We start from the raw sequence: 133,960 nt of genomic DNA on the forward strand, positions 1-133,960 counted from the left end.
AAAGATGGTCATGAATACTCCCATACACAGACAGGCAAGGGTCCTCAAAGTTGTGCTGTTTTTTACCTAGTCAGGTATAATCTTTTATGTAACTTGGAAATATCTACTCATACCTTACTTGGATTATCTCAGGATGCTGGGAAAACAATATAACTGATAGAATAGGTACCAATCCAGACATGACATTTGTGTAGATTTGCGATCTGCGGCATTCAACACTATTTTTGTCTTCTACTTTCACTATCTTTTATTTTAGAGCTAAGTTCCTCAATTAAGGTGAAAGCTCCATTATTTTGTAAGGCAATGGTCTATTAGTTGGGCAGACAATAAATTTAAATAAAATAAAAATTAGTATGAATATGAATAATTCCTAGAGATATTGATCATAATATTTAATGGTAGAGTAATTGGGGCAGCCGCACTGTTACATCCTCTGTAACCTTCTATCTTCCTAAATATACAAAGCGTATTTGGAAATCATTTTTTTGGATAAATAATCCCAACACAGATTGACATTTGATAAGGTATCATCCAATACCTCAAAGGCATGTAAATTCACATGTATTTTGTTTCTCAAATCAACAATGCATCCTATGCACCTATTAATTATTGATTTAATATTATCACTAATCTTAATTTAGAGATAGCTCTGCTTGTGCTATGATTTCATAACAAACAGAAATCTCATCGTAACAAAATAGATGTAACTTTTTGTATAGCTCTTAGCTGGGAAATATACAAATTACTTTACAATGATATCCTAAACATTTTTGAAGGAGATGTAAACATTTTTATAAAAAGTATACATCTATGTTGCTTCTACAAGACAAAATAATTCAACCTAAAAATGGCTGAGATTAAGAAATCTCTGAGTTTAGATGTTACTATGAAAGAGAATGGGGCCTTCAGACAGGAATATTTCCATCTTTCTACACTAGCCAAAAACATAATTAAAATTTAGCCCAGTTGAACTAAGAAGTGCCAAATATTTAATTCTTCTAGAGGAACATTTCTCATTGCTAATTGTAATTAAGCCCTAAAAAATAGAATATAAAACTTACATCCGTTGACAGAACAGATTAAGATTACTATAAACCCCTTTTAAAAATATGAACCAGCAAGGTCAGTTTACGTAGCTACTAGATTATGTTTCCAAATAAAACATGCAGAAGGAATTTATATACATAAAAATGAATCAATAATTTATAGATAGTCCCGAATTATGACTGTTAACCGAGTCTGGCATTTCTGTTGTATATCATGGCAGTTGTTAAATTCTGGCACCCGTATTATCAACCTGATTTTACATTTTTTCAGCAGTTGTTAAGAGAATCTATTTTCCACAATGGACTTTTTCCCCAGAAACTGGCAAAAATGTAGAAAATCAGTCACATGACTGTAGGATGCTGCAAACAGCTGTTAACGTGGGCTGGCTCCAGTGTACCAAAAATGTGATCATCACCTGATTTCAAGGAGACAGGGACTGACCATCAGAACTTCAAATTCAGGTCATGAGTACCTTGGGAGAGGAGTGGTTCATTGTAACTTTGAACTGGTCAAGAAATGCTTAATGAATACAATATACTCTAACAAATACAAAAGATAAATTTGACAAAATAGTTATGCATCCAAGTTATACTGACCACCTTTTCAACTTAAAATTGAATTTTGATACTACAGACCATTGCATGTGTACAATTTAACATACTCTGTGTGAATTATATTTGTACTAGGAACTGTATATTCCTGTTTTTCTCTTTTCTGCTACTATTCCCATGTTAAACTTATCTGTATCCTTTTATCTTTACTTAATATTCAATCACTAATGTTCTAATTTGCTAATCTAAGACGACACTGGTCATTTCTAGGGGATACCCAAAATAAGAGCATGACTATAGTTTTGAGCCAATCCAGAAATGGATACAAGATGCCATATATAATTTAGAAAACCTTATCTTTACCAGCATATGTAGACATCAAGATGACAGAATTTCCATATGTTTACATGACAATGTAAAAACTTAAACTTCCTCATATTCTCAGGTCCACCCACATCAGAAGAAATCAAAATGTATCTTTAGATTCCTTGTACACCGATGTGTAGCTAAGAATTATTTATTCCATTTAAGTGAGTGGGCATGAAAAGCTTCAAACAAAAAAACTACTGTTTTTGATGAAGGATGTATCAAATCATTTTTATAATTAAAATCTGTAACTGCTGGAGTGGTCAAAATGTGCCTGAAATTTTTATTACTTTCAAAACTCTTGAATCAGAATGCAAAGCAACTTCCTAAATCACAGAAGAATAAGCCTGCACAGCTCAAAAATGTGCACACTGAACATGTTTGCTTGAGACTGAAGTGCAACCAAGTCAAATATGCAATTAGCATCCCACCTGGATATTAAAAATGTCTTGTACTTTTCAAAATACAAATAAAAGGACATACAAAGGCACACCAAAATGGACATTCATCAGCTTCATTAGAGTCTAAAATACCCACCTTTAAAAAAGACCAAACACTAGTATATATACATGGATTGGATTTCCATAGGTTGTCTGTAAAAGCATACCATCTTCTTTCCCCATTGTAAAATAAGCACCAACCGTAGGGAAAAGAAGAAGGGAAGCATAAAAAAACCAGTCTGTCTCACACAGTTTATTTAACAATAGGTAATAAGAAATCAATTAACAGTCTATACAGTGATCGAAAGTTCATATTTATAAGTAATCAACTTTAATTGCATGATTTACAACATTTGAGGGTTTTTTGCTTTCTATTTTCAAGTTTTACAGAAAATGGAAGAGGAGAAAAAGGGAAGGAAGGGAAAGAGAAAGCAAGCATAAAGAAGAAACCCCAGGGATTTTCACTCAGGTTAAAATTTTACCCTTGGAATAGTTTCTTACCCTCTTTAGTTTTTTCCTTTGTTAGATGTAAAAATAACAAAAAATCTTTCAGGAAAACAAACCACAATATATATACTACATCCATTTGGCAGCTGCCCCCATATATTTGCAAAAAAGTTTTCTTTTCTACATGTACAAATTTTAATACTTGAAGTTTAAGCTCAGACTCTGGTATAGAAAATTCTTGGAGGACAAAAGTAGACTTCGGAGGGGAGACTGGATTTCTTAATATTTTTTTTACAGTTTTTAAAAGAATTGACATCTTTCCAACCAAGGAAGAAAATTGGTATTTATCTTTAATATATATTTATATATATATTTATATATATATATATATATGCACTGTAATTTTAAAGCAACATTCACCTTTTTGTCCTCCAGTTTAGGTAATGTTCTTTTTGTTTTGTTTTGTTTTGTTGTTGTTTTTGCAATAGACAAGAGGAAAACCAGAATAGGGGAAAGTTAACCATTTGCCTCAGTAAATTATAACTATCAATATTACATATTTTCATTAATTTAAAAAAAATAAAACCTATTGGAGGCTAGTGAAGGAAGTCATTTGGTCAGCAGCCAAACAACTATCCACTCCCAAGCACCTCCCCAACGCACGCGAAGGGAAAACAAAAACAAAAAAAAGGACTGGTTACAGTCCCAGCCATAACAAAAATATATTTTCTTTGTATTCCATTGTCCCCCATTTCAGTTGGGGTTTCTTTTTGTTTGTTTTTAAAACCACAAACTACTGTTGCAGATTTCAGGTGTATTCCAGGGAAAATGTTCTGCTAAGAAAGATTCAAAAAATTGTCTTCAGTACAAAACGTCTTGCGAAAATAAGTTTTTTTTTTTGCTCCCAAAATGCTACAAGGTATCTTAGCGTATGTCTAGTGTACTCTGTGAAAGATTTGAATTTAAGTCTGAATTATCTGAGCTGAGTCCCAGTTCTGTGGCACCTGCACCATGGAGCCCTGCCATGCCTGGATTACTAGCAAGCTGAGAAAGCATTGCACTCTGGTCCGAGCTAGCAAAGTGCCCTTGATCCATGGGGTTAGCTTGGGCAGCTACCAATCCTGGATGTGGGGAGCTGGTCTGTGGGGAGACGTGATGTGGAGAAGGTTGAGGCTGCATCCTAGGGGAAGGGCTGGAATGGGGTGGCTGGGATTGGGGGCGTGGTGAGGGAACAGGCTGCGGAGAACGAACTTGATTGGTAAGTGATGATGGAATCTGTTGACCTTGTAAGTGTGGGGACTGGGCCTGATTAGGAAGCATGTGTTGCTGAGGACTCATAGGATTCGGCTGCGCTGGGGATCCAATTTGCTGTTGGAGTAATCGCTGTTGGTAAGCCTGCTGCAAATTTGATCCTGTGTCTGCGCTCATGGCCTGAGGAAGCTGGCTCATCTGTCCCATATTTCCTTGCTGCAACTGCTGCATATGATGCTGCATTCGCTGCTGTTGCTGCTGTTGCTGCTGATACCCAACTCCTTGAGGCTGTTGGAACTGGTTATGATTGGCTATGCCAGGACCTAAATTGGGTCCTGTTCCTTGTTGCTGCTGCTGCTGCTGACGCTGTTGTTCAATCATCTGTCGTCTTAGCAGGAGATCCCGGAACTGGGGAGATATCCCCGAATGATTCATGTTCATCGGCTGTGCCTGAGGATTCATCCCGCCCATGGCTTGTTGGGGTGGAGGCTGCTGAGGCGGTGACTGCTGAGGCATGCTAGGCCTCTGGACACCTGCTTGCATTGGATTCATGTTCTGCATGGCTGGATTTGAGTGAACACCTTGTTGTCCTGGCATGACCTGCTGCTGCTGCTGCTGCTGCTGCAGACCTGGCTGGCCCTGAGGCATTCCAGGCTGTCCCGGCATGCCTTGTGGATTTGGGTTACCCGCATACTTGGCAGCTCGCTGCTTAATGAAAGCAGCTAGCAACTGAGGGTTTGAATGCAAGATGTTAAGCACCTGCTGCTGCTGCATGGGAGAGCTGGGAGACCTGAGAGTCCGCAGCAGGTTTTGTAAGGCTGCCTGAGGCAGAGAGCCTGGTTTTGATGAAGCTGCACCAGGTACCTGACCCATTCCTGGTTGCGGTGACATATTCATTGGCTGTCCAGATTGGGCCATTGACATCATGGTTGGTCTTTGCATTCCTGGCTGCAGTTGCTGTGGTTGTGGCAACCCACCTTGGGCCCATGCTGGCTGCTGCTGTATTCCTGTTGATCCCATCCCTTGGTCTATGTGCCCACCGGGACCCCTGGCCATCTGAGGTGGCGTTACACTCATAGGCTGTATTGGATTCATTTGAGGCATCTGGTGTTGAATAGGCCTCTGGAAGATTGGAACATGAGCCATCTGCCGCTGGTGATCTGCTACTCGTTGTATCTGCATGGCTATTTCCACAGCAGCTGCAGGAGGACCCTGGATAGGTGGCTGAACAGTCTGAGGAGTTGTTGGAGGAGTTACCTGGCCACCCGCCTTGCCTTGAGACACAGCACCAGGAGGTTGAGTTCTTGCAATGCTATATGGAGGCATGTTATTAGGAGGTGCAGGCTGTGGTTGTGAAGCAGGCTGTGGTGGAGGCTGAGGCTGTGGTGTTTGAGGAGTTGGTGGCTGCTGGCCTGTTGGAGTAGTTGGTGTGGCTGGTGTAGGTGAAGGCAACCCTTGCTGTTGTCCTACTATGCCTGTCCTCTGCATGCTTGCCATCCTCCTCCGAAGCATCTGGGCCTGTTGTAGGCGATGCTGAAGCTGTTGCTGACGAAGTTTATGTTTGATATTTAGACAAAATGGCACTGGGCACTTGTTCTCCTGGCAGTGCTTAGCATGGTAGCAGCAAAGAGCGATGAGTTGTTTGCAAATTGGACACCCTCCATTGGTTTTGCGTTTGCAGCCTTTGGTGTGCTGGACAACTCTCTTCATCTTTTGACAAGATGGCAGTGAACAGTTGGCATTGCGACACTGGCAGGCATGAACTAAAGACTGGATGCAGCGCTGGATACTCAGGCGACGTGAATCACCAGGACTCTGAGTGGTGGCTGTCTGTTGGTTGTTGCTTTCATCATCAATACCAAGGCCCAGTTTTTCCATCTTGTGCTCATGGTTTTTAGTGTTATAGCAGGTAATGCACAAGTCATAATCCTAAACACAGAAATTAATACAGTCAGTTACTTGGAACTTTAGACCAACAGATGTTAACTAGCTTATCAACTCTAAATAAATAATGTAGTAATGTACATTATTTATGTTCCACCAATTTCAATATGGTAATAGTAAAGTTATCTCAGAAAAAAATTCTTATATTTTATGCACATAAGCATCTTTGCATTCTAAGCCTAACAGAAAAACTTATTAAAATAGGCAAACATAAAAAGCCGGGCAAGTTAACCAAATGCTTATTAGACTTAATAGTGTATCAAAACTATACAGTGAAGATCACAGAAAGTAATAATGCATTGGTACTAATAGCAATAGCAATAGCAAAAGCACTTATATACCGCTTTACAGCCCTCTCTAAGCAGTTTATTGACCCCAACAATTTGGCTCCCCATTTTACCCACCTCGGAAGGATGGAAGGCTAAGTCAACCTTGAGCCTGGTGAGATTTGGACTGCCAAACTGCAATCAGCCAGCTGAAGTAGTCTGCAGTACTGCACTCTAACCACTGTGCCACCACGGCTCAATATACAAAGAATCACAAATCAAGGGGGCTTCCTCCTATTTCATATTGATGTATATGCATAACCCACGGAATTCTCAGGTAAATAAAATAGGTAATGTACTCTCTTTAGAAGGGATTCCTATCATTTCCTATTACAAAGTTAGTAAGTAGAAAGGAGCTATATTGAGATGACAGAGGTACCTATATATTTATTATCCAATGATTAAGCACGTACTAGCAGGCAAAAGAAATTCCTGAAATGCAAGTTTAACCAGCTGCTTCACTATAGGTTAGGCATACCTCACAAACAGTGCAGTGCCATCTTGTCTCCACATGGTGCTTGCATTCGTTGCAGGTGTACACAAAACGGTCCTGGCTCTGTGTATGCAGCTCTACTAGCATACACATAGTTGACCACATTGCTCTTCGTAGTGAAGAAAACTCAAGATGTTTGTCTCTAGCAAGGGTAAGGAAGGCATCACGTCCATCCATTAAGTCACAGGGAACAAGTGGGTCAGGTTCAATGATGGGAGGCAGAGAGTTGGCTTGAGGACCAGCAATGAGACGGATCACAAAGAATACCTGTAAAAGAGACAGGCCTATTTTAGGTTCTCTTCTAAGCCACATTCTTTGAATATAGAATGTTTGATAGTTTATGCTTTTAATGTCAGTGTTAAATGTTTGTATAGATTACAGGAATCACAGGCTTTAATTTTTTTCAATTTCATCAAATGCTTTTTATAGTAGTAAGTATAATTTGTAGCAATGTACTAACTAAACACTGAAATGCAGTCATTTGGTTTTCTTTAGTGATCCAGTTATAATCAATGGAAAGTAGGTGGTAGTACAAGTGAATAAGGGCTTAGCTAAAACATGATTTTATTTAATCTTATCTGGAAATGATAAATTATTAGTTGAATTTGTATAGAATAAGTCAGAGCCAAAAAAAAAGTCATTCTACAACTTTACACTGTTGTGAATGCAGGCATCTCTCTCTCTCTCCTTCCCTCCCTCTCCCTCTCTGTCTCTGTCTTTCATACACCCCTCCACCCCCACCCCCACCAAGGCAGCCACATTCCTAGCCTGCCTTTGAGCTCCATTCTCAGAGGGAGGTGGGGGGGGAAGAGAGATCAGATTTAACTTCGAAGGCTGGTGGTTTTCTTTCTTTTTCTCTCTCTCCCTTACACGCCCCCCACCCCCTCCAAGGCAGCCACACTCCTAGCCTGCTTTTGAGCTCTGTTCTCAGAGGGAGGGAGAGGGAAAGAGAGGTCCGATCTAACCTTGAAAGCTGGTGATTTTCTTTCTCTCTCTCTCTCTCTCTCTCTTACACAACCCCTCCCCCTCCAAGGCAGCCACACTCCTAGCCTGCTTCTGAGCTCCATTCTCAGGCTTCATGCAAGGGAAGCTGCAGAAGTCTTTCTTTCTCTCCCCCCAAACTCCACCAGAAATGAGTCTTCGCCAGTGCAGCCTCTTGGAGCAGGATGCCTTGCAGGGTCACAAAGACTCATTTCTTGCGGAGTTTGGGGGAGAGAAGACTTTTGCTGCTTTCCTTGCGTGCAGCCAAAAGCAGAAGAAAGAAGAGGAAGAAGCAACCTGGTGGCCAGGCAAGTTCCCCCCGCCCTTTCTCCCCTCCCCTCACTTCCTAATGCAAGAGACGCAAGCCTTGTGTTCCCGCAGGCCATGTGTTCCCCCAGAGCCTGGATTAATTGCTTTGGTGGGGTGTTCTGGGGGTGACATTTCTCTGTGGCCCACCAACGTTTTCTTGTGGCCCACCGGTTGGCGACCATTGCTTCAGACTATAAATCCATGAATATATTTTATACTGCACTCCCATCCTACAGTTTGGCAAAAATGGTCAATATTGTAGATACACATAATAGTAGTGCTTTAAAAAGCCACACAAAGTTATTAGTTTCTAAAAAACCAATGGTACTCTTGTAGCTTTGTCATTCGCAAGTCCAAGAGCATGTTTTATGGTCTTTTTAGTCTCACTTGCCAACTTTGTCTTACATTTCCTTCACCAACCCCTCCCTTCCAAACTCATTTTTTGTGGGGTGGAAGTGTTTTGTTCACTCTTACCTCTTTGTGCTTTTCCATAGTGGCATAGAGTTTCTGGGAAAGATCATTAGAGACATTGGGCATGCCTGGCTTCTTTTTGTTACCACGACTTAAACTGCTCTTATTTTTACTGGTCTTCTTGTTGTTTTTCTTTTTGGCATTTTTACTATCTCCTTTGCTAACCTGAAAATGAACATAGTGAAGTTTGAGAGTGGCAAACTAAATTTTAAGGTCTTAACTCTTCCTAGAAGAACCAGTTCAAGAAAACCTTCATTAATTCAGCACAGACCTTCTGAAAGAGCCAAACAAGACTTATAGTCATGGCTTAATCCCACTACAGGATTGGGAACAGTGGCACATGGAACATCCTTCTAGTCATTTTAATGTTATTCCTGAATTAAAATAAAGTGCCTCTGGTTGGATCTGAGTCACTTGCTCCCCTGCATCCATTAATTTATCAACATTTCTGGAGCAAAATATATCATTTATTTTCTCTACTTCTATATTTTAAAATGTTACAGATGAATTTTTGATAAAAGCTATTTTCTTACATCAGTGCTCTCATTGCTAGTGTTCTCTTCCCTTTTCCTCTCTTCCTCCTCTTGCTCTAATTCCTTTATGCTCTCTTCTAGAACATTTGGCCAGAAATCTCCTTCAAAGTAGGGCAGCTCTTTTGCACTTGTTAGACGGTCTTCTGTTGCTTGTTTGAAAATGTCCTGCAACACAAAATATTTTTCAGCACACATTTAACAATCTGAAAACAGTAAAATAGTTGTCAATTTTTAATTTTTTAAATGTTTTGTTACTTTTAAAGTAACAGAAAAAGCAAAAACAAATAAAAAAACACAACAGAAAAAAAATGAAAAAAAAATCTCTCTCTTACATACACATACACACAAACTGTTTGGACCTGAAGCATTTTCCGCTTCTGAAATACTAAAACCTGAGATACCAGAACAACTTGTTAAATCCTTTAAAATTAAAAAAAAAAATCATATCATTGATTTTTTAAATAATTGTCATCAGTAAGTTAATTTGATATGCAGACATTAAGAGATGAGTTGAATATAGATCCCTATATTGCTTCACCTAGTGGCCCTAATGTTTTGGCTGTCAGTCACCAGTTCTTGGTGGGTGGGGTGGGGTGGGGTGGGGGGGGGAGATTTCCGCAGAGTGAGAAGGTTGTTGTTTCACGTGTAACCTAGATCCCACACAGTCACATATAAAGCTTTGCTTGCTGGTGTGGATTGGTTCCTAGTGGGCCGTGGACTGGTATCAATCTGCAACCCTGGGGTTGGGGAACCCTGGCCTAGACAATGGAAGAGTGTCTTTATTTCTATATTAAGAGTGTTGATGTACCTTGAACTATGACTTATAATTCTAAATAATATTTAGAATTTATTAGACTCCATGACAATCGTATAGATGGGGACTATCTAAGAGAGCATTTGTTGGAGATGTAATAAGGACAATAATTCTTTAAAACTTATGTTTTTATAATGTTCTATAATTACTAAAATTGGGGGTGAAAATAGATCATATAGGTGTGGGTTAGATGATGGGAATAAGGGTAATCATGCCAAGAGGATTGTGCGGCAAAAGCTAAAATTTTCAAAGGATAATATTCTTTTAAACTACATATCTATTACATGGAATTTGACAACTGGACAATGTACAAGGATTCTCTCTCCCTTATTATGGCTAAAAAAACTAACACTACAGCATTAGAAAGATGCTTGTATGTTCCCATTCTCTCAATGGATTGAAGCAGGGGTCCATAACCCCCAGGCCACGACCCACTACCGTGGTCCGTTTGGAACTGGGCTATGGAAGTGGTGGGTGAGTGGATGTGCAGTTTCACTCCTATGAGCAGCAGCCATGCATGCAGCTCCAAACTGAGCGAGCGGCAGGTGTGCATGCCTGCTACTTACACAAATGGAGTTGCACACACATGTGCACTTGCCCATTACTCATGCAGAACCATCTCCCATTCCCCCTTTCCACTGGCCTGCAAAGCCGGAAAGGTTGGGGATCACTGGATTAAAGACCTGATTACACTTGCCACTTATGGAAGATTATAGATGTAGACTTTATATGGACAAATATAATTAAATATGGGCTTCATTTATAAAGAACACAGTAGGTGAAAACAACACAACAGTTATAGTAGTTATAGAAATATATATGCTTACATATTTGCATTAGATAAATACATAAAACTGTAATGATATATTACACTTTATAAGGTCCAGTTTCTTAAGCCTTCTCAATCTATATTACGTATCTTTTAGATTTTTTTTTCTTATTTAATACACACTTGGAGATGTAGAAAGATGAAATGTTATTTCTACTACCCCTATTTGACAATCTCAAATAGGTTTCATAAACATCAAAACTAGATATGCTATATTGCTTTCCAAATAATTTTTTATATTTTTCTGAAGTACTATGACTTAGGAATAAACAGATAAACAAATGTGATATTTCAACTAATGCACAACCAACCTTATAATCATGGACAATGCGCTCTGACACGGATTTATCCAACATTTTTTTATACCACTCTTGCAGTCGTTTTGGTTTGGGAATTTTTTGATCAGGAGGATGGCAGTGGAAAATATAATCATCTCCTTCACTAGGTGGACAAGCCCAGATATGTCCAGTTGTATAGCTAATAAGGAAGAAATAAGTTATTAGTTCTATTATACATTATTTAAAATATACTTACTTTATTATCATTTGTTACCTTTTCAAACCAAGAATGTACTCCACAAGATAGCTGACTCTGAAATAACTATATTATAACTATGTCATATTTGAAAAGCTCAGAAGTTATAAATAAAAAGGGGTTCAGAAGCTTTATAGACGCTTGTTTTCTCTCTGTCATTCCCTCTCATGTTATTGCATTTTGGGCACTCGGCAACAGAGTTCCATGTATGCCCATTTGCAATATCTTGTAACTGCGATTTTCATGCTTTTTTTTCGCCAACTTTCGGGGTTTACTTCCGGTTTCCAGGAAAAAATGTCTAATGGTAAAAATGAGTTTATTTAATGATTGCTGCAAAAAAAGTTATAAAGTTGAGCATGCTCACGTACAGATTTGCTTAATGACTTATGATTGTCATTTTGGACTCAATTATTATTGTATTTGAGGGCTATCTTTAATCGTATAGGATTTTATAGCTTGATTAGCAGATTGAATTGGCAATAAGACAAATATATTCCCTTCCCTTGGAAATTATTCACATATTTTCTGTATGTTGCCAAATAATTTCTGCTTTAAATTATATTAATGATTATGAACATTTGGAGCACACTTCTTCTATATATTCTATTTTTGGAACCATATAAAAACCTTGTTCATAAATACACAGACACACTCAACACAAGACATACTTAACTTGCCATTGAAAAGTTATTTTTCCAAAATCAAAATTAGTTATGATTGAGATAAACAAAAAAACAAAGCAATGAATACGATTAACTGCAGGTCTCTCTGCTCACAGATGCACAGAAAAACACCATAATGATGTAAGCATAATCAGATTTCCTTTTATAAGAGTAACACTTTTTATATCTGTCTTTAACTTAAACTATTTTCCTTTCCAAATTTTACATTTAAGATTAAAACTAGCCTAACACTTAAATTAGCCTTAAATTTCTCTTCCAAAACAATTAAAGCATTAATGAAGCCTTTAATAAAATGCTACCAGTATTCTAATATAAATATTAAGATCCACACACTAGTCTCAAGTGATCCATCTAAGTTACTGTTGATCTTTATAATAATGACATAAATTAACTGCCTTAATGACAGTATTTCAGGAATTCTTTCATTTTATTCTAACAACAATCCTCACTTGGGAATTTCATATATGCAATTCTTCAGTAAAGAAACAAAAAATACATTCTTGTTTGCTACTAGTAGTGTACTAATCAAAGCACATCTACACCCAAGATTTTAATATACATGCTGAAAATATATTTATCTTCTGGCTGCTACAGAGAAGGGATTGGCAACATGGTCTAGAAACATTTTATTTGGTGTTCAACAAACTTTCTGTCCACTTGACTTAAATACAATTGACTTTACAATTATAAATCTGTTCACTAACCCAAATACCCCATGTTTTTTGTATGTTGAAATACACAATAGCATACCACTATAATAAAATAGAAAACTTACCCCAACTTCTTAACATACTCTAGGTAACCTATCAGAATTTCATGATAGACAGCAGTCCTCAGGCATTTAGGGCGGAAGAAATGAACACTATCAAGGTAAGATATGTATACTCGCCTAAAGAAGAGAAAAAGTTCATAAGCTATAATCAGAAGCATCTTGCAGTATTCAATTATTCCCTTTTTCTTCCATTAAGAAATTTGTCTTAACTTCATCTTTCATAGTCTCCTTTTAAAACCAGTACCTTAATCTAACTATGTTTACTTAGTTCTCATGTAAGATTTTTAAGCTATTAACATAGTTCTGGAATAATGTAATTCTCTTGGCATTCTCTGTCATACAAACTGCAATAGCTGCCAGTTTGCTTCTGGAGTAATTCAAGTTGCTGGTCGCAACTTATAAAGCTTGGGATTGGCACTGGGTCAGGTTACTTGAGGGACCACCTATCTCCTAGAGTACCTGCCCAGTAGATTTAAGCTAGCAGGGTTGGCACACTCCAAGTTCCATTGTTTAAACAATGCCACATATCGGAACCTTGGAAGTATACCTGATCTCTGGAATGAAATTCCCCAACGCCACCCCCAAGATTCTAACAGCCATCACTCTACCCATGATTTAGCTCTTTGCCTAGTGCTTTGGTAAAGATGACTGACATCTCTTTTTTCCTTTTCCTTGTTTCCCTCCAGATTTATTTTCCTTCACCATATTTGTTTTTTGGTCTTTGTCTTTATAATGTTTTTTATTTTTAAATGCTTTTTACAACTGTAAAGTGCCCAGAGCAACTGGATGACCAATCAATCAATCAATCAAATACAGGAGTAATTCCAAAGAGTTCAAATCATTTTTGGCCCTAAAAGAATGAACTTTCAAGCAATTAAAAACTGCATATTGTGATATATTTTGTACCTGAACTAAGCCAGTTTATCATTTTGGTTGAATTAGAAGATTGTGGTTTCTACTTGGTTTACAAATTAGTTACCAATCTTAGTTTTCAACCTCAATCAAACCAGTTTCCCATAGGCCAAAATAGCACATGACAGCTTGACTTGAACCCGGAAAGAACCAGTATGGGTAACGGGAGTAAAAGTTTTGAACTCCAGTTTATTCAAAATGTGCTGTTCTAGCAGAAAACTGTAATAGGTGGTTTGGGTTTACACAACTCCAAAAATTGCTAATATACAAATCTCTTTAATAACCAAGCAGCCAACCATAGCTGTTGATATGCTTAATAAGATGCAGTCACTATTACAGTAGCAATACATAACACATTTTGTTAATACTCCAGTGCTTAACTTTATTGTAACTTACATTATCAAGTAGACTTTGGGAACACAAGATATAAAAAATGGGCATATCTTGAAAATTTGGGTCACCTGACCAATAAAATATCACCAATATACATTTTCCCATTAAAATATATCATCATACTTGATATTGCTTGGTTAAGTTTCCAAAAACTATTTCCATACAGATGGAAAACTAGCATAAATATTTTGGTATAAAATATACTTTCTCCTAGCATTTTCCCATATTTAAAGACTCTTTAATAATTTTTCCTTGTTTTGATTATTTTACATAGTTGCTAAGCAGCAGTAATGTGCAGGTCACAGCTCAATATCAGCATTCTTCCATCTTTATCTTTATCTTCTGCAAAAAGAAATAGAAACCAAGGAAAGAAATTCTTCAATTTCTTTCTGAGCTTCTTTATCAAACATTAACTCAAATTAGAAATCACCTTTCTTTTATTTCAAAAAGGTAGATTTTCTCTGGTTAGCAAAAACATTCATCTCCATCAACTTTTTGAAGGAGAGAAGTAGCTTATTAAAAATTGTGAGTCAAGCTGTCTTTAAAAATGCAAATGCTCCTAAATAATTCCATAAAGTAAATAGTGTAATTTAATAAAATCTTCCTGTTAAACATGTGGGAATGATTCAAACTTGGAGAAAGACAAGTGATTTAGGCAAGACAGGAAGGGGGAAGATGTATTAAAGGGTATATACCTGATACAGTTACAAAAAGATCCATTTCTCAGGCATTTATGTAGCAATAATCTAATTTTAAGAATCATCATCATCATAAAAAAAAGAAGTTTTTAAAATACCTCTGGTTGGGTTGAGGGCAATCGGACCCATACTCCTGAACATGCATGCCAAAAAAGCATAAATCTACACCATCAATCTCCTCAAAAGCAAAAAGTGCTTTTGTTCGGTAAGGGAATTGTTCTGCCATCTCTCCACTATCTACAAATCTGCAAAATTAAAAGGCATAATATAAAGCAATGCTAGAAAATTTAATACTATCATGTGTTATAGAATGCTGTAATATGGAAGCTGCCCAACGTATTCTTTTACCATTTTATTTTAACAATTTATTCACTTTTAACTATTTTGTTCTGCTATATTTTAACTTTCTCTATGGGAATCATTTGTAGTAAAACAACATATAAATAAACCTAACCTAACTAAAGTCATTCAAAAGTACAGAGCATTGTAGAAATCTGACATGATATAAATCAATCACACAAACAAACAAACAAGTAAAGGTAATGTTCATTGGTCCAACTTTTTAATAAACTTGTTATTTGATCATCTAAAGCCTAGTTTTCACCATCTCTTTCCAAATCTCTTCTTTTAAATCAATAATATTCTATCTGAAAACAGCTCAAAATACTCAATAAATTGTAGATGTGTTGAATTGTTGCAAAAGTAGCACTGATCACTCAAAATGTTTAAAAATGAAACTATCAAATGTTCTTTTGACTAACAAAATAACGTTTTATTGTTTAGACAAATGTACCAATAACACAATTTAATATTCAAACAGAAAAAAACATGCCATTCAAAAGTTTAAGGAAAATTACCTTGCTTTCATTCCAGGTTTCACTTCTACAGTTTTCTCTGAGGTATGAACCACCCTAACAATGACTTCGCCTGACTCAGGATGATTCTGTCGTCTCAGAAACTCATTCACTCTGTTTTCCAAGAAGGTACCAAGTCTAGTGGTTGGTAATCCTACAAAAATGAAGATTGCTTAATTGTGTATAATTACTCTAGTAACAAAATAACCTATAAAACGATATGCTGAACTTGTGGCTTCTAGATTAGAAAGTTACAAGTATTTACCTTGTTGAGCAAGTAAAATTTACATTTTGTATTAATTTACAACTTTAAACGTGCACACTGAAATTACACCAATAATAGGTTTCAATTAGGGTAATACAGACTCAGCTTAAAAAAGCTAAACTGGGTCATTCTTTACTTAGCTAGGAAAATGCTGCACCAGAAAACCCTAGGGATAAAGTCTAGGTAATTTAAAAAATGACATCACCAAAAACCAAAGATAAGACATGTCCAAGCTGGACTTCCGGCTGACATTGCAACGAGACCAGAAGCAGCGAACGGAGGTCTCTATTCCTGCGCTGGCTTCTTGCTGTTTGTGGGCTCCATACGGAGCCAAAAGCTGCCTTGGAGGGGTGGCAAAGCTAAGGAGAGATGCGCGGTGAGGTTCTCGGGGAGAACACAACTCCCCTGTAGAAACCCCGAGCTTGATCTCTACGCTACAATGGAGAGAAGAGCATGTCAAGATGGACACTACAAAGTTGGGACAGCCGAGGAACATCTAAGTGCAGCGCTAGAGTGGAGATTGGGAATGGTGTTTGGAGAAGGGTGAGAAGAATCTACTTTATTTGTACTACCCCAAACAACTATAACAGAAGAATAAAGAATTGCGTTAGCGGCGTATGGAAGATAGAAGAAATTGGGAAATACAAAGAGTTCTTTTAAAAAAACTTTAAATTTGAAAAGGAATTAATTTGGAAGAATATTAATTTGGAATTGGCGATCGGACAGGATTTGGCAATGGAAGGCATTAATTTGAATGCTGGAAACAATTGTTTTAAAGAGAAATAATATTTTTAAAACTGGTGAAGCTAAATAAAGAAACGGAAAAGGAGTGGCTGTGAAACTGGATTAAAAGTGCCACTTGCTGATGAGTCATATATACAAAGAAATAAAGATGCACATTTGAGCCATGAATGAGATGTAGGATAGAATGTTGGATATATGCTCTAAAATAGTGGTTGCCAACCAGTGGGCCGGGGACCACTGGTGGTCTGTGAGAAAATTTTGGTGGTCCACAGAGAAATATCACCCCCAAAGCAATTAATCCAGGCTGCGCGGGAACACAAGGCTTGCGTCGCTTGCACTGCGAACAAAACAAGGTAGTGAAGGCAGGGGGGGTAAGGGCGGGGGGGGGAACTTGCCCCACTCGCCTGGCCTGGCCACCGGTCTGCTTCTTTCTACTTCTTTCTTCTTCTGCTTTTGGCTGCACACAAGGAAAACAGCAAAAGTCTTTCTTTCTCTCCCCCAAACTCTGCTACAAATGAGTCTTTGGGACCCTGTAAGACATCCTGATCCAAGAGGCTGCGCTGGCAGAGAATCACTTCTGGTGGAATTTGGGAGAGAGAAAGAAAGGCTGCTTTCCTTGCATGAAGCCAAAAGTCTCTCTCTCCCCCCCTGAGAATGGAGCAATCCCAAATATAGAATGATCAATCGGTAGGACAAGATGGGGAATTTTCCTGCAGACTTTTTGGGGGGATTTTCCCAGGGTCTCTGGTTCGCGGGATTTAAAATTATGAGTTTGGTGGTCCCTGAGTGTGATGACCCAGGGCGTGGCACAAAGGCAACAAGTCAAATAACCAAGAAGTGTCCCCTTAATACCTCCCAACTTTGTCCCCAATGTCCAGGTTACCTTCGGCTGGAGAAAAAAAACTTTCCCAAGAACAGTCTTTAAGTGGAAGAAATTCAGTCCAAAAACAAAGTACATACAAACTGTAAATAAAAATCCACACAAACCATGCTGCAGTAATTAACTTGACAGTGTAGGAGAAGGAATTGCAGACTTGAAAGCCCAGCAAACCACATACAGTTGGGAAGACCCCAGGAACCCAGATAAACCTCGACGATGCCAGATAATTCACGATTTGCTCCCAACAACTTTGCTATGTGCAGCCTCCCTTTTAAAACACTGTGTTCCCAACTGCAGCTAATGAAGGGAATCAGGGCTCTTTCCTCCCCCATAAGCCACACAACTCACATTGCTCTCTTCTTCATTCTTCCCTGTGTGCCCTAGGATGAAGAGGGGGTGGGCCTGGGTCTTCCTCCAAATTCCCTCTCCCTTGCTCTATCTCTCCCCTGCTCGGCCCAGCCGGCCTTTGCCCTTCCCCAGTTTTTTCCACAGCCAACGGAGCCACACTCTCACTTCCTGTCAGCTGCTCGGCCTCCCCCTCCAAATCAGATTCCGACAGGGGCATGACACTGAGGTCCAAAAGGTTGGCAACCCCTGCACTAAAATAGAATATAGAAGAAAATTTAGAAATGACGACGGTAGCAGGAGAAGGAGAAAGAACAAAGGAGCAGGAGGAACTAGAAGAAAGAGGAAACAGTGAAACGGAACAAAAGGAACAACAAATAATACAGAAGAAGAAAAAAGAAGTTGAACATGAGATATTAATGATATTGGGGGTATTGAGATTGGAATGCTGATAAATGGTTAGGGAAATATAGAGAAGAGATCAAAAAAGGGTGGGGGTAAATTTGTGAAATGGGAGAGAAAATATAAGAAAATGATGATAAATATAGGAAGGATTAAGGGAAAAAGCCAAAAGATGATAATAAATGGTAAGCAAGCAAAGAAACGGCGAATTCACATAAAAGAAAGACTTAGAGATAATGGTTAGAAATGGAAAGGAGGGAGACTCCACATGAAGAGGTATATTGGTAGTAAAAATATATATTATAGACTTTGAGGAATTGGGATTAAGAATAAGAACAAGAAGGAATAATGTTAATGTAATAGTGATGAAAATAAGAATTTATAATGGATTAATTAAGTAAGATAGAAATGTTTATATAAGATATAAATGATTAATCGTTAAGATATGAAAAGAAATGTTATGTGGAGTCTGAAAGAGAATAGATATAACTTTGAGGTAGGATAATATTTTTAATGAATTATATATTTTGTTATTTATATATATATATATAAGATAATGAGGTAATTATATAAGCTTGAATTTATTGGGTAAGAGAAAATGATATTTGTGTAAAAATGAGATGTTAGAGGGAAGGAAACATATAGAAAATAAAATATAAACAACTGTGGTAAAAGTCATATTGGGGGAACATAATAGGGTATGATATAAATTAAGATGGAATTTTTAAATGCTTAAAGAATGGTATGAAATCATAAACATGATGAGCATAAGAATACATGATTAAGGAAATTAGTATTTGATTAATATATTTTTAATGAATTAATATTTTGTTATCCATTTGTATAAAGTAATGAGGATATATTGTTACAGATTTGATAATATAAACATGGCGATTACAAGAATATATGATTAAGGAAATTAGAGAAGGGATAACCATAAATTAAGATGATAAATTGAATGTTGAATGTTTAATGATATGAATAGATTAAATTGTAAACATGTAGAATATATGATTAAGGAAGATAGAGAATGAGTAAAAAATAAAGAGGCTGATACAAAGTAATTTATGAGAATATAAAGATAAAAAATGATAATAGATAATGAAGTGATGTTGGAAAGTTGTATTTGTGATTATGGATATGATTGATTTAAAATGTAAAACACCTGAAACCACACTATTCTCGCAAAGATGTATTTAAATAATTAAAAAATAAAAAAAAACTTTTTGACAAAAAAGGACATGTCCAAGCTGTTGCCAAAGGACATTTGATATACTTTACTTCCTCAGCAAAAAAAGGAAACTCATCTAGAATATATAAGCAATCCAATGAGTTTGTTCTAGCCTAAATTGAGGAAGATGTTCAAACCAGAACAATCAGATTGGGGTCAGTGACTGGGGTCATCTGAATGCAGGAGTTGAAAAATAAACTTCCCTGGATTGTTATCTTGAAGTTAATATTTTCCATTTTTCAAGAACTAAGTTTCCAAATATATCTTGTCGTGGCAGGTTATCAATAGTTGAAAGATTTTTATGTTTATCAGGTTTTTAAATTATAAAATAATCAATAATAAACCTCTAATTTATTAGACATATGTTTCTCAAAGAGCAATACTATTGAAATTCAGTATTGGAATTGTTGATCAGATGAACATACTGCAATTCTTTTTCTCCAGTGCATGTTATAAAAAAGGATGGATAATGTTTATGCCATACAATGTTAGTAAGGATGAAAGCCCTAAAACATAATTTGTTAATAGAATTCATTGAAAACAATGGGACTAATTCCCCAAACAATACAAGTTATCCTTACTTAGTGACTGTTCATTTTATGATTATTTGAAGTTACTAGGACCACAGAATGGTGCTTTATGTTGGTAAAGCACCGCTGGCTGTTATAAATTGGTTACGCTGTCCTTCCCCCACAGTCATAAGACCGTATGTTAGGTGGGGTCAGCTTTATGACCATTCATGGCATTCCAAAATCACATGACCCACATTTATGATAGTTTTTGCCTGACAAAAACTGCCCTATTGAAATGAATGAGTTCACGTAACAACCCTCACAGAAAAAGGATAGAAAATTACTGCTGGTCATGTGGGTACCTTGATTTATGACCACAATGACATGACCATAATTCCAAGATCAATTATGGTTGTACATTAAGGACTACTTGCAACTTCTTCAAATCTAGCTATCTGTTTAGAATAGTGGATATCCTTCTGTATGTCAAATATCTGAAGTCTCTGTCAGATCACAGAACTCTCTCCTGAGTGAAACTCTTCTTACAAAAGGCTTTGGGAAATACTACGTCAGGCTTGCTAGAATAGTTTTATTTGGCTGCTCCAGAATGTTGTTTTTATTCTACTTTCCTATATTTCTATACTTTTCTATTCTACATTTTTATATCGATTTCATTATCATTTTTTATCTTTAAACTGCTTTGGCATTAATAGAAGGAATAAAACATTTTAAAATCTATTTAAAAAAGCAAATAGAAATAAATATGAGAAATGCACCAATCTACTTACTTCTGGCAGAAAATTTGTTCTCTCTTCGAGTTCGTCCTGATTTTTTTAGGCAGCCATCACAGACAAAGCTACAACAGAAGAAAATAATTTAAATTCCTAACGTAATTATTAAAATATTTCTATAAAAATATCTCTTCTGCATTTTCTAGTATATACTAATTATTAAACATGGATTGCAAACTGTTACTGAACAGCCTAAATTAGACTTGCTGTATATCACAATCTGAGCAGAACATCAGATTTCACTTGGTATAGTAATATCATCATTACAGGTTGTCATTGGCATAACGACTATTCGTTCAACAACTGTTTGAAGTTACAGTGAGGCTGAACAAAGAGACTTACAACTAGTCCCTGAAGTTATAACCACTGCAGTGCCCCCGTAGTCACTTGATCAACAATTGTTGCAGCCCACCTACACTTACCACCACAGGGGCACTTCAACGCTCCCCCACATCACCCTCTCATCTATGTTGTTTTGGCCCGCTGCACACCAAGGGCCTTGCTGCTTTAGCTGATCTTTGCCAACTTCTTGACTCTGCTATTGATCAAGCTTGTCTGGCCAGGCCCTTTGCAAAGCAGCTGCTGGCACTATAGGGCTTTCTTCCCCAGACTGTGCATGGGAATTTCCTTGCAATACCTAGTGTAGATACAGCAACTGCCTCATGAAATGCCAGGTTGGACACACCTTGTCCTCACTGGAATTTTAAAGAAATTGTGCATGGAAACTAAAACTAAATTAAATATCCATACTAATATCTTGCTCATGGTCGCTCACTCATGCCTTGGTCAGTTTCTGTTTGGATTATTGCAATGTACTCTACTTAGGGTTGCAGTTTGAAGATCAGTTGAAAGTTACAACTGGTCCAGAATGTTGTTACACACACAATAATAGGTGCTTCTTTGCTGTGCAAGCTGCACTGGTTCCTGGTTTCCTTCTGAATACAATTCAAGGTGTTGGTTACCTTTAAAGCCCCATATGGCATAGACCAGGTTATCAGTGTGACTGTCTCTCCCTAAGGACATCTACCCATTCTAACAGATCAAATAGTGTGAGCACACTTCTAGCCCCTAGCCCCTTCCCTTAAACAATAGCATTTTATGGGGTCTAGGAAGTGTGTCTTTTCCATGGCAGCCCCTGCCCTATGAAAAACCTTTCCCCTTGAAGTTTGGCAGGGACTTCCCTCCTTTCCAAAAAGCATTAAACACCTGACTATTCACTCAGATTTTGGGACAGGGTGAAGTAGATAAGAGCAGGAGTCGCCAACCTTTTGGACCTCAGGGACCATCAAGCTCATAATTGAAATTTCAGGGACCACTAACTGGTTCTGTGGGCATGGCCTGATTTGTGGGTGTGGTTTGGTGGTCATGTGACTGGCTGGGCAAGGCTTGTATATACATATTATATTTATATAAACATTGAATTTTTTTATTTAAAAAGAACAATTTTTACCCAAAATCAGGCAAAGCAGGCAGGCAGATTGAGTTGCTCACAGAATCATTCAGTGATCTATCTATCTGCCATCGGCTAGCTCAGTCTCTCAAATTTGCTTGCTGTGAGTCTGCACTGAACAATATAACCTTCAGTCCTAAGGGAGGTTTGGCTGTACTTAAAAGCAGAGCCGAAGATCTAAAGATTAGCTAGAAAGCAAGAAATCCAACCATTTCCTGCTTCCTAGCTAATCTAAATCTCCCGGCACAGCAGAACACCTGATGGTTGGAAAAAGGAAAAATAGCAATTTAGCAGGCAAGTTTGTCGGGTAAGGAGTGAGTGGGCGGGGAGGGTTCCCACGGGCCATGTGGGCGGCGCAGCCTTATGTTTCTGCGCAGCCTGGATTAATTGCTTTGGGGGGGTGCTTTGGGGGTGAGATTTCTCTGCGGCCCACCAAAATTTTCTCACAGCCCACCAGTGGGCCACAGCCCACCGGTTGGTGATCGCTGGATAAGAGGATTTATCAAAGGACCCAATGGTGAAACTTAATTTTGGAACCAGATTTTTTGTTTATGGCTTTAATAGATACATACATTATGTGGTTTTATTATTGATGTTGTTTTAATTTTTGGTTGGGTACTGCCCAGAGTTTGCTGTAAGAAGGCAGCTATATTAAAGTTTTAAATAAATAAAATCACATCAAAACTTTGTTAATCTATTTAGAGAGTTATCAAAGAAACATGGAACTACAATAAACTTTACCATTAGCATCTTTTTCAAATATCATTTGTAATTTTTTACAATTGTAAATAAACACAAAAGGAAAAGCAGCATACCCAGATGGCCAGATTATTTCATTGTGAAGTACACAAATCTGATGCATCTTTCTTCCACATTCAATGCATTCAACAAATCTAGAACAGAAAAGAGTCATAAGCACTAAAAAAACAGCTGAAAGTTATTTTAAAATGTTTCAGGAATAATGCAATGTGACAAAATCTATTTGTTCTTTAAACCTATAGAGTTCTGTATATGTAACTTTAATCAAAAACATATAAAAAGTATCTTGAAGTACAAAATATCATTTAAAACTGAAATGTTTTCTCACACATACTAAGAGATTTGAGAAATGAATTCTACACTGTGCCATTAAAAAAAAAGTACCTCAGCAAGCTAAAAAATGAGTAAGAATTGTATTAAAATGGACAAGAGATGAAGGATAGAAAGGAATTTTTTTTTCTAATGATAGCCTGTTTAAAAACTAGAATAGAGGTAGAAATAAGAATATACACTTTTATATAAAGCAATAGCTAGATGGAAAGATTAGAAGTTGAAAGATGGTATTATTATGTATGCTTAAACAATATGGTGATTGGCACTAGAATGGCATATTGAAACATTGAATAACTAAATAATATGGACTATATCTTAATATAAACAGATGTATTAACATTAGGATTAATTATGGTGGCCTGACTAGAAGCTAGAATAGATGTAGAAATAGGAAACAGGGAATATTAGCATACATATTTTTAATATAATAAAAGCAATAACTAGATGGAAAGATTAGAGGTTGAGCATTAACTATGCTCAAATAATATTGTGATTGGCATTAAAATGGAACATTGAAATATTGAATAACTACTTTAAAACAAACATGCATATTAATACTAGGATTACATACATTTGACTAATGTAACAAATATTAATATTGCTACTTGTATCAAAATGAATGATACCCAGATGCCACACTGTTCATGTATTGATGTTGATGTAGATTTAAAAATAAAAATCCAAAAAAAAGGGGGGGGGGGAAAAGTACCTCAGGCTCCAACATAGCTTTATATAGTATGTTTTCTACCTATTTACATATATTTATATTTACATATATTTACATATATAAGAGGAGAGGGAAAGATGAATGAGTATTTTTAGAAAAACTAGTTAAATGTTTATGATGAAAGGAAAGTTTCAAAAATGGATCCTCACTTAATAAGTATTGGGACTGGAAACGCCATTGCTAAAAGATGTTAATAGTTAAGAAAATATTACCATGCCAGATTTATGTCAGTTACTTTGTAATTAAACAAATAACCCATGGTTGGTGACACATGACCACAACTTGGGATTTTAATGCTGATTTCTCTATTAATTGCTTGTCACAAGCCAGCTATGAAGTTCATATAGGATGGTGAAATGGGTTATAAATTTGTACAGACTACAAAGTGTCCAAATGGCGATCATATAAGTGCAGGACATTGCAATGGCTTTAAGTTTGAAGACCAAGTGTTCAAACTGCTGTAACTTTGATCAGTCACTAAATAGGTCAGTCATTAACCGAGGACTACCTGTATTATCAAATAAAGCAATCAATATTTTTCAGTCCCAAAGCAAAAATAAACAATAACAAATTGGTAACAAATTTGTTTGTTCTCAAGATACAAATTTAGCTGCTCCAGTATCACTTACTGTTCTGGATCCAGTGTATCATTTTTTCTTTTTGAAAACTGATCTTTATTTATTGTGCTGAGGAGAGAAATGGACAATTTTAGTTGTATGAAGATGGACATTAACATAATAAAACAGTTTTAGATCTGCAGCAGACACATTGACATTTAAGTATGTAGGATCTTCAAACATACCACTTTTTAAGAATGTTTTGGGAATAAAGGAAAGGCGTGAATTGAACAAGATGATAATAGTATCCCAAGCTAATACTTTCAAAGAAACAACTGGTGGATTTAGACACTGGTTCCGACCTGAGAAGGTACTCACATCATTTAACAATCTGACAAGAAACTCCAGAATTTTTCTTCCTAATAAGGCATAAAAACCACCTATATTTGTAAACTACCTATCTCATGGCTGGCAGAGGGTCATACAGGAGATATAGAATACACTCATTTTCAAACATGTTCAGTTGCTTAACACAACCTACTGGTTACATCAATCAGGCTTCTTTATCACATCTCATTTCTTGATAGAGAAGTCAGGACACAGTTACCCATACACAACTCAAGATAATTTCTTATATAAAAAAAAGCCAAGAATGCCATAATTTATACTTTTTAAAAAAATTTACACATTAGTACAAGGTAATTGTGTGAGGTTCAGAAATTCCAGCTGATCCAGAATTTCTCATGATTAAGGTCACATATAAATCATTATAAACTGTAAGACTAGAAAGCTAACTAATAACAAGCACAATTTGAACCAGTGGCTTAACTTCTATGGCCTAAAATAAAAGCTACATGAAAAAATGTTGCAAATCCTTTCTAACAGATAAGTTCCTCCAAAATCAGGAATTTTAGAAGGCAGTAAACTCAGATTACATAATTGTTGCCTCAGCATGATTGTCTGGTTAGTTTCCTATCACCTTTTGACATTGGTAAACTCTTTCTGGAAAATATTTACCATTTCAGAATACAACCTAGTTTACAATTATGTCTGCTAAATTTGGTATAGTTACAAAAGTGTAATAAAATAGCTTTTAGGAACACAGTGATAAGAGTTTTAGCACTTTCTATGAACTAAAAAATTATATAAAGAAATAATTCATTTGTTGGAAGAGAAATATACACCTTGATAAATATTTATTTCAGCTGTTTTCATTTTCCCCAGTAAAATAAAAAAAGGATTAAAGAATTTACAATCCCATCATTTCTTAACATTTAGAGTTTATTGTAGCATTATATTTTTATTTTGATTGTTTTATAAATGTAATATTGCCAAAATATAGTTATTTCAAGACACCACCTATGGAAAATTCATAGTACACTAGAAATATTGATACTACTGCTTCGCTAAACATTGCTCAGTAACGGAGGAATTTATTAGGACAAAACGAGTAGAAATATAGCACTTGAAACTATAAGAACTTGTAGATCAGTATTTAAAAATGAGATAATTTAAACAAAATATAATTATATAATTATTCCATATCTAAGCTTTTTTTTTTTTAACTTTGTGGCTTTATTATGAACCATTTTGTACAGCAAAATCATTTTACAGTTATAGAATTAAAAGCTTTAGTATTAGAAGTATTTCTGCACTTTCCATATATATTTAATAAAACATTGTTAATTATTCCACCTTGATCTGAAGTAAGAATTTGTTCTCAAATCTCTCACTTTGAGGTTTATCTTTTCAAGTAAAACTTTTTACTGAAACATGGCTTTTTCAAAAAGATATAGGAAGTACATCCTGATAGGTTTGCTAATAACATAATTGTAACTTCTGAGAGTTAAATATTATTAAAAGAGGACACAATTACTCACGTTTGTGGTTGTGATGGATCATCCCCCAAAGAAACGCTTTCCCCTTGGATTTCGTTGAAGCACTTCTCACAGAAATGATACCTGTCGGCAAGAAGGCCATATTTGGGTGAACTGTTCCGTCCACACAACACAGCCCAAGCCAAGCAACGAAGTCACCAATCACAGCAGGCCAAGGAGGGGGACGGGAGCAGAGAGCAGGTCATCAACGACGACAGGGACATTCAATGATGAAGATTTATGGGACCCAGAGTTTGATATTGGTTGTTTTGTTTTTTTTGTTTTTGTTTTTGTTTTGGGTTGTTTTTTTGCAATCAAAGCCAAGTGCAGACAACGACAAGCATGAAGGAGAAATAAAAATATACATACAAACAAAGAAATGGGATTTTCAGGACAAAAAACAAAAACACAGAAGCAAGACAGGACAACACAAAGCAGAAAGCCAAGGCAAAGCACAGATTAGCATTAAATCTCTCAAATGGGATTACAAGCAGCAAATTATAGCAAACAAAATGTATTTGGTTAAGTATACCCATGCTCAATTACCAATCAAAATGAAGAAAAAAGAAGTGCAACTGCTGCTTCGCAGCTGCATCAAGTTAGCAACTTTCTTCACATCTAATATGAAAGAGCAGGATAGGCATGAAAATAAACTATCCTGAAAATGCTTAAATGTTTATGGAGCATATACTTAAATATTTGTTTGCAATAACTCTTTATAGGAGTTATTTGAATAATTTTTATCCAATTATTCATGATTTGTTGAAATGTTAGATGCAATAGCAAGCAGCTGCATATTGTACATTCTTAACAGGTGAAGTCCATAAATTTGGGTGTCTGGAATAGCTGTTGTATTAAGAGGATTCCATCTTCATTTGATTTGGGTTTGAACTACGCTCAAGAGCGTATAGAAACTGCTGTCTCTCTATTGCTTCAGGAAGGGCGCACAAACACAAAAGAAAACCAAAACCAAAACAACTACACAAACCCTCCAAAATTGTGACAATATTTTAAAGCAAAATAAAAACAACACTATCACATCTGTAATTGCTAAGGAATGAATCATACAAGTCACTTTCCCACTGCTTTTCTTCTAGTGTGTAATAAAAGGAAATCATATACATTGGTAATGCTATATTATCAGCTTGGGCATTCAGAAAATCAAGACATGGTGCCATTTACTAAAAAGATTTTGGCTTTGAACAGCAACTCTTTATTACAAGTAACAATCTGAATATGGCATGCAGATTAAAAGTTAAAAAATAACTTTTCCTTGAAGTAAAAAAACTGACATATTAACTGAAAGTATATAGCTGCAAAAATACATTAAATATTTTTTGTGTTTGAAACAAAATTCATCACTTCTCGAAGAAACCCAAAACAGATGACAATCCTTTGGTTTAACGGAAGAGAAAATCTTTATCTCTTGCATATCCAAAAAGATTAAATCATCGCAATAGACATATACACATACACACTCATTCATACACACATATTACTGAAGGCGCATCAGTAGAGTATACAACATCTTGTGTTTGCTGGAACTCCAAACCAGGTGGACCTTGAACTAATCCAGTTGTTAAGCAACAGTATTTGACATACATTAGTTATGTCTTAGTTATGAAAACTGAACTGTGACATAATAAGCATCTACTTTCAATTTATTTTTTAAACCACACAGATTCATTTTGCTGCTGTTAATGTGACAATGATTTAAACAGAAAAGTTTAAGCAAAAAACAGTGAGTAGGTACATTATTATTTTCTTACCTGTTTTGATAACTGTAATATGTAGCATCTCGTGGAATTGTGCATAATTGCTTGCCATAACAACATAAAGTTTGTGGTGAAAATTCCAACTGCAACGAGAGGGACAGGTTGCTTACTAACATATGAAATTTATAAGAATATCAAGTAGTATTGCAGACTGAAATTAAGTGGGAAGACACAGACCACACCCAGTAGGACAAATACAAAGGGGAGCATTGTTTTGCATCAAACTGCTTCAACCAAATTGCTTTGGAAGATTTTGAGTGATGCTCTGCGTAGGCTCATAAATCTTCGACGGCTGTGTGGTTAACAAATGACGAAAACCAGTTTTATATTTTTAAGCATTTGTGCAGATACAACTGGGTGTTGATGCAGTGAAAATTTACTGCCTAAGAAATTCTTTTGGTGGATTAAAACCAACACTGTCTACATTTACAAATGATTTCTGCCATCAATACAAACCTGATGAGGATTCACAACATAGTCCTTGACTTAAATAATTTGTTTAATGACTGTTCAAAGTTACAATGGAACTGAAAAATGTGATTTATGACTAGTTTCTACAGTTACAACCGTTGCATTTTCATGGTCATGTGATCCAAATTTGGGTGCCTGTTATGTACTTATGACCATTGCGCCATCCCAGGGTAATATAATCACCATTTATAACCTTCCCAGCTGGCTTCTGACAAGCAAAGTCAATGGGAGAAGCCAGATTCACTTAATGATTCACACAATTCACTTTACAACTACAGTGATTCATTTAACAACTGTGGCAAAAAAAGCTCATAAAATGAGACAAAACTCACTTAACAATTGCTTTGGCTAGCAACAACAAATTGGGCTCACTTGTGCTTATAAATTGAGGGTTACTTAAGTACTTAATTCCCAGGATTACATTTTATTGAATAGAAATCCGTTATTTTTTCACCTAGAAATCTTGTCCCATTACAAGATTTCCAAGAACACGTGGGATATTCATTTCCAGGGAAATCAATTCTCTGGTACAGAATACAATTTAAATTTCCTTTAAAATATTCTTTTGTTTACTTATTAAGTGTTGTTACCCAATTTTACTTAAATATTGTATTGTGTACTGAGTATATGGACTTGAGTACTGTCCATAACCATATTTAATTACTACTTTACAATAATTTAATCTTATGGTTACTGAACAATATTCAAGTTATAATTGTTATAAGTTGTAAGATAAACTTTTTAAAATTCACTTTTCAACATTGTAAAAAGCTGAAGATAAAAACAGTTATAGGAAAGAGACATTTGCAGAATGCTACTTCACATCTGGATATTTATATTTACAATCAATATAAGCACAATTCTTAGAACTAGGTATTCAGTTATCTTAATAATTTTCTCACCTATTACCATAGTTCCTTCCTTACCTTTCTTCCACAGCAGTAGCCGAGGCTCTGCATAACTGGATCAATTTCTTGCTCAAAAACCTCTGCCAACTTGGAGCAGTACTTGTACACTCTAGATGTTTTACGATTGTAAAGCCAGGCATTATTGAACATAAGCCAAATATCATCCACATATTGCCAAGGTTCCTGGTACTGTCCTGTATCAAGCTTTCTCTTGATAGTAGAAAGATCCATGGGGTTCCTTACTATATCAAAGTAATCCTGCCAAGACATCAATAAATTATGCTTTTGAATCTTCAATCCAAATATTGGACATTCCCCCCCTTTAACTTGTCATTGGACAATTCAAAGCACTGTACACTGGGTTGTCCTTGAGGTCCACTAAGAAGCTACAGCTAATCCAGATCAAGCAGCATAAATAATTACCATAAAACTCTACATGGCACAAGGCCTGAATATTTGTGGGACTGTCTCTCTCCAATTATGGGTAGTTCTAAACTTACAACAATTCATTTAGTGACTGTTCAAAGTTACAAGGGCACTGAAAAATGTGATTCACCTAACAACCAGGTTACTAAGTTACCAACTGCAGTGATTCACTTAACAGTGGCAAGAAAGGTTGTAAAATGGGGCAAAACTCACTTAACAAATGTCTCAACAACAGACATTTGGGGCTCAATTGTGATCAAAAGTTGAGGATTACCTGTATCTCTGCTATTTCAACAAGATCAGATAAGGTTGGCATGAAGCAGGTTCCACCTACTCTACAGTGTCACTTTATGGGATCCAGGAGGTATGTCTTATCTTGGAGCAGCAGCTGCACCTACTTCTAAAATCTGGATGCTCTTGACCGTATTAATTTTGAAGGCTTTGAAGACTTGGTTCTTCTCGCTGGCACTGGGCCAGGGTGCAATATGAACTTGCTTTCATGTGAAGTATGTGAGTTACTGTCTCTGGTGCCATGCCTGGGCTTTTAACATGTATTTTGATCTTTTAAATCCTTTATTACCTGCCCAATTACTTATCAAGCAGGTGACAATATAAATTGAATAAAATAAATATCAATACCTCATTCCTCAGCCAAACAAGCCCATCCCAAAACCTCAAGGAAGTGCCAGCATTGCATATTCTTTTTGGGCTTGCAACTCTATTAACGATGTTGGCAATCAGTTATCAAAGTTACAGCTGGTATCCTCACAGTCATGTGTTCAAAATTTGGGCACTTGACAGCCCACCTACCTTTACTACCACAGGATGATCTTATGACCATAGGCTGTGCTTCAAATTCCTCCACCCACCTATCTCAGCCTACATATCTGTGCCCTTTTGGCCACTTGCCCTCCACTGTCCCTGCCGTCCTGCATCTCATTACCCCAGCTGAGCTTCACTGTCTTCTTCCTCTTACTGTTGATGAAGAACCCCCAGCCAGGTGCTTTGCAAGACAGCTGCTGGCCACATGAGTCTGCAGGAAGGCTGAATATGACCACCAGCTGCCTCATGAAGGCAGTGGGCAGTGGTGGAATGCAGGTGATCAAAAGGACACAGATCAGAAGTAATAGGCATGTGGAGGAATTTGAAGTGGAGGTCAGAGTGGCAGGGCAGGAGAAGCACGGCAACTGCGACTACCAAAATTGCCACTGCTAAGCAATGTTTTGCCTAATGAATGCATTGATTAATGATGGAAATTCCAATCCCATTTAGAATTAAGCAAGGCAATATAAAGACATGTTAAGACAAGAAGAATTTTTTAAAAATGCACTTACAGGAATTCCTAATAGTTGAGGATCCACAGGCTGCCGGAAAGGAAGGGATTCTGGGTCCTGGCGATACAGTGCCTCCAAAGTTGGCATAAGTGCCTGTCTCAACTCTTCTGGCTTGAAAACTTTGAAAAAAGTTATGGAAGATTGAAGGCAACATACCAACCAGATTAGTTACCTATTTTAAGATCCAAACAATCCTTTAAGTGCAGTGTCAGTATTCAGTTTCCAATGTTGGACAGAATTTATCAATCTAGACTTCGATATTAGGACTAGGATTATTGTAAGGTTAATTTCTACAATGTATTCTGTTTTTCTAATATTAAACAGCTGTATTTCATAGATATTTCTTCTAACCGATAAGACATTTCTGAAAAAGCATTTCTGATACCAAAATGTTAAACATAAATTCAAATCTCAGTTTAAGAAAATGACTTTGCCTCCATATGATGATGGCCAAAAAACCCCCAAATTGACTTACTTTTTCTCTTTGACTGTCCAGAAGCTGGTGAAGACTGGGTACCTGGAGTACTAGGCCTTTCCTCTTCTTCCTTTACTTCTTGCTTCATTTCTGGTTTCTTTTCCTCCTGTTGCATTGGTTCAGATTTACATTCATCTGCTAAGGGTTCTACTTTAATCTGAAAAACAGTAGGTAAATTTAACATTACATGTATATTGTATCAGTTTAAGATATTCTCTTCTGTATCGATATTTTTGTATTGTCAATATTGATAGAAATATATTCCCTCTGAATCTATAGGAAAGGGCATATAAAACACATAAATTACATGTATGGCCATGATACATGCACAGATCTGGCCACAATCAAATGCAGCCTTATAGTGCATGTAGGCTAAGAGATGTGCAGAATTGTATCTCCGATATATTCTGGATTACAATAATTGCCGTTGGCTATAGTCACTATGGCTGATGAAACATGAAATCCAAAGTATCAAGATATAACCTTTTGATCTACCCAATATTGTAGATAATCTAAATTTAGTTAGATCACCATTATCTCTTCATTATTTTTCATTTGTTCTCCTTGACTAAAGTACTTTTTCAAGACTTTCATATTCTGAATACAGAATCAGGTTATATTAAAAGGAGAAACTCACTTTCCTGTATGATGGCATGTTTTTATTTCAATGTATCTATATAAGTATTCATGATCCTGTTGCTGGTATTGGACCTAACGTCAGCAAGAGACACAAAGAAAACCTGCCCATTGAGTTTTTCAGTTTATAAAGCATTTTAGTTCTATTTCTTAGCCAACTAGTCAGAACGGTGGAATTAGTAAAGCATCCTCTTCCAAACTACTGATTTCCAGATATGCCTAACTTTATCATCCTTTAGTCACCTCTGGTTTCTCATCTATTTGATGATCTGTGTGTTCAGAGTCCTCCTCTTCCATTTTAACCTCCTTTTTACTTTCAGGTAAAGTTTGCTGCTGTTGCTGCTGCTCAGGGGCAGCTTGCTGAATGTTTACATCTGCACTGCTGGTGGATGGTGGATTTGATACCTGCCCATCAATATTTGCACCAGGCTGTGAAAGCTAGAAAAGAAAAAAACCCCAATAAAACCAGATTATAAAGAGTGAAGCCACATGACTTTACTAAATTTATTTTTTGCTTTCTTTTGTGTTTTTAAATTATGTTAGCTCTTGCATCGCTTTCTACCTGAACAAAAGAGATGCTGTACAATAAATTTAACATTAGCTTATACTTGTCTATCATGGAAGCATCCCATTATTTTACAGCTGTTTATTTCTTCAAACATGGGTCATTAGAATTAAGCTGATGAAATTGTGTTTCATATTATTAAATTCCACTAAAACACCATTGACGAGAAAAAAGGGCAAGTTTCAACATTTACTACAGTTCAAGTATTATTCCCTCATGACATGTACACTCCAAAGGTTTTTTGTTTGGATTTGCAGTTTTGAAAAATAATAGCATTAGAAGAGTAAAAGTTTTCTTACAGGTGTTGTAGGGTGTTGAGTTTGCAGTGTCGCTGTTGGGGTGGGTACAGATGCAGTTGTGCTCTGTTGTGAAAGAGGTTGCTGTGGCAACTGCTGCTCTGCAGAAGAGGTAACAGAAACTGGAGGTTGCAGCTGAGGAGTCAACTGAGCCTGTGGGGGTGTTGGAGTCTGCCTCTGAGAGGGGTGCATAGTTTGTGACTGGGGCCCAGAAGGTGGTATTTGAGAAACAGCAGCAGGGGCAGAGGCAATAGTTGCCTGTTGTGGTGCAGGTGGCTGTTGCTGTTGCTGTTGTTGCTGCTGCTGCTGCTGTTGGGAAACCAATCCTGGGGGTGTATGATGAGGTGTAGGAGTACGACTTGGTACTGGAGAAGGGGAGTTACGATGCAATGCAGACTGTGGAATGGGGGGACAATGAATATGACCCCCCTGAGAGCCAGGAGCCACTGCTGGAGATGTTACAGGACAGGAAGAATTGGTCATTTGTGCCTGCAAATTTAAAAAAAAAGGTTCTGAATATACTGTATTTGGAGGTTTGGAGTCCAAATTCACTCATAAGGACTAAAAGCTTGTCATCCCTCCTTCAGCTATTATCACAAAAACCAGACTTTGAGAAAGCAACAGCAATTGGACTTTCAGGTAATCCCTTCTGGGAAATGAGCATAACCCTGGCCTATTGCTCCCCACACTCATAGAAAAACAAGCTATAGTCAATTAATTAAGATGAAAAGGGGGGGAAAAGATAGAAAGAATTCAGCAAAGACAAATAAAAAAAATTACAAATAAAAAGAAAACTGACAATGCCACTGCCAAGCTTATCTGAAGAATCTTGTTTCCATTTTGTACATTTCATTTATCTACATTAGCTATCAATATGTCTGTAATCAAAGAGGTTATTAAAATATCTTCTCAATACATACTTGAGAAACTGGAGTCTGATTGGCAGGTTGAGTCATAGGTGTGCTAGCCGGATTCATTCCAGGGGACAATGCAGGAAATTGATTCTGTGGTACAAATTGACTTTGACCAGAAGACTGACCAACCCCTTGCGGTTGCATACGTGGGGAAAATCCAATCTATAAGAAAACATCAATTAATAGAAATACTATATAATGCCATTAATTTTCATATTACCTAACATTCTAATAAAACTGATGTTTTAAAATATCCCCTTCTAGATTGTAATAAATATTTATGTGACTATCTATAGATTTTCCACCACTCAATAAATCAATTCTCCAAAGAATGCATGTATGACTTAAACAAATTCAAAACAGAACTAATTAAAATATGGACAAAACACCACATTTAGACAGAAGACTTAACTTTACCAGCTAATTCATCCGAAAACATAGAAATCAAAACTAGTAACAGATAGAAGAATCAACCAACCTGATTTATATTCCCAGGCTGGTTTAGCTGTCCAGGGTGTGGAAGGGGAGGGGTTTGTCGGGGTCCAACTGATGGCATTGACATGGTTATTGGGCCAAACTGATTCATTCCTGTTTATGTTTAAATAAAAATTTACAGTGTTCATTAGTACATTGATGTGCTATACATTTTTTTAAAAAGGTATAAAAAAGAAAGAGCTGTTGGAACAACTCAATACTAGTGAGAAAATAAGGAGAAAACAATGGATGGATGAATAAAATAAATAATTAAATATCAGCAATCAATAAATAATCATTTAGAAAAGGCTTTGACTTGATAAATTTGAAGAAAACAATGGAAAGGAATGATTTTTAAAAAGCTGCATGTATGAAGCTTTAACCTAAACTGAAGCAAAGGCTTTATTGTGCTATTTGAGTGAGAAGCCCTTTAGTATAGGTATTTTGTAATACAGCTAGAGGCTAATATAAAAATACAAAGATAAAAAGAACAAAGCAAGAGCCTATGTGTAATTACTAATGGTGGCTTAAATAAAGCCATATATTGTTTCCATTAGGAAGACCTCAAAATCCCCCCAAAACAGAAAAAGATGGGTTAAAAATTAAAATTTGCAAAAATGTTGACAATTGCTTGATAAAAAGGACAAAGATGTATGGTATATGCCCCTTTGGGATAAAGGAAACTACTTTGCCTAGAACATTCATCGAAGGACAAGGAAAACTTGCTCTACTTGGTTATACTGAAAGTGTAATGCCAGTGGATTGTGTCACTAAGGAAAAGCAATAATAGGACAGAGATACATGATCTATTTATTGAGAAAAAGTATAAAGTGATAAAACAAGAGTAAATATATTCCAGAACTAAAATACTGAATGTGGAAATCCAATCAGGGTAATAAGAAATTATTAGAACAGAACAACTACACAACCTAAATACAAAATTTCCTGAATCTAATGATAAATGTCCCTAAAGTCTCACCTGGTGGTGTTTGCATGCGATTTACCATTTGATTTGGCACATTGGAACGAATCATGTTTGGGTCAGGAAGAGGACCATCTGTAATGCAGATAAAATCCCAAAAATTATATTAATATTTTTTCACAAATCCTAGGTACTTTATAAGGGCTCATTCACATGTCCCTCCAATTAGGGATACTTGGTAAATGATTCTTTATATACATGATCTCATGTTTGGGGTCCTACTGGGGAGAACATCACTGGAGGTAGCTATTGGATTAATTAGCTGACACCGCCGCCCCCCTCCACTTCATGGTCCCCCTCAGCCCATTTTTAAAAATACCATATTATTGTACATTATTGTTTTATTCCTTTGCTATTGTTATGTTTACTTTTTTATTTTTCATTTTATTGTTTTAAGCCACCTCCCTTCTGATACTGGTGATTTTTCTGTATGGCCATCTTGGCTTAGAAAGGAGAAACCAGGTACCAGTGTGTAATTTTTGCTCAGTGTTTACCAGATGAGAAAAACAAGCAAGCCTTGTAAGTAAGAAAGTGCTGGTGTGAGCAATAGAAAGGAAACAATAGGAATGTAAAGCAGGAAAGATAGAAAATCCCCATCTGTCCTACAGATCAAATTCTGATAGCTTACTAAACCTAAACATCTTCAAAATCTGACTCTTTCCCCTCAGTGCCAGCCCATGTTATAGAGAGCAATTAGTGAATTTTTTCCTACTGTAGGAAATCCACCAATCATTTTTGTTAACTTGTTCCACATGGAAATTGTCAAGAGAGCATTACTTTCTAGCCTTGGTAACAAAGCAAATGAAATTGGCTGATGGGGAAAAATTAATTATGTCAGCATATTTAGTGAATTTTGCAGATTGGAAAAATTTATATTAAACTATCTGTATGTGCTCTGTTTTAAGTGGGGCCTTATCTACTGTCAGTTTCCTCCTAATAATATACATGATGGCATGCTATAAATTAAAACTACCAGCCTCAAGCTTTATTTTCATTTACAAAAATGCTTTTGGATACTGCAGCATGATACTCAAGCAGAAAGTATGCCCATCTCCTAAAAAAAAAAAAAATCTACGCTTAAGAAGGAATTTCTTCAGACATTTACCATTAAGATATTTTTCTTATTTGCCTCTCCTATCATGGCACCACTGTATCCATTTTTATTAGAATAACTACCGGTATGACATTTATAAATTCTAAATAAGCTGATGAGCCCACTTCTAAGATATCATTTGCTGGCTAAGTATCAGATTTCCCAAATATTAATTACACAGGTTAATGTAAATACTTACTTGCTGTCATTCCAGGCTGTGGCTGCCCCATGGGCCCTTGACTCATAGGAGCTGGTGGCATGACTGGGGCATTTGGTATCATATTTTGCCTCTGCAATCTGGTCCTTCTCTTTTCCTCCAATTCCTTCTGGATTTTATAAATTTTCTCAGCTAATAAGTGATAGTACTCTGCCTGTAATGGGAAAGATATGTATATTAAATAAAGATTAATGATACATGACGCATATTTGCTAATTTTAAATTTCCAGTTATGCAATATGGATTTTACTCTTTTAGAATTTGATGTTTATTCAACTCTAGTAAAAGAGCTATCACTGTAATTCATGTTCTGCATATAGAAAGCTAAACAATGTAGTGATGTGGATTGTTTGGGTAGGTAGGTGGAGCTAAGAATACCAAGTTAGACTATAGTAAGTGCCAAGGCTCCAAGATAATCAGGTTTCCCTCTATTGCCATCAGAAGTCTGCATTACAAACCGAGACATTAGACTGTAGTCCTGTCAGGAGTGTAATATGAGGTTTGATATTATATGTATCCTCAAGGCCATATAAAACATCATACACAAAATTCATTTGATTTTAATCTTCATTTGAAGGCAAATCTGCAACACTGTGTCTAATGCAATATCATACAACAGGAATGAGTAGCAGTTTGATCCTCACTGTTAGGATCTATCCAATTATGTTAAAGAACCATGAAAATTACATTCACCTATACTAGTTTGGTCTCAAATTTAGTTTCTTGAACACACAAAAAAATGAGTTTAAATGACTGTAATTGACTTTGCAATCCAACTATATACACATAATGATTCACTGGTATCACTGAAGTAGTCTATATTCTTTGTTCTATACACATCTCACAAAATTAGCAGTATATACATAGAAAAATATAAGGATGAGCTGTTTAGAAATGTGACAGAAATAGGACTCCAGAAAATAACATACCCTGCTATTTGCAGATTCATACATGTCCCCTTCAACTTTCCGAGCATAGGAGACAAGATTTGCCATACGCCTATCTTTCAGTGCTGCAGGGTCAGGAGTTGGAAATATGGCTTGTACTCTAGAGGAATATAAGGGGGAAAAATAAACCTGGATCCTCAAATCAAATAACTACCTACTGTTTCATAAGCAAGTAAACCAAAATTTTTGAAACTTTGTATTACATAATACCATCATGTTCCACTTCAAAATGGCAGTCATATTTCCTTTAGGAATAAAAAGTAGTTGGCTGGCTGATAAATCAAAACAATCCTTAACACTTCCCAGTATGAAGACAAATATAAGTGTCCCAGGATAATGATGCGAGATAGAATTTGCGGTCACCAGAACCAGAGATTTACTTTTCCAAGTTTTTTGACTCATGCTGGAGCCATCTTCAGGGAGCTTCTCTCTATTGGCTTAAGAGCTGAGGGCTTGGAAGCACAAGAAAACAACAGCCACCAATAGGAAGGCACCACATAAACACAGAACAGCCCAAAGCACGTATTCCAGTAGAGAGGAGTTCCCTGAAGATGGGTTCCAGCATGAGTCCAAAAATTCGGAAGACAAATTACTTGGTCCAGGTGACTGACCCAAATTCAATCTCGCGTTTCCCAGTATATTTAGAAATCCAGAAAATGATACCATTATGAACTAAAATATCAGCGCCAAGAAGGGAGAGAAGCAATTCAAGTAATTTTAATTTAGCCATATTAAAATAGGAGCGAGCACAGTGGTGGGATTCACATTTTTTACTACCAGTTCTGTGGGCGTGGCTTGGTGAGTGGGCAGGGGAAGAATATTGTAAAATCTCCAGTCAGGCATGGTATTTGCCGGTTCTCCAAACTCCTCAAAATTTCCGTTACCGGTTCTCCAGAAATGGTCAGAATCTGCTGAATACCACCTCTGAGCGAGCAGGGATTTATTTAGCCAACAAGTATTTTATCGTTCTTATTATATTCTTATCAATGCTGCAATAAGGAGAAGCATATAGGAACTCTGCAGCTATGTTGGCCTCCAAACAACAAAAAACTTACTGAAAGATTGTACACCCAGCCTTATTTAAGTTTAATACAAAATAGTCTTGCCAAATTACAGCAGCACAACTTCTTGTAATATGGAAATAAAGGATATCTAACAGAACAGCCTTCCTTGACTCAGGACCCCTCCAAAATGTGCCTGATCAAAGCTTTCATTGCCCATGCTACCTGGAAGTAACAGGAACTATAATTCAATATAACACAGAATACAGCCAGGCACAAAAGATCGTGTTGACTGCTGCACAGTCAATGCAACCTTTTTCAGCCCTACCAGATCAACAGCACTGGATGACTTGGTTTTCTGGAATTACTTTGTCGCTTTCATGCTGTAGCTATATAGAAAATTATAGCTGACTCTTTCAGCGGTTTACCACAAGAGCCAGTAGATCATAGCGGCTGAAGTCTAGGCCCAAAAGATTTTTAGCAATTAGAGCTATGGAAACTTGTTTGAAAAAGATGACTGACAATGAAGTATGGACAAAGTACCTTTCTTTTAATCATTACAGCAACCATGTCTTTAACCAGCTTTCTTTGTTACTTTGTAAGCTGTTCCTAGCTATCTCTGTGTATGCTTTTTTTGCTTGTTGGTTTTCCACCATCAAGTCTATTATCTGTGGTTAATGTAGGGATCCAAATTAAAGCACTATCAACAAAGGGCTTTCCAGCCTCTCCTCACAAACATATAGTGAAAGTAAACTCTCTACTTCACTTAACTGTTTTAAATATCCTATTTATGAAATGTGAAATGAAATTATGAAATGTGTATTCCTGTAACTTAAGATCATTATTTGATTTTCAAACTTAGACATGCAACTAGTAACTTTATTTCCCAACTAATATAGGAAGGAAGAATTAACTCCAATCCAATGGAACTATACTAAACTTTTCTTTCTTGCCATTTTCTCTAGTGATGAGGCACTTTTTTCTTGCCACTGATATACTCATGCCTTGCAAGTAGCTGCTATTTTACACACATCCATGTAGATCAAATAGGCCCTACAGAATCCTAAATCCTGGGGACCAATGGGTGTCCCATTAAAAAAAATCTACTTGGTTTATTTTTAGCTTCCTTATAAAAAGGAGATGCTATATTTTTCAGCAAAGGAAAATTAAGATAACTTTCTACAGACAGAATAAACATTTGCAAATATTGCAATATATTTTATTTGTAGACATTCTGAATAATAAATAAAATAACAAAACATTTCTAATTATTACTGAAGTTATAATAGCTTTTTATCAATGTATTTTATTTTAGTCAACAGACACTTAAAACACAATTGGAGTATCTGGGGCCATGTATCCATGACCCCAAAAGTTGACAACCATGGTGTATGATAATCTAGGAGAAAAGAAAAGGATATACTATATTGAAATTAAAATTGTCGGCTTATACAGAATAGAGGGAATTTTATAATTATATTTATAAGGCCATTCAATTCTACTGCCACTATGGGCTACATATAATATTAAAATAATTCAGAAAATACAAACTAAAGATCAGACATCCATAAAACAAATCCCCGCCCCAAGCTTTAAAAAAGAACCATATAACACAACAATACTGCACCCGCAATAGCCAAAAGGCTGGAGGGGAGCGTCAGGTTTTAAGAGTGCCTCTGAATCATCAGTATGGGGCTGTTCCAATGGCAGGTATAGGTTATAGAAAGGCATGCTTCCTAGGTCCCATCAGGTAACACTGTACAATAGACGGCACTTGAAGCATGCTGACTCTGCCTGATCATACAGGATAGCAGAAATTGAGATAACCAGGACCTATACCATAAATGGCTTTAAAGGTAATAACAGATGTTTTGAATTGCATCCGGACTCCTGCTGTTAACCAACGCAGCTCATAAAACAGGATTGGGGGATACCATGGAGCCTGGACAAAAATCGTGTAGAACCACTGACTCCAGTAATGTCCAAAATTACCTATTCCTTCAACAAAATAAATACTACTGCATGGGTGCAATTTTAAATCCCCTCCAAACAGTCTTTATGAGCCACAAGGAGTAAGGATCTAATAGACAGGTAGCTAAGTTAACAGATCTGAGGATCCTGTCCACTTTTTCCAGAGTTACAACTCCAAACTTGGTATGTTAATTATCTAAGACCTTGAAGAATAATGGTTTAAATTATGAATGGAAAAGTTAAAATATGACATAAAGAGGGTAGAAATTGGTTTAATTTAGATTGATTGATCAGGTGCCATGTAGTTCATGTCAGCTCTTAACAACCAGATACTGTATATTTTCTTTATGATGATCTGCTTCTATTATTGGTATATATGAAAGTAGGAGTTTATAGGGTTGTGATAGGTTGGCTATGTAACCTGTTTAGTATGTATGCAAGGACTATATATATGGCAATTGGAATAACGGTATTATATTTCCTTTATACAAAGGGAAGATACAACAATGAATGCAAAATCCACAGTGAGATTTATTATAAAGTGTGGGATTGTGTTGGGTAAAATTATGATTTGGAGGGAAGTGAAAATGAGCAAAATTTGGGAAGTGTGACCGGGTTTAATGCCAAGTAAGACTGTATACAGTCCAAATGTACTGAGAGAAAAAAACACTATACATTTGAAAATAAAATGGACTGAATACAAAAGGAAGTTATAAAAAAACAATATACTGAAATGAATTGGTCATAAAGGAAGACAAAATCAAGAAAATTGTAGTTAGTTGAAGCTGATAAGGTCTCAAAAAGAGTCAGGTAAAACTTTCAAGAACAAAAGGCAATGTATGGTGTATTGCTATGGTGGAAACAAGGCTGGCATGAAAGAAAAGAAAGGAGGTATAAAGAATTTTAAAAATTGTTTTGAAGTTCCTCCTGTAAGTTCTGCAATTTATTTATTTTATTTTATTTGCTTTGCACAATACTGCTTATATTGAAAGAAAACAGCATGAAGGGTGTGCATGCATATAAAATGATACAAATTTTCAACTATACAATGTTTCTGTGCACCAATGTTTTAGCCCTGGAAATAATAAATATCTTACTGAATATTTACATATTTATGTGTGGCAATTCAATGAAATGAAATTCAATTTTTAATGCTCACAACATAAAATTAGTTTAAGGCAATGTAAAAGAAATGGATTTCCAGATATGAGTCACATTTTCTGACACTGACTGCCTCCTTATCAAAGAACTTATTACCCCATGATAGGATCCACTTAACAAAGCAGCAAATTATGAGTAATTTTTACACTATTTATCAATTTCTCTTTTCATTAGAAATGTATGGCCTTAACTTTAGATTCTTGCCCTATATCTAGTTCCACAGGCTATAAAGACAGTTTCAAGAGTTACATAAGTAAAAAAGAAATCAATAACTACCATCACTGTAAGAAAGCATTACAAATTTATACTTTGTTATACTATGTTTACCACTCTCATTATATCAATTGTCTTATTTGTAAGATTTGTTTATGTCTTAACATTTTATCAGTACATACAGTTTATGAACAAGGTGGTTTCTGAGATCCTGAGTAATATCTTCATGCCATGGTTTTCGAATTCCAATACCAGAAGGATGTGTTGCGGTTGGCATGGTCCCCAGACCAGCAACATTTGCATTTTCATTCAACATAGGACTGAAAACGAAGTGGAAACTTATGAGGCACCAAAAAACAACGTTTAGTCTATACAGAGACAAGATAGTTTATTCTATTGAAGTAGCCCTCTTATATTTATAAGAAGTTTCCTGCTCTGGCATGATCAGATGTGTTATATGTTATCTTAGGGAGATAAGTATTTCTTCCAAAATGATTTTTATTTCCTAAATGTGAGCTTCAATATCTTGTCAAAATTTTCAAGATTAAAATCAAAACAAAAATTAGAAAAAGAACTCATAATACTCTTATATACCTCTGAAAGTTTTATTTGGTGAAATAAGGGAGCATTTAAGAATTATATTATGGATTTGATATTGGGAATAAAAATCCAGCAGGTCATCAGTCACTAAGTCTTCGGTTTTCAAAACTGTACTTCAGAATATATATACTTCAGAAAACATGTATTTCCAAATAGAACACTTGATGAGTTGTTTTTTAAATGGTCTTTTTATTAGTAATTTATATTCTCTTAATTTAACCAATTATAAAGAAATATAAATTCATTTATAAACTCATTCAGTTATCTCAATATACAGGCAGTGCTCGACTTATAACCTTTAGTAATTGTTTGAAGTTACGACGATACTGAAAAAAATGACATGATCATTTCTCACACTGATGACTGTTATAGCATCCCATGGTCACGTGAACAAAATTTGGCCTCTGGGCAACTGACTCATATTAATGATGACTGCAGTATCCTGGGATCACATGATCATCTTTTGTGACCTTCTGACAGTAAAATCAATGAGAAAGCCAGATTCACTTTACAATTGCGTCACCGACTTAACTGCAGTATTCACTTAACAACTGTGGCAAGAAAGGTCATAAAGTGGGGAAAACTCACTTAACAACTGAGTTGCTTAGCAATGGAAATTTTGAGCTCAACTGTTGTTGTATATTGAGGACTACCCAATAAAGAGTAAAATGAAATACATTTAATTTTCACCTGTCCTAAAGTTACTAAGTATATTTGGGAAAAATAAGCATTTATTCATATTTTATATTAACTTCTAGTCGATATATCTACTTCATTCAGTTCAATCATATCTACTTTTACATCCAATATTCTGACCTTTCTAGTGAAATTTTTTTCAATACCCAATTCAATTATTGTTTTTTATTGAGAAAGGAAAGGTAGAATCCTGTTCTTTTTAAAAAGAAAATTTTCTAGAATTTCTACATTATGAGAAAATTCTACCTTTATACGAGAAAATTCAAAACCAAGTAAATTTCAATATTTGTGTGATTTTAAGATTTTACTCATGTCCCCTTTCCTTGAGGATAGCATGCAGATCTAACCTGACAAGATGGAGCTATTGTCGAACAGTAAGGAACTGCCTTGAAAGAGGACTATAATTGGGCTTATATTGGACTGCATTTCAAATGCACTAGTTCAGGGGTGTCAAACTCAAGGCCCAGGAGCCAAATCCAGCCCATGGGGTGCTTAGATCTGGTCCACCGGGCTGCCCTAAAAATAGCGAAGGACTGGTCAATGGTGCCTTTGCCAGAAAAAATGGAGCTCCGGAGGGCCATGTGTGGCCCTCCCGAGCTCTGTTTTCACTGGCAGAGGGTTGAAGGAGGATGGCCCAACCCAAAACAGAGCTCGGGAGGGCAACGCATGCCTCTCCAAGCTCCATGTTCACCTCCAGAGGGTTGCAGGAAGCCAGCCCAGCCGGGGAGCTCAGGAGCCCATTTTCGCTGGCAGAGCTCTCAGGCCTCCACAGGCAACCGCCCCGACATGAATGACCATGCCCACTCTGGCCACACCATGCCCCGGCCCACCCAAGGTCAAACTCAACCCTGATGCTGCCCTCAATAAAATTGAATTTGATACCCCTGCACTATTTGGATGTTTTCCTTTGCTTGGCATCATCCAAGACAGATCATGCTATATTTAGGAGAATTTTTAACCAATTTAGAAGGTATACCAGCTGTAGCTGTACCGGGGGAAAAAGAGCCTCCAATCTCAGTAATAGTAATATTCAGTCTGAATTACTAACTCATAATGTATTGTAGTAATGGAAAATTCAGCTGGTACAAAATGCAGTTTCCAGTCTTAGTGATTTTTAAATGGTATGGGGAGGGGTGTCAAAGTCGCAGCCCACAGCCAGATGCGTCATGTGCTAGTCACGGCCACCCCTGGTTTAGTGAAGGGGGAAAAGTTGTATACATCATGTGACAATGTGTCATCGCGAGCTTGACATTCCTGGGTTAGGGTAATTTAATAAGTAGTGGATGAGCAGCACTAATCAATGTATTTCCAGGCCCAGGTTAGGATGCTAGAATATATCTGTAAAGTTTCTTATTGGTGCTAAGTTACCAGAAAACCTTCTTTCAAGTACAGCAACTGCCCATCTATGCTAATTTTACAGGTTATAAGTTAAATGAAAGTAATCTTACTTTTGAGAATTTACAGCTGAATGCAACATTGCATCTGGTAGCAGATTCTGGGCTTGAACTCCAACTCCTCCATTCACTCCCATAGGATTAGCACCTATATAGGAAAAACAAAACAAAACCCAAACCTCCTCATTAAATCTTAGATTCTATGTTGTTTTACAAAAAGCAAGTCCTTACTGTTTACAGCTTGTATTATACCTATACCATGTAAGAATCCACTCCATTCCTGATTTTTATAGCTTAAACATATAAACATATACAAAGTTTGTAACTTTTGCATCAAATAATTATCATTATTAGAGAAATCTCCTTCAAGAGAAAATACAGTAGGATTCTTAAGGGAGATCTAGTAAATTGCTGAGACCTCAGGACATTAAAAAAAAATCATGGCCACACTTCCAAGATGTTCCCCCCTCCCTCCCGTAGGAATATGTACCAATAATTAAGTTAAAAAGAAAAGGTATCAAATTTTAAGATTTTTTTTCAATTTTTGTAATAATTTTCTAATAATTTAAATTTCTTTTGGCACTTCAGAGAGAAATGCTCATCAATAAGATAAAGATAGTGCTAAGTTATATACAAATGTAAAATTATTTATTGGTTATGAGACATATTTTGTCTTCTATGAACTCACTTGTGGGATTCATGGGGCGAAGCCCCTGTGGTGACTGTCCTTGCTGCTGACTTTTCACTTGAGCTTGTGTCTGCGTTGGCATCTGATTCCCTTGATATGTCAGCCCCAGAGCTGCATAAGCCCTCTCAATAGAGCTGGGGTCAATCTGGTTAGTAGCATTTATGTTGGGTGTTGTCTGCTGCCCAACTCCCACAGAACCAGAATTTCCAATTCCTACTGCAGCACCACCTAATAATGCTAGAAGCAATAAAAACACAAAGATAGAGAGATGATTACAAAAAAAACCTAGCTGGATTGAGATTAATCCAGATTTTTAAATAAACATCAAAAACGTGGAACCATATAGCATACTATATCAAAATCAAATAAGCCACATTATACAGGTAGTCAACTCACGACCACAATTCAGCCCAAAATTTATGTTGTGAGAAAATTGTTTAAGTGCGTTTGGTCCATTTTATGACTTTTCTCACCACAGTGAATCATTGCAGTTCTTAAATTAGTAACATGATTGTTAAGTGAAATCTGATTTCCACATTAACCTTGCTTGTCAGAAGGTCGCAAAAGGGGATCACACAATTCCAAGACACTGCTACTTGTCATAAGTGTGAGTCAGTTATCAAGCATCTGAATGTAAATCACATGACCATGGGGATGCTACAAAGGTCATAAGTGTGAAAAATGGTCATAAGTCACTTTTTCAGTGATGTTGTAATTTTGAACGGTCACCAAATGAACTGTTGTAAGTCAAGGACTACCTGTATTTTGGGCAGAATCAGGATATCAACAAATGGATGAGATAAATATTCTTAAAGTTGTTGATGAGAAACATACTTTTTAAAAATTAAACCTGTCACTAATCAGGGTTTCATGCTCAAGTGAGAATTTTTCCCTGCTTTTATTATATTGATCAAATTTCAGAATTAGAGATAAGCCTAGTCAAAAGAGCTCTCTAAAAAGCCCACTGATATGACAGAAATGTTGGTCTCTGTAATAGGATTCATTAGACCTGCTGACATGTAAGTGAAATGATGGAACAGCAGTGCCCCCATATAGCCATGAAATCTGAAAACACGAATCACTGTAAGCTGTTAAAGGCTTTATTCCCCTCAAGGAATGTCATTTTTGAAGCAAAAATGGAGCCCATTCAACAACATTAATGTCTAAGTGTTAAATCAGAATTAAGTCTTCATAAAGTAATTCTGTGCTCATGTTATAAACATCTTGCATTCTTACTATTTTAAAATTATTATTACATACTCAATATATCTTGGTCATTTTTGCCAATTATTCAGCTTGATCAAGAGTTATGTAGAGGAGAGGCAAGGAAAAATAGAAAAATAGAAGCATGACTATGGGGAAAGCATGGCATGTACCTTTCATCAATGAAGAAATATTGATTTACTAAAAAGTCACTCCTGCAGGCACTGAAAAAGCTTAACATGGCCTAACATAAACTGGCATACTGATTATTCTCATCCAAATAAAATCTTATTAATTAAACTACCGCAATTGTAACTGAGGAACTCATTTTAAGGGATTTTTGTTCTGAAAGCTTTTGTGGACTTGTCTTATAACTTCTGCAATGCAGGATAGCAAAGGCTGCAATACATGGATGAAAGTAAAGGAAGAAACTAAGAAGTGAACATTAACCGTCCCTGTCCTATTGTTTCTTTTATTTTTTTTACTTTTCTTATATGTATCCATGTATTCATAACTATGTTTTTACTTATACCTATTATCTTGTAAGCAATTGACAAAAATAAATAAATAAAATAAATAAACAGGCATCTTTATTACATTCTAAGTGCTTAGTGTCCTAGGAGGCAGCACATAAATTAATGCAATAAACAAGAAATACATCTTTTGATACACTGTTTGTCCTATAAAGGATTGTCAGTTTCAAGCCTCTTACTTTGCATAACATTGTAAAAAAAAAAACCCTATGGAATTACAGTATACATAAGTATAAGATTCTGATTTTGTTAATAGCCTAACAATGATATTATAACAATAAATATAAAGGATGTAACAGATTTCTTACATTGTTGATTTCTTTTATCCCCAGCATTTTTAAGAGGAAGACACACAGGACAATCATGCCGGGTACAATTCTTCCAGTGAGATATGATTTGTCGTGAAGATGCACAATGAGCCACTAAAAGAAAGTAAAAAGATGTGTGACTCGCACAAACCTGAACATTTCTTAAACTATCTATACAAATTGAAATCTGCTGTTGATTCCTAGAAATAAAACAGTCGGTACAATATAATTTCAACTTTTAAAACACGCAGGTTCCTAGAATTAGAAAGCCTACCCCAGTTGTGATCATTAAATAACTTGTGGATTCATTCCAGCCAAGTACAGGTAGGTTATAGTTTCTGGACATATTGCAATAAATCATTTAGACAATTCTTTTTTCTTGCATAGTAGAAACCATGATGCTTACTAAATTTTCAATGCATTTATAACTCTGATCTTAAGACGCGTTGTGGCTCAGCGGCTTAAAGATGCTGTATTTGCCAGGTGGAAAAGGTTGTCTCTCTCTCTATACTCTAGCAGTTTGAGCCCTAGCACTGTGTGATGGAGTGAGCTCTTGTCATTTGCCTCAGCTTCTATCAACCTACCGGTAGCAGTTCAAACCATGCAAAATACAAGTAGATAAATAGGTACCACTCTGATGGGAAGCTAACAATGCTTTGTGAAGTAGCAAGAAAACAAATAACGTTGGACCTGCCCAAATGTGAGACAAATTCAGTGGAGAAAAGCTCCGGATGACGCATGCACAGAACACTGTTAGACACTGTGGGTGGAGCTAGTTCACCCCCTGCGGTGTACCCTGAATGAACTAAACAAACTAGCAATCTTAGGCAGCCAAACTATTCTGTACCAACATTGTAGACTCCCTAGTTCTCAATGTACAAACACTATGCGAAATAAATCAGATTTCAAATTCATCATTCTATTAAATACTAGAACTACAAACCAGTTTTCATTTCAGCAATATAATAGTCTGAGTAAAGGCAAGTAGTTTTATTGTTGCTCATGTTAAATAACTGTAAGTTTAATATAAACCCTTGCTGACTTCCAAAAAAATCATCCAAAGTACTAACATTAGATTAAGATCAAATTTCTGCCAATCCCTGCTGCAAAGAACATGATCACAAGTATATAGGAAATCAAATGTTGCACTTACCCTGACAGGATTTTCCAGCCTGGCAATGTGTCATGTGGTTGAGGACATTCTTCATTGTTCGACAGTGTGGAAGGTTACACTGTCGTACCTCTCCATTTGCTTGCTCCCTCCGCTGACATTTGTGAGCATGCAAGAGGAGAACAAGTTGCTGCTGTATAAGCTTGCGTTTTTCTGGGTCTGCTGTAGGTGCTCCTGATCCCATAGCAGTTGATACCATACTAGCCTGCTGAACTGAAGGAGTCTGCTGCTGCTGACACTATCAAAAGGAGACAAAGCATTTTTGAGTTCAGCAAAAATTAGAAAAGTGGTTTTTTTTAAAGCCTCTTCCTGGAGCTTAGCTTGAAGGAACCATAACTAATATTTTGAATGCAAACCAGAAAGAAGTTAAGTTTCCCAAGAAGTTGGTTCTACAAGATGGAAACTGCTATTTTGTTTTGAATTCCCCAGTTCCAGTAGTTATTATGGACTGTGTTTCTGACCAGCACATCTCAAAGAGTTGACATCAATAAATGGAACAATTCTATAAACTGTATTTACATGATTTAATGTAATGTGATTCTATTGCTTTTGCCTTCATCTCTACTCTTGTGAGTTATTTTTTAAAAAAATTAGTTGAAATCAATTTGGTTAGTCAAATAATAAATGTCGACTGCACTTTAGGAAATGAAGTCAAGTAGTCTTTCCTTTTAAGCTAAATTGGTAACTTAATGAAGTCAAAGCAACCTATTTACCATCCCGACACCCCCCCACTTCCCCAAGATATTAATGCCTGTTCAGAGTTAACTGAAAAGAAAAGTACCTGAAATGATCTCTCCAAAAGACAAAAGAAAAAAAAATATAGACATGTACTCTACAGTACCCTGCTTTGCTTCCTTCCCTGACCCTGACAATCAAGCTTGCTCACCTTCCATCAAAATCAATAGTGGATTACCTTGGCTTTGAATATATTTATAGCCAGTATTGAGGCTGGCTAAGGAATTCTGGGAGTTGGAGGCCACATTCGAAAGCTGCCAAGGCTAAGAAACATTGCTCTAAACAAAAGGCATAAGGACTCTGTATATAAACCATGTCTATTGACTCTATAAATAAAATTAATTAGTACAATGGCTCTTACTCCCAGATAAGTATAATACCTGCTTCTCTAAAGGGGATGAATCTATTTATTTCAAATTACTTAATGTAAGTTGAAATAAATATTTGGGGTACTAAACTTACTCTTCCTCTAGCACAGAAGCGTCAAACTGGATTTCAGAGGCACGTGGGCCCATCCTTTGCTATTCCCAGGCCAGCGCTGTGGGCCTGATTTAAGCACCCCATGGGCAGACCTGGCCTGTGGTCCTTCCATTTGACACCCCTTCTACAGCAAGAAAACTAATTTGCAAAAGCAATGGAGAAAAAATTCTGCCCTTTCTGGAGAGAGCAACAGCATTTCCACAACTCTGAGCTGAAATGCTAAAGACTTATTTAATGAATGAACACATTCTTGCAACACAATTTACCATGCCAATAGCTACTACAAACAAAAATCTGAAGAAAAAAGGTTCAATCCATGCCTAACTACACAATGTATAGGGAGTTGATCAGTAACTAAACATATTTTAGCTCCTGAATGTTCCAAAGGAGAACAATGTATGTGACAATCTGATACGTGCTTTATAGAAATATTGATAAAGAACATACTATTTCTGCCCTCATTTGATTTCTGACCATAAAGATAAATCAATATGACAAATTTTGACCATATAATCTACAATTATTTTGGATTATCCCAGTGTACAAAGAAGAGATACGGGAAGTCCTCTGCATACAATCACAACTGGGCCCAAAATTTCCATTGCTAAGACAGTTGTTAAGTGAGTTTAGCCCCATTTTATGAACTTTTTGCCACAGTTAAGTGAATCATTTCAGTTGTTAAGTGTATCTGACTTCCCCATTGACTTTGCTTGTCAGAGGGTCACAAAAGGGGATCACATGAACCTGGGAAACTGCAACTCTCATAAATACATGCCAGTTGCCAAGTGTCCACATTTTGATCACATGACCACAGGGGTATTGCATCGGTCATGTGAAAAACAGTCATAAGTCACTGTTGTAATTACTAATGGCTGCTAAATGAATAGTTATAAGTTGAGAACTACCTATACACCTTAAGATCTATTGACTATTCATTTTGTGTTCATGATGCCTTTTGATTAAACAGAAGATTTTCAGGTAAACTTGTAAATCACCTAGAGCCTTCAGGATTGGATAGCATACAAATTAAATGAATATAAACAGTAAAAGGAAAATACAACATTTAAGAAAAAAAACCCAGTTTCCAGATAGAGTACAGCAGGAACAGACAACTAGACAAGCAACTAGAGTAGTTCTGTGTTCTGGGTGATTGTGTACCCAATTATGAAATACTAGCTGGATATCTGTGCTTCACGATGAAACTACGTGATTGGGCTATGCAGGAGAAATTGTTGGCTCAGTGGGGGTCGGTGACTGAAACACATAAGGGAATATCGCTCCCGCCACCTTGAGTCCAGAAGCTGTTGCATAGGTGGAAGGCATAGACATTTTGGTGAGGCACTGACGTTTAGTACTGTAAAGAGCCTCAGACCACTCCTGAGGGAGGGAGTGGAACCTCTGCTGGTTTGAACTGAGGTAACGGAATGTGAGGCAACTGATACATGGAACATAATTCTTTTCAGGTGGGGAGGGGGAGTAGAATGTCTAACTCCTTTGCATCATAGCGTGTTAATATAAGGCAACTGGCAGTTGGAACAGAGTTCTTTTCAGGTGGAGAGGGGGAGAAGAACTCCTTAGCACCAGAGCATGTTAATTACTGTATAAGAAATGCTACTGAAATACTAATGATCCAATGGTCATTTCGAAAAATCCTTTCTTAGCGAGCACCTAGAAGCCAAGAGGAACATACATGCCAAATTTCAAGTTTGTAGGCTTTATGGTTCTGGAGATTTCATGATGAGTGAGTGGTACTTGGCTTTTACATATATAGATAAAAAAGTAATGACCTAATTCCCAATTCCAAAGGTTATGAAGGTGCTGATTTGCCTAAATTGGGTGGTGAAATAACTACTGCCTGTCACATAAATGGAGATTATAGAAAGAATTAAAAGCAAAGTATTTCCAATAAGTAAAGTTACTGAGAGAGCAAACAAGTGTTTTATAAGCTGAATTCAATTAACATTTTCCCTCTAACTTAACAATGTGTTTTTGGCTGGCCTGAAATGGGAAGAAGAAATAATCCTCAACTGGTAGGATATTAAAACACAAAAATACACAGAGAGAAATGTATGGTTGTGACTTGTAAAACAACCTGGTTATTGTGCAGCAAGCAGAACCATGTATCACATCCTGAAGAAAAAAAAGAGGATTGGCAACGCAAGTGGCCACACTTGAGATAAGAAAGGATGAAGATTTATCAGATTATACAGAAATGAGATGTTGTCAGAAAAATTGACAGAAGAGGTAAATTTCCATAAGAGCAAGTTCACTAGATGAGATAAACGAATTTTTAATAACCTTTTAGAACAGTTAAGATAATTTTAAAAAGTCAGGCATCAGTTGATGTTTTAGTTTGAATCGTGCACTGAGTGGGATTTAACTTGATGGTCTAATTTTTTAAATTAAAGATTATCAAAGGGAACAGCATAAAATCTTCTGGATCCTCCAAATTACTATCTATCAAATCTGAAGATTGAATACAGTGTGCTTAATATCGTTAACAATTTTTATACAATGTACTGCTTTTTCTTTTAGCACCCAGCCAACGAAGATCCTACATGTTAAATTTAATTGATCAATTTTTCTTGGTTTTTGTACACTATTTTTTTTTTTGTTATTAGGGTTGAATAGATGCTTTTATTTTGTTTGTTTTACTGTTTTGTATTTTATTTTCTATGATAAAACAATAAAAAAAATAAAAAACAAAACAAAATTTTATACAAGTGTAGGCCATTTTCTCAATCAGCATGATGTGAGGTAGTACACAACCTAAATGTATTTTTTTTTTGACAAGATGAACACCAAGAAAGATTCAAGTTCATAGAAGGGGTGTTGGTCTTACCAGAGACGTTTATTCTCAGAGGGTAGAGATAGGATCCAGACAGTGTGGGATGACTCTGATCTGCTTGCTCTTTAGACTGAATTGTTTAAACTGAGGACATGCCTCTTCCTCCCTAACGGTCCCCAGTTTTCGATGAGGTTGAAGCGATGCACATGGTTGATAATGGCAAATGTCCACTCACATACCTGCACCCTGGACCAGACGGTCTCCAGGATGGGGCTGCATCCTATCTCCACCCTCTGAGAAGGAGTGTCTCAGGTAAGACCAACACCCCTTCTCCAGAGTGGTGTTGATAGGATCCAGACAGCATGGGACATATCAAAGCTGATGTCCTAAGGGTGGGTCACTGGCTGGTCCTGAGCCTGTGATGCTGAAAGTACTTGTTGCAGGACTTGTCTTCGGAAGGCAGCTTCCGCCAAGGCAAATGTGTTGAGTCTGTAATGCCTAATAATAGATGAAGGTGACGACCAGGTTGCCGCTCTGCAAATTTCTTCCACCTGGGTAGCCCACGCAGCCGTCGTGACTGTGCTTCATGTGGAGTGAGCCATAATTTGTCATGGCTTGGCAAGTCCTAGTACTTCATAAGCCTCAGCAATGCAGCCCCTAATCCATCTGCCAATGGCCAATGGTATAATCTTCTGTCCCAGAAGAAGTAGAAACGACACAAACATGGCCTCCATCTTCCTAAAAGCTGCAGTCAGTTTGATATACATATATGGGGGGCCTGCCTTATGTCCAATATGTGCCAGATTCTCTCCCGGACATGAGATGGTGTCAGGCAAAAGTCCAGCAAGATCAATTCCTGGGCACAGTGGAAATAGGAATTGATCTTAGGTATGAAGGCCGGGTCCAACCATAGGACAACTCTATTGATGTGGAAAATACAGAGGTCCTCCCTGACTGATAGGGCCACCAGGTCTGATATCCTCCTAGCCGACATTATGGCTATGGGGAAAACCATCTTATACATTAGAAAATGTAGGCTGACAGATCTATTGAGAGACCCATGATCGCCTGGGCCAATGAGGGGCTACAAGAAGAACCTCCGCTTACTCTTTGATGACCTTCCTGATCACCCCTGGTACGAATGGAAGTGGTGGAAAGGCATAAAGAAGACCCCATAGCCATGAGCACCTGAGCTCGTCTACACCTTCCACCCTCTGTTCTGGGAATCTTGTACCTTTATGAGGGGCTTGGAATGAGTACCCCCCCCCGCCGCCTGTTGATATGTGCCTTGGTGGCCACATTGTCTATAAGAAGGAGAACATGCTGTCCCACAATCTTGTCCTTGAATTCCCTAAGAGCAAGGTGAGCTGCTCATAGTTCTAGCCAATTGATGTTGTGCTTCAAATCTATGTCTGACCACCTGCCCTGAGCCACTAGGTCTTGGAGATGTGCCCCCTAGCCCGAGAGGCTGACGTCCGTTGTAATCGTGAGATGGCCCTGTTCTCTGAACAAACACCCCTTGATCATTGCCTGGGACCTCTACCAAAGTAATGATGTTAACATCTTTGGTAGGTACTTTTACCTTTGACAGTGAGTTGCTCCGACCTGACTTCTGAAATGGGAGTAGGAACCACTGCAGGTCCCTTACATGCAGTCGAGCCCATGGTACGACTGCAATGCAAGAGATCATCTTGCCCAACAGCTGAGATAGTTGAGCAAGCGAAGCTACTCTGAGGGACCTCACTTGACTCACCAGACCCTGGATGTCTAACCTTCACTCTGGGGAGAGGGAGACCACCCCGGCTACTATGTCTATTATCGCCCCCCCCCCAGGTGGAATAAACGGGTGTTTGGTGCAAAGTGGCTCTTGCTGGTGTTGATTGAGAACCCATGGGCCTGCAACATCTGCAGGTTAAGTCCTCCTCTGCTTGCCTATGTGATGACGATTGAATTAGAATATCGTACAGGTAGCATTGTATATAGATGGGATGGTTCTGAGATGGGCTGTCAATGTTGCCAGAATCTTTGTGAAGGTTCTGGGCGCTGATGCCAGGCCGAATGGGAGGGCTTTATATTGTAGATGTCTGCCCTTGTAGCAAAACCTCAGGTACTGACAGTGATCTGGCCGAATCGGTATGAGGAGGTAAGTCTCCGTGAGATCAATGGATGTCAAATAATCTTCCTTCCTAACACTCTGCAGAATGGATTGTGGAGTGTGCATTTTGAATTTTCTATATATTGGGTAATGATTCAGTCCTTTTAGACTGAGAATTGCTCTCCATCCCCCCAAGCTCTTTGGTATGACAAATGGTACTGAATAAAATCCATGCCCCTGCTGATTTTCTGGAACTGTCGCTGTCGCCTGTATTAACAGTAAATGCTGAATAGCTGCATCCATAAGATTTCTCCTGGTTGAATCTTTTGAGGTTGGGCAACGGATAAAGAAGTTCGGGGGTTTGGATTGAAATTCTAGGGATAAACTGGACCTTGTCGTGTCTAGCACCCAAGCATCCATTGTTGTTTGCTCCCATTGGTCTACGAAAAGGCTTAGTCTGCCACCAATGGGAGACTCGGTATGGTAGTCATTTGGGGCGATGGAAGGGATGGTTTCCAGTCCCTCGAAAGGAGCGCTCGTTTTGTGTTTGGGGCTTGTTCTTGTCCCCAAACCCCTGGGACAACTGAAAGTCCTGCCTCTGACCAAACAACTCTTGAGCTCATTGAAAGGTTGGTCTGTGATAAGAGGAACGAAAGGACCACTGAAAAGATGGTGAAAACCTGTTATCTGCTCTGCGCAAAAGAGAAGGCAGGGTCTTCCTTTTGTCCCTGGTTGCTACCAGGACTGGTTCCAGTGGGTCTCCAAACAGGTTGTCACCTTTATATGGAGCTGACGCCAGCTTCCATCATCGCTTGGTGTCGGCCTGCCAATACTTGAGCCACAGAAGGCGTCGAGTTGTCACTGCCAATGCAATGGCCCTGGAAGCAAACTTCACCAAATTCAGGATGGCATCAGCTGAGTACTCTGCCAGAGGGATCACCTTGTTAAAATCCTGGTGGGTCCTGATGTCACCGGTGGGTACCCTCTCCTGCATTTGGCGAAGCCAAATCAAAGAGGCTGTAGTGAAGTAGGATGCTGTTATAGTGGTCTTCACAGCCCATGCAGCAGCCTGGTATGTCTTACGCAACATCAGCTTGGACTTTTTATCATCTGCCTTGAGGACATCATCTGCATTATTCAGCATATTTGAAGACAATGCCAATGCCAGTACTGAATCGTCCACTTCGGGAAGTTGTAAGGTATCAGCCAGAGGCGTGGCCACATTATAATATTTTTTATCAAAATAAGTGCCACTTGGGTCTAGTGACCCTGGCAAGTCTAGTTGTCGCTGAACCATATTCAAAAAAAGCTTTGGAGAAGGAATCACCTCCTCCTCTTCCATTGGTTCAGCAAACATAAGATCCAAGTGGGTTCTGTAATGCCCAGAGCAGTGTCTGGCAAAACAGTATCCAGATCCAATCTGGTCACGTTTTTGGCCTTAAAAAGTAAAGACCTAAACAAGTGAGGCCTAAAAAGCCCTTTAAGAGCTGGCTTATCTGGGACCCTCCTATCATCCTCTGACAAATCCTATTCAATCTTACCTTCCTCTATTGAGCTCTCAAATTGACTCTGGTCAGAAGAGACTGGAGAATACTGAACTTCAAATTCCGATGGATCTCTTTGAATTTGACAAAGTATCCCTTGGCTAACTGCCCTAGGAAGTCCATATAACATAGGAGCCTGATGGCGGCCTTGCTGAATGCCAGCCATGTAACCCCGTTGGACGGACTCCAAAATCCATCTTTGCACCTCTTGGGGCATGGGTTGGTCATAGTGAACAGTAGACTGAATTGAAAAAATGGGGACCGTTAGGGAGGAAGATGCGTGTTCTCAGTGTAAACAATTCAATCCAAAGAGCAAGCAGACCAGAGTCATCCCACACTGTCTGGATCCTATCAACACCATTCTGGAGAACAATCCATTCAGAAGTGTATAGCATTGAATATTTGAGTAACGTAAGACAGCAAAAAGTTTACACAGTTCAACTAAACTGTGTTGGCCACTGAGTTAGTTTTTCACTGAGATGACTACTCCATGCAGTTTTTTTAACAACGTTTTTTGGAAGTAGTTTGCCATTACTACTTCCTAGGACTAAGAGATGGTGACTGGCCCAAGGTCACCCAAGTGGGCTTTGTACTTAAGACAGGCATAGAATTCAATCTCCTGATTTCTAGCATGGCAGCTTAACTGCTACACCAAATCCTTTTCAAAATAAAAATAATTACTTGACAAAAATATAATGGAATCTGAAATAAAGAAGTTGGACTGCAGGCACTACTACAGGTGGTATCAGTAGTCTTCAATTTCCGCAGTTCAATGTGTGATTAATTTAGGTAACTTATATTTATGAAATGTAAGTGTTAAATGGATCAATGTAGCCTGAAACTGTTAGAATTTTTGAAAGGAAAAATCCCTACTAAAGATAACTGCAAGTATTCTGAAACAGGAATATCTGTGGACAGAATTCAGCTGTTCAGATCCGAAGTGGAGAAAAGGTGGGAATGCTCTCTGTGCCTTTTTTGCAAAGATAAATAGCTGCTGCAAGCCTAATCTAAACAGAAAGTAGATTCATTACAAGAAGGGAACAGCTATAAAATCCCTTCCTTTCAGATCACCTTCTACTTGCCCAATACAATGAATGAGTGAGTGAATGAATGAAATGATACGCAATGAGTGCTAACCAGAAATACAATGAGACAGATCCATGGTTATTATGGAAGCCCCAAATCCCTGCATGGGCATTCTAGGATGCCTCAACACCAAATCTGAGATGAGACTTTAATAAATTTATCAAGCCAGCACAATTACATTACAATAACAAAGACAAAAGAAATTAAAGAATTAAAATAAGATATTTATTTATTGAATCTATATGTCACTCAACTCCCAAGCTCCTTAAATATTGAGAGAGAAGGTGGCAAATGAGACTCCCTGTGAAGGACATTCTGGAGAGAAAGTATACAACTTCTTTCTTTGATGCAGATAAAAAGATAAAACTATTTGAAATATTTCTGTGGGTGATTTCAGATTATTATTCTGGGGAGAGATTTTATGCACTTCTACTAGATTTTATTTGGAGCTATAAATATCAAAATGATATAGGCAGTCCTTGACTCATGACTATAATTGAGCCCAAAATTTTAATTGTTAGGTGAGACAGTTAAGTAAATTTTGCCCCACTTTATGACTTTCTTGCCACAGTTAAGTAACTCACTGCAGTTAGGTGAATCTGGCTTCCCCACTGATTTTGCTTATCAGAAAGTTGCAAAAGGTGATCCCATGACCCCAAGGGCATTGCAAAGTGTCCAAGTTTTGATAAAGTGACCATGGGGGTGGTGCAACCATCATAAGTATGAAAAATAATCACGTTATTCTTTTTCAGTGCTATTGTAACTCTGAATGGTCATCAAATAAATAGTTACTTTTAGGACTACCTGTACATCCTGGATCAGTAGAAATTTTCATAGAGTGGTACGAACAGTCCTTTTCAGAATAGGGACGACCTCCTCTATATTATGAAATTAAAACTAAAGTAAAAGGTGCTGTTCCATGAAATGTATTTCCTAATAAAATTGAATTAGTTCACTAAACATAGAAGACAATTTTTTTTTAAAAAAAGAAAACCAATCTGGTTGATAGTCTGAAATAATATTAAAAGCCTTATATCAATTCTGATGTAGATGTTGCATTGGAATTTAAAACAATTCTAAAACATTAAGTAGAGAATAGAGTTGGTTAAATAGATCTGGTAAACGGAGGGTTGATGACAACAGATTGTGTCACAATTTATTAACAAATAAATGTGAATGTGATTGCAAAAGAATCTGAAATTATGAATAACATAATACAGACATTTACACTTGTGAAGCTCATCAATGTATAAGCCACAATTATCCACATTCTCAAATTATAGTTTTGGGGGATCTTAGGGTAAGAGCTTTTAAAATATACACTAACTGAAATTTACAAACTATACACAAAGAAATATTGCCTTTTTCCTCCTACCCCAAATTACATAAAGCTGCAATAATTTATTTTGTGGGGAAGCATGATTTTTTAAAATTAAAAATTAGTTAGGCTTTTTCTTATAGGGTCCCTATAGCAATTTTTTACAACTAGTCTTTTATATTCACTTTATCACCATTAATGGCCTTTCATATTCACTCAACACATTGATTGTTCTTATGGTTGCTATCATTTCCCCCCATTTCTCCCAGGCTACTCTATTGTTGCTATCACAGTCTTCAAACTCCCCAATAATTTACTGCCTCAATTTTACTCTAAAAATACCATACATATTACATTTCTCCAACTATAAATCTTTCCACTGTTCATTTTCTCCAGTAAGGTCACTCAGTTCTTTCAATTTCTGCTATCCTGGAAAAGTTTCTATTCCTTATATTTTAAGAATTACCATCACTCTACTCTATAAACATCCCCTCACAGAGTATAGCACCATTCAGTTACCACTGAAATTTATGGCAAGTGGTATCTATGCACATTAATCCAGCATCTTTTCTACTTGAAGATAAAGAGATGAAAAATGTTATTTTGTTCTGCAACAATTGCATACATTTTAAACTAATTTTCAGCATAGTAATCTGAGTAATAATAACCATAGTTTTAGTAATATAGTTTTTCCTAATATATTCCTACATCATTACTACTTTAACTGTATGGCTACTTCAGAACAATTACAGATTGTTTTTCTTCTCTGAGCTTCCAGAATGTCAACCAGAAAAAGAAAACTAAATCTGTGCTTTAAATCAGAACCGATATTTGTGACTTCCAATGATGCTGAATGATAAATTCCAGCAGCCCCACCTGTGATTCAGTGGTGCAGTAAAAGTGTATGACAAAAATATGGCAAAAGATAAAGATCAGAGAAAACTCTACAGAAGATATGATAATTCAGTTGAAACATTTCTTCTTTTAGATCCAGTAACTTATTTATAGTTAGACTTCAATGATAATTTACTCTCCCATTCCAAAACATCCTTTCCCACTGTAGTTTCAGAGACAACTAAGCAATGAAACAGTATGTAAATCATTAGCACAGAAATACTGCATTATTCCAAATCAGTTGTAAAAGAATTTTCTACTAAAATTACTACTTACCATGTTAGGCATAACAGGAGCAGGCACTGGTTTCTTGTCCATTGGAAATTGTGGCAAACTGTTAGGTAATACCGGCTTACTTTGCATCTGGGGACCAAGTCCACTGGCTCCAATTGGCTGCCCAGTGTTTTGGCTATATGGCGGGACATAAGGACTGGGGTTGTTCATCATTCCCATCTAAAAATTAAGTAAAAAGTGACAGATCAGTTAAGGATTTTTAATTTTGACTTTCATGGAATATAAAGTAAGCATGAATATTTTAATGTCACAAACTGTCTTTATGTAGTGAATATGTCAGAAATGGTATAGGGTCTCCCGCTTGGGCGGGGGATTGGATTAGATGACCTACAAGGTCCCTTCCAACTCTGACTGTCTGTTATCTGTTACCTAGAATAGCCCTATCTCCTTTCCAACCTTTCATGAATGCTATTCTAATAAGGAATTCTTAAAAACAAAAAAAGCAAAACGATTCATTATTATTAATGGTAATATAGTTCATTTCTAATTCAGTCTTACAAATTTTCCCTAGATAATTAAACTTATTAAATATAATTTAAATTGGTACTATTCCCATTGAAAGAGTTCATAACTGAACATGTATTTGAATGTGCTTCAGTTTGTTATACTCTTTAACTAGATTCTATTAATTGAATATAACTTTCAGATTTTATAGCTTTCAGATTTCAATATCTAGCTTAGACTCCATAAAATGTTTAATCTGATTACATATTAAGACATCATGTAACTTTCATCATGTTCACAGTTCATTACTATATCAAGTCCTCCTCTTTCCCTCAAAATAAAAACTTAGGAGTTTTTACAATTATCTGTTAATAGTGACTAGCAAGTTTATATTATTTCTTAAGTGCATATACATAGAGATAATTTGGTATGGAGGCCAATGTCATCAAACTAGAAACCAGAAGATAGTAAGTTGTCGTTCAAAAAAACATGACTTAAAGCCACAGTTTTTAAACAATGCATGTTTAAAGACTGCATAGAGTCACTGGAGATAGCAAAATGTGTAGCTTATAAATTAAATTGAAAATTTGATTTATACTATCTAGTTCATATAATTTAAGTAATATGTAAATTTTAGGACTTTCAGAGGTGATAACTAACACCTTGAATTGTACCTGGAAGCAAATCAACAGCCAATGCAGCTCCTACAGGAGATGACACATGTGCACATGTGTATTGGCTATTAATTTTCTTCCAGGTACAATTCATGGTGCTAATAGTCATCTTTAAAGACCTACATGGCTTGGCACCAGGTTATTTGAAGGACTATCAGCGAGACGAGGCAAGGAATGTTATGGGTACATCTAGCAAGTACATCTAGCAAGACCAAGAATGGCTGTCTCTTTTTGTAACTCCCTCTCCGTGGAACATCATCCCCACAGAAATAAGACTGGCTTCCATTTTGACACTCTTTCAGAAGGCCCTGAAGACTTTTGGTTTTGCCAACAAGCATGAGGAACCCATCAAGTGGCTTGCTTGACTTCTTGCTATCACCACTTGGGTGGGGTATCACTTTTTATTGTTTTTATGAGATTTTTTTTTATCTTAGTAAGCCATCCAGAATCGCTGAAAATGAGTTGTGTGACCATATAAATTTTCTCAAGTAAATTAAATAAGGTAAATATTATTTGATAATGGATAGGGCTAAAATAGCTCTCATGAATGAAGGCAAAATACCTAAAATACCTCTGTTCATAACCAGAGCAAGTAGATAATTGCATTAATAAATAGGAAAAGAGGTTGTCATGTTAACTTTGATTACAACTTTTGGCATCATGCTTATTATGCTTAATCCTACCATCCACTTTCAGAAGCAAATGGAAGAAGCATGAACATCTGCAGCAGAAAGAATAGGAGGGAGAGCACTAGGAAAGCCCTACTAGTATATAAATGGAACATAATGCACAATCCTTTAGATCTTATCCATATTTGCCCCAAATTATTTCTACAGTCCAAATTACGATCTATAAAACATACTTTACAGTTTCTAGTGTCATAGATTAAACAGCTCTTTGGCATTTTTTATCCTTGATATTATAGATAGGTTGTTACAGATGCAATAGAAAGATTACAAGGACTCACCACATGAAAGAGGGCAGGTGCAGCAACAGATGCTATTGAGTGGCAAGGATAATTGCACTGTTACAATAGAAATTAATTATACCCCAAATCCCCAAAATAAAGCAGTCTTGTTAGCCAGTATTTTATCATAAATTATGAGAGATTCTGCATAATAGATAATTTGCAAATTTACTTTTGAGATTTCATTTTGTGTAAGATTTCTAGAGAGGGAGCATTCCTGCAGTTGTACTGCATTTTGCAGGTTACTGAGATCCCTCCCAAAGAACAGTGTAAATTCAGGAGTGATTTACTAATCTACTACCTCAGAAAAACAGATGGGACCTGGAAGTTTGTAGTAAGAAAAATATACAACTGTAATCACAGCAGTGGCATGACCAGTATTGGTGAAAAGCTTTAAATTCAATTCAAACAACAAAGTAGAATTCAAATGTTTTAGAAGGCAGCCAACTACATTGTTACATGATTCTTAAAGCATGGAAATGTAGACAATTTGTGAATTGCACACTCCTCTATTTTTTAATATTACAACCACATGAAACAAAGTTTATATAAAATCATACTTCCTTCACCATTCCAATGTAATTGAACTGAAAAAAGTATTCTCAGACAGCAAAAAGACAGTACAATATGCACAAATACACTTTTATGAACACTTCTTAAGCATGCACATATTATACGAGGGCTATCCTCAAAATAGATTACGTTTTTGTCTGTAGCAAGAAGAGGCGGAGCTAGCGCGGCCATCTTTGGTCTGTGCGTCCGCCTCTCAGTCTGCATCTAGTTGTGCTAGTGGGAGGTTCGTATCGTTGCCCGTTATTTCACAGCAAACATTTGAAATGTGTGCTGCAATTGAAAATCCCTCGAGTTGTGAGGTGCGATCAGTGATAAGGTTTTTGTTGGCAAAAAACCATAAACCGATTGAAATTTTTTGGCAACTGTGTGAAGTGTACGGGGACAACATCATCACTGAAGGTGGAGTGCATCAATGGTGCATTAAGTTTAAAAATGGCCGAACTACGGCACTCGAGAAGTCCTGAATGCTTTCAAGTGGGAGATTTTTCCTCATCCGCCCTACAGCCGATGTTGCACCAAGCGACTACCACTTGTTTCCGAGGATGAAGACCTGGCTTGGAACACAGCGCTTTGATGCCTGAGATTTGAGCCAGTCACTCCCGCCCGCAGTTCTGCATCGTCGTCAAAGCGCTGTGTTCTAGATGCAGACTGAGCGGCGGACGCACAGACCAAAGATGGCCGCGCTAGCTCCGTTCCCTTCTTGCTACAGACAAAAACGTAATCTATTTTGTGGATAGCCCTCGTATAACTTGTTGCTTGATTATAAGATTAACCATAAATGTTTCCCTTTTGTGAAGATCGAATTATATGTTTGGTTCACAACTGTAAATGTATTTGTCCATGCTTAACTGCATATTAATACCATGTTAATAAGTCTTTTGCTATCACTTCCAAGATCATTTGGAAGTCTCAGTCAGGGGCAGTACATTACATCTGTGTTATGGACCCTGCACTAACTTCCTAGTACAGGGGTGTCAAATTCACATCGTCATGGTGGCATCACGTGACATATTGGGACTTTTTCCCCCCTTAGCTAAACTGGGCATGTGCATGGCTAGCACGTGACGCATCCAGCCTGTGGGCTGGGAATTTGACAGCCCTGTCCTAGTACTATTTAGTCCTTGTAGTGTTAATCTACAAAGCTCTTTATGGTTTGGTATTCAGGACTGCATTCACCCACTAGAATTGGGTGAACATATTCAATCTTGCTGGGAAAAAAGCAGTTAATAGCTTCCCACTTTTACTAGTGTGGGAAGCTGAGGGACAGAGGCACTACTTTTTGTAGCATTCCCAGTCCATTGGAATGGTTTTCTGCTGAACTTAACTTTGCCTGCCTTCTAAAAGGCAGAAGCAGCTGAAAATAGATCTTCCAGATACTTTTCAATTTCTCAGTCAATGTGCACTCTTAAATTCCTTGGAAATCTCCCATCTAAGCCCTGATTTGCTCAGTCCCCTTGACTATCACCAGCTGTGACAACTATGTTTTACTTTTAAAAATATAAGCAATGCTGTGTACTTTTCAACTTAAGAAAAAAAGTTCTACTTAACGCAACTCAATAAAAACATGAAGTTATGTGTCCTGTTTAAATAGTAAAGTATGAAACACATGGCTCACATATTCGAAGTCAAAAGACTGGTCCAATACTTATTATTGTCTATAATTTAACTGTGATGCTATAAATCACACTGCTGATTTCCATTGCCTATTTTATTTAGAAAATGCCTCTGAACCTCAGAGCTAGGCTGAAACTAAAAATGGCATGCAGCTGAGGATAACTTTCTGTTTTGAATCATGTTCAGCCATCTCAGAAACCAAAGAATACATAAGATAAGTTAGAGATAGTGAATCAAGGAAGTTACAGGAAGAATCCTTCAACAGAAAGTTTAAAGGAACAACTTGACATTTTATGATTTTGTGTTTCTTCCTCTACATGCATATATCTGCAGTTTTCTGTGCATCATATATCTATACTTTTTCAGTTTGTCTTTTGTGCAATTGTTATTTTGTTGTGCTGGAACCAAGTAAATGTATTGGCATTTGGACTCACTCTGCCCCAAGTTTTATAGAGTTATTTGGTTAAGGCTTTTTTTACGTCATCATTTTGTTCTACTGCCCCTCAGGACCCTTCAGAATTACTATTTCATTCAAATTCATTAACATCCACACACACAAAATTATTTTTCAGAGAATGACAACTTGCTAAATATAAAGTAAATAATAAAGTACAAGCTAAATCTGAGAAATACAGTTAATGACTTAAGAAGCATTAATTTTTACATATAACTTTATAAGGCAGAGCGTCAAAATCCCAGCCTGTGGGCCAGATGCGTCATGCGCTGGCCACACCCACGCCCAGTTTAGTGAAGGGGAAAAAGTCCTGATAGGTCATGTGATATCGCCATGATGACTTGAGTTTGACACTCCTGATATAAGGCATTTAAAAACTATTTATAAACTGTTTTTATTTATAATACGCTACATTAGATAGTCAAGAATGCAGACAAATAGATCACTTTTGACAGCTGTGTAACAGTTTTAGAGATTTAAAGTTAAGATTAATTCAACATGTGTCCATTTACTTTACTGAGTTTACAGGCTACTCCAATCAAAATATTCTATTGAGTGGCATACAATTCCCCAGTCTATAAGTTAAAATAAAAATAAAATAACCAAATATTAAAATCAAGTTTTTTATTATAAAATATCAATTTATATTGGGAACCAATAATCCTCAAACACAATTAAAAATAATTACTTATCCAGAGAGAGAATCATAGTAAACCTGTGTCTAATGCTTAGCCAAGTCTACCTTGTAGGTGAGGAAGCACAGGCTGGTTGCCCATAACAGCTCAAAGGGCGACAAGGAGAGTGCCTGCAGGACCTTGAGTAAATCCTAGGTGAGAATCCTGTGTACCACCGGAGGTTTCAAGTTGGTTGCTCTTTTAATGAAGCTGCGCACAATAGGGTGCTGTGCCAGGGACTCCAGATCCCTGCATGACAATACTGATGACAGAGCTGCCACCTGCCTGTGTATAGTGTTATGGGAAAGGTCCCTGTCTAGCCCTCCTATAGGAATTCCGGGATCTGGACTATGGATACCACAAGGGGGTCAATGTTGCCCTTGGAGCACCAGCTACAGAAGGCCTTCCAGGTCGAGTCATAGATTCTGTTAGTTGATGGCCTCCTGGAGGTCTGGATTGTCTGGATCACCCTGACAGAAATTTTTCCCTGTCTCAGAACTCTCCGCTCAAATGCCATATGGTCAGTTGAAGCCATTGTGGTTCTGGGTGAACTAGAGCCCTCTGACTGAGGGATATTTTGCTGTGTGGAATCCTCCAGGGCCTGGATAAAGACCAGCTGACCAGAACTGCGAACCATGGCTGTCTGGGCCAGTGAGGAGCAAGGAGTAATACCTTTGACTTCTCCGCCAATACCTTCCTGATTACACCTGGGATCAAGGGAAGAGGGGGGAAGGCATATAATAGTCCTCAAGGCCACGGAATGAGGAGTGCATTTATCCCCTCCACCCCCCAGTGTTGCAAATCAGGAGTAAAACCTTGGCACTTGGCTAGTTAACAGGATACAAATAGGGTCCCGAGCCATTCTGAGAGTTCCCTGAACAGTTCTGGATGCAGGTACCACTCCAAGTGGTTGAATATAGTCCTGTTTAGCCAGTCTGCCTAAACATTCTTTGTCCCAATATTGCTCTGCCTCTCGCATGAGAGACCTGGAGTGGGTGCCTCCTTGATGATTGATGTAGATCTTGGTCGCTACATTGTCCGTCAGAATGAGAATGTGATGGCCAGAGATCTTGCCCTGGAACCATGTGAGGGCCAAGTGGATTGCCTTGAGGTCCAGACAGTTGATGTTGTTCATCAGGTTGTCCTACGACCACTGCCCTTGTGCCAACTGTGATTGAAAATGGGTGCCCCAGCGAAGAGGCTGGCATCTGTACTGATTGTTAGGTGGCTGGACTCTTTGAAGGCACCTCCCCTTGTCATGGCATAGGACATCCACCACTGGAAGGACTGGAGAACCTTGTGTGGAACTCAAACCTTGGTAGGTGAGTTTCTCTTGATGGACCATTGGTAGGGTAGGAGAAACCACTGTAAGATTCTTGTGTGTAGGTGTGCCCAGGGACGATTGCGATGCAGGATACCATCTTGCCCAGGAGCTGTGAAAGAACAGCTGGAACTGACCAGATCATTTGGATCCAGTTCACCAATGCTTTTGTGCTGTCCTGACGCTCCTACAATAGGTAAGCCTCCCATTATGAGGTGTCTATAATCACCCGCGGTGTGGTAAATGAGTGGTAGAAGCCAGGTGGCTCTTCTCGTAATTGATGGAGAATCTGTGATCCTGAAGGACCCAGATTGTGACTTTTAGATCCTCTGTCCCCTGAAGGTGGGAGGAGGACTGGATTAAGATGTCATCCAAATAACACTGGACGTAGATTGGAATTGCTCTGAGGTAGGCCGCCAGTATTTTGGTGAAAGCCCTGGGAGCTGAAGACATGCCAAACGGTAGAACCCTATATTGATAATGCCGTCCCGTGCAGTAGAACCTGTGGAACCAGAGGTGGAATGGTAGGATGTGTAGGTGGAGGTATGCCTCCATCAGGTCTATGGATGTTGAGAAGTCGCCCTCCCGGATGCTCTCCAGGATGGATTGGAGGGACTGCATCTTGAACCTCCTGTAAATCAGATGGTCATTTAAATCTTTTCAGGTCCAGAATTGCTCTCCACCCTCCCGAGGCTTTGGGGACTACAAATAGGACGGAGTAGAATCCCTGCCCCCGTTGCTCCACCAGAACCAATTGGATAGCTTGAATGTCCAACAGGTCTCCGAGAGTGACCTGTTGCAGCCTTACAAGGGAAAATATTAGCTTTCTCTGCTCTTTGTCTCCTGAAAGCCAATCCCTACTCTGTAAGGAAGAAGTGGGAGAGTGAGGTTCCCTAAGGTTTGCCAAGTCTCCATGAACCTGATGTTTCAGGTTTTGACTATGCTCTAGAGATGAGTCTGATGCCACAGAGGCAGCTTGGTTTCCTTGCTGCAATGCTGTAGATATGGAGATCAGAACTTTCATCTATTCAGAAATCTACGATCCCTGGTTCTCCCGTGGGCGAAGCCCTGCTGCTGTGGGAGTAAATGTGGTCTCTGGGGCAGATTGCCTCTTTTTAAAACTAGGCTCCCAATGATTCTCTGCTGGCATTCTATTTGACTGTGGAGCAAAGGGATCCTCATTGCTGCCTTTTATAAAAAGGTAGCTGTGGAGATTGTTCTATGGTGCCATCTGGTGGCCGAGAGTGGGGGTTCAGAATCTCCAGTTTCCTGGTTGGGTCAGCCTGCAACGAATGGGAAGAGATGGGATCTCCCAAAAGAAAATCTGTCTGCCTTCATTGCTCAGCTTGTCTCTCAGCTTTGGAGATCTCTAGAGCTCCTTGATGCCCCTGGACGTCCCTTTCCTCAGCCTTAAGAGGCTTTTCTGGAATGTAGGGCTTTTGCCCTTATTCGGGTAGCCACCTTCCTACTGCCTGCTCTTGGCGCTGAGGGACCTTTCTGGTCAATCTGGGGCTGTGCTGAGCTCATCCCTATTCATGAGTCAACTCATGGCCCTCTGAGGCAGCAGTATCGTGCATCCTTTGTTTCTCCTGCTGTATTGGAGGTTTTTGAAAAGCGTGCCAAATGTTGGCTCTGTTCAAATGAGCAGGAAAATGGCAGTACTAGTCAGATCAAAGGCACCAGCCACGTGCTCTAATGGCTATGCCAGTTGGAGCTTGGACATTGCGGTGGCTGTGTCAGTAAAATGGGAAGCCAGCCGAATCATTGCAGTGGCTGTGCTGATCAGACTGGGGTAGCCAGCTCAGTCACAGTGGCAGCTGTACTGATAAAACAGGTAGCCAGCCAAACCGTTGCAGTGGCTATGCCGGTCAGACCAGGGTAGCCATTTGAGTCTTTCCTCCCCACCCACTCATTCACTGAAAAACAGTTGATTTACTGTAGCAGCAGTATCACTCATTAAAAAACTGCTGTTTGTTGAAAAACAGCTGATTTGCTAGCGGCTCTGTCGCTCACCGCAAAAAACTGCCATTTGTTCACTATTTGCAATTGGTCTAATATCCAGTCGTGCTGTGTGAGAATCCCAAGAATCCAACTTCTGCCTTTTTGCTCTGAGGAGCTCTTTAAATGCGTCTCTCTTTGACTAAGACTGAGTCAAAGCTGGGACATAGTCAAGAGAGGCGTGGCTATAAAGTTTAAAAGGACTCAGTCTCTGGGCAGAAAGGCGGAGTTAACCCATTCTTTGGATTCTCTGCTCAGCACACTGGGGAATATTTTGATTGGAGTAGTCTATGAATGCATTTTATTTCAGATTTCTAAGCATTTTACAGGTTGAAGGGCTACTTGCAAATCTGAAACAAAATGTGTGGCATTCATGCCTAAGGCAGGCCTAGAATGCACAATCTCACATATAGTTAATGTAAAGGACTCATGTTTATCTAAGTGACATAAGGAAAAATCCACAAGTCTTTTCTTTTTTTTCATGCAACACAAAAACTAGAAAATATCCTAATTAATTAGTTATTCCAAAATAAGCATCCTTGACTATGTCAAAAAATACACATTGTAATTATCAAAACAAGCAGTAATACTACTTTGTTCAATGGAAATTTTGAGTACAAAGCACAAAATCAGATTAATTCATCTTTTAAAAAAAGTACAGAACTAAAACTCATTTTAGTCTTTTTATACATCTTTTTTACTTGGTGCAAACTCAGAAGATGCTAATTGCTTACTCTGAGAAAGAAGCTGTAATGTTCATAAAAAGATTATAATTTTACAAAATCTGGTAGGGAACTGACTAAAAATGACTGGATTTTCCTCAGACTGTAATGATTGTATACTTTATTATATTTTATACCTTATAGATTACAATGTTATATTTTGTAATGTAGCAGAATTATGTAGTACAGAATTAATTCAAATAGTTTATATAATTTACAACTGGCTAAAACACTCAGATGTCGGATTGGAGTGTTCTGAAGACTATTCTCCAGACCATGATGGTGTATATAACACATCAGGGGTATCAAACTCAAGGCTTAGATCTGGCATGTGGGGCCACCCTGGAAACAGCAAAGGTGCCTCTGCCAGCAAAAACAGAGCTCTGTGCACGGCCTTCCCGAGCTCCGTTCTCACTGGGCAGAGGGTTGCAGGAGATGGTCACAGCCAAAAATGGAGATCGGGAGTCCGTTTTCACTGGAAGAATGCTAAGGCTGCCATAGGCACCCCTGGCACAAGTGATGTCAAGATGGCCATGCCCATTCCTGGCAATGGTCATCCTGGCCCCGAAGTCAAACACAATCCTAATGCGGCCTTCAATGAAATCAAGTTTGACACTGCTGTAAAACACCATTACAAAATCATCTGGGATAATCTAATGATTTTTCTGGAAGTTACTTTATTGAAACTGAAAGCACAGTTTGTGGTATTCCAGGCATGTTGGCTCAAGATGAACCAAGAGTTTGGGTCAGATTATGTTTTTCATCAGAACAGTAAGTTTAGTGCAGTGTTGGCGAAACTTTTTGGCACTGAGTGCCAAAATGGGAGCGTGCATGTGGGCTGGAAATCACCTGGTCTTCCAGTTTCTGGCGCACATGCACGTGTGAAGACCAGCTGGCTGGCACATTTGTGCGCACTGGAAACTCGAAGCTCAGCTTCTCAGCGCACACATGTGTGCTGGGGAGCTGCTCTTCTGGTTTCCAGCATTCCTGCATGCGTGAAGACCCCGGAAGAGCAACAGGCAACGGCTCGAGAGAGATGGCTCGGCATGCCACTTTCCGGCATGCATGCCATAGGTGTGCCATCATGGATTTAGTGTATCTACCCAATAGTAGATACACTAAACACTAGATACACTATAGTGCTTCAAGATAATAAACTTTAATTTGCTTAATAATTTGCTCAGGTCCTGAAATAAAGTTTGAACTATTTCAACAAATGCCTTAAGTTCAGGTTGTTTAATTCATTTACTACTCTTGGTTTACAATTCAAAATGTAAGTGGTTACTACATTTTACATAGTGAAATATATAAAAAAACACAATTTGTATCCAACGTGTTCAAGTTAAGCTGGATAACATCTACTCATTTCACTGATGTCCATCAAAAAATATACAGCTAGTCCAGAATTTAGGATCATTTGTTTAACAATGGTTCAAAGTTACAACTACCTTGGAAAGGGCGTTGGTACCTACCTGATACGCCTGTTCTCTGTGAGCTGTGAAGAGCATCCAGAAGTGGGGAGGTGCTTCAGTCTCTTCTGAGAAGGCTGGGCTTAAAACTCCGGGACACTCCTCCTCCTCCACGGGACACCTCCTCAGCGTCCCCCAGTTTTGCGAAGACTGAGTGCCAAAGTTCGGGACTCATCACCTAATCTAGATCCCTGACCGGAATAGAACCTCACCAGACGGAAAGAAATGGGTGGGGCTGGATGCTCTTCACAGCTCACAGAGAACGGGCGTATCAGGTAAATACCAACGCCCTTTCTCCCATGAGCTGCGAAGACCATCCAGAAGTGGGACATACCAAAGCTTGGCCTGTCCTTAGGGAGGAAATCCGTCTGGATCGAAATCCACTCCTAAACTCTATGGACCCTCTGCAGGACTCTTCTGCCAAATGAAGTGTCCGCTGAGGCGTAGACATCAATTTTATAATTTCTGACAAAGGGCGATGGTGAAGCCCAAGTCGCCTCTCTGCAGATTTCGTCTATGGAAGCCCGTGTGGCCCATGCTGCTGATGTTGCCGCACTCCTTGTTGAGTGGGCTGTAATGCCCTTAGGAACTGAGATGGACTGGCATTCGTAACTTTTAGCTATGGTGGCTCTCAACCATCTACCAATGGTCATCGACGACACCCTGTGTCCTAAAGTGGATGGGTTGAAGGATAGGAATAGAGCCTCAGATTTTCGAAATGCTGCCATGCGGTCTAGATAGATGCTTAACGCCCTTCGAACATCAAGTCGATGCCATTGATGCTCCAGTCTATGAGATGGTTTCGGACAAAAATTTGGAAGCACCAACTCCTGCGCTCTGTGGAAGGCTGAATTTACTTTAGGGATGAACGATGGATCCAATCTGAGAACCACTCTGTCCGCATGAAACAGGCACAGGTCCTTTCTCATCGACAACGCTGCCAACTCGGAAATCCTCCTTGCTGATGTGATCGCAATTAAGAAGACCACCTTATGTGTCAGGAATTTGAGACTAGCAGTTCTTAAAGGCTCGAACGGGCCAGTTGTAAGTGCGGTTAACACCTTGTTGAGCTCCCAAGTGGGATAGCGGTGAATTACAGGAGGTCGTAAGTTTGCAGCACCCTTAAGAAAGCTGCGGGTATGTGGATGGTATGCTATGGAACGCAGGTCACCCCAGGATATCACCGAGGCTAAGGCTGCCACCTGTCTGCGTAAAGTATTTGGAGATAGGCCCCTCCTGTAAAAAGTCCAATAACTGTCCTATTGATGGGGCAGTTGGGTTGATCTTAGGCCCCTGGCACCAGCGACAGAAAGCGGACCACATGGCCTCATATATACAATTTGTAGAGGACCGTCTGGATGCTTGTATGGTGGCAATGGCATCCTCTGAAATCTGTTGGGTCCTTAAACGGTTCCGCTCAACCTCCATACGGCTAGGCTGAGCCATTGTGGGTCCGGGTGAAGCACTGGCCCTTGCGAGAGGGAAACCCTCGATGGTGGAATTTTCCAAGGTTGTTCTCTCGACAGGTCCTGTAAGTCCGCGAACCACATTCGCCTAGGCCAGTAAGGAGCGACCAATATCAGTTCCGCTCGTTCCTCCAATAACTTCTGGGTCAACCTGGGTATTACAGGGAGTGAAGGAAACACATATAGAAGTCCGGGAGGCCACTGACATCGCAGAGTGTTGACGGACTCCACCCCGAGTCGGGCAAGAGACGATCCCTCAGATAACCTGGTCCCCAGCCATGAAGGGCTTTAAAGGTGGCAACCAGCACCTTGAATTGCATCTGGAAGTAGATGGGCAACCAATGCAGCTCCCGCAGGAGAGGTGATACATATGCACACTGGAGGTTGCACAAAACCATGCAGGCTGTTGCATTTAGAACTCTTTAGAACCATGCCCAAATATTGTGACCATATTTCACAGTTCTGTTTGTTAATAAGGAGGCCTTTCTCATCTCTCTGAAGCTGTTCAAAACATCTAGGAGTGGGATTCTATCTGGGTGGACCAGTTCTATAGAACCGGTTGTTACAATTCTGCGCAGTTTGGAGAACTGGCAAATTGCACCACTGGCTGGCCCTGGCCCTCCCCACCCACTCACTCCTGACCTGGCATGCACACCATTTAACTTGCTTGTATTGTACCTTTGCCTAAGTTTTGGTTTTTTCCTTTTTTTTCTCCCAACTATCAGCTGTTCTGACTATCAGCTGTGCCAAGAGATTTAGATTAACTAGAAAGCAGGAAATAGGGCATTGGTGCTTACCTGATACGCCCGTTCACTTTGAGCTGTGAAGAGCATCCAGTAGTGGGAGGTGCTTCAGTCTCTGCATTCATAGGCTGAGCTTGAATTGTGGAACGCTCCTCCTTCTCCACATGACTCCTCCACAGCGTTCCCCAGTTTTGCGAAGACGAGAGGAAAAAAAGGTGCTCTCATCCCTACTACCTAAAAAAAGGTTCCTTGGCCGAAACGAGGTCCCACCAGACGGAAAAAAGGGTGGGCCTGGATGCTCTTCGCAGCTCAAAGAGAACGGGCATATCAGGTAAGCACCAACGCCCTTTCTCCTATGAGCTGCTCAGAGCATCCAGTAGTGGGACATACCAAAGCTTGGCCTGTCCTACGGGAGGGACTCCGTCTGGTTCGGAATCTCCCCAGGGTCCCTAAGAACCCGTTGCCAAATGAGGCCTCCGCAAATGCAAAGACATCAATTTTATAGTGCCTGATGAAAGGAGATGGGGAAGCCAAAGTCGCCGCCCAGCAGATTTCGATTATTGGTGCCCGGGTAGCCCAGGCTGCCGAGGTTGCCGTGCTCCTAGTGGAGTGCGCAGTTATGCCTCTGGGCACCTGCAGGGCCTGGGACTGATAAGACTTAGCTATAGCCGCCTTGATCCAGTGGCCTATAGTGGACGGTGACACCCTGTGACCGTGTGTTTTGGGCTGAAAGGAAAGAAATAATGCCTCTGATTTTCTGAAGGACTCTGCGTTTGATATAGATTTGCAAGGCGCGCCTTACATCGAGTTTATGCCATTGCCTTTCCCTTTCTTGTGATAGTCTGGGACAAAAATTTAGAAGGATGAGCTCTTGGGCTCTATGGAAGGCTGAATTGACCTTGGGCAAAAATGTGGGATCGGGATGGAGGATCACCCAATCGGCATGAAAGACAGAGGTCTTGTCTGACCGACAAGGCTGCTATTTCCGATTTGCGCTGAGCGGATGTAATGGCTACAAGGAAAACTACCTTATATGTCAAAAATTGGAGGCTTGCCTCCCTCAAAGATCTGAAAGGTTCTTTAGTGAGAGAGAGAAGGACTTTGTTAAGGTCCCAGGTGGGGTAATGGTGCACTGCTGGGGGTCCCAAGTTGGTGGCCCCTCTGAGAAAGGCCCATATACGTGTGTGATGAGAGAGGGAATTGAAACCCTCACACGAAAGAACTGATGTCAGTGCAGCTACCTGTCGCTTTAGTGTATTAGGAGACGGACCCTTGTTCAGTCCCTCCTGAAGGAATTCTAAAATCTGAGTGATAGAAGGGGAAAGGGGGGTTAATTTGGAACTTGCTACACCATCTACAGAAAATGGCCCATGTGGAGTTGTAAATTCGAATGGTTGAGAGCCGTCTGGCAGCTAGAATGGTGTCAATAACCTTGTTGGAGAGCATTTCGCTCCTCAACCTGCTCCACTCAACCTCCAGACGGTTAGTTGAAACCATTGGGGGTCCGGGTGTAGGAGGGGCCCCTGGGATAGAGAGATCCTGTCTTGTGGAATCCTCCAGGGAGGGGCCACCGAAAGCGTGTGGAGGTCCGCAAACCACGGCCGTCTGGGCCAGTGAGGTGCCACTAGTAGCAATTCCGCTTTTTCGTGGAGCAACTTCTGAATAACCCTGGGCAATAGTGCTAGAGGGGGAAATACGTACAGAAGCCCCGTGGGCCATGGGCAGCGGAGTGCGTTGTAATTCTCTGCCCCTTGGGATGGGGACCTTGAGAAGAATCTTGGGAGCTGGGCATTGAGGGAGGAGGCAAATAGATCCACCACCAGTTGACCAAATATCCTTGCTGCCTCTTTGAGCAGAGATGGGTGGAGGCGCCACTCCGACTGGTCTACGGTGGCTCTACTTAACCAGTCTGCTTGATTATTTGATAGGCCCGAGATGTGCTCTGCCTTGATGAACAGAAGACTGTTCTCTGCCCAGCGACACAGGCACTCGGCTTCCCTCATTAATTGTATTGATTGTGTGCCCCCCTGTTTGTTGATGTGGGCTTTGGCTGTCACGTTGTCTGTTAAAATGAGAATGTGCTGCCCACGTACCTGGGGGAGGAAGCTGCGCAGGGCCAGGTGCACGGCGCGAAGCTCCAGCCAGTTGATGCTGCACGCCTGTTCTATTGTAGACCATCTGCCCTGGGATGTGAGTGACTGAACATGAGCGCCCCATCCGTATAGACTGGCATCTGTGGTGATAGTCAGCCTTTGAGGCTCCTTGAAGAAGCAGCCTTTGTTGATGACCGGCTTGGCCCACCAGAGAAGGGATGTGAGGACCCTGAGAGGTACCCTGACCGTGAGTTTGGAATTGCTTCTGCAGGATCTCTGGTACAGGAGCAGGAACCACTGGAGGGATCTGGTGTGAAGACGGGCCCAGGGAACAATAGAAATGCATGTTATCATTTTCCCTAATAATCTTGACAGATCCAGTAAGGGTACCCCACTACGGTGCCTGATCTCTCTAACCAATTTTTGAATACTAAGAAGTCTTTCTGAAGACAGGTAGACCTTGCCTTCCACCGTATCAATGACTGCCCCTAAGTGAGTTATTCGAGTAGATGGGGATAATTGGCTCTTCTTCCAATTTATGAGAAACCCATGTTCATGGAGAGATGTTAACGTGGTCTGGGCGTCCCTTGCTGCTTGATGGGTAGAAGGGGACAGGATTAAAATGTCGTCCAGGTAACATTGGAGACAGATGGGAATATTCCTGAGGTGGGCAGCTAGCACTGCAAGGACCTTGGTAAAGGTCCTGGGGGAGGAGGCCAGTCCAAAGGGAAGGGCCACGTATTCAAAGTGCTGATTATTGTAACAGAACCTTAAAAATTTGTAATGGGAAGGCCGAATGGCAATATGTAAATATGCTTCCGTCAAATCTATGGACGTTAGTACATCCCCTTGCCTGATGCCCAGTAGCATTGATTGCAAGGTATGCATTTTGAATTTGCGGTATGTTAGGAAGCGGTTGAGTCATTTTAAATCTAAGATCGCTCTCCACACACCCACCGAGTGTTTAGGTACAACAAAAAGGTGAGAGTAAAAACCCCGCCCTCGTTGTTCGGGCTGTACAGGCTGGATGGCTCTTATGTTTAGGAGATGCTGGATAGTGGAATCCATTAGATTATGCTTGACCAGGTCTCTGGAAAGGGGGGATGACATAAAGAAATTTGGGGGAGTGGAGTGAAACTCAAGGGCAAGCCCAAATCTAATGGTGTCCCTGACCCTAGAATCGGAGGTAGAGGAGTCCCATTGACTAGAGAACGACTTGAGACGTCCGCCAATGGGGAGAGCGTCCCTTAACCTATCTCGGACGTCGGAAAGGCCTACTTTCGGCTCCCCGAAAGGGCCTTTTATATTGACTGCCCCTCCGGCTTCTGTCTCCAGAATCAGGTCAATCCTGGGCTTGTCCCGACCTGAACGATGGAGGTCTCTGATACCTGGGGGTGAAGGGGGCCTGACAGGAGGGCCGAAAGGAACCCCTCCAAAAGGGCTGGGAAGTTCTGAAGTCTGACCTTCGAGTAAGGGAAGGAAGGAACTTTTTCTTACTGCGGGTCTCCATCAGTAGGGGGTCCAGGGAAGGGCCAAATAACTTGTCTCCTACTATGGGGGAGGAAGCCAGCTTGGCTCTGTTCTTAAAATCTGCTTGCCAGTGCCTGAGCCAGAGTAGGCGGCGAGCTGTGACATGAGATGTAATTGCCCTAGCAGAGAATTTAACTGCATGGTATGTGGCGTCAGCAGAGAACTCGGCTGTAGCAGTGAGCTTGGCAATGTCCTGGTGCGCCCTGATATTGGATGTAGGGACATGTTGCTTGAGCTGACGAAGCCATCGAATGGATGACCTTGTGAAAAAGGATGCGGCCGTAGCCGATCTGATGGCCCATGCGTCCGACTGATAGGGCCTGCACAGGGCCAGCTCAGCCCGCTTTTCCTCTGGCTTAAGGGCCTCCAGCGCATCAGTCGGAGTCAAGGAGGATGCCAGGCCCACTATGGGCTCGTCTACCTCAGGAGTGTTTCATAATTTTGAAAAATCCGGATCCAAATTAAAGTATTTTTTGTCGTGACTGGAGGGGGCTGGGGGGTACCACTGCAGACGCCAGTTACTTTTGCACCAGGTCAGCAAAGATAGGAGGGGCTGGGATAACCTCGGCCTCTACCATGGGCTGGTTAAAAATGAGATCCTCTGGCCCCTCCATTGAAGGAGCGAGGAGGTCTGTTGGAGATTGCTTGCTTAGGCCTGAAATGTTCTTGGCTTTGAATAATAAGGATTTAAATAGGTGTGGTTTGAATAGGCCCGCGAAGGCAGGCTGGTCAGGGATGAGCCCCTCATCCTCGGACATTTCGCCTTCTAGGGGGTCTGCCTCTGATAAGGGGCTCACTGTAGTGCATAGACCCCGAATCAAACACATCTGGTTCCATGAACTGATCAAATTCCTCCTCCTCCTCTTCCTCCTCCTCCTCCTCCCGCCCTTGAAGGGGGGGTCTCCCTTGGCAAGGGTACCTGAACCTGATGTTGGTCTGACCTGGGCAGGGATCTTACTGAATGAGACTCCTGGTCAGAAGCCGCCAGATACTGAATAGGCCTGGTAGCTTGTTGGATGCCGGCTGCAATCCCTTGGCAAATAGCCAACTCCATCCAGGATCTTATTCTTTCTGGAACCTCCTCAATGAGAGACTCCTCTTGATGGAGGCCAGCAGCTGTTGGGGTGAAGGTGGCTTCTGGAGCCCTTCTAGCCGATGGTCCAGGAACCTGAGCCTGTTGTTCCTGTGAGTGTAAGCTGCACCTAGATGAGAGGGAAATATCTAGGGGAGGGGGAGGTTGAGCAGAGGTAGGACTGGAGGATGGAAGAACCTGAGGCACCTTGAGTGCTTCCTTAGTTCGTTTGTCAATTTCTTTTTGCAGGACCTTGTGGTGCCTTACAGCGTCCCTCTGGGCAGCTTTGGAGGTCTCTTTAGCCTGCTTGCGCAAATGATGGGTTTTGGCTTTTGCCTTCAATGAAGATCCTCTAGAGGTGTTACCATCTGCCATTTCAATGATTTATATATTACAGTAATAGGTTAGAATCAATATGAGGCGGTTGGCACGCCCAGGGTCCGATCTGAGGCAAGAACGGTTGCCCTGATCAATATTTCACATCCCCCCTTTTGTTATTTTTTTTTGTTTTCTTATATATATATACATATATATATGAATATAAATATATATATATGTAAATGTATAGAAAACAAATGAGTCATACCTCAGTGATAATATTTTGTGGATCAAAATATTATACTGCCAAGAATATGGTATCAATATATGCCTGTAATGAATATAGGATGGCTGGTGCAAATGTATCCCTGCTCCTGGGATAGAGAATTTGAATGTGCAATTGCCAATGAAAAAAAAGACAAAACAGCCAATCAGCCAAATTTCGAAACGCCTAGGCCCGTGTAGAGATTAAAGCTGGGGCCTTCAGCAGCCTCTCTGCACAGGCGGACACAAGGCCTGGGTGTAGCTGCTGCGCCCCTGGAAATGAGCTGTGGGGGTTAAGCCAACGAGCCTTAAGATTGATATCGAGAGCAATCTGGTTAGATGAGGAATAATAATTCTGAAAAAAGCCAGGCAGGAGCCTGTTACTTCAATTAACCTCACTCACAGCATAGGAATTAAAGAGAAAACAAAATAGCGCGCAGCCACGAGGCAACTCTGAAAATGGCATCCGCCAGCACGCCGCGCCTCTCAGCGGCGTTTTACCCACCTGGTAGCCACGAGGCCAAAGCTCTGACTACAGAGGCGGCCAGGGAAGGAGGAAATTAGCCCTTCTCCTCTTAAAATAGACGGCGTTCGAAGGTGGGGGGGGGGAATAACACGATACGACTCAGAACGGAGCAAAAAACACAAACTGCTGTGAAACGAACGAAGGAAACGAAGCAACAAAAGGAGGCAGGGTGAGGGATTTTCCGGCTATGGGAGGTAGTGCGAAGTCACTACTGACCCTCCCTTCGCCTCCCTTGGGGGCGCAACTGCGCTTCCCCTTAGTGGCAAGCCTGGCAAACTAAGCAATTGCGCAGAGGCTAAGGAGAAATGGAGCAATTCAAACCTGAGAAAAGCTGATTGAAACTGTGAAACTTGAAAAAATCCTGTTCGGCCAAAGGAGATATGCAAAGCACTGCCTGTTTCGCACGAGGCTGAGCAAAAACTGGGGAACGCTGTGGAGGAGTCACGTGGAGGAGGAGCATTCCACAATTCAAGCTCGGCCTATGAATGCAGAGACTGAAGCACCTCCCACTATTGGATGCTCTGAGCAGCTCATAGGAGAATGTTGGATTTCTTGCTTTCTAGCTAATCTAAAAGCAGAGCTGAACCTTCTTTAGGGCTGAAGCTTCTATTTTTCAGTGCAGGCTCAGGCAGAAGATTGCAGAATGGTAAATCTCTGAGTGAGTCTGTGATTCTTGCAGCAACTCAATCTGCCTGCCTGCTTTTGGGTAAAAGTTGCTCTTTTTTAAACAAAAAATTCAATATTTACATACCAAGCCACGCCACCCAGTCATGTGACCACAAAGCCATACCCACAAATTAGGTCCTGCCCACAGAATCAGTTGTTAATAAATTTGAATCCTACCTCTGAAAACATCCACCTGTCCAATTCAAAAAATGATCGTATGTTGCCAGAAGCTTGGTAGTTCTTTAGCCAAGACACCAAACCAACAATTCTCTTAACTGTTTTTCTGGACATTACAATCCCATATGGAGGCGATCAAGATGCCTTTAAGCAACAGCAATGAGAAAAAATGGGCAATGTATTGGGACTGCTACACATTAGCTAATTTAATAGTGAAACTCAGAATTTGCAGAAGTTGAAGAACAGACAATAGTTATGGGTTATCTAGTGCATAAGTGCACTTGGGGATCTGCCAAGCCAAAGACCACCATCATTTAGCCCGAAACATGCTAACAAGTTTACATTTTGGCAGTATAGTGAAGATAAAAAATGATAGTATAACCACTACTAACTATCCCACTAATTAATCCATTCTCATTTAAAAGAGGCCTTCAGGGGATAGTGCTTTTTTGACCAATGAAAGATTTATTTCCTGATTCATTAATAAAATAGTTTCCTAATGACATTTAATACAGAATTATTACTGAGGAGATGAAACTTTGTAACCATCCTTGTTTCCCTTACTTCCAACTGGAAATTTACATCTAATGTCAAATGGTAAGTTCTTTGCAACAGGCCTATTCAATTCAATCAAATGTAATTTGCAACCATTTCCAAAACATAGCCTAGCCACTATAAACAGAGATGGCATCACAGTAAAAATAAAAGTCACTCTTGGACCATTCTAATACAACTTTTCAGCAGCCTTACCTTACAGAGGCTTGCCTTTAACTTCATGCAGAAAATTTTTAACATATAGCTCTGGAATAAAAACAATGCTTAATTTTCCAAGTCAGTCAAATGGCAAGATGCCACCACCTGTCAAATCGTTTTAAAGTGACTAGTCTAAATTAATCTCTGACAACTATATGCTTATAGTTTTCTTAGATTTATAATGGAAGGTTTGGTATGTATGTCCTGTTGAGATTTTATGGCCCAGGCTACCTTGGAATTCCAAAGTGCAATTGAACTGAATTGAATACTTTATTTGCCCAAGTATGATTAGACACACAATTGTGTCAAATTCATCCAAATACAATAACACTTTCACTTAGTCTGCCACAAATAACTTATATTACAAAGTAGTTAAATTCGTATTATATACAAATGATAAAAATATGAATTATGACATTAACAGCATCATAACAGTATTAAGCAAAGAATATAAATCAAGGCAAATGTCATTTACATTTATTGGACATTAGAGTAACAGACACTCTTTCCCAAACTGATCTGGGTATAGTGAAATAAAGATTTTATTATACTAACTAGCAGCCATTCATGGGCTCTAGTATCAACTAAGCTCATAATTCCATCATAAACAAATTCTACAATATCCTTAACTTTCTTATCTCAAACAAAAAATAATTTTTTCTTTCTTTCTTCAAGAATCTTCCTAGATTCACACTTATGGTATAGGGTAGTTTTTTTACACAATGCCATTTTTCATGGTAGCTTAGTCTGAATTTCAACTTAGTCTGAATTTACTTTTTCAGAATCCAAACACTGATCCGTTGTTTAGTCATTTCTTTTCATTGTCTGAGAAGAAAACAGAAACTTTATATAATCACCAAGTGGCTCTATTGGGGGGGGAAGCAGGTATCAACTATACTGTCTCCTCTGCAATTCATCATATATCCCACATTGCTTTCTGAAAGCACCCAGGTTTCCAAAATAGCACACAATTTAGCCTGCTAAGAATATTGGCAATTCAATTTTTTATTTACTTATTTTAAACATTAACAGAAATTTTCTGACTGCAAGCAATTTGGATCCAATTTGTCAATTAGCTTTCACATTAAGCCATGATTTGCAAATCATACACTAAAAAACATGCTTAAACAGACTAACTTATCTTGAAATGTATTAAACCCATCAAAAATATGTTGCTTGAAGCAATTTTAAAAACATGAATGGACACATACTATTTAAGAGGATTATTGATTATATACCAGCACCATCCAATGCAGACAAAATTGACAATGCATTTGCATGCGTGTACTATAAATTGTTTGAAACTGCTTGTATTTTCCAAATAATTCATTTTTTTATTGCCAGGATCATTTTTAGTAGCTTTATTTATAGGAGCAATATTTTACTGTGTTGAGTTAATTTGGTTTTATTAACTTATGAGAACATCGGAATACCATCACATACCATCCATTTTCAGCAACTATAATAAGAGAGTGGTGTCCATTATATTATTCTTACAAAATAAAGCCTATAAGGATCCTAGATTTTGATGAATCAGATATACTTATTCATAGGTTAATTAGACAATGAGATTTATATAACTGATAGAACAATGATTATTTTTTCAAAAGTATCTTTGATAACATAATTTAAGACACTGCCACGAATGTTAGCAAAAATCCTCCTCTTAAACTAATAATACGATAATTAAGAAACTGACAAAACTGAGTAAATAATACATTTTTGCTGATGTATTTGAGAAATAACTTTAATAAATCTTCCAAATAACCTGTGAAAAATTACACTCATATCATAATTTATTTGAAAGCAGTGATAATTAAGATTTTTTCCCTAGTGATCTTCTAGATTTACAAAAGCAAATTAATTTTACTAGAATATGTGATCCAAATTATGCCTAACAATTCTGCTATTTAGGTAATATTTCTGAAATTGCAGGTTTGAATTATTCAATTTTGTAGCATTCTTTAGCAATCTTCTTTGCCAAACAAACTAACATACTGTATCTGCAATTGTGATACTTAGAAATATAAAAGCAACATTTAAAAAAAAATTAAAACAAATCTTCATTACAAAATGATTTATTTTCTTGGTTAAAAAAAACCGGAATCCTAAGGCAAATAACATTTCTCTAAACCAGTAAATTGTATAATTAGTAATGCAACCTCACAATATAATGGTTGAATTCAGGAGTATGTTTCCATATCAGAGCCATGTTCTTTAAAAGCTCTGATAGTAGAGGTAGAACCAACAAAATTTATACAATAATATTGCACTCTAAAAATTCTAGAATTATTTTTCGTGAAAGAGCTAGGATTTGGGAAAATACCTGTGGTCAGAACAATTAAAGCAATATGATAACAAAAAGTACATTACACACATACCCAAATTTAAGCTAACTAAAATGAGAAATGATACAATTAAACACCTACTCAAAATAAAAATGACCCCGGGGTCTTTTTGGTACTTAATAAATCAGGTTGGATTAGTACTGTCTTTGAATAGAGAAAAATTTAAAATTAATGTTCATCCATATTCAAATTAAACCCAATAAATCCTTTCCCCCAGCTAGTCAGATACCATGATCATACAGAATAAAATATTAATTGATAATTTCATATTGAATATTTTACTGAGATAATGTAATATTATCTAAGAATTAAAGGAAACCAAGCCACTGATTCACAAGTCCCCTATAGGCTTTGTAAGTGCTATACCATAACTTTTAAACAATATTTACTAAACCAACTACAATAATTGGGTTTGCAGAAGACATTGTCAGAAACCAGTTTCAATGTAGAGCACCATATGAATGTGGTTATGTATTACCAATGATATTTGAAACTTTTTAAAATTTTAATATGTTCTGGAATATGCTGTCTGCTTTGTTTAATAGGCTTTTAATACTGCTATTTTTGAGATGGTTTAGGTTAAACACTAAAAAGCAGTCTGAAAGCATTTTAAATATACTTTAAATATATCAAATATATTAAGAATTAGTATTTTGTATTAGTATTTACTAATTTAGTATTTTGTTATTCTGCTAAAATGCATCCAAAAAGAAGCTGAATTCTACACAAAAAACCAAGTGTTACTCTGCTCCCGTTGTTCATATTCCAGATTTTTTTTTACTGCACTGTTCCCATAATACAGGGGTCTTCAAACTTGACAGTTTAAGACTTGTGGACTTCAGCTCCCAGAATTCTTCCTCCTGTCATGTTAACTCAGGAATTCTGGGAGTTGAAGTCCACAAGTCTTAAACTTGCCAAGTTTGAAGACCCTTGCCATAATATGTTCTACCTGCTAGAATAGCTGTCAATAGTAGATATACAGAATAATGAAAACTTGGAATTTTTTTCCCTATATAAATATGTTATACACTTATAATTGATTTTAATACAGCTACGTAAGATCCAAATTTTGTCAATAGGCATAATAAAAAAGGCGAAAGATTCTAACAACAGGGAATTGAGGGAACAGTGCTACAATGCCAACTTAAGTGTTTATTGTACAAATTTTCAGAAATCAGTAGAGTCACTGATCCATATTGATCTCTTAAGTAAAACTGCTCTATTTAGATTATGCCCCTCAGCTGCTGCTTTGTGCAGGGAACTACATTGATTTTCTAGTGCTCCAACTCAACATTATCAACAATCTCCCACACAATCACACTTGGAAAAGTATGGCAAATATTTGGCTTAGATGGAATTTCAAATCTTACTTCAGAAAAATGATTGGAAAAAGTTGGTTGATTTATTAATTTACAATACCAATTTCCTAAACATATTTCTTAATAAAATAAGGTTTTATTAAGTTTATTAGGTTTCCTAGAAAAGTACACACAATGAGCAAAACAGATTACAAATAGTCCTCACTTAATGACTATTTGTTTAGCAAATCTTCAAAGTTTTCAAAGTTCTGAAAAAGTGACATTCACATTTAAGATAATTCCTGTGGCCACATGATTGCAATTCAGATGTCTGATAACCATTGTGTATTTACAACGGTCACATGACCACCATTTGCAACCATCCCAAAAGGCTTCCGAAAAGCAATGTCAATGGGGAAATCCCAGGAAGTCACGTTTTGGACGTGTGATACATTTATTAACGATCATGGGTGATTTGCTTAATGACCAGTCACATGTTATTATTGCCTTTATTGTCAGAGTACAACATGTGTACAATGAGATTGGCTATGGTGTTGCCATTCCCTATTAGAGTGGTAAGCTAGCATTATCAATATACATTTTATTCAATATTTGTCTGCTCTTTCTCAGATTTCACCAATGAAAAAATGAGCATGTCAAATTACTAAACCAGAGTTAATTTTAACCATGGTTCATTGAATATACCACATTAGAATTGTCTGAAAAATCAAAATTAAAAGTATCATTTATGCTTTAGCATAAGCTCATCCTATGTTTTATCAGACAGACAGAGAACAATGTAACATGCTTTGTTTCAAAGTTAGTATGACGTGTAAAATCAGCACTGTGGTGTGGAAACTGATTTCTATATTAATAACCAATACTATGGTTTATCCATTAAACTGTTTACAAATAATTTCTGACTTAACAAGTTTGAACTCAATCATTTTATTGCTTATTTTATATTAACAGTTTATTCAATTAAACTATAAGTTCAAATTTAACCCCAGCCATTCCTTGTTTCTAGAAACAGTCCATAAATATTCCCACAAGAATCGTATAAGCAGTGTATGAAAGCCATCATTCACACAAGACGTGGCTAGAAAAATAACTGAAAAAAATGTTTTTCTGATCATTTCTCAACAAAGGAACATACCACACCCCTTGAAGTAGTGGCATGCAAATCTTTTGAATTTGAACTAATTTGAATGCAAAATGTCATTTCAAGTTCAGAATTGCTGTTTTGATTCAAAACACTTTCAAAATGATTGAAAACTTCATTTTAATTTGCAAAATAAATATTCTGCATTCAATGCAATCAATTGGGTCTTCAAAAGTAGCATTTCAAATTCATGTTATTTTGCATCTACAGTATTTTGCAAAATGCAAGATTTAAGACACAAAGCCAATATAATCTTCTCTTATATTACTAATGCTACTCTTAAGAATGGAAATTATTAGCCTTTGGAGTACTTTTAATACTTGCAATTAGGCAAATTATTAGCTTACTAGCTCGATACCCGTGCTTCGCTACAAAACAATGTGGTCAGGCTTAGCTTTGGGGGAGGAAAATAATTGGGGGGGGGGGATTCTGCCTCTGCCTACCAGCATCCATCATTATTCATCTGGCTAGCGTTCTGTCAGTGTGTGAGAGTTGAGACCTGTTTAGAAACTGAAACAGTATTTGCTGTGTGAGCAAGTAAGGAACCTGGGCGTGGCTGCTTGGTGCTGTGAAACTAAAACTGAAACTGAAACTCCTCTCCTCTGCTTGCGTTTTGCATTTGGAACATTTGGAACAGATTTCTTTTCAGGTGGAGTAGAACTCCTTGGCATCAGAACGTGTTAATAATATACGAAATATCAATGTTCTGAGGGTCATTTTAAAAAATCCTTTCTTAGTAAGCACCTAGAAGCCAAGAGGAACATGCATGCCAAATTTCAAGGTTGTCGGCTTTACGGTTCTAGAGATTTTGTGATGATGCATGAGTGGCATTTCACTTTTATATATAGAGAGATTACCTCATGCACAATCATTCTACATGTGGAAAACCTTCCATACTTATAAATTCAAGCAATTTGTTTTGAATAATATAGTATACCTAGACTGCAATAGAATCCAGGATTATTATACAGTTGACACCTATGTAACATTTATTCTTAATGTGCATTGATGAGGTTATGCATATGTATGTGTATTAAGTATTATATGTTTCATCTGCAAACATGTTGGAGACATCTGGCAAGACACCCCAAAATATCCCTAATGGATGGCATTTTGAAACTGTATTTTCATTGTCAATATTCAAAATAAAATCTTTGACATACCTTGTTCATTGCTCCAGGCTGTGGACCTCTGAGGCTCGCCTGTCCTCCCATTTGAGGAGAACCTTGCTGTAATGTCTCTGCAATTAGAGTACCAGCATTTCCCATTCCTGGGTTTGGATATGACATATTGGAACGTCCTCTTCCAGCTCCAATTGAACCGTTCATAACTTGTCCTTGCATCATTCCTTGCCCATTTCCTGCAGACAACATACCAGGATTCATGCCAGCATTTATTCCTGCATTCATTCCCATTCCAGGCTGATTTACTGGACTATTTACTGTTGGCATCATTCCTGCAGTGGACTGAGTTGATGGACCTTGATTTGGCCCACCTGTACCCATCCCCAAATTTGGAGATGTCAGTGCAGCCTGTGCCATCGGGCTTTTGACCATACTGTTTAAGATTCCCATTCCAGGATTGTTCTGTTGTGGCTGACTGGCCATATTCTGTGCTGGCCCAGCAACTCCCATATTAAGGTTTGGCGAGCTGCCAGCTCGTAGCAGTTCTGACAACTGTTTGTGTTTTGAAGCAGCATCTTGTGCCATACCAAGGCTGGTCTGCAGTTGATTAATGTCACCACCATTAGTAAGTCCCAGTTCCGTAGAGCTGATAAGTTCATCTGGTAAGTCATGTTCCAAATCAAAGAGAGATCCAAAATCTGGAGAGAAAAGTTAAAAGAAAAAGATTTAGAGCACTTCAGCAAACATTTCAGCTGAATTTTTTTTTCCAGTATTGATAGAATAGCTATTTATCTAATTTGTTTTTGACTAATTTTTTTAAACAAAAAGGTACCTCAACAACACTCTCAAAATATTAAATAATGTTTTTAATATACTCAGTTCAGGCTGTGCAACACTATCAATTAACTCACATTGGTTCCAGGTTTTTAAGCTTTTAAGTATCTCTCAAATGTGAAATGTGACATCTTACAGTTGCTAACCCCAAGTGCTTAAAAACTAAGAGCAGCAAATCAGTGCACATGCCTATACATCATTCAGCAACACTTTGCTAGAAGAGAGATGGCATTAAACACGATTCAGCAATTCCATTCTTTACTTGCCTAATTTTTAGTTCTATAACTTGTCAGCTAACATGATCCATCATATATAGTAGGAAAGTTTACCAGTGAAAACGGAATAGACAAATTGTTCTATTTTGCTGAAACTGACCTACACATTTTACAAGTTTAAAGATTATGTACTTAGGAGATATAGAAATATGAGATGAACATATTCCATGTTTCTGAATGATCAAAAAAAGTCAACCACAATCTCATTTTGGTTCTATTACCAAATTTATTCAATGTGTGAATATAATATAGCCCAGACACAAGATGCTAAAAGGATGAACATTTCTAATTCTATAGTTTTTAATCCAAGATATTCGATAGGTAAAAATCTTAAAAGAAATACAAAACTGAGCTAAGTCTTTTTGGCTTTTATACTATTTGCCTTTCAGAAGCTTCCTGCAATGAAATCTTGAACAGCTTTAACAGCTATTTAAAATTCCAGAATCTCCCCCAAGACAGTGTTAAGATCTGCTGAAGGAAAACCTAAAGAAAGACTACCAATGGCTACAAGCAGTTTCTCTTAAAATTAGTTTGGCAAATTCTAGGGTGACTTTATTTTTAAAATTATTAATAAAATATTGATCCAAGAGGCACAAATTCTCCTTCCTAACAAGTTTAATAGCTTACCATATTACTTCAAAGAGTTTGAATGTTTGTTAATATACCTCAACAGTAGTCCTGACATTTGCAAACAAACGTAGCAGCTTCTTGTAGTGACAAGGCCAAAACAGTGGGTTTTAGCAAAATATTCAAGAGATTCAATGTTAGTTGCTATTTTTAAATCAGATGTATACCATTTTTTAAAACTAAGGTATTTCTTGGACATGGGAGAAAACAACCTGGCAATTCAGAACTAATCTACAAAAAAAATGACGCTCTTCGCCACACTATTTATATGTGGGGGAAAAGTACATGATGCCACATGGTTCACTTTGTACACTGAAGTAATATAAATGAACAATTTTCAATTTATTTGAAGAAAATACTTTGATGGTACAAATATTAACAAGGAGCATAAATACTAATAGATTATTAAGGTAGTTTTTACTCTGATTTTATGATTTACCCCTTAAACAGGAGCTGAATTTGATAGTTAAGTTCTTAAATTCAGTTCTTATCATTTGGTAGTATAATCATATTTACTTGCAAGTAAAGCCTTCATAATGGTTCTAGAGGTATACCAACGTGTGTACTCTGAATGGTTGAAGGCTACAAAAATTCAACATGTCGTCTTAGAGAAAGGAGATAGGGAATCAATTTATTGCTACCTCCTCACACAGCTCATTAACAGAGAACATTTGGGGGAATATAACCAGCTGTATTACAGAAAGGTGAATCGACATACCCATCCCCTTCTCCACTCATGGAATTATTCAATTTGGAATTTCACAGAGCCTTTGGAACTAACATGAATATTATTGCATATTGTTTAACAACTACATCACATTGGCTGATATTCAGAGATATTGTGTGTACATATGGAACTGAATACTTTTCAGAATTTTCACTTTTCCAATTTTAAGGCCATATAATTTATCTACAACTATTAAAGCAGTAAGTATATTTCCACTTCAAAGATAGTTTTTGAAATTTAGTTTGCACGTTCATTGGAAATTAAATTCTGACATGCAAAACAAACTTCATTTAATGATATTTTAAGGAACATATTTTTCAGTAAGCAATTTCTATTTTAAAAATCAGAAGCTATTGGCATTGGTTAATAAAGCATTTTATGATGCAGATTGCAGAAAAACAAGCACCTACCGATATGTTTAGTTTAGTAGCACTTATTGAAACTTGCCTAAAATACAATTACAGATGACATAACTGCTATAAGTAGTAACTGCTTTAAGTGAGAATTTGAACAAACCTCTTCTCTAATCTTATTAGATAATTTCAGAAATACTGCATGAAGGAAGGAAAAGCAACAGACTATACATTCTACACACTTTCAGAAGTTTATCTTAGGGCTCCTTAAAGAGCCAAGGGCAACCACATATAACAGATGGAAACTGAAATGGCATGCTTCTTTGCCAGAACTCCCTCTGGGATCTGAGATCCACAGGATCCTATAGTACATAAAAGCAAAAACACCTGCTACCACTTCCTTAAGTGTTCCTGAATCCTAGGAAAGTGATAATCACTTCTGCCATGAAATGACAAAACCAGAAACAAGGAACATTACAAGAGAATCTCACTTCAACTACCCTTTTCCTTAGGTATACCAAAAGATGGTAATTCCACTCACATTATTTTTTATAAATGCCTATACAAAATGCTAAACTATTAAAGTAATATTTTCATTTTACAGAAAGTCTATTTCAATGTTATAAATCTTCAGACATTTGGAATAAATTTTGTCAAAAATAGAGGAATCTCAAAATTCCAATACAAGCACAAAAACATTCAAAACTGTGATGACTTTTACACATATGCTTCAAGGATAAAGGAAAGACTCAAATATTCCTAGACCTAACTTATTGAGTCCAAATAGTTTGGTACCTGCCAAGCAGCTTAGCATACACTACATGTATTTACAGGTTTTTCTGTAGTCACAAAATAGGCAAGATGACAGAAACAATTCATTTCTGGAAAGGAAAAATAGAACTTGTACATGTAGTTTCATTAAACTGAAGAGCAACTGCAGTTTACTAGCAGATATAATAGGACTTGCATATCTTAACTACAGAAATATAACTAAAATGAAATGCATTCTAAGATGACCTTAGTCAAAAATCTATGTGGAAAAAACACATTCAAAATATTGTGAGAAGGATTATAAGCAAAAAACACTACCATAGTAAATAACTATAGCTGTGTTCTTTCACTTCATGCTTATGTTGTTAAGCAGAATTTTTTTTTGCCTCTCCTTTAGTTCATTTGGAGTGGGCTTGGTTATCTTCAAACAATAAAACATTAAATCCGACATGAAAAATGTTCAGTATACAAGGTATTCTTGATAACTATAGCAAAATATTTCAGGGAGAACTGTATTGGTATATAATCTTATGTAGAAATTCTAAGGAATAAAGCTACTTTTAGGGATAAAGACAGAATTATATAAATTAATCTCACTTATTTTTCTGGTATTGAAGGCAAAAGGAAAAGGGTATAGCAGATGATGAGATGGTTAGATAGTGTCATCAACACAATGAACATGAATTTGGGAAAACTCCAGGAGACAGTGCAGGAGTGGAGGACAGGGGGCTTGGCATGCTGTGGTCCATGGGGTCCTGAAGAAATCAGGCATGACTTAGTGACTGAACAATAATTTTTATTGTAATTACATAATGTAGATGCATTTCCAATTTGTCAACAGATATAGATTCTTGGCTCTTTTCCCATAGCTCCCAAATAAACTTAGCATTTACACCTGTGCATTTTCTAGAGAATTAGAGTAAGAAAAAAAAGAACAGAAAAATGAATCTAGAGCATGTAATAGCTAGAAAAAAGATGCAGCACTGTGACGCAGCATTATGGGAAAAATGTTAGTAATTTGTTACAACTATGTTTACTATTCTTACATATGTAAGAATAGGTAACTTTTTCTGCACAGCTTTTATTGGAACACATTAAATCAGGTATCTTTACACCTTTAGAAAACCGAATATTAAAACAAAGTCAAACTAGCAATTCACTCTTTGCAATATATTGAAAGAACTTAATATTTATAAGCTTGCTATATTTGAAAATCTCCCAACTATTATTTCAAAGAGGATTCAACCAACAAAAATTAAAATCACATTCATAAAGATTAATGAAAAGTTAAAAACATTTAGCAACTTTTGGAAATGGTAAAAAATTAAAACAGTCAATACAACAAAATTAGATTTATATTTCTAAAACAAATTGGAAAGATGTAATAGTTTATAAAGGCAAAAACTATGGCTTTTTGAGGAGAATAAAATTGTACCATTTTCACTGGCAAAGCATTCACTAGAAAAGTTAATTGAATCAAGTAAGATTTATATCTGAGTATACATACATTGGGTTGTATTCATTCACAATATACTTATATGACACTGAATTCATTCAATGGACTATAGTCTCAGAAAAGTACAGACTTGCAACTTTAAATCAGGATGCCTATTTTCAATTGTGTGCATGGAAAGGGTACAATGTTAATAAGGATTATTCTATAACATAAATCTGAAAAAGTATGTATTATTTTATAGCATTTGTTTTATATACCACAAGGAATTCTGAAGGCAGATTCCAATCTTACTTTCCTACAAGCAAAATGGAACTTGTTGATTTTCAGGTAAGCATTATATTAGGCCTGCAAATAGTGAAACAAATGCTCTTGGTAGCAAATAACCTACATATCCTTAAAGTTGCAGGAGATACCAAGATAGACTGCAGATTCAAATAGAAACATTGCTCAGAAGTAAATACTAAACACAAGCAGCATTCCAAATTACCTAATGTATCCAACCAGTATTCAAACAAACACATACACATACTATCTATCAAATACTATCAGCCATTTTCCCTTGCATTTATATATGCAGTAGGAAACAAATTCAATGAACAAGTCTGACAACCATTAATAATCAGAATGTCTACATTTTTGGCTGAAGGATTCCAATTAATTTCTTCTGATAAGATGGATTAAAATAACTATTGCACAAACTATACTACTCAGAAATCTCAGGAAAACAACACAATTTTTCTTTTGAAGCTAATTTATTCTTATAGAGGTATAGTTGCCTGAACTTCCAAGAGAACCTATAAAAACAGTTGTTACCAAATGAACACCTGTAACACGCATACCTAATTTCAAAAGAGTTGTAATATTTCTATCTAGCTGGTTTGTTCAATAAATAAATAAATAAGTAAACAAGTGTTACTGTACTCATCTTTACAAATAAGGCATGACTTCAGGGGAAATTCAGACATTTTAGTCTGAACAAAAGCAAATGACCAAGTCTATACTGTTTTTCAGTGTTGATCTAACAAAGCTGTCTTAACAAAAGCATCAAAATGAATTCGATCAGCAACTGATAACCTCTTTACAAAACAATATTAGTACTAAATAATTGATGGAAATAAAGGAAATTAAAGCCATCAGAACATTGGTAAAATGAAAAATAAGGACTCTTCAGATTAAATGAGTTTAAGAATTGAAGAAAAGACTTTCTATATCTACACACAGATAACAACTAAGCAATAAATATCACTTTTTACAAGATTTCAAGTGCTGCAAGGACTCAGAGGTAAGCATCAACTCATTTACATCTTCTTCAAAAGAAATAAAGCTTAATGTCAATTAAATGTCCGAAGTAATATTGCAAAATATAGGCTAAAAAAAAGTAGCCAGAGAAAAGAAATATATCAGACTGACAGAGACTGCCCGAAAAAGAGAGCCCATTTGTGATAAGGTAAAATTAAGGGATCTATGCCCAAGACTGACCTGTGCCATCGCTTGCAGAGACAGAGAGCGCCGGTGAAGAGAGTTTAGGCCTCTTGGCTGAAGGCGGGCCCGACTCCACCACATTCTCGGCCATTTTTAATTCTTTTTAGACAAACAGAGCCCAAATTGAAGATGGGGATCCCCAATGCCCTCAGCCGTTTTCTGTGATCCAAAATCAACCCGAAGATCAGTATGGAAATGGACTGAAGAAATAAACAAAGTTCCTCTTTTTCCGCTCCTCGAGATCGATTTCTGTTGGATAGCAGTGAGTAAGGGGGAATAGAGATGGGAAACAGGGTGTGGAAGCAGTCTTTTCTCCGGGCCACAGGGAAAAACAAGGATGAAAAGAACAGAACAAACCCTTCCTACAATCAATTAAAGGGCTCGGTAAATTTACAAATCGAATTAAATCCGGCCGTAGATCAGTTGGTGCTTCCTCGCCGCCGCCGCCAATACCACCATCTTCATCCTCCGGGGGGTCGTCGTCTTTTCCTCCTGCTGCTGCCTCTTCGCCGCCATCAACCTCTTCCTCCTCGGCGTCGTCCTCCTCCTCCTCATCGCCACAAGGAGGCGGGCGAAGGAGGAGAGGCGAAGAGAGAAAGAATCGTTTTTCTTTGCTCGCAGTTCTTTCCTACTCCTTCCAAAACCAGACTGCAACGGAGGAAAATGCCTACACTGGTGAACAAGGGGCTGGGGAAGGGGATCACAGACGGAACGTACCGAGGGTCCCCCTCAACTCCCCCTGCTAATCACTAATGGCTGCAGAAAAGGGAGCCGTGAAGAGGAGGAGGATGAAGCTAAGTCCCAGGAGTCTCCGCTTCACATCTTGTTGTGCAGGAACAAGGAGGCGGAGGAGAGATTTGTTGTCCCGATGGAGGCAGCAGAGATCCCGGGATGGGAGCTGGAGAGGGTGGGCTTCAGGACGCGCGCCTGCCACCCCTCCTTTTCTTTCCTTTCTTTCTCTCTCTCCGGCAGGGTACCCCTTTCTGGTGAGACGACGGGATCGATCCCAAAGCAACGAGAGGAGGAGGAGGAGGAAGCGGCAGGAGCGGCCCCTCCCCCCTTCTCTCAGCCTCTCCCCCCTCCCCGGAGGATACGGATGGTTACGAGCGCTTGATCTATCGAAAGGATAAGGCTCTCCTCGGCACTGGAGACGCCGTGCCTCAGGCGTTTCAGCAGCGGCCCCGTCTCCTCTCCACCATATAGACCCACAGGAAAGGAGATGTTCAGAGAAGCAGCAGCAGCTCTCCAAATCGAGGCGAAGCGGTTTCCTAGACCCGCGAACGTGCTCAATTGCCAGAAGGAATTGGGGTGGAGTCCACCCGGGGTCCCGAGTTTCTAGCCGAAACCGGGAGTGCGTACTCCCCTACTGGCTACGAGGCTAGAACAGTGGGTATATCACGGAGGTTTCAGGTTGTCTCGGGTCTGGCCGGCCGGGGGCCCTGCGTTGCCGAAGGTCTCTGCCGCTGTTTTCCACCTCCACGGCTGTACCCGCCTAGCTCGGTCCTTTTCGTTCGCTCCCTCCCCTCAATCGCTCACACACCAACAAAATGGCGGCTGTTGTTTCTTCACTCTCCCGATTCCTCAGAGGGAAGCGAGCGGCCGCGCCGGAAATGAGCCAAGAGAAAAAAGGGCGTGTCCAAAAAAGGAGAGGCGGGGACGCACGCAGCTCGCACACACAATGGAACGCGAAGGGCTAGGAGGGGGGAGATCCCGAGGCGGGGCCAGCTCCGGTCACGAGAGTAGCTCAACCAGTCGGCTTGCGATCCTTAAGTGATCCCTTCCGCAAACTCTCGCCTAAATTTCTTAAAGGGGCAGGAGAATTTATCTTCCCCCCTCCCTCTCCTTACTGTTTTTCAGTCGGCCGAAATGTGCCGCGAGATTGTTCCTTTGGCCAGTCCTATTATAACCCAGAAGCTGGGGGGGAGAGGTTGTGTATCCTAGAACCGACCGTGCTCGAAATGCGCATCAGAAGCTATTTATGTGACGAGGGGCCTCCTTCTTTCCTATGCCACTTGCCTTAACACTAGACCTCCACCTAGACGTCGCGGCCAAGAGATTTGGTCAGCGAAACAGTTTCTCACGTATACACAAATGTAAAGAGGAGGCCGCCACTGTGCGCCTGTGTCCGCCAACGTATAAATCATTAATGTTAGCCGTTCTGTATGATAGTATGGCCGAGACCCCAATCAAGATACAGGCTCAAGGCGGGGTTGGGAAGGACTTTTATCGAACAATCCGTGTTGCCCAGAATCAATGTCAGAATCAATGTCTGACGCTCCCAAAGGAAAAGGAAACTCAGCTGAGCGAAGAAGAGGTTTTTATTACGCAGGAGGACGCGGGACTTCGTTGTCCCTGGATTGATGTGCATTTCCTGTAGTACCATGGGCCGAAGTGCTCTCTCGGTGCCCGCGACTTCCTACAAAAATCGGGCTCTGTAGGTTAAAGGAACGCGGATTGGCGGGATGTATATAGATAAACACGCTTGCCACTTGCCCTTCAGTTCTCTGTGAACGGATCATTCTCTTGGGAAGCACCTAAGCATAAATAGCAGCCCTTTCTCCTGTCGTATATTTGTATTTGTGAAACGTGAGGATTCCACTTTCTCTCCTTGCTCCTTATCATGGGAGATGAAGAGTCAGTTCATTAAACTATCGGCTACGTGGCCTCCTTCGAGTCAGTAATTAAAACTGCCTGGCCGTTTGAACGTACCTATTACCCTTCATTGATATTCACTTTCAGGCTAAGCAAAGTTGGGCAAAGACTAGAAAGGGTACATAGTAGTGAGGAAAATAAATTAAATGCAGGGAATAAAAGAAATCTACAAAAACCTAGTTTGTATAAATGCAATTCAATATATCTCTCCTGTACAGAGGCATCTAGTAATTTGTGTTTGTGTAAATTATATTTATGTACATTTCCTTTTCCAATCATCCTTGGTTCCATTATGTATATAATTCACTGATTCTACATTACCTTTTGTTCTTTAAACTTATCATTTCTTTCTTTTGAGGGTCTTTTCGACTCCAATCACAGTTTTCTATTTTCCTTTCTCCATTCTTCCCACATATTTTCATTTTGTGATTTGTTTCTCATTCTCTATGACTAAACTACATAAAAGTCTTTCTCATTGGTAATTCACTCTTTGTGTTCATATTCATTCAGCATCTATTACTTTTTCATATTCTTGTTTTTAGCCATACTCTTTTTAAGAATACTGTTTTGGTTGCATTACACTGCTTTGACTTGTACATCATATTTCAAGAGTATCCAAAATACATGACCATGTATTAATTTTGTATTCTAACATGCTATTGTTCCATTTCAGGATAAGCACTTTTATGCAAAATAAATTAAAAGTCTGAGATTAAACCAGAAAATAAAAGCTAAATGTAGCTTAGGCCATCTTCATATTGTTCAATCCTTCCTTTCATTGGGACAATTTATTTCTTCATAAGATTGTCTTTCGTTCTTTAAATTCTCTTTTGGAAGATCTCATGAATTCCATCCAATTCCAATTTTCTCAGTCTTTTTTTTCTCTCTGTTTCTTCTCCCACACAGCCTTCCTTCATATATATTTTTACCATTTTATTCTTTCTGTCAGTAAACTATGTCAATTTACTTTCATACTACTGATACTCATTTAAATCTGATTTCAGCCCACATTCAATCAGCGCCTATTCATTTTTACCCTCTTTTAGTTTTATCATGAACACGTAAATACAATTCCCTGTAAATCCAGCTTACTCTTACATTTCTCCTGGCAAATCTAGTTCTCACTTCCAGGTAACGAAATGGGCAGAAGCACATTTCTGTATAGCCATTTCTATTTTTCTCAACATAGTCTTATTTTGAAAATCTTCTGCTAACTTTTTAAAAGTATTTGCTTGTTTTAACATTTCTCCATTTTTTATTTTTAATACATATTCCACCAAGCTACACAAATTCATTTAAATGCTCTAATGTTTCACAATTCATGTACAATTTGCAATTGTTTTCTCTATCTTCTCTGTCCAACAAAGTTATATGGATTATCAATACATTCATTTACCTATCTTTTTATATCATAAATTAAATTTAACATTCGGTATGAGATACTTGGCTTCTCAACCAATAAAATGAGTTCCTCGTCATATAAAAAACAACTCATTCATACCTCCAGTCAAAAATATCTGTAATATCTGCACTTGATCTTAGCCAAAAGGCCAAGATGTTATAGATTTATATGATTTGGGTCTCTCTTCAGATCGTATAAATCTATAACATAATCAGAAGGTAATCATAGAGGCATGATGCATCCTCAGCTTCCTTCCTGCTTAATGATTATTTGCCAAGGGTTCCATTTTCTCTTTCATGCTGTATTTACATCATATATCTCCCTTATCATGCATACTCTGCAACCAACTTCCATTTTTTTTGCAACATTTTCCATAACCGGTCAATTTATTATATGCTCTAGCTAAATCAACAAACATAAAATACGTTGCTTTCTCACACTCATAACTTCTTCAATAACCTGCTAAAAAGCAAAAAATATACACAATTTGCTATTCAGCATAATGCTGCACTACATATCCTAAGTTTTATATATTACTACCTCTTACCCTTTCAGTCAGAATTCTGCAGAATACTATCTCAAGGGTTTTCAACAAATTATTTTCACTGTAATGTTTGCATTCATCCTCCTTATTTTTCCCTTTGTAAATCATTGTTAATCATCTTTATAGTCCTCATGCATATTTATTTATCAAATTAGAAACCACCCATCTCAATCCCATAAGACATGTTAAACTATTTCATATCTATATATTTACATATCTCTAATCACAGGTATGCTTGCAGTCTAACCATTTTTTAATCCACTAATAGTATTAACTTTTTCATCCTTACTTTTCCTAGACATCGATGTTTATATTAATTTCAGTTCCTCTTTCGATACACCCTTATAATTCCCATACAAACCTTTAAAATTTTCCTTTCAGTATTCTCTCATTATAAATTATTTGATTATTTTTATTTTTAATTCCATTCATTATATTGGAGGCCCTTTTTTTAGCAGATTTGCCCACTTCCAAAGTCATTTACATAATTATATTTCCATCAACACCATTCTGCAATTTCCCTGCCTCTACCTAATTTTAATTACTTCTTTGGAGTACATTCAACTATTTTTTTCTCTACAGTTATACAATATATTTCTCTTGTCCAAATTTTTTACATATACCATCGCTTTACATGTACAAGTTATTTTCTAACCCATAACATTTTCACTTCATTCTACCTAGTATTATTTTTCAAACTTTCCACTACAGTAGTATAACTCCACACATTTCTATTTCATATACTGAAAAACAATTGTTGTTACTCTGATCCAGGATGATTCCACATCTGCTTTTGTTTGCCTACTTTCTATTCATTCTGTGGGGAGATGAAGGTTTTTTTCATATAGATTAATATTTTTATTTCTGCAGTTATTCTATTTTTGCTATTTTCAAGTTCTTTCCTGCCATTATTTACACTTAATGGTCAAGTAAGTAATGGTCAGGTCCATATTCAGGATCTTTCCTCATACTTGTATCTTTTGTTAGTCTTTCATCACTTATAATCAAAATAGTTATGCTTTTAATTACTTTGTCTTTGTAAATATGGATAACCTTATTTTTAAATCTCAGGTTCAAAAACAAACCACCATTTTCTAATTATATATCATTCTCATTCATCCTTGGGTCTCTTTGTTCCCATTCATGTCACCTAACAAAATATTTTTCTCCCAGATCAAATTCACTTAGAATGTTACGAAAGGGATAAATGTTAATAAAGGGAACACAAATGTAAGACATCCTAGATCTGAATGAATGAAATATTCTTATTAAATACTTTGTTCATTACATAGTTGAATGTGCTGACAACAAAATCACACAAAAATTATCAATGGAAATCAAAGTTAGCAACCCATGGAGGTCTGGATTTGGAGTTACACTCAAAATTAAAGTGGAAAAAAACACTACAGGCTGATCCAACTTTGATGTAATGTCCTTAAAACAAGTCAAAATGAGGCTCAGTAGTGTGTGTGGCCTCCACGTGCCTGCATGACCTCCCTACAACACCTGGGCATGCTCCTGATGAGGTGGTGGATGGTCTCCTGAGGGATCTCCTCCCACACCTGGACTAAAGCATCCCCCAACTCCTGGACAGTCTGTGGTGCAACGTGGCATTGGTGGATGGAGCGAGACATGATGTCCCAGATGTGCTCAATTGGATTCAGGTCTGGGGAATGGGCGGGCCAGTCCATAGCATCAATGCCTTCGTCTTGCAGGAACTGCTGACACACTCCAGCCACATGAGGTCTAGCATTGTCGTGCATTAGGAGAAACCCAGGGCCAACTGCACCAGCATATGGTCTCAGAAGGGGTCTGAAGATCTCATCTCGGTACCTAATGGCAGTCAGGCTACCTCTGGCAAGCACATGGAAGGCTGTGTGGCCCCCTAAAGAAATGCCACCCCACACCATTACTGACCCACTGCCAAACCGGTCATGCTGGAGGATGTTGCAGGCAGCAGAACGTTCTCCATGGCGTCTCCAGACCCTGTCACGTCTGTCACATGTGCTCAGTGTTTACCTGCTTTCATCTGTGAAGAGCACAGGGCACCAGTGGCGAATTTGCCAGTCTTGGTGTTCTCTGGCAAATGCCAAACGTTCTGCACGGTGTTGGGCTGTAAGCACAACCCCTACCTGTGGATGTCAGGCTCTCATACCACGCTCATGGAGTCTGTTTCTGACCGTTTGAGCAGCCACATGCACATTTGTGGCCCGCTGGAGGTCATTTTGCAGGGCTCTGCAGTGCTCCTCCTGTCCCTCCTTGCACAAAGGCGGAGGTAGCGGTCCTGATGCTGGGTTGTTGCCCTCCTACGGCCTCCTCCACGTCTCCTGATGTACTGGCCTGTCTCCTGGTAGCGCCTCCATGCTCTGGACATTATGCTGACAGACACAGCAAACCTTCTTGCCACAGTTCACATTGATGTGCCATCCTGGATGAGCTGCACTACCTGAGCTACTTATGTGGGTTGTAGACTCCGTCTCATGCTACCACTAGAGTGAAAGCACCGCCATCATTCCAAAGTGACCAAACCATCAGCCAGAAAGCATAGAAACTGAGAAGTGGTCTGTGGTCACCACCTGCAGAACCACTCCTTTATTGGGGATGTCTTGCTACCTGCCTATGCTTTCCATCTGTTGTCTATTCCATTTGCACAACAGCATGTGAAATTGATTGTCAATCAATGTTGCTACCTAAGTGGACAGTTTGATTTCACAGAAATGTGATTGACTTGGAGTTACATTGTGTTGTTTAAGTGTTCCCTTTATTTTTTTGAGTAGTGTATATCACAAATAGCTAGTATTTCTACAAACTGTGCTATGCCAAATACAATTTAAGCTTTATTTCTACCAATTCAAAACAGTACTTACTCAGTGATGGCTATTGAATTTCCGGGATACTAGCTGAGAATGTAACTCCTTCCAACTCCTCAATGGTTTATATAACACTTCAACAGCTTAACTAAGCTGTTTTATCAACTTTGATTAAGCTGTAAAAATAGTTATTTTAATTCATAAATGAAACCAAACAACCTAAATTCTGTTTTTTATTACAGATAGTCCTTGACTTATGAATACAATTGAGCCCAAAATTTCCACTGCTAAGCAAGACGGATGTTAAGTGAATTCTGTCCCATTTAATAATCTTTCTTGCCACAGTTGTTAAGTGAATCACTGCAGTTGTTAAACTACTAACGATTGTTATGTGTATCTGGCTTCCCCACTGACTTGGCTTGTTAGAAGATCACAAAAGGATCACATAATCCTGGGACATTGCAGCCGTCATGCCAGTTGCCAAGTGTCCAAATTGATCATATGATCATGCTGCGATGATCATAAATGTGAAAAATAGTCATGTCATTTTTTTCAGTGATGTCATGACCTCAAATGGTCACTTAACAAATAGTTGCAAGTCAAGGACTATCTGTATGTATACATGATGAATTCATTCTATCTTTATATACCTTCCTCTGATACAGTATAAGGAACACAAATTGGTGACTTCATGACATAGCTAGAATTTATTGAAGTTAAACCTTTTCGATGAAAAGTCCTCAATAAAACCATCATAATGTTGGTCTTTTTCAATGTTATTATCAATTGAGATCATCGCTAGTCTACTGATTGAAAACCTACTTACTAAAATAGGCTGTACAAACTGTCATCATCCAAATACATTCTGCTTTTTTTAAATGCTGGATTTTTTTTTATTTGCTGATATTGTGTCAGAATTGGAGGCACCATCCAATATGGGGCTCTGGGTGAAAGAAGTTTGTCCACTTCCAGGTGTCTGTTGGAACACCTGCCACAAGTAGTGGACCTGTACATAGGGAAGGAAATTTTGGATACAAATTCATATGTGGTTAGAAAAAAATGACCAAACAACGTATAGATTTTAAGCCAGAATTGTTTTTACTAGGTATTACATCAGAGGATTATGATAAAGGGACAACATATCTACAATATATCTACATGTTTTGACCACAGCAAGAATTGTATACGTGGAAGCAATGGAAGAATGGAAGAATGAAAGCAGAGGATGAGACGATAAGGAAGATTCTAGACTGTGCGGAAATGGACAGACTAACATTAAAAATAAAAGATAAAGGAGACACAGAATACTATTTAACATGAAATAGATTCCATCATTCATCATGTTTGAATCACTCATCAAACATGAGGTAGAAGTTGGGAGGCAAAAGAATCAGGTTAGGTGGACATGGAAAGAGATACTATTTTTAATATTGACATTGGTGGTGGGATTCAGTTTTTTTTACTACTGGTTCTGTGGGCGTGGCTTGGTGGGCGTGGCAGAGGAAGGATATGTACAATGTCCAGTCAGAGGTGGTATTTACCGGTTCTCCGAACTACTCAAAATTTCCGCTACCGGTTCTCCAGAACTGGTCAGAATCTGCTGAATGCCACCTCTGATTGATATAGGAATGTAATATGTAAATATTAGAATGATAGATAAGTTGACATATTAGAACATGATTGTACAACACTAGCACTGTTTATATATATATGTATATATATTATTCTGTTTTTACTTTTGTTTTATGGTAATTGGAACACCAGGACAACCACACGGTATTCAATATATCTATATGTAAACAATAAAAAATACATTAAAAAAAGAAGTTTGTCCACTTCTAGAGCAATCTCTGCATATGATCTGAGTTGCGCAATATACCTGATTTGCCCTTCTTAGGAGGGCATGTATGACAGAAAGCGTAAGATGGCAGCATATGCATGCTTAATAATTCTTTACAAAATGGCTTGAAGCATTGCACTAACAAATACACACGATTTTGTAATTTTGTAATTACAGGAGAAACAGAAAAAGTTTGAAAGGTCTTGTTGACCTTGTGAAAGAGAAGCATTTCCCGGCAATTGCAGAAAAATAGTTATGTCTTCATTTATTTATTTAGAGCATTTATTTGGCCAGCCAACTCAAACTATGCTGCATTGCGCAGTGTACAAAATCATTAAACAAAAAAAAAAAGAATAACATACTCTACTAAAGCAAACTAAAACAATTAAATGACAATCAAGATTAAAAGGTATTATAACTATTTCTAAATGTCCAGGGAAAATGACAGGTTCAACCACTGTTCTAAAGGCCTGCAAGTCATGGCCAAAGTTTGCAGAGCTCTTGAGCAGGAACAGAGCTGTCTTTGCTCTTTGAAAAAGAGAGAAAAGGCTGCTTTTAGCATTTCCCCCCTTTTTCACAGGCCAGGAGCACAATGAAAAAAAGGTGTTTGGGCATACTCCGGCTCAGGGAAAGTCTGCTTTTGGCTCTCCTTCCCTTTTTCTTTACAGCGCATAGCCAGCCTATCTGACCCAGAGATAAGGCAAAAAGGGGTGTTTTGGCATACCTTGACTTAGAGAGGTGCTGCTTTGCACTTTTCCTCCTTTTTTGCAGTGTAAATCAATTACCAGTGCCCTAAGAGCAAAGTGTAAAGTGATGTTTTGGTGCACGCCATCCCTTTTAAGCTGCATGCTTCCCCCCCGGCCACTCTTTTTCTGATACCTTGTCAGCAGCAGGAGCAAGAAGATGGTGGCAAATGTCATCTTGGGGCAATGGTGAGTCTCTGAGTGGTGCGGGGGACTGGGACTGGGCTGAGTGGTTACAACTTCCCAGGTATGGCAAACGATCTCAGAGCTCCATGGTTTTGGGACTGCACCCACAAGGTAGGGTGCTGGGAAGCCAAAAGGCCAAAGATGGGGAGAGATAGGTGGATGGCGTGAGTTGGAGACAGTCCCTTACCTTACTGAGATTTGAGGCTGAGAGAGGACAAGCCCGAAATGGCTTGAATTAGGATGGATTCTTGGCTAACAACTGGTAAAATTTGCTTAACAATGGCAACAGAGATTGTGATATTGCTGTCACTAAGCAACATGGTCACACAAAGTCTCATTTTAAGACCACATTGCTTAGCAACCTAATTTCCAGCCCTAGCTGTGGTCAAGGACTACTCTATTGTAGTATCTCCTAAATTATCCACGCTTTCTTCTTTTGAACAACAGTTACATCTGGTGTGTTATGTGCCAAGGTTTTTATCAGTTTGTATTCTGAAACTCCATAATATTTTAACCTTCTCATTTTTATTACTTTTTCAACTATATGTTACCATCAATTGTGAATTACTGGCACATGATAATTTTAACAGATATTCCATTTAATATTATTCTTGTTATTACTATGCAGGGGTAATGTAACCTTGCACAGAATCAAATATGAAATCTCTCTACCTCTAGAACTTGTTGAGGCCCAAACTCACAACCACATGTCCTTGGAAGGATTCAGATGTTGCCTGTTCCTCCCCATTTGGATCCCCACAGCATTCAGACACTGGACAGGACCCTGATAACTTCACTTGGCAGCCAAGAATGGAGATACACAACTAAGTATCATTAAAGTCTTGTCACATGGATTTTTTCCAGTGGCTTCATATAGATGTTAAAAAAAGAACACTAAGGTATTCTGTAAAGCAGGGGTCTGGGACTAGACCGCTCACCTATCATCCTTTCTAAATGGAATTGACCCTGGAGGAAGGGAAAAATGCAAAACAATGTCTTCCACTCTTAAACCTCCCCAAAGGATACTGTGATCAATGATACCAAATGCTTCTGAAACATCAAGGAAGATCAGGTTGGATGCACTGTCCCTGCAACGGGTCTTTGTCAAGCAAAAGTAAAACTATCTTGGGCTGAAACTTATCTGGGAGGGGTCAAGTTGATTTGTAATTGTTGTTATTTTTCTTAAAATTTGCATGCTGCCCATTGGCTGGATGAAAACTGTCTGGTTTTTGTATGGGATCAAGCAATGCCTTTTTCAGAGCTGGTGAGACTATTCCCTTCTCTCAAGGACGCATTCACCAGAGCCTGGATACCCAAACATACACCTTTCCTGAAGGATTTGACATCTCCGGAAGGGTATGCATCTAAGTCACAAGTGACTGAACCCAAAAGCTTCGACCAACATTGCCATTTCTTTGGGACCATGTGAAGGCTTCAGCAATGGGTTTACATATTTGCTCTCAGAGTATGTGACTTTAAATTGCTCTTGCTTCTCTCACACAACATTATGCCATCATTTGATTGTGTTATAGTGAATGTTGCTCCATAGTATTTATTAATATATAATCCCAGAGCAACAATTGTAGGTTAAAAATAGCATAGCACAAACTAAAAAATGAAAGATGTTCTAGTGTAAAATTTAACTTAGTCACACTTCTGTTAAATCCACCATTGTATTACTCACTCTCACTTTTTACAAGAAGATTATTTTCTCCCAAGCCATCTATGATTGTTTAAAATTCTAAAGCATATTAGTGGCATGGCATCAATAATATATTTTGTGGGCTGGCCTGTGGAGGCAAAGTTGTGATTTTATATTTTAGTTCTTCTAATGTTTTTATGCATTTATTACTATTAAGACATTTATTTCTATCTCCTATATCTGAGAGGTCAACCACAATAGATTGAATTGTGGCAATCTCCTTCTATACATTTAAAACCAGTTCTCTTAAGCACACCTTCACCCCAAATCATATATGGCTTTGATTTAGAAACTGCATGTTTTCACTTCTGTAACCTCTTCAAGAATGCACATCATTAATATCTTTATAGCTCCCCCTGTTTGAAGTGGGATGAGGGTCAGACTTTAAAATAGTAATAAATGGCAATTACTTATCTAACAGTAATAAATGGACATTTACATTTTTGATAAGCTGTGCCCCAAGAATACAGAATGTTGCTGTCCTGGACACAGGGACAAAAAATCCTTGGGCAACTCTATCTGTATTCTTATTTAGCTTTAATTCTTTGACAATGCTCATACTCCTCTTAAGCTAGTAAGTTGCAGAATCACTTGGCTCCTGCTCAGAAAGAACTAAGAGTGCAGAGAATGGTCAGTGCAATTCTTCGAACAAAGAACTGACTCTTCTATGCACTCTTAGCTCTAGCTGACTTGGAGCCAAGTGATTCCTGCAATTTACTAGCTTAATAAACTGGTTTGAACCTCTCCAATTATTTTGACTATCCTTTAAGATGAGTTTCTGACACCACAGTTCACATTAACAGGGCTATCTCTAAAAATTGATGGATAAATTATTAGAAGAGGTCGGACAACTGTTTCCTTGAAAATTCACCCTACATATTTATAATACTAACTTTAAAAGTAAATCATAATAAAATATATAGCTCTTCCATTAATACAATATCTGACCAATTGAAGATACACCACTGATATGGCTGATGCTATCAATGCTATCTCCATTCTGTTGTCTGTATGCACTGTATGCATGTGTATATGTGTATGTGTGTGTATACAGTATGTGCATCAGTGTGTGTGTGTGTGTGTGTATACAAAAAAAGGCAAACTTGTGTCATGAGGACACAATGCTTTGTTTATGATTTGTTTCCCCTTTTTCTTCCCCATAGAAAATTAATAAACTCTATAACAACATGTTAAGCTTACAGAAAAGAATGCACTGCCTAAATGTATGTATTTTATTACTTTAGATTTGCAGAAATCATCATTTCAAATTACTGACAGGTTTACTGTTTCTACAAACCTACATTAGTACAGTAGTTGTTTTGGATTCCACAACAAACATGACCTCAAGTAAAGTTTTGCCTCTAAACTATGTTAATTCAATTTTTAAGCCTGCAGTAGAGATTATACTCCTAATCAATATTTTTAATCACCAGTTAAGCAAACCAGTTAACAGCTGTTAATTGCTCATAACTAATACCACATAGCTTGCATGCTGTCCCTTCCCAAGAAAATAATTCACAGTGTTTACATGGTCTGGTGCCTGACAATTATTTATCTGAAAAACAAATTGATCCTCCTGTATATGGGGCAACACAGCAGTAAAGCAAAGGAAAGGTGTTGTATAGCAGGCTGTGATTCATTCAGAGCAAAAGGAGATTCTCTACAGGATGGCCTGCTCTTCTGCTTTTCCGGCTTTCTGAAGTTGCCCATGCTTGTTTCATCTCCTTACCTTGTTAAAAAGAGAAGCACATGCCTTCATAACTGCTCAGTATTTGCACAAACAAAAGTCAATAATTAACCTATTCCCAAAGCCCAGTGTTCTTGAACAGGATAAAGTAATAGGATTAACAGTAAATTTTCCATACTAATTACTTTTCTTTATTCGGCTAGTTCTTCTCATCTAAGTCTTTACCGCTCAGTCAATATTAGAGGTGCTTATTTTTTCCACATGTCATCCTTCTCCATTGTGTTTATATTCAAGCAATTATGTTGTTCAGTAAGCAGGAAGCAGTAAGCTTAAGTGATGGATATGTTCTTTTTGATAAATAAACATTGCATTAGTTTTCTATACAAATCGGAATGTCTACAAATACATACACAAAGGGATATACATGTAATACCATTTTAATTTTTAAAAAGAAAGAGTCATTGATCGTGTTGTAGGTTTTCTTCCTACAAGCTTTATTTTATGATGTAATAGATTGGAATCAGTATAATCTGAACAATGTTGAGCAAATTAGAGTAAGTTAGAACAGCATTTCAAATAAATTATCATCCTACGATTCTTTATATTATGTTTTACATATATGTTTATTATGCATTATATTATATTGTTATTTTATATTATGTCATATTACATTCTATTATATTAATATAATCTATTATTATTATTGAAGACAAAAACAAGACATAAGGGAAAAGAAATCTGAGAGTTAAAGGCAATAAATCCAGGGCAATTGAAAAAGTGACTAAAATTATCAGCATATTTTAATTTAAATATGTGTTATTTTAATTGTTTTTAAGTTTTCTAATGTATGCTGCCCAAAATCACTTGTTGAGATGCATGGTTTTAGAAATCAAATACATAAGTAATAATAGGTGATCTTAAAAAAAATAGCATTGAAATCCACATTTTAGATCACGCAATAAGAACTTTTTTTGTTAATATAATCACCATATTTAAATGAATGTGTCTTTCGTTATAAGATTTTTACAAATTTTATTTTTGCATTTTTTTAACCAAAGCAATTTCCTACATTTCAAATACTGTGAAATTGGTAGGAGATATTATTCAGTTACTTATGGCAAAACTTACATCTAACTAGAGCAGGAATCCCCAACCCCCGGAACTGGGACTTATAAGTGGTGGGCAAGTGAGCGAAGCTTCAACTGCACATATATGGGATCTAGGTTGTGCACGAAACCATTTCCCCCTATCCATGGAAAACATTTTTTCTTCCAAAACCGGTCCCTAGTGCCAGAAGGATTGGGGACTTCTGAACTATAGGAAATATGTGAATAATAATTTTTCAGATCTGTTTTGCTTTTAGTTATATCATTTGTATTGCCTTTTTTCTAGATATTGTAAATCAGGGATGTCAAACTCAATGTGTGGGCCCAGCCTGTGAGGTGGTTAGATCTGGCCCACAGGGCCACCCTGGAAACAGCGAAGGACCAGCCCGCGTTGCCTCTGCCAGCGAAAACAGAGCTTGGGAGAGCTGTGCACAGCCCTCCCACGCTCCATTTTTGCTGGCAGAGCATTCGGGACACCACAGGTGCCCTGACACAAGTGACATCAAGCTGGTCATGCCCACCCTGGCCATGTCCCCCCCAGCCCCCCGATGGCAAAAACACAACCCTGATACGGCCCTCAATAAAATCGAACTTGACATCCCTGTTGAAAATAGTTTTGTAGAAATGAAGGGCAAGTGTTTGTCACATATGAAACAAAAAAGCCAAAGAAGTAAGCAAAAGAATTTGAAGTCTGTTATATGTAGGGTTTTTTTTTTAAATAAAGCCAGCTAGGTTTATCCCTTAAAGCAATACTGCTAACGACCTTAGCAACTCTTAAGATATGTGGACTTCAACTCTCAGAATTCCCTAACATATTGGCTGTGGAATTCTGAAAGCTAACGTCCACACATCTTAGAGTTGCTAAGGTTGAGAAACACTGCCTTAAAGCATAATAGTCTTCTGGGATTTACTTAATGCTAGTGTTCATTGCAGGAGAGGCTATGGGAAAAAATTCTGTCTTCCTAGGCAGACATCATGAGACAGAATGGAGAGGTTTTATAGTATAACTATTTGAAAGTCTCTTTACCAACCACTGCCTGGATAATAGTCTTTTTGCAGACTGCCTAAATTTCTCCTGGATCCATGAAGCCACTCTTCACGAGATTACATCATCCTTGCAGTTGTAAAAGAAACAGCTCCAGAGGTACTGAGGTGACAGAGATTTTCTGGACCTATTTCAGTCAGGAATGGATTAGCTTAATGTAACTGCTTTCATTGTCTTGATAGATAATTTTTGCTAGAAATTAAACCAAAGGAAGGTAACCCTGCTAATTCTACAACATATCCCACTGGTTTTCAATACCCTTGATCACAGGGTCCTCCTGAGCTGTCTGATGGGTTTGGATTTTTGGGGCAGCATTTTGCATTAGGTCTCATCTTCATTGCGGAGCTGCAATCACAATTTAGTACTAAGGCAATACTGATCAACACTTACATCAGTGACTTATGAAATCTCACAGTGAAGTCTTACTTATATTCTAATGAGCGAAATCCCAGGTGCCACTAGTATACTGATAACATACAATTCTACTGCTCTTTACCATCAAATTCCAATAATGGACTGAATATGGGACGTCAGTGAGAAAGATAGTTTTGATAAGACTTAACCCATCATGAAAGAGCAGGTCTACAAAAGAGGAATACACTTCAGCTATAAGTTGATTAACAGGTAGTAGTGATGGTGATTCCTTCCTTCCTTCCTTCCTTCCTTCCTTCCTTCCTTCCTTCCTTCCTTCCTTCCTTCCATCCGTCCATCCATATGTCATTCTAGTCCAACTTAGCAAGTTACATTCCCTTCTTACAGTAAAAGAGTTAAAATACAAACATGACATAACAAATGTAAAATTTGGCACAGTTGCTACTAATGTAGCAGTTATGATCTTTCCTAAGCCTAGGGATAGACATAGCACCAACTGTTTAACTACTTGTAGCATTGTGTCTTGACTATTCCAATCTTTATCATGTGGAGCTACCCTTGAAAAATCTCTGGAAACTGTAATAAGTAAGATAGGCAGATTGCAAGGAACAGAAATCACATGATGATTGTATTGAAAGACCTGCACTGTTGCCGGTTGTCTGCTAAGAATACTTTTAAAGTTTTGGTGCTGACTTACATGGTTTATGTCCAGATTTTCTAATGGACTGGTTTTTCCAGAGCTGGGCTGCTGCCAGTTTGCACCAGTTTGGGCGTATCGGTTGTTAAGATTCTGCATAGTTCAGCACACCGGCAAATGCCACCACTGGCTGGCCCTGCCCACCCTGCCCCTCCTAGTCACTCCTTATCTTGACTGACTTGGCCAGTGCCTAGAGTCAGGCCTGAGGCACAGTGCTGCTGCTCTCTGTTCCCCCGCTTGCCTCGACCACGCAGCCCAGCTGACCTCTGCGTGGTGAGACATCCTTTGCTTCTTGCCCAGCTGCCTCCCACATGGTCCCTGCAGCCCAGCCTGCTTGTCTGTGTTTTCCCTGCGGCCTCCCACATGGTCCCTGCGGCTCAGCCTGAGAGAAAGTTATTCCTGACTCCTGGGTCAACTGGCTTCTTCCATGCAGCTCTTGGTCTGCCTTTCAGTATCAGCCAGAAAATAGGAGGTTTTTGTGGGCAGAAGTGTTTTCCCCATGCACCACTGCCCAGACGCCCTCGCTTTCCACAAAATCCCCAAGGATTTCTTGGCTTACCAGCTCCATCACATTTCTTGACATCGTGTGCATGGAAACTAAAGTTTGTGAGGCTAAAAAAAAGTTCAACCAATCAATTCCAACTTCTCGTGAAAGAAAAAAATCTCGCAAAGTCGGAATTGATTGAATTTTTTTTAGTCTCAAAAACTTTTCTTTCCCTGTACATGAAGGCGAGAAATGTGATGGAGCTGGAAATCAGATAAGCAAAGAAATGCTTGGGAGAGGGCATCTGGGCGGAGGTGGATGGGGAAAAGCTCCATGATGCGGCATTGCATTTGGGCGGCGGGCGCGAGGTGAGGAGGCCGCTTTCCAGCTCTTCTCCCTGCTCCTCCTCCTTGCCTAGTGCTGGCTGTTCTACTTCCTGTTTCTACATTGCAGTCAATGGCTCCATCGGTGACGAAAAATACAGCCCCATCGCGCCATGTCTCCTCCTGCTGCCAAGCGGCCCCAGCCATGCATGGCCTTTCTTTCAGCCCCTGCTGTTTCCTGCCATTTCCTGGCTGCCTGTGCTGTCCAGGAGGAGGCCTTTCCCGCCATTTCCCACTTGCCTCTGAATGCTGGCTGAATGCGCCCTTCCCCAGGCCTCTTGCAAATGGCTTCCCAGCACTTCTCATTGTAACAGAGCTCCCTGGCTTTTGAAATCCAGTGCCGCTTCTCTGGCTGCCGAGCCCAAACAGCTGATCCAAGGTGCTGGATTTCAAAAGCCAAGGAGCTCACTGCTACAAGGAGAAGAAGTGCCAGGAAGCCATCAGCAAGTATCATGTTGCTGGAGCTGAAGGGCTGTTGCTGGCTAGCAATGACTACTGGATCTCTGTATGCTTTGCCAATTACCTGAGGCCTGGAGTCCCTAGTTGTACCACCCAGAGGGCCAATGTATACCTGTACGCAGGGGTGGGATTCTCCCGGTTTGGACCAGTTTGGGTGTACCCCTTGTTCCAATGATCAGTTGGCTCTGAACTGGTTCGCTGGGCTGAGAGAGGGAATGACTGGACCAAAATCAGCCGGTCAGTTGTTATTTCACTAAGACATTTCTGAACTTTCCAGAAAAGTGAAAAAGAGAGCTATCCGCAGCCAGTGTTTTGTTTAGAAGTGCATCCACCTGTCTTGAAAAAGCAGAAAAATTATAAGCATAGGATTGTGCATTTCTCTGGTGGACAGGGATGCATCTGTCTGCAATTCTTTAAACAAAATATAGTTTTTTTGCTGGGAAAGAAAGGCAGCTGCATAATCCCAGAAAGCTGCATAATCCCAGGAAAAAAAATGCAGCTGCCTTAAAGAATTGCAAACAGGTGCAGCATTCCTTTCTCTGTGTTCTCCAAAATATATATTTTTTGCATTTGAATCCAAAATGCAGTGATACAGTAAAAGAGGGCAAGTAAGAATACACAATCAAGAAATATTATTTGAAATAGGTACTTTGTAAACTTATCTGTAGCAAGTCTTCCCAGCCACTGTTTTGCAAAGCATTCACAACAATATCCATAAGAATCCAAAAATAGGGTTCCAATGAGTGAGAAATCATCATTTTAATAATTATTCCTGAAGTGGAAGAAACAATCATATAAAAGGCTTCAAATTTAATTGAATATATAATTACAATTAAGCCAAAGATGCAATTCCAGTAAATTAGAATTTGCTCGCAGAAATTTCCAGATTAACCTATGACATCTCCAGCAAGTGATTGGAAAGCTCTTTTTCCACCTAAGACCTAGAAGAAATGGTACTGAATTAAATAGACTGTAAGCATAAAGGTAAAAAATTATATATGCAGTATTATCTTCATTTTAGGGTTTGTGGCTCCCTGTGTTTTTTTTTTCTGTGGAAACAGGTCCAAATGGCTCTTTGAGTGTTTCAGGTTGCACACCTCCAGGGATGGGGTTCAAATTTCTTAACAACCAGTTCTGTGGGCATGGCCTAATTTGTGGGTGTGGCTTGGTGATCATGTGACTGGCTCGGCATGGCTTGCTGACTGGGCATGGCTTGGTGATCATGTGACTAGCTGAGCATGGCTTGTATGTAAATAGTATAAATATGTATGTAAATATTGATTTTTTTATTAAAAAAGAGCAACTTTTACCCAAAGCAGCAGGCAAAGCAGGCAGGCAGATTGAGTTGCTTGCAGAATCACAGATTCACTCAGAGATCTATCTTTCTGCAATCTGCTGAGTCTGCACTGAAAAATAGAAGCTTCAGTCCTAAGGAAGGTTCAGCTCTGCTTTTAGATTAGTTAGAAAGCAAGAAATCCAATGATTTCCTGCTTTCTAGCTAATCTAAATCTTCCGGTACAGCAGAACAGTCGATGGTCGTGGAAAAAAATGGAAAAATAGCAGTTTACCAAATGCAGGCAAGTTTGATGTCACATGTGCCAGGTAAGGAGTGAATGGGCAGGGTTGGGTCAGCCAGTGGCGCGATTTGCCAGTTCTCCGAACTGCGCAGAATCATAACAACTGGTTCTATAGAACTGGTCCAACCAGGTAGAATCCCACCCTTGCAGGCCCCTGCTCTGGGTTGTATGTGTGTGTGTAAAAGGCAGCATTGATCACTGATCATAAAGCACAAGAACAGGCACTAAGCAACAGGTCCATAGAAGCAGGGATTTACCACACTAGGTAGAACCCAAGGGGTAGATCAGTGTCTCTCAGCTGAAAGATATATGGACTTTAACTCCCAGAATTCCCCAGCCAGCCATCAAGGAGTTTCCACAGGAGATCATGGAGAATAATAGAGCTAAGAATCTGTGGGAGTTCCAGTGTAACAAGACTTCTAAAAGATACATTTTGGAATTTTTGCAATAGAACTGTACCCCAGGAAGAGAAAGTACAAAAAGAAGAAAGTGTTAAAACAGCTTGTGTTTATTTGGATTGCTTGGTGACTTTGGGTCTTTTGGAAATTATTATTTGAAAGATTAAAAACATTTGGGTTGTTTAAAAAACTTTCACAATGGCATTATCTGTTGAAGAACTGAAAATGGAATTTAAAAAGCTAAAAGAAGAAGAACAAGAAGGGAAGGGCTCTTCCGGATCTGTTTTTCACTTAGAAATGGCAATTTCTACCTACCAGGAATTACAAGAACAAGAAGACTGGGATGAAGAAGAAGAAGAAGCCATCTTTAATGAACAAACAACTTTAGTTGGGGAAGAAAAAGGAAAGAGGGGAAAGAGAATGGAGAATTTAACACTTAAAAGAACAACCAAAAAAGGGAAAAATAAGGTGAAAAATCAATACAATGTCAGAAAGCAACAGAAAAGAGGAATGCAGAAGAGCGTGGAGATTAAAAGGGTGGAGATCAAAAGATGGTGGGGTAAAAAGGCTAGATCGGAGAAGAAAGGAAGGTTAAAAAGGAAGAGAAGTTACAAAGGTTTGAAACAAGATATAAAGAAACAGGTTTTTTTCAGAGATAAAGGGTAAAAACATAATAAAAAAAGAGATTCTGCAAAAGTACATAAGACTGCATTGTTGTATTTGTATTTGAAATAAAGTTAGGAAACTGGAATATTATATGATTTAATAAAATATTAGAGGGAATTTGTAAAATGCTTAAGATTTAATGATAGAGTTTAATTTGCTATGGGTTATTGTTTTAATTATATTATAAACTTACTATTTTCTTATTTTAAAATGGAGTATGTAGCTTTAGAATGTACTAAGCAGAATCATAATGAAAATTATATATTATTTTAAGTGTTAAATTTAGGGGAAAGATATAAAAGCGTCATACTTCAATTAGTGATTGCAGGAGAAATTATGTGTTAAAGAGAAAAGATAAGTAGATAATTACAAAATGGACAAAAGATACAAGAATAATGATTTAAATTGAGATGAAATATATAAAATAGAATTAAGAGAGTGAAAAGAGGGGAGAAGCCATACAGAAAATATAGAATGGTAAATAAGATATGAAATGGTATACTAAGTGAGCATGAATTTGATTTATGTCTGTACAAAAAGATGTAACCCGGGACTAAGCCGCTTTCCAAAAAGAAGTTTTATGTTTTCATGTTTTCATGTTTTGTGTTTTGTTTATTGAAAATTAATAAATTTTTATTAAAAAAAAAGAATCTGTGGGAGTTCCAGATCCAGAAGGAAACAAACAATTTATATTGCAACATAAATATCAGTTCTAGATGTATTTGTGACTCCAACATTCCCCCTCAATATTTGTCTGGTTTTCAGAATTTAACTAGATTTTGCATCTCATGATAAAGTCAGCTTTCTTAATGAAATCATCAGGATTGCACTGTTGTGTAAAATATATGCAGCATTTTTTCAGGTTAGCTAAACTGGGTGAATTGTCACACGCTGGCCACGCCCATGCCCGGTTTAGTGAAGGGGGAAAAAGTCCCGATATGTCATGTGACGCTGCTGTGATGACACGAGTTTGACACCCCTGATCTATCTAATCCAAGGTCTGCAAGAAATGCTAGGTTTTTGGAATACTAGAAGATAGGCAATCCTACCTATACTTCTTGGATTCTCTTCAAATCTACCAAGATCCTCAGCTGCTACTGTCCTTGCCAGTAGCAACTATGAGACCAGGTGGAAAAGATCTGAATCATCTCACAATCCCTCAAAACATTCAACCTGCTGGTAGTCTCCATTCCTTTATATACAGATAATTTTCAACTTACAACTACAATTGTGCCCAACATTTTTGTTGCTAAATGAGATATTTTTTAAGTGAATTTTGCCCTATTTTACCACTTTTCTTGCCACATTTGTTAAGTGAACCACTACAGTTATTAAGTTACTAACACAGTTGTTAAGTGAATCTGGCTTCCGCATTGATTTTGCTTGTCAGAAAGTCACAAAAGATGATTGCCTGATCCCAGGACACTGCAACCGTCGTAAATATGAGTCAGATGCAAGCATCTGAATTTTGATGACGTGACCATGGGGATGCTGCAACAGTTGTAAGTGAAAAATGGTCGTAAGTCATTTTTTCCCATGCTGCTGTAACTAAAGGAACTGCTGTGAAATCAAAGACTACCTGTAATCTGGGACAGCCGGTTCAATATCAAGTCAACTGACCAGCCAGGAATTAGCTTAAACAGTCCAACAGGAAAATCACATCCAAACTGAGATCAAGTCAGATGCTGAATAATCATGTAATGGCAGAGTCTGGGCTGTGCTAAAATAACTCCCTGATCCTGCTGTTATGTCTCTGATACACTAAGCCCATGGCTGTTATCCTCTGCCAAGGAGGCCCAAGGCCTGAAGCCCCAACCAAGAATGGAAAATTTGATGCCTTTGCCAGTTCACCAAGTCCAGCAAGCCTTCAAGGCCAGGACAACTCTGATCATATTCACAAAAGTTTTCTGTTGCTTCTCGTCACCATTTCCAGCTCCATGCTGCACTCCTCCAGAGGAACAGGATCCTATACCAGCCACTCCATAAGAGGGAGAATTTCCCCAAAGCAGAATTTAGTCACTCTCATGCTCCATCCATTCCTTCATTGCATTTCTCTTTTTCCTTCTCAAGTAGAATTCCGTTTCCTTTTGTTTGATTTGGTTTGGTTCTACAACCCAACAAGACAGACACAGACTCCAGAGAGTAATTAGGACTGCAGAAAAAACAATTACTACCCACCTGCCTTCAATTGAGGACCTGTATACTGCATGAGTCAAAAAGAGGGCTGTGAAGATATTTACAGATCCCTCACATCCCGGACATAAACTGTTTCAACTCCTACCCTCAAAATGATGCTATAGAGCACTGCACACCAGAACAACTAGATACAAGGACAGTTTTTTCCCGAATGCCATCACTCTGCTAAACAAATAATTCCCTCAACACTATCCAAACACAAATACAAATACAAAGTCTGCATTACTATTACTCTTAATCTTTTCATCACTCCTTATCGCCCATCCCCTCCCATTTGTGACTGTATGACTGTAACTTTGTCACTTGTATCCTTATGATTTATACTGACTGTTTCCTAGAATGATTTGATTGCTTATTGTACCCTATGACTATTATTGTGTTGTACCTGATGATTCTTGACTCTTGACGAATATATCTTTTCTTTTATGTACACTGAAATAATTTGCACCAAGACAAATTCCTTGTGTATCCAATCACACTTGGCCCATAAATTCTATTCTATTCTATTCTATTCTATTCTATTCTATTCTATTCTATTCTATTCTATTCTATTCTTTCTGCAGAAACCCTTTTCTTTCTCAAACCCTTTATTGTATTGAAACACACCTCAAAAAAGAAATGGTTTTACAGAATGAGAAGCAATAGTGTTCGGAATGCAAGAGGGGAAATATTTTCAAATGCCTAAAGATTCCTGTCCACCAGAATGATCATTGTTAACAAGCTCTAATCACTTTTATCTTCCAGGCAGATATTCAAGTTTTCTGGTTTTTCGTAAACTGCTAGTACTAGATGTGCCAAAAATAAAACTGAAATGATTTTAGGATAGAGATAGCAGACCTTACATATCCTTGATTCGTGCATGCCAGAAAATTAAACTGACAAATGAGAAGGCTGACAATACCAGAAAATACATAGGCAAGAATGGGATCGTGGTTGTACCAACACAGCCACCAGTGTGGACAACACATTTCCACACTGATCCTCTACAGAAAGAGCATCTGAGTGGATGGTCCAAAGAAATTTGTGATGGTAAGTTTTTGGGGATGCAAAGAAGAGAGAGGTTTATTTTAAATTAGCAGTGCGGAAATGCCACTAAGCTATTTTCCCACTTTGAAAAAAAAAGCAGAACCAATGACACAACACAGGAAGGAAAAGCTATGTTTGGATTCTCTATAAAATACTATGAATTAGAACTCATGATTAAAAACATATATGAAAATACTTTTGGAATCACATATAAAAAACCCATATAATGCTAAACTATCAACTGCATTTGTATACCATGCTGAGTTTTCATCTCAGATTTTTTTTCTACTTTAGGGTATTTTGTGAAAGTCAGTATACCTGGTTTGAAATGGCAAGATGAGTTATATATAAAACAAGAATAATAGTTTTAAAAAGTCTACTTAAATTCAGTGTGTTATGTACAAACCTAAGAAATGGGTTGATTCCGTAAAAGAGCTTTGAGGGAGACGGGCGGTTTAGAAATGTGAAATGTAAATAAATATAATAAACGAATAAAGAAAAAGTTATGTATGTTCTTTAAATGCAGCTAGAGCACTATATGAATTTAGAAAATTGGGACGATTGGAATAACCAGTAAAAGTATTTTACTGCTGGGGCATTGAACATTAATGATGGACTCTGCAGTTGTGACTTGCAATGTTTATGCAGTTTTGTGTTTTTGCATGAGAACAAACTCAGATATATTTGCAGCAGTGCCAATTTGTGTTTCTTAAACAAAAATCTAAAGGATTGGAACAGTGAATGGCATGCTTCAACTGATGAGAAAAGGTGCAGGTTTAACAGATTAAACAAGGCACTACAAGAAGAGCTCTGAGTGGGTTTTTCTCCACTCATATCTAACCATAGTATAAACATATTTCCTTTTTTTACAATAAATTTTTAATTTTTATATTTTAAAAACATCTCTTTTGGTGAACAATGTGGTTCCAGGTTTTTACATTTCAATACAAACATGACCATAGTTACATATTCATCTTTCATATTCAATTTCATATCGTATTATTACTTATTCCATTTTCCTTTAAATATTCTCAAATATTCTTATATTCATTACACTTATTTTATCCAATTTTATCAAAACTTATTTCATTTTTCTTTAAATATTCTCATATCTTGTTTTACAATATTATCTAAGATTCTTATTTCATTTCTATATTCATTACACATATTTACTTTTATGTGTCACATTTGCAATTTTATTACATACTATTATTCCATTCATTGTTCAATAGGCTCCATCCTAATTCTAATAATCCAAAAGTTGTCCCCTTTAATTGTCAATTTGAGTTTGCCACCCCATTGCCTTATACATTCCCCCAATTTAGTCCCTTTAAATCCTTATAAAAATTTACCATAATATAGTCATTTTTTGTCACCTTCTACATTAATAACAATAATCTCCTAACTACTAAATATCACATATGCACACACACACACACACACACACACACACACACACACATATATATATGGATCTTTGGTTATTTGGGTTATTCGAATCTATATCTATATCTATATCTATACCTATACCTATATCTGTCTGTCTGTCTGTCTATCTATCTATCTATCTATCTATCTATCTATCTATCTATCTATCTATCTATCTATCTATCTGGTATTCAGCTTTGTTCGGGTATTTTCCCACGTCATTATAGTTGTGCCTGATGATAGCAGGTGAGATTCTGCCGAAACGTTGTTACAACTTTAAAAGCACAACTATAATGATGTGGGAAAATACCCGAACAAAGCTGAATACCATACATGTAAGTACCCGCATAAACTTAAGAATATATATATATATTCGTAGATTTTTAGAGGTACAAGTACGTAGGTCTAGGTGTGTTCCTGAACACACCTATACCTATATATACACTCCACAAGCCAGGCAAACACCTGGGCACATACAGATCCCCCCTGATACCTCCAGCTCAAACACACCCCAACCAGGCACCCAGATGAAACCTAGCTTCCTAATAAATGATAGCCGTCCATTTACTCGGAGCCAAACTGCACTAAAAGCCTCCAATACAGGAACACAATGTTGCCAGCCAATCAAGAAAAAAAAAGCTACAAAACAGAAAGAAGATATTAGAAACAGTAATCAAGCAGAACACAGCAAACTCCAAGACCAATAAACACAGACCAAGACTCCCAACCAATCAGGATGAAGAAAAAACCATTCTGGCACAGCAGTAGGCTAGCCCCAATTTAAAACTGAAACAGTTTTTAGCTTTAGTTCTTTTTTTCTCTTTTTTTAATGTTCCTTGTTACACTTGTTCTTTAAGGCTGGTTTCATCTTTATTTAACACCCCCCTCCCCAGTTCTCTTTGTTCTTCTTCAATCTGCGTCACCATTTCTAATTTTTGTAGTATAATACTGCACATTTCCAAGCTTTCTTTCATCATTTCCTTCATATTTTGCAGTTCCAATTTTATTTCCACACATAATTTTCCCATTTTGTACACTTCTTCTTCTTCTTTCCCCCTTTCTTTAATATTTATGTCCAGTCCAATTGTCCAGTAATTTATTACAACCAGTGTCTTTTATATTTAATTTCAACAGTCAGTGTCCATAAATCTTTGTTTCCAGGTTCTGTGATGATCCGGGGCAGGGCACAAAGGCAACACAGTCATATAAGTAAGAAAAGTCCCTTTAATGCCTCCAACTTTGCCCCCAATGTCCAGTTACCTTTGGCTGGAGAAAAAACTCTCCCCAAAACAGTCTTAAAGTGGAAGAAATTCAGTCCGAAAGCAAAGTACATATAAACTGTAAATAAAAATCCACACAAACCACGCTACAGCAATTAACTGGACAGGGCAGGATAAGGAATTGTAGACTTCAAAGACAAACAAAACACATACAGTTGGGAAGATGCCTGGAATCCAGATAAGGGCTCAATAATAAAAGATAACTCACAATTTGTTTCCAACAAGTTGCTATGCACAAACTCCCTTTTTAAACACTTGTACAATCTTTCATAAAAAAAATTCTTTGTTTCTTAATTCTGGGATACCTTAATTTCCATGTATTTTGCTGGTTCACACATCATTCACAGCTTCACCACTCCAGCACAGTCTTAGTTTTCCCAGACTGCCTCCTGTCTTCATGGTGGCCATTTTTGACCACTGCTGTAACTTGTCTTCGGAGGGGGTTTACCTTGTCAGGGAGGGGAGATGAGGCTCCTCTCAACCCTCCAGGCAGTCCCCCTTTTCTTCACCACCCCTCCAGGGTGGTTTTGGCCTCTATCCGGACCCTCCAACAAGTGAACACAGAGTGAAACTGCGCACAATCGCGGATTCCAACACAACGGAAGCACAACTGGAAGTCATTGTATAAACATATTTCTGATGACTATGCAAGATGCTGGCTTTATATTTGTCCCCAGCAGCCAATGACTGTGTCAGCTTTAAGTTGTTCTTAGGTATATCAATTTTAAAGTATTTGTATCCCCATTAAGATGCCTTTGTCTAGTGGCTGGTAAAGTCAGTCTTACTTCCCTGGTCATAACATTAGAGGAAAAGTCAGACAGACAGTGGAATCAGAATAGTACCTACTGACTGTTAGAGGCTGTTATAGGCACATTTCTCCTCTTCTGATCCCTGGTCAGGGCTTTTGGCTGCCAAAATGCTGTTGTTTTTTTCTCCGTACAAAATGAGACACAATAAAATTGCACAATAATAACAGACTGCTCTGCCAACACTACTGCAGGTACTTTAATGCTTTGGTCCTTATCTGTTTAGCACAAAGCTTCAATAGGAAAACAGTGAAATGACAGGGCTAACCAGCACATTGCCTCTCAAACAGAGCATAGAGAAGTCTAGTAGCCAGCATTTGTCGTATGAAGAAAGGAAAAGAATGGGAGAGACATTCTAAAAGTGCTGTTTGTGACTCAGCTCCTTTTCTCCTTTTCAGTGTAGGTTGTAACAGAATGGAGTTGAAGGAGGAGTACAAATAACAGACTAAAATGAAAGTGGAATATTTCACTGAACCCTCCCTATTCCTGCTGCACTGCTTGGGATTGCTAAAGGCTTCTCCTGTTGGCTGGCGACATAGGAAAGTGTAAGACAGCAAAACAAAGAATTGTATTTGTTACACATTGCCCATGCAAAATCAGGACAACACCATTTGGTAGGGAATAAGAACATACACAATAGAGGCAGAATGGGGATTTGCTATTTTTGGCCAGAATACTTTTCCAGTGATCAAAAGACGGTGGTAGCAGTTTAACTCAACAGTGAGAAGACAAGAGGAAGTTAGGCTAAGGAAGATAATCAAGGAAAGGTGCTAACAGGGTGAACAAAAACAGCCTCTGCAGGTTAGAGAGGTAAAAAAAAAAATTGAATGTGAGGGAACACAACAATAATATCCCAGCCTTTATAGAAATAAGCCCAGTGCCTTTCAGGAAGGAAAGGTACTGGAAACAAAAGATGGGCAAAATGGCAAAGGACATGCAGCTGGATCTTACAACAAGAGAAAAAGGGCTTGATAATTATTTTCTTCCTGCTACAAGGATCTGAGATAAATGTATAGCAACTGGACCCTTAAATCTACTCCACCTGACTGACTGGCTATACAAATGGGCAGAATGAGAGGGATTTCATTCAAGGAACTATGTTGTGAATTATCTGGATGATAGGCCACAGGAACAAAATAGGTTGCACTTCAAAAGGACTGGTTAAAATATGTTTGGCTGAAGCAATATATTGATTAGAAATGTTTTAAATAAAATCCTGTAGGATCTAGAGCAAAAAAAAGGAAGTAAGGAGCTAAAATGAAGTCTTGTACATTGTAGAAAGAGAAGGTATTGGTACAATGAGGTCCATTGAACTACAGTATATAGTTTGTTCAAAATTAATAAAAGCCGGGGGGCGGGGGAAGGAAAGAAGTATGTTGAAAGTATCCCCATAATGTTCAGAAATCCAGAGAATAAATTGGGTGATACTGTCAAGAGCATTTAAAATAAATAGAAGATCAAAGAAAAAACTTATGAATTACCTTTGAGAATACATCTGTTAAGTACCAGACAATGAAAATGAGAGCATGATCTATAAGCATTTTAATTACAATGCAGTAATTATTACAGATTGGCATGGATTTGTCAAAACATCTTGTCAGACTAATCTGATTTTTAAGTGTATCTACTTCTTTAGCAGACATAATATAGTTTGATTTCAGCATAACATTTGACACACCTACTTAAGCAAGTTGGTTAAGGGGTGGAAGGATAGTTAAACATTTGGCCCCCAAATCATAAGTAATGCTCATTAGTAGCACTCAAACTGGGCTTAATTATTTGTAGGGTGCCACAAGGTTCAGTTTTGGGTCCTGTACTATTCAACACTTTAGATCAGGGCTGTCAAACTCAATTTCATTTGAGGGCCACATCAGGATTGTGTTTGATCTCAGGTGAGTCAGGGGGCATGGCCAGGTGGGTATGGTCAGGGTGAGCATGGCCAACTCAATGTCACTTGTATCTTGGGCACCTGTGATGGCCTGGATGCCCCCCCCCCCCAGGCTCCATTTTTGACTGGGAAGGCCTCGTGCAGTGCTCTGCCAGCAAAAATGGACATGACCCCTGAGCTCTGTTTTCACTGGCAGAGGGCTACAGGAGGCTGTCACAGTCGAAAACAGAGCTCATGGGTCTGTTTTCACTGGCAGATGCACTGTGGGCTGGTCCTTTGGTGTTTCCAGGGTGGTCCAGCAAACCAGATCTAAGCACCCTGCGGGCTGTACCCAGCCGTGAGCCTTCAGTTTGACACCCCTGCTTTAGATAATGAATTGGAAGAGGGAATGCTAATCCAACATGTAGATGCCACAGATTTGGATGGGAAAGTTAATACTTAAAAGAGAAATAAAATGCAAAATAATCTTACTGAATTATGGGAATGGACAGAGAATAACTAAATGTACTGAGAGTTAAGAAATTTAATCAAATGCACATAATAGGGAATACCTGGCTTGATAAGCTTGGTACTGTAAGGTATCACAAAATTAGTATCAATCAGCAGTGTGATGTAATAATAGGAACAGGAAAAACAGTTCTAGCTTGCAGCAACAGAAATACTGTTTTAAGGAAAATTTATTCTGAATTGATTATATCCCACTTTGAGTGTAGCATTCACTTTTGGGAAACACATTTTAAGAACCAAATTTTTGTTCTTTTTTTAAAATATTTTTTAAATTTTATTTAAAATACATATTCAGAACCAAATTTTCTTAAACTGTGAAATGGATTTACTGAAGAACAACAAGCGTGATCAGAAGTTAGAAAATAAAAGATAAGAATAGTTTCAAATATCTGAAAGGATGATAGACCAAAAAAAAGTCAAGATTTCCCCGCTCCCTGCGTTCAAGAGTGCCTTTTATGGAATCATGGACCTAACTTATAGGACAGCAAATTTAAACTGAATGCATGAAATGCATTGTGAATGCTGTGAAAAATTCTCACAGAAAGAATGACACATTTGTGGGTCATAGATTCTTTTTCAAGCACACACTATATAGCCATTTACCGGGATTATTTTAATTTGTATTCCTGCAGTGGATGGGAATATTATTTAAAGTAATATGTGTAAATCCAATCATACAAAATGATTCCATATATATGTTCACATGTCCATGGTTTGATTAACCACAATCTGATAAATAGATCCAGGGATATACCAGTGTTAAATTGTTTCCATTCATTTCTTATAACTAATTTTGAGCCCTTTTATGTTAGGTTAGTACTACCAGACACTTTTCTGAATTAGATAGCCACTCCAAATCAATATTTTTAATCAATATATTATGCTAATTAATGAAATGAATATCACAATGGACATATGAGTTATCCAGAATAACATCTACATGTAAAAGGGGGACTACGGATTATTAAGGCTGTGCTCAGTTGCCATAGCAACCAGACTTCCAAAGTGATGCAATGAAGAAATAGCATCCAACAGCATTGCTAAGTATATATGACAAAGTCAGAGGGAAAGCAAGCCAGCCTAGTGGGGAGTTTTCTCACTGCAGAAAAAAGAACTGCATTGTCTGAGTTTGCAGCCATGAACAGCAGTCAGTCCAAAACTGAAATTGGGGTGTTTGGCTAATCATCAGTTTAAACCGTAAATCTGGCTGGAGTAAGACAGCTATGTTGTATCTATGGAAAAGTTAACACATTCAGTGAGATTTACTGCATTACCATGTAAATGATAAGGATAATTCCCAATTCCTTTCTAAAGGACTAGTGATACATTTCATCATACTGTAATTCTAAGTAACAGCAGTTGAAGAGAGGGAATTAAATAGATCAGCTTCTCAGTGGACATGTTACCTGGGCAGAGCCCTAAAAAGGGACAAAAATGTATGTTTTCTTCTCTGAAGGAGCAAGGAAAGAAATTTCTGTATGATCCATAGTCCCAGCAACATCCACTTTGCCATGTTTTGTATATTATATACAGGATATAAATAATGCACATAGAAAGTAATGCTTCATGCATGGTGCACTTATTCACTTAATTAGACCCTCTCATTTATTATTTCTTTATAAAACTCACTTGTAAACCTTGAGCATGGTACCTCACTTTAATTTAATAATGGGCTGGATGTCAGGAAAACGCTGAAACAACATCCAGACAAGATGAAAGTGTTATAAATAAATAGGAAACCGGACTTGGAGATTGAAATCCAACCTGTTTGACTCCTCCTGTAAAAGTAATTTTTCAGTCTGGGACAGCTTTTTGATCCTCAGTTGTACTTTGATTTGCAAGTGGCAGCTCTATAAGAATTGTCTTCAAACAATAATGTTTACTAACCAGCGGTGTCACTTCCTTAACCACTCAAATATAGTGTAACCCCTTGCTGACATCCAACCTGATTGTTGCAATGCATTCTAAATAGGGCTACCCTTGAAAAGTGCCCCAAAATTGCACTTGATATACTATAAAAATCTAACTAAAACTACTGCACAATATTATAGTATTGTAAATGCATGAGTGAGGGCAGAAATGTGTTTTAGTAGGAAGAAATCTTGTCATGTTCTTAGATTGTTGGTGCAAATTAACGATGCTGGCACAGTTAGAACAATAGTTACCTTTTGGTTTTTTGCATGAATTTGCATGATCATTTGCTTAATAATGAATTAGCATAATTAGCATAAAGTGAGCAAATCCACGTGAAGCATAGATTATGCTTAAGTACAAGTTTTGAAGCTGCCCTCTCTTTTAACATACAGGTGAAACTCGAAAAATTAGAATAGCGTGCAAAAGTTCATTTATTTCGGTAATGCAACTTAAAAGGTGAAACTAATATATGAGATAGAATCATTACATGCAAAGCAAGATAGTTCAAGCCGTGATTTGTCATAATTGAGATGATTATGGCTTACAGCTCATGAAAATCCCAAATCCACAACCTCAGAAAATTAGAATATTACATGCAATCAATAAAACAAGGATTGTACATAGAACAATGTTGGACCTCTGAAAAGTATAAGCATGCATATGTACTCAGTACTTGGTTTGGGCCCCTTTTGCAGCAATTACTGTCTCAGTGCGGCATGGCATGGAAGTTATCAGCCTGTGGCATTGCTGAGGTGTTATGGAAGACCAGGATGCTTCAATAGCGGCCTTCAGCTCTTCTGCATTGTTCGATCTCATGTCTCTCATCTTTCTCTTGGCAATGCCCCATAGATTCTCTATGGGGTTCAGGTCAGGCAAGTTTGCTGGCCAATCAAGCACAGTAATTCCATGGCCATTGAACCAGGTTTTGGTGGTTTGGGCAGTGTGGGCAGGTACCAAGTCCTGCTGGAAAATGAAGTCAGCATCCCCATAAAGCTCGTCTGCGGAAGGAAGCATGAAGTGCTCCAAAATTTCCTGGTAGAGGCCTGCATTGACCCTGGACTTAATGAAGCACAGTGGACCAACCACCAGCAAATGACATGGCTCCCCAAATCAACACAGACTGTGGAAACTTCACACTGGACTGCAAGCATCTTGCAGTGTGTGCCTCTCCATTCTTCTTCCAGACTCTGGATCCTTGGTTTCCAAATGAGATGCAAAAGTTGCTCTCATCAGAAAAGAGGACTTTGGATCACTGGGCAACAGACCCAGTTCTTTTTTTCTTTAGCCCAGGTAAGACACTTCTGACGTTGTTTGTTGTTCAGGAGCGGCTTGACAAGAGGAATACGACATTTGAAGCCCATGTCCAGGATCTGTCTGTGTGTGGTGGCTCTTGATGCACTGACTCCAGCCTCAGTCCACTCCTTGTGAAAGTCCCCAACACTTTTGAATGGCCCTTTCCTGACAATCCTCTGCAGGCTGCAGTCATCCCTGCTGCTTGTGCACCTTTTTCTTTCACACTTTTCCCTTCCACATAACTCTCTATTAATGTGCTTTGATACAGCACTCTGGGAACATCCAACTTCTTTTGCAATTACCTTTTGAAGTTTTCTCTCCTTATGGAGGGTGTCAATGATGGTTTTCTGCACAACTGTCAGGCCAGCAGTCTTTCCCATGATTGTGCTTCCTACTGAACCAGACTGAGAGACCATTTAAAGGCTCAGGAACCCTTTGCAGGTGTTAGGGCTTAATTAGCTGATTAGGGTGGGACACTTTGAGCCTAGAATATTGAACCTTTTCACAATATTCTAATTTTCTGAGATTGTGAATTTGGGGTTTTCATGAGCTGTAAGCCATAATCATCTCAATTATGACAAATCATGGCTTGAACTATCTTGCTTTGCATGTAATGAGTCTATCTCATATATTAGTTTCACCTTTTAAGTTGCATTACTGAAATAAATGAACTTTTGCATGATATTCTAATTTTTCAAGTTTCACCTGTATGCTTCTACAAGCATAAGCATATACAAAATGCATTTTCTCTCTCTTGAACGAACTGCCACCAACCCTGCTGATTTACGGCAAGGCAAAAAATAAATCCAGCGTGGAGTGCCTTCTTATCTTTATTTTTTAGATATTAAAAAATAGTTGCATTTCTTAATAATCTGGTTTTATTTAGAATAGAGAAAATGGATATGGGATATGGAGAATGGAGAATATGGATATATTTTATAGTTATCCATTTTGTATGCAGCTTCATTTTCTAAACATTTTCCTATCAATTGTTCTGCTACTTGTTTCAGCACACCGACAATAAAACTTAAATCTCTTGGTCTTTGTGCAGCCTATTTTAAAGGAGGAAAACTACTTTTTGTGTTCAGTGTGTGTATTTTGAATAGTGGGTATAGTGGTACCTTGATACTCAACTGCTTTGAAATTCATCAGATTTGGTACTCAACACATTTTGATGTGAAAATTTTTTCCTGGTACTTATACTGTGTTTGGCACCCAACATACAAGCTAGAACCTGTTGGAGTCAGCTGCCTTGTGACTCACTAGATTATTCCTTATGGGGAAAAATTGTTTGGTACTCCTTGTTTTTGGTACTTATTGTGCCTCCTGAACCAACTAGCATTGAATACCGAGGTACCATTGTAATGTTTTTTACTAAATAAAAAATATTTTTATGGTACAGTATGTAATAATTAAAGGCTGGGGTGAGGTCAGAAAGTGAAACAGATTGTTCTATCCCTGTCTTTCTTTAGCTTTTACAGGCTAAAATAGGGAATCAGATATGATTACCCTTCAGTGGGTAGTGACTTTTTTTTCTGAAGAAAGAAATGATGCAATTTTCAATTTCTGATAGTAGTCAATCAAGCTCCTGTCACATTTTAGCCAGGTGGACTAAATGTTGACGAGAGCTATCTGATCCAGATTAAGCTCTGCAATATCAACTCTCATAGGAAATCTTGTTAATTATATGCTAGTACAATGTTTCTTAAATTTGGCATCTTTAAGATGTGGGGACTTCAAATTCCCGTTGCCATGTTTGAGGTACACTGTGTTAGTAGTTGTCAAAACAATGTGTTACTTCATGCCAAGAACATTTTCTCTGGTTATCTAGCCATATTAATTTCTGAAATGGTTGCTGACTATAATGTTTATTTATTTCTCACCACACAACAACAGAAGTAACAAAATCCCTGTAGTATTCTATTATAAATATATTATTTTTGGTTTTGGAGCACACTAATATATGCAAAATTTGCATTACAGACTTCATATACACAGACAAGTGTCAAATATCCCTCAGAGGTTATGTATATAGAATAAATGATGCAACATTTAAAAAGAGCACTACATATTCCAATATTTGGGTCAAGTATAGATTTGTCTCCAAAATATTTTTTATATTCATATTTTTGCAAAATACATGGCTTTTCCTATTTTGAAATATATTATCAATATGAACTATGTTATCAACTGACAAGTGACTGTTTAGTTGACAGTATCATGATTTAAGAGAAAAACACTTGTGTAGTTTCAATTTTGTCCCTTTTCCCCAATTCAGTTGAGGTTTCAATTGTATATTCATTTACCTGGCAATAAATTCCACTGAATACAGTAGGACTTAGAATAAAGATGTTAAGATTATGCTACAAATGATAAAACACCATAGTTGGAACAAAGTATGTTTAACCACAGCATCTTCTATTTGGTTATATTCACACAATACCCAAAACCAAAGGAAAGGGTTACAATAATTAGAATAACGAGGCATAAATCTTATTCTCTGTCATGTAAGTTGTTAACTAAGGTTCAAATCTCAGATGAAACCCCCCTTGTTTTGTATACCCAAGCTGCTACCTCTTTAATTTGTGGAAACAGGAAATAGAAAGTTAGGCTAGTGTTGGTTTCAAATGTACTGATACAGGTTGACAGAATGCTTTATGTTATTTGGTTTGGCATTTTGATGTGTCAGGGCATGATCTATTCCTTGCTAGTATTTGGCTAATATATAATCAGCTTGTTCAATAAACCATAAGTAAGCAAACCATGCCACACTGTAAAGTATGCCTCTTGTCTGTGTGGGTAGTCATTTCCCAAGCTTTAGAATTTTCTGGTCAACGTCCCTTTTAAAAAGGTTAACGTTGCCTTTTCTCTATGATTACCATATTTCACAATTTGAAATTGTGTGAGGTGTTTTATTTAATCTTTGTAATTTTATTTATGTTATCATACATATTTTCTTTGAAACATATAATTTAATTTGGATTATAATTTTCCCCTACTCTGTCCCATTATAGAGATTTTATTTTATATAAAAATAGAAAAGCGTGAAATGTAAAATGTATACATCCATATAGGTATGGAAGCCAATGTATATTTATCAGCATGAGTTAATTTTTAAGCCTGTGGAGACCGAATAAACTATCTACTTTTGTAAAGAAAGAACCAGCAAGTAATAAAATGTTGCAGCAATGCAGACAGGGATAGACTGAATAAATACCCTTTACTCCATAGCAACAGAGAAAATTAGTTGCAAGAGTTAGAGCACTAATAATCATGGAAAGTGACAAAATCATCTAATAATGTCAGCATTGTTGCACTTTAATATAAATGTAAAATCAGGATTTCTGAAAGTTGTGTATATTTGACTTCCTCCTTTTGAATTTGGCTAATTAAGACTACCTATCCAAGTACCAAAAACCAAAATTAAATGTTTATAATAGCTGTGTTAAAAATACATAACATTATGCTTCAGCTTGATAACCCCATTCACATATATTCTAGAACAGATTGTTTTGTTAACAATGATTGATGATATAGCAAGTTGTGTGAATGCTGCTTAAAAATAACCCTTGCTAAAAGACAGATGGATGACTAAAAGTTAATGCTAAAATGGAATTTCTATATGATTAATTCTCATGGTATGTTTATTTCTGGTTAATATAAATTTAGCTCAATTGTTTATTCCAATTGTCTGGGTTTGCATGGCACGCTGAACCATGCCGAAGCAATGCGGTACTGCCTGTGCTCATGCAACATGTTTGGCTGAAATGTGGCTCAGGTGTTGTTTGAACATATCTGCTGTGGGTGTATGACATGTCAATTCAAAAAGTTTGGCTAAGGAATATGTAACTCCCATCATCTTATTTCCTCCAATGCATGCAGAAAATTGTTAGGTTTACTACATTCACAAAATCTGAAATAGTTCTTTGATTTTATAAAAATCAAGATTTGATACAAGTTACAATTCTACTTCTGTAAATGGAAGATGATGACAGTTTGTAGTTGGATGACAGGCTAAAAATTTGGGCAATGAGGGGTAGACGTAGACAGTACTTTATTTCCTGTGGCTAGGTGAATTATGTAAGTATGCCATTTTTTGTAGCACACTGAACTAGGAAAAACTACCCTTTTTTAAGTCACTGTGCTAAATAATATGGTTCAGTGTATCAGGCTAATTCAGAAAATTATCATTAGTAAAGGATAATTAACTAAGTAAAGTGTGCCCTGTGAACACATCTACACAAGGTCTTCACCTGAAAGCAAAAAGATGACTGCTGAAGGAAGACCAATTGGTGATGCTGTTTTCTTGCAGATGTTTCATTACCGAATTAGGTAACAAGGTATCTAATTTGGTAATGAAGCATCTCAAGAAAACAATCATGCTCAGAGAGTACCAAGGAGCCCACAGTTCAAACCTGAGCTACAAATATCCTCTTCTGTTGAAGGCCAATCTCTCCATTCTTTTGCATGTGTGTAGAAGAGAAAGAACAGAAAGATGATCAGGAGCACAAAGGTACTGAAGGAACTAGTGAGGGACTGTTACCTGAATAGAAGAAGGTTCCCAGCCCTTGAGGAAGAATGGCCATAATCTGGCAACCATCCAAGTTCAGCAACTCCAAAGTTCTTAATCAGTTTGGAATTAAAAATGGAAAAGAGTAATATTATTCAATCCATTTATATATAATGTTTTTGTTGGATTAGTTAGTTAAAAATTTAATACTATACAACAGATGGGTTTTTTAAGCAAAATTCTAAAAAAATGTAAGCAAAATTCTAAAATATTATTTTATTACAATTATTTCTCTCACTTTTTAAGATAACCATATTTCAAAGTGAGACATGTAATAGTATAAATAATAAATAGAAGTACAATAAATATTATAGAAAAGAGGGTTGGTATTGTTTCTTTCCTCCACTTTACTGTTTGTTTTATATTATTTTTAACAGGTGTTTTATTAAATTCTAAGAAGCAATTCAAAGTATGTGGCATATCTCAAAGGATGTATAAACACATTTTTCTTCATTGGACCTAAGATACAGGCTCTTAAAAGCCATGACAGAAATGGAACCGATAAGATAAAGGGGGCAGAAAAAATATGTCAGGGTTATTTTATTTCTTTTTGGTGCTATGTTACTCAGCTGTAGATATTTTTGCTCTTATATCTGTTTACAACTGCTTGTTTATTAGTTTTGGTCTATAGATCTATGCCTTAGTTTCTTTTTTAATAAAATAAAAACATTTCATTTTTGTTATCCCATTGTTACATTTGCTTTAGCAATTATCACACACTCCAAAAATGTCTAAGCCAGTTATATTTATGCTTCATGATACTGGGGAATCTGCTATTGCACTCCATCCAAATTCCAAATGAGAGCATATTTCATTTCTAAAGAAAAACTATCTGTCTAGGTGGAGCTTTATCACTTAAGATATTGCTGTACTTAAACACCCCAAGAATGAAGTACAGAGATTAAGAGGATGGAGATCCTGTGAAGGGATCTTCGATTGCAGTAATTCCACCCCACCCTACCCCCACAAATGCACCTTCTATTATGTCCTGCAAATATTAGACTGCAGGCAAATAATGTATTCATAAAATTGATTTAATTTTATGAAAAATGATCAGTTATTGATTATATTAGAACACAAGAAACATTGTGAAAGAAAAACTTTAAAGTGACGAGTCAAGCTTAGGCAGTGTCTTAATGTAATTGGTTGTTTGCCATTTGCCTTTTTTTTTTTAAAAAAAAAAAGCCTCAAGAATTCTATCCCTAGTACAGTATGGGAAAGATGGGTTTAACTTTATCAAAAAGTGCCTGATCAAGTAAACCAGCAAAAGCTATGAAAACGGCAACACTGCAATACATCAAAAACATCTCAGAAATAATCAACAGACTACTACAACCATACAGCTTCACTGTAGCACACAAACCAATTAAAGATCTCCAAAACATGTTAACTAAACCAAGACCCAGAAGCCCAAGAACAAAAAACAGGTGTCATCTACAAGATGGTGCAGTGTTAAGTAGTGTAACTGCTGCCCTGTTAGACAGAAGACTAAAAAAACACATCCACAAATATCAACCAGTTAAGAAGACACAATTAAATCTCCTTAATCTCATAATATATGGGCTCAACCACAAATTCGGATAATAAATTGAAAGCATCCTATACCAAGCCAAATCCAAAAATGCTGGAAGCTTGACATTTAGATAAATCAGCTCTCAACAGACACAAAGAAATAAACCATATTAATACACCACTCAAGAGACAATATAAAGCTAAAACAGAAACAAAGACTAGAAAACCCCATCCAGCAGCCAAAATTGAGACAGGCACACCAAGAAAAAAAACCCACCCCCACTAACACTGGCAGAGTAAGATACCATATATAAACAGGGAGTAAATCCCACACTCACTAGCACTGATATTACTTACCTGAGTAATGAAACATCTACAAGCAAGCTCAGGAAGCACCAAGGATTCCACATTCTTTTGAATGTAACATAATTAGAAGCTAATATATTTGTGATTCTAATAATCTCCCAGTAAAACTATTAGAAGATGTGCTCTGAATGGCCTTTAAAAAATAGTTCAGAAGTTGCAGCTTGTTAAAAACAAAGCTTGAATATTATTGTAGTATTTCACTGATTTATAGAACTCCAATCTATTTGTAGACTCAATTTAAAATGCTTCTATCTGTATTTAAAACCTTGGATCAGCTTACTTCAGTCTTCCTTTCCCATAGCTACCCATTCAAATCTCACAATTTTGGGTTCCCAGTTCATTTGCATGAATATTAACAAGAGGGTATTTTCAATGTGGCACCAGGTACAGAATGTCTCCTTATATGAAGATCTAGATCCTTTATGTCTAAATTTTTTGAATTTTTCCTACAAAAAGTTATACTGCATACTTTTTCTGTTAATTTATGCTTAACATTACTTGATACTATGACAAAATATGTATGTGATCTGAGTTTCAGATAAGTAACAGAAAAGATTGAGGCACTCTAAACCACTACTTACTGGATAATTCATAGGTCATTTGATGTTAACAGGAACAACCAATAAAACGACAGCTTATCTAAAGACCAAGGAAGACGCTGAGAAAAGATGCTGTGCATAGGATTGATACTGGAAGAAGTGAAAATACTGGATTTTGTTCCTTTTGGATTGACACCCCCCCCCCAAAAAAAAAACAAAAAACCCACCAAACCCTTAATTGTGGAAAGAAACTATTTTTATTAGGGACTTGTAAACATTTAAGACTGAATTACAAAAATTTGTATAAAATATGCCTTAAAAATGTTTAGCTTCTGAATACCCTCTTACTCTCTGCCTATACAGGGAGTCCTCTATTTCATAGTAATTCATTTAGTGACTGTTCAAAGTTACAACAGCACCTTAAAATGTGACTTGTGACTGTTTTTCAGAGTTACGACCTTTGCAGCATTCCCAACATTGTTTGATCAAAATTCAGATGCTTGGCAAGTGGTTCATATTTATGACAGTTGGTTTGTGCCAAGGTCAGGTGATCACTTTTTGCAACCTTCTGATTACAGAGAATGAGGTGCAGACAGAAAAAAGCCAGGAAAAGCACCAGGGCCAGACAAGGTAACTCCTTCTTGCTTAAAAGCTTGTGCTGACCAATTGGCCACCATCTTCATCCGCATCTTTAATAAAT

The 133,960-nt window shown here is 38.1% G+C and overlaps 1 protein-coding gene and 1 pseudogene across 1 annotated transcript; both read right to left on the reverse strand.

The window, feature by feature from the left end:
• Positions 1-2,642: 2,642 nt before the first annotated feature.
• EP300 (EP300 lysine acetyltransferase) lies at positions 2,643-94,765 on the reverse strand. The gene is made up of 31 exons (XM_026696867.2): positions 93,180-94,765; positions 86,697-87,355; positions 60,190-60,366; positions 48,956-49,211; positions 47,803-47,916; positions 45,759-45,995; positions 45,125-45,218; positions 42,563-42,700; positions 38,017-38,134; positions 37,070-37,241; positions 35,775-35,852; positions 34,800-34,909; positions 34,328-34,483; positions 33,411-33,896; positions 32,790-32,984; positions 31,911-32,067; positions 31,436-31,554; positions 29,694-29,933; positions 28,291-28,379; positions 26,525-26,605; positions 24,717-24,773; positions 23,084-23,161; positions 20,816-20,883; positions 15,652-15,802; positions 14,893-15,039; positions 12,795-12,908; positions 11,114-11,279; positions 9,160-9,324; positions 8,630-8,791; positions 6,851-7,132; positions 2,643-6,031 (listed from the first exon to the last, which is right to left on the reverse strand). Exons 1-31 carry the CDS (start codon positions 93,271-93,273, stop codon positions 3,776-3,778), a joined length of 7,416 nt encoding a protein of 2,471 aa, XP_026552652.1. The 5' UTR covers positions 93,274-94,765; the 3' UTR covers positions 2,643-3,775.
• On the reverse strand, positions 55,691-56,781 carry LOC148125632 (uncharacterized; annotated as a pseudogene).
• Positions 94,766-133,960: the final 39,195 nt, after the last annotated feature.

Source organism: Pseudonaja textilis, chromosome 5, assembly GCF_049901715.1.
Source record: "Pseudonaja textilis isolate UNSWEBS1 chromosome 5, rPseTex1.2, whole genome shotgun sequence".
NCBI classification, from domain to species: Eukaryota; Metazoa; Chordata; class Lepidosauria; order Squamata; family Elapidae; genus Pseudonaja; species Pseudonaja textilis.

Coding starts and splice junctions, on each gene's coding strand:
- EP300 (XM_026696867.2), bottom strand. CDS start 93,273: ATGGCCGAGAATGTGGTGGAGTCGGGCCCGCCTTCAGCCAAGAGGCCT. Junction 45,996..47,802: donor GGATAAAAGAAATCAACAAT/GTAAGAAATCTG, acceptor TATTGCTTCTAG/CATTATTAGGTGGTGCTGCA. Junction 15,040..15,651: donor AAACCTGGAATGAAAGCAAG/GTAATTTTCCTT, acceptor TTAATTTTGCAG/ATTTGTAGATAGTGGAGAGA.